This window comes from Micromys minutus (genome assembly GCF_963924665.1).
Source record: "Micromys minutus genome assembly, chromosome: 17".
NCBI lineage: Eukaryota > Metazoa > Chordata > Mammalia > Rodentia > Muridae > Micromys > Micromys minutus.
In genome coordinates this window covers 49,611,181-49,733,076 of record NC_137952.1, presented here as the reverse complement: position 1 = coordinate 49,733,076, position 121,896 = coordinate 49,611,181, and the positions used below count along the sequence as shown (strand labels likewise).

General features: G+C 43.8%; 5 protein-coding genes across 10 annotated transcripts; 2 read left to right on the top strand and 3 right to left on the bottom strand.

The window, feature by feature from the left end:
* Nucleotides 1–1,514: 1,514 nt before the first annotated feature.
* Nucleotides 1,515–2,887, bottom strand: SMIM26 (small integral membrane protein 26). The gene is made up of 2 exons (XM_080931675.1): nt 2,708–2,887; nt 1,515–1,849 (listed from the first exon to the last, which is right to left on the bottom strand). Exons 1-2 carry the CDS (start codon nt 2,820–2,822, stop codon nt 1,641–1,643), a joined length of 324 nt encoding a protein of 107 aa, XP_080787801.1. The 5' UTR covers nt 2,823–2,887; the 3' UTR covers nt 1,515–1,640.
* A 2,422-nt stretch (nt 2,888–5,309) lies between these two features.
* SEC23B (SEC23 homolog B, COPII coat complex component) lies at nt 5,310–38,815 on the bottom strand. The gene is made up of 20 exons (XM_080931614.1): nt 38,745–38,815; nt 35,770–36,004; nt 33,853–33,910; nt 31,313–31,399; nt 29,145–29,381; nt 28,959–29,044; nt 28,219–28,363; nt 27,747–27,905; nt 27,386–27,501; nt 24,957–25,080; nt 23,181–23,261; nt 20,539–20,628; nt 19,697–19,803; nt 17,797–17,950; nt 15,012–15,089; nt 11,600–11,761; nt 10,184–10,270; nt 9,636–9,791; nt 8,906–8,971; nt 5,310–5,743 (listed from the first exon to the last, which is right to left on the bottom strand). Exons 2-20 carry the CDS (start codon nt 35,988–35,990, stop codon nt 5,654–5,656), a joined length of 2,304 nt encoding a protein of 767 aa, XP_080787740.1. The 5' UTR covers nt 35,991–36,004; nt 38,745–38,815; the 3' UTR covers nt 5,310–5,653.
* A 5,512-nt stretch (nt 38,816–44,327) lies between these two features.
* On the top strand, nt 44,328–51,277 carry RBBP9 (RB binding protein 9, serine hydrolase). The gene is made up of 5 exons (XM_080931433.1): nt 44,328–44,472; nt 45,724–45,766; nt 46,693–46,798; nt 49,015–49,100; nt 49,447–51,277. The coding sequence occupies exons 1-5, from the start codon at nt 44,374–44,376 to the stop codon at nt 49,671–49,673; spliced, it is 561 nt and encodes a 186-aa protein (XP_080787559.1). The 5' UTR covers nt 44,328–44,373; the 3' UTR covers nt 49,674–51,277.
* A 214-nt stretch (nt 51,278–51,491) lies between these two features.
* On the bottom strand, nt 51,492–65,301 carry POLR3F (RNA polymerase III subunit F). 3 transcript variants are annotated; one of them, XM_080931197.1, is made up of 9 exons: nt 65,172–65,301; nt 64,269–64,378; nt 61,162–61,229; nt 60,412–60,479; nt 59,250–59,362; nt 57,645–57,788; nt 57,349–57,456; nt 56,355–56,546; nt 51,492–55,146 (listed from the first exon to the last, which is right to left on the bottom strand). In XM_080931197.1, exons 2-9 carry the CDS (start codon nt 64,323–64,325, stop codon nt 55,069–55,071), a joined length of 828 nt encoding a protein of 275 aa, XP_080787323.1. In that variant the 5' UTR covers nt 64,326–64,378; nt 65,172–65,301; the 3' UTR covers nt 51,492–55,068. The 3 variants fall into 3 exon arrangements, with proteins under 3 accessions (XP_080787323.1, XP_080787321.1, XP_080787322.1); XM_080931195.1 differs by having other exon boundaries at nt 64,269–64,386; nt 65,172–65,282; XM_080931196.1 differs by having other exon boundaries at nt 51,492–55,085; nt 64,269–64,386; nt 65,172–65,282.
* Nucleotides 65,302–67,395: 2,094 nt separating this feature from the next.
* On the top strand, nt 67,396–112,766 carry DZANK1 (double zinc ribbon and ankyrin repeat domains 1; the record flags this gene model as incomplete). 4 transcript variants are annotated; one of them, XM_080930820.1, is made up of 20 exons in its annotated part: nt 67,396–67,507; nt 68,563–68,716; nt 76,366–76,480; nt 77,666–77,762; nt 79,344–79,468; nt 82,601–82,686; nt 83,801–83,918; nt 85,430–85,543; nt 86,994–87,086; nt 96,868–96,993; nt 98,069–98,230; nt 99,568–99,775; nt 102,683–102,786; nt 104,317–104,391; nt 105,360–105,456; nt 106,062–106,162; nt 108,620–108,700; nt 109,144–109,271; nt 111,799–111,873; nt 112,601–112,766. In XM_080930820.1, 20 exons carry the CDS (start codon nt 67,399–67,401, stop codon nt 112,764–112,766), a joined length of 2,334 nt encoding a protein of 777 aa, XP_080786946.1. The 4 variants fall into 4 exon arrangements, with proteins under 4 accessions (XP_080786946.1, XP_080786943.1, XP_080786944.1 ...); XM_080930817.1 differs by lacking the exon at nt 96,868–96,993 and having other exon boundaries at nt 67,399–67,507; XM_080930818.1 differs by lacking the exon at nt 109,144–109,271 and having other exon boundaries at nt 67,399–67,507; nt 112,601–112,724.
* Between the last annotated feature and the right edge of the window lie 9,130 nt (nt 112,767–121,896).

Genomic DNA, 121,896 nt, shown 5'->3' with positions numbered 1-121,896 from the left:
CAGGAGACCGGGTGTGGTGGCACATGCTTTAAATCCCAGCACTTAGAAGACAGGCAAGCAGAGCTATTTGAAGCCAGCCTGATCTACATAGCATTCCAGGATAGCCAGCGCTACACAGAGAAGACTCTGTCTCAAAGACACCAAAAACAAACAACACACACATTGCATAAGGGTAGAGAATTAGCTCCATGGTTCAGAGGTTCAATTCCCAGCACCCACATGGCAGCTCACGGCTGTCTGCAATTCCAGTTCCAGAGGATCTGACACCCTCTTCTGACCTCTTTGGACACCAGTTAATAATGGAGTATGTATACATACTTATTCTTGCAAAAGTCCCAAAAAACAGGTCAAATCTATCTAACTTATAAGTTATATTGTAATTCATAAGTTATCTGGTACCTACTAGTATCCGGTAGAGGGCTGCTTTGAATGTCCCATGATATTGTACTCTATCTATCCTTCACGGGACAATTAAAGTACTGTCTAATAGTAGCATGAAAAATAAGTTACATAAACTATGTGCCAAAATTTTAACATAGAAAAGCCTAATGTAATTTTCATTGTCGGGGCCAGAGAGATCACTAAGTCCCCGTGTTTGTTGCCTGACATGAGTTTGGATCCCACATAAAAAGTCTGAGGCAGAGGCACGTATCATCAATCCCAGCACTCCTAAGGCAGAGATGAAGAGAATCTCCTGAACGCTTGCAGCACAACAGCAAAGAGAGATCCTCTTCAAAAGAAGGGGTAAGACCAGGACTACCATTTAAAGTCCTCTGACCTCAACACCCACTCATGGCATGTGCCTGCCCTCGGTTACAAGTGTGTACACATACTACTTTTTTAAATAAATTTGTTTGTATTGCTTTTAACTACATTCAGGTGTGTACATCTTCAATCGAAAACATGCACCAAGTGCGGGTGCCCGCTCATCAAAGGCATCTTGATCCGATGGAACTAAAGTCTGTGACTGAGCCGGAGGAGGGTGATGAAAGCTGAACTCTGGTCCTCTGGAAGAGCAAGTACTCCTAGCTGCTGAACTATTTCTCCAGCCCCATTAGCAGATTCTTAAGAACTGAAACTTCAGGGCCAGTGAGATGGTTCAGCGGGTGCCTGAAGAGTTTGATCCACGCCGTGGAAGGAGACAACTGACTCCTGCAAACTGTCCTCTGACCTCTGTGCACACATACAGCATACCATGCATACACGTGCACTCACACAATTTTTTAAATGTTATGGCTTTATATAAACCTTTCAGCCATGTAAAATACCTCTTGAGTTATGTGTTTAGTACTATAAGAAAACATTTGGGGCTGGAGAAATGGCTCAGTGGTTAAGAGCACTAACTGCTCTTCCAAGCAGTCTTGAATTCAAATCCCAGCGACCACATGGTGCCTCACAACCACCTGTAATAGGATCTGATGCCCTCTTTTGGTGTGTCTGAAGACAGCAACAGTGTACTCATAAATAAATAAATCTTTTTTTTAAAAAAAAAAAGGAAAGAGAAAACATTTATTGCACATTATTAATGTTTATATTTTATAAATTTGAATTAAATACATTCTTTTCACAAACATGAAATGGAAATCAATGCATCTATCAAATACTGAGCCAAACCCTTGCTTCCAGAATTCAGCAGCTGTTCATGCTTGAGAGCCAGGCCCACCAGTCCATGAGTTTAGGTAGTTCATGATCCTTTGAGTAGCTGAAACGGGATTTTCTGAATACTTTATAAATGTTTTCACATAAAACCCTTTACCAAGCTCGGCCCCTTCCGTTGTTAAATCAGAGTCTTCACTTGTAAAAAGAGACATTTCGTTCCTTGAGCCATCCTCTCCATCTTCTCCAAAGTCTTAAAAAGAAAAGAACCTAAAATTATTAACTTAGACTTATTATTAAATTATTAACTTAGTCGTTGAAGCCTTGGACATGATAAACCAAAGTATGATTATGCTGTCAGGCGTCTACTGCCGTTCTTTCTCCAAGAAAAAGCAGAGACAAGAAGGGTAACCGTGATGACCGTGTAACTTTCAAACCACAAAAAACCTTCATGACCAAATATTTCCCGCAGGTTTTACACAATGGCTTTTTTGAGCTATACCTAACATACCATTGGGCCTCCCATTACAAGGCACGGTTCAATAATATTTAGTCTATTCGGCTTTGGCAAGCAGCACCGCAATCGATTTTAGAGGACTTTCCGCCACTAAGAGACACCTTCCATATCCTCTCTATCACTCTCAAGCGATTACACCAACTGACTTTCCGGATCCTTCCATTTCCAGCATGTTATTTGAAGGTTCAGGGAGTTTCACACAACAACTGCGGTGGTTTTAATACTCCTTGGTTGCTGTTAAGGCCTGAAACTGCTCACCGCAGGCGACAGGGTCTCAAGAAAATAAGCTGCTCCGGGACTATTGCCCGAGACTCTGGGATCCACCCGGCACTACACAGGTTAATTCACAAGTTCCAGCTGAACCCGGGGATCATCAATAAATAAGAAGATCCAGATGATAATACTTATTAGCTCCAGGAGTCTTGCTCTTTGCAGATTCCATCACCGTAAATTAGCTAAGTACCCGCTTGCAGCCGATTTGCTTAGTACCCCGGGTTCAAGTACAGAAGGTCACTTCGATGACCCCCCCCCCTCCGCCCCCGGCAACGGACAGGAAGTGGCGGCTGCGAGACCGATCTTGCGGGAGAACCCTACCTAACAAATCCTTTTTCCGTGTAAGGTAAAACGCCGAGCCCAGCACCGTCCAGGCGCCCATTGCGTAGACAATAGACATCCGCCGGTACCAGATCACGGCCTGGTCAGGACGCATGGCTACATAGGGGAGCCCCAGGAACCTTCCAGGTGTCCGTGGCGGCCACCAATGGGTCCTAAGCCACTTCCTGCTCCGGCCGCGATGCATTTTGGGACTCGTAGTCCACGGTTAATCCCGTGGAGGTCTTAATCAAGGAGATCATAAATTAGGCGCTCGGCTAGCAGCTGGCAACTGCACTGTGTACTATGTGATGGGGAGCAGATGGTGACTTGAAACTTACTTACTTGCGAAGTTGTAATGCCTGCCCTCTATACGTCAGACGGTACCGGAAACGGTGTTTGCAGCTCGCTTCTTTCCTGTATCTGGAATTCTAAATCCAATTCTTTTAGGCTTCCTTGGTCCTTTCTCAATCACACCGTCTCCCACCATTCCGATTTCTCACCCTATTGGCTTTTATCCTCCCTCATACAAAGGTGCACGTATCTTTAGGAAAATAAAAGCCTTACATTCCATCGACTGCTTGTCTTATTTGTAAACTTCTTCCAAGAATAATTTGTCTGCCCACCATTAAATTAAACAATCTGAGGCTGGGTAACCTAGTTCGACTATTTCAGCCTTCCTCAAACCTGACTTCTAAAGCAACTGACACCACTGACCCTGCATGCTTCTCTGGTGGCTTCAAAACATTTTTTTGTTATCTTTCCTTTTACATTTATGTTTACCCTATAGAAATATATACCTGTATAGCATTAACTCAAAAGGAACTGTGTTTAAATATAAAATTATAAATATAAAAGCAACCACATGCACACATAAAAATCTTTGCCATCCTGGAATGGGCAAAGATTTCTTTGGACATGAGAAGCCACATGAAAGCTGATTAACTGGACCTGAGAATCACAGTTGAGGAAAATGAAGATTCTTGAAGTCAGAGGCTGACATCCTTAATCACACTCCTCGTAATTTTGTGGCAGGATCTCTCCGCTGTAGCTCACTGACTCAGGCTGATCAGCAAGCCCCAGGGTCCTCCTCTCTGCACTCCCCGGTAACTAGGATTACAGGTGCTCACCTGTGTCTGGTTTCCATGTGGGTGCTGGGATTTGAACTCAGGACCTCTGGAAGAGCAGTCAGTGCTCTAACCACTGAGCCATCTGTCCAGCCCAGATGAGCAGCTGGAATTCATGTCCTATCTTCTTTAAAAGCTGACAGGTTTTCTTTTTCAAGATTTTTCTTTTTATGTGTGTATGTGTGTATACTGTATGCCACACATATTTGGTTCCATGTGGAGACCAGAAAAGGGCATCAGATACCCCTGGAGCTGGACTTAGGGGTGCTTATGAGTTTTCTGGCATGGGTGCTGGGATCTGAACCCAAGGTTCTCTGGAAGAACAGCAAGCACTCGTGACCTCTAAGCTCTCTCTCCAGCCCCTAAGGCTGAACATGGAACTATCTTACAATCTATTCCATTCTACTCCCCCCACCCCCAGTTACTTCAAGGGAGACCTGTGTACAGTTTTCAGATACATTTTATTCACAGTAACTACAGAGAAACCATGCAAATATCTGAGTAAAAACTAGATTAAAAGGTAGTATATATCACTTGGCAACATGTATGAATCTCAGATGGATTAGGGTCAATGAAAAGCAAAGAAGACAAAAACCTTGGAAGTGAACAGATATATGTAGGGAAAATCTGGTCAGTGGTCTACTGCCGTAGACTCTGCACACTTTGCTCTGGTTTAAGACTGGCTTTTTTCTCCCCTTCTTCCTGCCACTCAAGTCCCGGTTTTTCCCACCAAAACTGACCGCTTCAGCCCCTGCCTAAGGTAAGTGAGAGGCGTGCCTTGACTTCGAACAGAGCTCAGAGTCTTCATGAGGTACCCTGGACTCAGAGAGACCCACTTAGCAAGCATCCAACTCTGTATCCCCACTGAAACCCAGAAGTGAGGCTGTACGCCCATGTCCTCCATGTAACTCGCTTGGAGGCGCTCACCTCATTTTACTGAGAACACCGGGCGAGGACAGGAGTGAACACATTGTGCTTTCTTCTGTTCATTTGTAATGATAGGTCCAATGAGGACATTTTAGTTCCGATCTTACAGCTTTATGTACTCCTCTGTGTGTCTTAATTGTAAATTACATTTAAAAATCCTCTAGAAAAGGAAATATCTAAATTCTTGACATCTAAAATGTAACTGTTTACATAGTAGATGTTTCTAAAGAACAAATATGAACTCAAAAGGTGGACAACATCATCGGCCCAGGCGCCCTGACATCCAATTCATAATACTTTCTCAGGCTCTACTTAGGCCTCATTCTCTTCCCTGTGGGGCCAGCAAGACTGCTCAGCAGGTGAAGACACATGCTAAAACTTGATGGCCTTAGTTGACTCCTGAGTCCCACAACACGGAGAGAACCAACTTGAGCATGTTGTGCCAACCTCCACGAGCATGAATACGTGCACGCGCTCTCCCTCTCCCCTCTTGATCTCACACACAAACACACACACACACTTCGAGATAAAATCTGCATTATTTTGGCCAATGCTGTCCTCATCCAGATTTATTTCCTTTATGATCATTAAGACTTTCACTTAAACAAGCAGCCAAAAATACATAAACTCTGATTTTATAGACTCTAAAACATTAAGGTACAAAAGTAAGTGACATCTACAATTAGCAGAACATTTATGACATATAATTTCATGTATAGGAAAAAGGGCAGAGAGGAATACAAATAAATTATAACCTGAAGACGTACATATAAGAAAAGCCTCAGGTTATTTATTAGAATCTATCTCCCGGAAAGGTGACTGCTGCTAGGATGCCGTCAACAGTGTGAGCGCAATCTGACAGCGCCGTCTTCCACTCCCAGGCTGTGCGACCAGCTCAGGAGGCACTGGACACAGCCAGCTTCTTCAAGTGATCCATGAACACCTGCAGGCTGACATCATCGGTCAGGATGGGCGCTCCAGTCTCCTGAAATACAACCAGAAAAGCTTACTGACAAAGAACTCCACAGTCACTTACAGTTCCCAAGCTGCTCAGGACCTTCTGCCCAGAAACATTCATAGATATCCCTCTGTCCCTCCCCACCCTGTGTCCTGCCTAGCTAATGCTATCCATCAGAAGCATGCTTTCCTCAAACCTTTCCTGAGACCTGGCATTCCTGCCCACTGCTGAGAGAGCTAAGTATATAGCTCTCTATTTCCTCCCTTCTCCGAGTCCTTAAGATCTATCCTGTCCAGTTGTGAACCCTCCAAGGCGTGTACACCAGAGCCCCTTGTGGGGCACACCAAGGGCAGCACCACAACTATCTCTGAAGTGTGCTAACAGAAAGGCGTCACAGGAAAGTGACTGAATAACACCACCACCAGATGCTATCTATATATCAGAACAAGTTTATGAATTAATGAATGTTCCGAGGGAAAAAGAATAAATAGAAATCACAGTTTGTAGCAAGACATCAAATCAAAAAAGAGCTAACATATGAACATGCCTAAAGTACTTAGCTTATATCACCTAGAAGGTAGCTAGAAATAATGGTATGTATAACTTATCTCTTTCTTTTCATAAATTCATGAGCAAAACCATACAGTGATGGAGATAAGACAATCCAAAGGTCCAGAACAATTACAGAGCCACAGTCACAAAACAGAAAAGTCACAGAACATTTTTCTAAAAAGCAATGGCTTTATTAATGCCATTAATAAGGTAGCTGTTATTGCAGAGAAGATTATTAGAGACACAGAAGGGCAACCCATCTAGAAAACATAATTCTAAATATGTACACACCAAACAGGGCTGCAAGGCACATGAGGACATAACTAAAGAAAGAGCAGAGGAAGAGATAAAGCCAGAGCTGGGGCTCTCACACACTAGAGGAAGGACAAATAGCTGGAAGGATAGATAAGAAGGCAGCGACGCCACCAGCTGTGACCAATGAAAGAACATTGACAGAACAAGCCCAGAAGCTGTACAGTACACATTCCTCTCAGGTGGCTCTGGAACGTAAAGCAAAACGGATCATGTCCCAGATCATAAAACAAACTTCATCAAATTTAAAAGAACTAAAATCATACAAAGTATGTTTCCAACCAAAATAGAATCTACAGAGAAATCAGTAACAAGCAACAAGGAAAACTGCATATTTGGAAACTAAGCAACACACACCGAAACCACCAACACACACCAAAACTGGCCGATGAGACACAGTGGCAGCAGTGCCTACAGAGAGCAGCAGAAATGAGAAGAAAAGCGACACACTGACAACCACCTGTTTACTTATCACTAATCACCTGCGTATTTGTTTATTTATTTACGTGTATACGTGTTTTACCTGCATGCATGTTTGTGTCCCTTGTGCATGCAGTGCTTTTGGAGGCCAGAGGAGGGCACTGGATCCCATAGGGCTGGAGTTAAGGATGGTTGTGACCCACCAGATGGGTGCTGGGAACCAACTGGGTTCTCCTGAAGAGCAGCCAGTGCTCTTCCCCACTGAGCCATCTCTCCAGGCCCACACACCACCACCAAAGCTCTATCACCAGAGGAAAAGAACTCTAAAGGAAACAGAAGACAGCAGCAGAACAGAGAGCGGTCAGCCAGGCTGAAAACATGATGGAGGATGTCAGGGAAATGAAGCCCTGGTACCTCTGAAGAAAAGCAAACTTCCAAACTTGCAGGCCAGGGGAAGGAGGTGAAATTGACTAATAAAAGGAATGAAGCTGGAATGCAACCAGTCTTTGGACAACTAAAGAACGGTTTGCGTGTGTGTGTGTGTGTGTGTGTGTGTGTGTGTGTGTGTGTGTGTGTCTGTCTGTCTGTCTGTCTCTTCCTCCCCCCTCCCTCCCTTGCTCCCTCCCATGCGTGCTCGATCTCTCTCTCCTCTCTCTCTCTCTCTCTCTCTCTCTCTTGAGCTGTGTGTGTGTGTGCCTGTCTGTCTGTCCCTCCCTCCCTCCCTCACTCTCTCGCTCTGTGTGTGTGTGTTTGTGTGTTTGACAGTCGAACAAAAATGATTCCCGAAAGCACACAACTGCCCAATTACTCGACATGAACAAGATAATCTGAAGCCCTCTGAAAGACCCAACAAGCAGAGGAAAGAGTCAGATGCAGATAGATATTTGCACCAACCAATCAACAGAAGCTGCTGACCCTGTGGTTGAATTAGGGAAAAGCTGGAGAAAGCTGAAGAAGAGGCAACACTGTAAGAGGACCAGCAGTCTCAGTTAACCTGGACCCCCAAGATCTCTCAGACACTGGATCACCAAACTGGCAGCATACACCAGCCTCTATGAGGCCCTCAACACATACAGAGCAGAGGACTACTGGGTCTGGGTCCAGTCAGAGAAGATGCACCTAACCCTCAAGACACTGGAGGCCCCAGGGAGTTCCAAGGGGTAGGTGGGTTGAGGACATCCACATGGAGAAGGGGGGCAGGGAGGAGGTTGGGTGGAAATACCTGCATCTGATTCTTTCAGCTGCTTGTTGGGTCTTTTGGAGGGCTTCAAATTATCTTGTCCATATTGAGTATGGGGATCTCTTCGTATAATTACTATTTGACTTCTTTTTTTTTTGAGACAAGAGTCTCAGTTTGGCTAGCCGAGAACACAGAGATTCACTCACCTCTGCCTGCAGAGTGCTGGGGTTAAAGGCATGTGCCAGACATGTTCAACTTTTATATTATTTCTTATAACTGCAGATAAACTCACATTTATCTCAAAAGGCAAGTTAAAAACACTTTAAGGATCATTGAAAGAGAAAGAAACTTGGGGAATAATTAAGGAATGAAGTCAGGCTGACAGTGAACACGAGATAAGATAAATAGGGAGGAGATGGCATACAGACGAGAGAGAGAGAAGCTGAGGCCATGTTCCATGTGCACAGGAGAGCTGCACAGGGGCCGCGGTGGTGCGTCTACACCCGGCACAGGAAGATCTATCTATCTATCTATCTATCTATCTATCTATATATATATATATACACACACACATATATATGAGACCCACTCACAACGCGAATATGTTACCCCTACAAAATTCCAAGTCATTCGGTCCCTGGACCAAATCAGGTCCAATTTATAGGCTCAAACAGGCTTTAAATAAAAAAGATGGGTTTTCTCCCCAAATACGTGACAATTCTTACCTGTCCCCAAGCATACAGGTTATTGTGTGTCTGAGAAGGATTAACTTTAGACAACAGGAATCGAGCCTTTTAAAAAAGGTTAAAAATTAAAAATAATATTAGTGTACAAACAAGTTAAGATTTTACAACATTTCTTTATTTAAATTAGATTTTTTTTTGCTTTTTAGAAATCTATTGCTTTTATTCTTTTTTAAGATTTATTTATTTATTATATATGAGTACACTGTAGTGTCTTCAGACACACCAGAAGAGGGCATCAGATCTTATTACAGATGGTTGTGAGTCACCATGTGGTTGCTGGGATTTGAACTCAGGACCTCTGGAAGAGCAGTCAGTGCTCTTAACCACTGAACCATCTCTCCAGCTCCTACTGATTTCTCTTAAGCCCAGGTTCCCATCTACAAATGATCCAGAAATATTGATAATCTTATACTTTTGTATCAGTACATTCATTTAACAAACCACTCCTAAGCATGGCAAGGGACACGTCAGAGGCAGAGATCTGAGGCTCGTGGTTTGAGACCAACCTTCATTGTACAGAGTGAGCCTCAGGCCAGCCTGGAAGTGAAATAAACAGCTGGAACAAGGCCAAACTCACGGCTGAAAGACCACCTGTATGCAAATTTATGCCACTCTATAAAGTTGTAACCAGCCTGCTTACATTAACAGCTATAACATAAGTCATGAAACAACAAGAAAGTCCATTAGAGCTGGAACAGGGCTCACCCACCTGACTGCCACCATGCTCTGTGTTGATATAACGTGGCATTGGGAAGCGTGCCTGCAAAATTTCTTGGGCATCATCCAGTGGTGCCTGCAGAAGGTGCTTGAAGTTTTCATACTCAGACATGTCCTGGTACCCAGCTTTCCGCCACTGGGCTATGGTCTACAGCAAGACAAACCAACCACACTGCTGTTGAGGCACTCTAACACTTGAGACATTTTTCCACTAGCACCATCCAAAGGTGAACAAGCTATGACAGTTGGCGTTAACTGTTCACCTGACAAATTCTAGGGTTACCTATAGACTGGCATCTAGGCACCAAGCCTGGTGACTGAAGTTTAACCCGAGGACCCAGTGGTGGATGGGGAAAGCAGCCTGCTGCAAGTGTCCTCTGACCACATTCACATTGGAATCTATCTGCTCCAGGACCAAGATGGTAGACAGACAGAATTGATTCCCCAAACTGTACCAAAGTCATACAGATTCACAAACATATACACACAACAAATTGAAGTAAGTAACAGGGGGAAAAAAAACTGATGACATCCTCTTACCTCACCAAGATAAATGACAATTTGGAAGAAAGTATCCATCAGCAGAATTCTATCAGCCAGAATGCTGCTGCTGTCCAGGAGTACAGGCTATGGAAAGACAGACAGGCAGACATTGGTCTTTCCTCCACATAGCCGTCCCTCCAGCCCCACATGCTCAAGCCTACAAAACAGCCAGGAAGCCATTTGCAAATGGTTCCAGCACAGGGGGCAGCACGGGGCTCCCCTCGTCACACACTGGTAACCGGTAGCTCTCAATCTCAGTTTTGTAGAAGAGACAAGCCACTGACACTCCATCGACTGGGGAAAGAACTGATGCTAAGAACACGGTTCTGAGCTTTCTCTGATCTCTCAAGTCTCAGGCAGCTACCACTAAAATGAACAGGGATGCCCACTGGGAACACAGAGTTTAATGCAAGTTTTTAAAGTTTACCACAAAGCATATTTCATTATGATTTCTATTTCAATAATAAAAAGTTACTTGTACTCATTTCAGAAAATCTGTAGCTGAAAACCAGAAATACTCATCTTTGGGTTCATTTCCATATTCTTCACTTTTATAGCTTCTAGTTTATGCATCTTAGAATTTATTTTGTTGGTATCCCTTTTTAGTTTAAAACCTCTGTTGGCTTTATTTGCAAGTTGGGAAACATTGGCAATCAGTAAGTTTTTAAGGAGTTTTCTGTGGTCCACTTGCCGCGCCCACAGCTCAGAGCCTGTTGGAGCCAGTGGCGGCTCACTGTTCACCTCCGCTGTTCTGATTCCACGCTTGCGCGTCTCAGGACAGTTTTACTTCTGCTCCAATACGGCTCCGGTGGGTTGTCTTTCTCCAGAATGTTTGTCACAGGGTATTTACAATACTAAAAGGTTTATGCTTCTTTTTTAACCATGTACCATGTTAACATTTTACTGTGTTGTGTAAATTATGTGACTGTGTCTTAGAATACTAACTATTTTCCCTCTGCTGAGGAGAGGGCCCGCCACTACTTTCCTTCCTTATTTTTACAATGTTAGAACCTGGGCCTCATGCTTTCACGGCAGCTTCTCTACGCACCCCAAATTCTCATTTTCTGTTTTCTCCCAGAAAACTTGTTCTGTAGTCATAGTCATATTTCTCTCAGATACTTCACATGGCTCGGAATTACTGAGCAAAGTACGCAAACTCATAACACTGTGGTTTTTAAGGTTATTTTTTATTTTGTTTTGGGTTTTTTTTTCCCACACACCCACACAAAAGGCTCAATCTTTTGACATTTCCTATTTTTTACATACTCAGAAACAATATAAAGTTACTATAAACTCAATGTTTTGTTTACAGTTCTGCCCTAAGACTATACTTGATGAAGGGAAAATACAAAGCACAAACCCCTCATGGTTAGTCCCCACATGAGAAAAGCATGCATGTCGGGCCAGCCTTACCTCTGGAGGTCCGTGGAAGGAGTAAGAATAGAGAATGGGCTGGATCATGATGAGGGACTGAGTCAGATCCTGCCGGGCAAAGTGGTGTCTGTAATAGGATGACTCATCAGGACTGTTGTTAAACACTTGCAGGAATGGAGATCGTCTCAGATGGAACATGAACTGCATTTACAAAAGCAGGAGCCAAATAAGCACATGTGTGACGCTGGATTCAGAACCAACCTACTCTGGGTCTGACACATGAACCTGAGCCAGAAGAGTGTGGGTCAGAGACACAGAGGGCGGCAGAAGGGAAACAGCGTGCCTTTCACTGGACACACAGCTCACGGTGGATCTGGCTTGTTCTGTGTCTGGCCTCAAACCTGAGACTCTCCTGCCTCAGCCCTCCAAGTGGGAATTAAAAGTGTGTGTCTCCACATTTGTCTCAGTGTTGAGATATTGTCATTGTGCACTGTCTTTGTGTTATCCAAATGCTCATTTCTGTGCCCAACAGAGTGGAGTGCAGACTGGACTTTGATATTATTATTTATATTGTGTAAACACGCCCTCTCTCACCTTCTGACTGGTTTAATAAAAAGCTGATGGCCCATAGCTAAGGTAGGAAGTAGGCGGGACATCCAGTAAGAGAGGAACTCTGGGAGAGAATCAGGCTTGGGAAGGGAGGATTCAACAGGCAGACATAAAGGAAGAGAGGTAACTAACGGGCCACATGACAGAACTTAAATGAGAATACAGGTGTTAAGGTCTAGGAGCTGGCTGGGAACAAGGCCTAGCTATAAGGCCTGGACATGCATAAATAAGTATAAGCCTCTGCCATTATTTAGAAGCTGACAGTCCCAAAAAAAAGTCTCATTATAGCTCAGTTAGAAAAGAAATTATAGAGATCCGGTGCACAAGAATGTGGATGTATTTAATACCACACAATTATATATTTCCAATGGGCTAAGATGATTAATTTGAGGCTAAAGAATTGCTGCTCCTGCAAAGGATGTGAACTCATCTCCCAGCACCTAGATCAGGTGGCTGACAACTACCCATAATTCCAACTCCGGGGATCCACTGTCCTCCCTGAAAGCACTGCACTCTTCCGTCCATAACTACACATACAACTCCACGCACAAATTAAATCTGTTTTTAATTATTTATTATTTATTTTATGTATATGAGTACCCTATTGCTGTCTTCAGACACACCAGATGAGGGCATCAGATCCTATTACAGATGGTTGTGAGCTACCCTGTGGTTGCTGGGAATTGAACCCAGGACCTCTGGAAGAGCAGTCAGTGCTCGTAACCACTCCAGCCCCTAAATCTTTTTTTTTTTCCAAATAAAATTTTGCCTGAATGTGGTACATATATGCATCTGTGTGGCTAACAATTGTGTAGAGATGTAGAAAACTCAAGCTGTGTTCTGTGTCTCTACCTATCACTCTCTGCTTTGACTTACTGAGGCAGGCTCTCCTTTGAACCAAGAACTAGCCAACAGGCTACCCTCGTTAGCCAGCTAGCCCCGGAGACCCTGTCTGACTCCTGAGCACTGAGATTCCTGTTTTCATTGGTTGGTGTTTTGCCTGCATGTTTGTCAGTGTGAGAGAGTCAGATCCTCTAAAACTGGAGTTACAGACGGGTGTGAGCTGCCGTTTGAGTGCTGGGAATTGAATCTGGGTCCTCTGGAAGAGCAGTCAATCCTCTTAACTGCTCGGCCATCTCTTCAACCCCTTACAGATGTATTTCTAAATAGGAGAGCAGGGGCATGTACATGGGAATGCAGGTGTTGGGAATGCAGGTGTTGGGAATGCAGGTGTTGGGAATGCAGGTGTTGAGAATGCAGGTGTTGAGAATGCAGGTGTTGAGAATGCAGGTGTTGAGAATGCAGGTGCACTCAGATGCCAAGGCAGACCTCCTGAAGCTGGACTCACCTGTAACCGTGAGCAAACTGACATAGTCCTGAGTACCTAACTCAGATCCCCTGCAAATACGCTCTTAACGGAGCCATCTCTCTAGCCTTTCAGGGGGGTTTTTTCTTTTCCTTTGTTCTGTTTTCAAGACAAGTTCTATAGACCAGGCTGGCTTAGAACTCAGAGATCTGCCTGTCCCAAGTGCTGGGATCAAAGGCGCACACCACCCCTTGCCCAGATAAAATTTTTAAGATTTTATTTTTATTTTATGTGTGTATGCCTGTGTGATTGTCACATGTGGGCACACAACTAAGCCACAATAAGATGTTGGCTCCTTAAAGCTAAAGCTACAAGTGGTTGTGAGCAACCAAATATGGTTGCCAGGAACCCAATTTAGGTCCTTGAAAGAGCAGCAACCACTCTATGTGTGAGCCATCTGTCCAGCCCCCAGCTGAAATTCTTTTGGTTTTGGTTTGTTTTCTAAAGAGCTCCCACATGAAGGAGCAGTCGGGAAGGCACCAGCTGCGAAGGCTTTTATGACTTTGTCTACAGAGCATTCTAAGGCATCTGTCAGGAGCCAGAGAGCCCAGGTCAGAGTCCTACTCAGCCAGTCAGCAGTGGAAGTAACTTTGGGGAAGCTGCTTACTTTTTGGTGCCTCAGTTTCCTTATCTATGAACTGTAGAGGTGGGTTTATTCTCAGGTGCTTATTCTACAAATGGGAATAGTCAGTTGTTATTAAGAACCTCGGGATACTTCTACTTTTCAAGGCTCGTTTTTATAGTCGAGGCATTTTAGAGTTAGCCAAAGTCGGCCTGCCCTGCCGTCACAGTCATCACTGTCATCCCTCCGCAGACCTGGCCTTACTCTACCCTACAAGCTATGTCCTGAGCTCTCTCTCACCTGATGCCCCTGTTCTCCTCCTTCACTGGTCCTCTTTCTCAGGATCCGCCCCGAACACAGCAGGACCCCCTTACTGTGGCTCAAACCTCAAAGCCTAACTGTGCTTTTCCTATTCTCTTTGGGAAGAGGTTCTCTCTCTTGAGTGAGTCTCCAATGCAGGGACCCAGGAGGAGGCTCTGGTATCCAGTGGACCAGTGGATCCGGGTAGTGGGAAGTCCAGACAGGCCTCAGACCTGCCTGTTCGTCATATTGGTTTTGAGGCAGAGTAAGGAAGAAAAGTGTTTCCCAGTGTTAAAGAGACTTTAAATCGCTACTCTAAAGATGAGATAACGAAGACTCACAGAGGTCTTAGACCTCATCCAAGATCAGCAGCAGCAGCAGAGTCAGTGCTGAACTCTCTACCCTGACTGGCAGAGCTTTCACACTCATCACCAACTGCCCAGATGCAGGCACATGGAAGTCCAGGACCCAGATTTTGGCTGCTTACACATACAAAGCACTGTCCAAGTACTACACAGTTAGCTTCAACAGTTTCAGAAGTAAGTCTTTTCTTCCAAACAAAGAGTTCTGATGATTCATTCTTCTGTAGTTATCTTTAAAAACACATTTCTTACCTGAGGATACAGAGAAAAGGAGTCTGACAATCTGAAAGATGTGGGGTCCTCTTTGTTATACTGCCCAAACTTCTGACACTGTGGAAAAACAGAATCTAAATTAGTGTCACCGAGAAAAATCCCAAACTGGGGCTGGAAAGACGGCACAGCGGTTAAGAGCATTGGCTGTTCTTCTGGCCAACCTAGGTTCAATTCCCAGCATCCACATGGCAGCCCAAAACTGTAACTCCAGTTCCAGGGGATCCAACACTATCACACAGACGCCTGCAGGCAAATACAGATGCAAAGAACCTGAAGGAACTAAAGGGAGTCCAGCTGTGTGTGCCACTCAGGGGTTCTGGACCGGCTCCCAGGCAGGACGGGGACGTCAGCAGGTCTTCTTAAAACACTTTTCTTGCACGATGAAGGCCCCGCATTTATCCCAGAGTTTGAAGTGAGAGGGGCTTCTCTGGGTATGCCCACCACCTGGGCCCATTGCCTCCTCCAGTGTCCCTGCATGACTGAACTCGGTCCCCGGAAGACCAACAGACAGTCCTGGCTGCTGAGCCATCTCTCCCACTGGACTTCTTGATTTTGATTTTATAGACTTATGAAAAAGTATATAAAAGATTTCAGCAGTTCTTTCAGCTCCTTCCAAAATGGCCACTCCATTCCCACTGACACTGCCCCGTCTCGGGCACTGCCTTCATGCCAGAAACCCTTCCCTATGATTGTCCTTCTCCTTACATGACGTTGCTACTTGCAAACAAGCACCATGCCTCTACTCCCTTCTTAAGAGTTACATGAAAGGGCTCAAGAGACGGCGCAGAAGTTGAGAGCAGCCATTGCTCTTGCAGAGGACCAGGGTCCAGTTTCTAGTATGCAGAAGGTGGCTAACACTCATCAAGTCATTTCCTGAGACCCAACCCTCCTCCTGATGTCCACAGGCACAAGACACACGTGAGATATGCAAGGAAACATTCCATACAGAAAAGTCTAAAAGAAAAAAAATGTAAGAAAAAAAAAATCATGTATAAGTCTCTTCTTAAAGTTAGGGAGAGATGATCACGGTATCCTCCCTGCCTCTGCCCCCAGCTCCCAGCCGGCTCTCCTGTGATGGCACCTTCTCACCATAGCTGATGGGCACGGCGGCTGCCCCTCTACAAGCTGCCTCATGCTGAGCCCTACGGGCCAGATTTTGCCTTCCTCCTGTTACACCATTTATAAGAGGATCTGATTGAGAACTGACTTCCCACATGAAGCCTTTGCCAGCCTTAAGACTCTGGTCACCTGAGAACAGTTTGTTGGAAACACTGACACTCTGAGACAAGTAACTTTATAAGATGCAGCAGATAAAGGCAAATGTGGAACTGAGACATTTAACACACCTCCTTCCCGGGCTTTTGATCACTATCAGAAGGTAAGGTTAGCTATTCATTGTCTATATGGCTCCAACTCACCCTTTTGTCTATGACACGGATGTAGCCATTAAACTACTTGGCCAGCGGCTGGGATACAAGCTTTGTCAACAGAGGACAATGGAGTCAAGGTCAGCTGCAGGGTCCCAATGTTCTCATGGATTCCATGCAGCTGAGATGCTACAGCATACCCAGCCAATTGAGACCCCAGCCCCTGAATGCTGCAGGTGAAGATTTTCCTTGGGAACAGCTTTTCCCAGCCCCCAAGATGATAGACTTCACCTAATTCTGATGAGTTTCTAGCAAATTCCTTGGGCACAACGCCATGGCGATCTGTGCTATCAAAGACACTGGCTGAGCTATAGCCTTGCTCCTCTACCTAGGTCTGGTCCGCACTGTGAGAGGGCCACTTCCTCTTGTTCTGTGTAGCTCTGGATGTCCTGGAACTCGCTTTGTAGACCACGCTAGCCTTGAACTCAGAGAGATCCACATCTCTGCCTCCTGAGTGCTGGGACTAAAGGCATGAGCCACCACAACCAGACTCTTCACTTGACAGTCAATCCTTTAGTGACAACCTAGCTTTCCTGGAACCCAGGGCTTTACTTTTGCCAGACGAGCTCCATGGTTTTTAATATGAAGTTTTCCCTTTTAAATTATTATTTGTGTTTACTTGGGTTATTGCTTTGTTTTTCAGACTCAAGGTCTCAATATGTAGCTCATGTTGGCCTCAAGCTAGTGCTGCCTCTCCTGCCTCCACCTCCCCAGTGCAGAGATTGCAGCCCTACACACCACACTTGGCTCTTCTGGTTTCTCTTTCCTGATCAGACCTGGATAAATACATTAAGTATTTCCCTGACTCCAATTCCTAAAGCCTCCTTTTGATCTCCTAGAATACAGGGCCACAGTAACCAGCACTAACCCCTCTACTCAGATTTCAGCACTCATAGATTTGTACTAATCCCCAGTCTTCCATGTTGTTTCTTACACGCTGTAATGTCAGCCCTTGAGTGAAAATGTATATTTCACATGTCTTTCATTTCTAGTGTTTGGCCTAAAGCAAGCGACTGTGAAATCCTTGCTCTTTGGGACTGGATAGCCATCTCCGTGGCTAAGAGAACTTGCAGAAGAAACCTGGGGTGCATTTCCGAGCCCCAACACCACAGCTCACAACCTGTCGTAACTTCAGTTCTAAGGAGATCCAACCTTCTTCTTACCTCCACAGGTTCCTGCAAACACTGGTAAGCACACATACACTCTAGCATGCGCACACATAAGTAAATAAATAAATACTTTTAAAACATAAACTATAATAGACTTAAGTGGGAGTGTTCTTTCCTCAAAGGAAGAAGACACACAAAGTCTAAACTCCATCACTGTTCCCATCTTACCAGTCTGATGAGTTGTCGATCCAGCCACCGGAGCACGTCAGGCCCCTCCTCTGACTCTGCCCGGAACACGCCAAGCCGTGCCATCAAGACCGCTGCAGCCTCCTGGTCAAAGGCTGCCTCTATGTGCCTCAGCTGACTCTGTGCATCTGCCCAACTGACAACCAGAGTTAGCACCACACTCTGACTGGGAACTACCAAGGCGAGACCTCCGCTCGGAGATCCCGTTCCATTGTCCAAGACAAGGCTGCCCTGCATTTTTGTTAAGGAAGTTTGACAGTCATTTTAGTCACTCTCAGGTGCTGGCTGAAGGCTAACAGCACAACTGAAAAACTTCCGCATAATGCACTAGATAAGTCTGAATTCCGACTGCATTCCTCAAGGCCAATCCTTGTGAAAATCTAAGTGTTTACAACTTTACAAACTGACCTCCTTGGAAAAATGAATTAAGAACATGTATATGAGTTTTTCAGGTGACTTAGAAAGGAAAAGAGCTAAAAGATCATCAGGGAAGAAGAGAAAATCCAAAATACATAATTACTCTGCAGCCCAATGAAGAAGTGTTATCACTCTGTACACCTGGGCACAGAGGCGCACGCAGGTTACCCTGCACGTTCGACTGGCTCAGCTACACAAGTTCAAGGTCATCTTAAGGACAGGTGAAGGGGGAGAAAGGAAATGAGGAAAGAAAAAAAGAAAAGATTTTATGGGGCCGGAGAGATGGCTCAGTGGTTAAGAGCACTGATTACTCTTCCCAAGGTCCTGAGTTCAAATCCCAGCAACCACATGGTGGCTCACAACCATCTGTAATGAGATCTGATGCCCTCTTCTGGTGTGTCTGAGGACAGTGACAGTGTACTTATACATAATAAATAAATCCTTTAAAAAATGATTTTATGAACAATGGCAAAGACTGAGAAGATCCGCTCTGTCAACTTGACACAACTTAGAATCAGCTGGGAAGAAAGTGTCATCCAGGGACCGCTTAGAGCAGGCTGGCATGCTGAGGGTATCCATGCTATAAGGGATGTTTTTTTTAATCTTCTCCTTTCTTTTTTTAAAGATTTGTTTTTTATGTTTATGTGTGTGTATAGGTGCCCTTCAAATTAAGAAAAGGGAGTTGGGTGTGTGAAACTAATCACAGGCAGTTGTGAACCACGCAGCACGGGTGCTAAGAACCCAACTCCAGCCCTCTGCAAGAGCAAGTGGTCTTAACTACCGAGCTATCTCTCTAAGCTAAGTTTTTTTATTTCACTGGAGCGGGAAGACCCTGCCCACCGTGGGTGGGATCATCTCCTGGGTTTGGGTCCCAGACTGTGTAAGAGTGGAAGACATGGTTGAGTAGTAGGCACATATTTATTCTCAGTCTATGAACTGACTGCAGATGTGATCAGCTCCCTCAAGCTTCTGCCACTGTGACTTCCCCTCTATAAGGAACTATAACCTGGACTTATGAGACAAAATAAACCCTTTCACCCCTACATTGCTCTTTGTCGAGGTACTTTATCATAGCACAAGAAATGAACCAGAAAAGGCTCAATCACAAAAGGGATAGCATAAACTATCAACTCATTGATAAATGGGAAATTTAAATGAAAATGAGATAATACTATTTGCATTTATATATATATATATAATATAAATACTTATATATATATAAATAAATATATATATAAATACTATCCACTGTTAATGAGGTAGTGGGGTTCTCTCCTCGCCATACTGAGGAAAGAACAAATCACTTAGGACAGCAGTTCTGCAGTTTCTAAAATTCCAACTCTATGAAATGACTGCCTTAGAAACACACTTGGGGCTGAGGCTGTAGCTCAGTGAGGTGAGAGAGCAGGAGAGACAGACCCTGATTCAGTCCCCAGTAATGTGGAGAAAGAGACAAGACACTCACTTGCGGGCAATGGTGGTCACTCGGATACGCTTCTGAGTGCTGGAATGCTGATACTGCGTGACAAACTGGATGGCACCTCTGCCTCCCTGGGGAACTGGGGCATTGTGCTGCAGGATGAGAGGCCATGCATCTGTTACCTGCATGTTCTATTGTATCACTGTATAGAACTATTATCTAAAGGACGAGGAACATTAGCACATTCATTCACACGACTGAGGCTGGGCGCATAGCTCAGTGACAGATCGTGTGCATATAATACTTGAGGTTCAGTCCCCAGAATCAGGAGGAATAAAAATAAACTCCAGTTGATAAATTGGTACTGAGGTATTTAGAGATGAAAACCAGATGACTGCAAGTCACTCTGAAGCACATAAAAAATAAGCCAGGTGTGGTGCACACACCTGTGATCCCAGCCGTCTGAATACGGAAGCAGAAGGCTGGTCTACAAGACACCCTGCCTCGTCTCCCACGAAAGCATACAGAATAAAATGAAGATACGTAATGACTCAACTACAGTAAAATGGATTACAGAAGCGAAGGAGTAGTTCTGCAGGTGTTAAGTGTACAAGTCTATCAACTGTTCTGGGTATTTGTGATTTTTCATAACAAAAAACTGGGGAAAGACTGATTCACTCAAAAACCCATGAGTTATAACAGCCAAGAAAAGCCAGGGACTCCTCTCAGCACCTTGTCAGACCAACAATAAAGGAACAAAGTAATGTTAAAAGAGCACACCAAAGTAACACAACAGCTAATGGGAAGGTGCACCAGGACGGGGAGAGGGGAGAGAGTACCCGCTAATAAATCAGAAGAGACTGTAACAGGAAGAAACTTGCTCACACCTGATTGACAACTTCAAAGTAGATGCCAAGAGTAGATGAGGGGTCCAGGCCACAGATCTTCCACTGACTTGTGCCACCAACACCAAGCTCCTAGGGATGAGAGGGGAATTTCAAAGGACACATATAAAAATAAATCCTGAGGGAAACCAGGAATTAAAAGCACCAAATGAGCAGGGTAGGTCACATTTGGACATTTGACACAAGCTAAAACTTTGAATTCTAGTAAAAACATCTAGAAAGTGTGTAATAACAAACCAGAGGGATCTTAATGTTTACATTTATAATACTTTTTGAATTAAACTTTTTATATAGGCACTCTAAGTCATTTTAATATATCATATATATAAAAGACATATGTACAGCATATAATACTGAAGTCAACAAAGAATCCTGTCAATGTTGGGGAAGAATAGAGAAAGAACTGGTTCGAAAGCTGCATTTGCTTTTTCCATCACTGTCAGAATAAAAACAGAGAGCTGCAGATCCCCTGGAAATCATCATCTGGACAGACAGAAGCTTTACGCAGATTCTGGTTCTATCTCTGAACCTAACTTGCATTCCCTCAGGCACAGGGAGGAGAGTAAGAGCATAAACACCACTGTACGGAAGCAGAGGCCCGAACGGTAGACTCCTAGAGAAGACATTCAGCACTCCTTCAAGATCAGTGTCAGGGACATGAAAACACAGAAACGGAGAGAAGAGACCACGAGGTAAGGGCCAGGCTAGGGTTTGAGAAATTAAGGCTGTGGAACTGAAAGCAGTGCTGGTGGGACTGGCGACAGCCACAGAGAGCAGTTAGGAGAACTCGGGCTATGTGCTATATTGGAAGCTACTGTGAGATTACTGTTCATTTTCTCAGACTTGACAATGAGGAAATGATTTAACATCTGATTTTTTAGAACACACACACTTAAGAACCAAGTGTCACGACATCTGAAAATTATTCCCAAAGGTTTCTGTAAATAATGTTGGTAAAGCAAACAGGCCAGGAAATCATAACTACACACTTTGGGCAAATGCGGCCCCCACTGCTGTGGAATGCTGCCAGTACCGCCCAGTGGTGCGAGAGGGTGGGCACACAGGAGCTCCCTGCACTCTTCCCAAGACTGCTGCATGCTTGAAGCTGCTTTCCTCAACCCTGGAAGCATCCTCACCCTCCAACCAAAACTTTCAATGCTGAATTCAAATGGAGGACTGATCAGTGTGGTGCAATTTTAAAACTACTGCAGGAAGCTTCGTCAGGGAGACTTTCAAGCTCACAGAAAGTATTCTGCGTGGGTCAGCCTTCCAAAGTCCTTCCCCGCAAACAGGAGTGGTGGTGCAAGTCACTTAGCACACTGACACAGATAACCTTCAGATGAGCTTTGGGGCAGAAACTGCCTCATCCAAGGACTAGAGGTGTGTCTACAAATAGTGATCCCCTGCCAAGCCTGACAAAACTTTCATTTATACAGTCACTGCCAACGTCTGACATACAAGAGATAATGAACAACTTGTATAGGGTTCCAGTGTGTCCTTGTCCTAAGCATGCCACCCGACCAACTCATTTACTCCTAACATTCTTGAGTCGGTACTGCTATTTCCCATATTCTAAAACACGAAATTATAGAGTGTTAAGAATGGTGCCCGCCACTCAGCTATGGAGCACATGCAACCTAAATCCACAACAGCCCTGTAGCTCACCCCCCACTGGGGATGGCAAGAAGGGAAGGACATGACTGTGTAACAGCCCAAGATACTTCAGGGGCAGCAGTGATACAATTATATGGGGAAAAAGCTCTTGCATTCAAAAGGACTGAACTTTTGTTGGACCTCACAGCCAAACATACCTCTTGACCACAGGCTATCCTACTGTTTGTTGAAATGCAACATTAAAAACCATGTAACAACCTTACTTGCCTTGGATAGCCCATGAGTCAGCTTTAAACTGAGTTAATGCATAGATTTAATCTTCCATGTTCCTGACCCAGAGTAATATATATGTGTATATATGTATGCATGTTGCTAACAACAGTCAACACGTTGGGAACAACCTTATACAACAAACATTTCCCATACCTCTTAGAAACAATTAGACATAGCTTGTTTACAGCTGAGTGACACTTGGGGTTACTTGGAGGTCAGTAAAATGATACATGTCCATACTGAGGTCATACTTAGTGCCTGTAACCAATGCAGAAGAGGCCTCATGAATCAGGTGCTGTGTCTTTTATCCAAGGGGATGCCTGCACCTTGCTCTCATATACCGACAATACACATGCGTCGGTATCATCCACTGTCCGAGCTCGAAGACATACAGTGCACAGGTTATCCTGAGAGAATCTGGATGACGCCTTTACTGTGGGAAATGCTTTTGTTCTCAGTGAGCTGTAGTGAGAGGAGCCTGAGATCTGGGTCCTGTGTCAGCTTCAACCCTGTATAAGGCTTGACTTAACCTCCCTGACTCCATGTTTCCTTCTCTGGTCAAAGACAGATCAACGGGCAGAAGGACAGATGACACTACCTCTTAGAGTTGTCACCAGTAAGGGTTAGGGTTCCTCTCAGACAAGAACACCTCTCAGGTGACACAATGCAAGATCATCACGGTTTGACTTAGCTAATGAGTTTACTCCAGGGCAAGTGAGGAGACGGACTGTCCTTACGTTTTCTGACACGCATGGTCCTTTCACATTCAGAGACACGCATGGGCCAATGGCACCTGCAATCTTCAGTTCCCGAGAGGTCTAAAACAAATCACACATTAAGTTAAGAGCCAGCCTGCTGCTACCATGATCACAATAAAAGCTCAGAGGAAAATCCCACAGAGAAAATCGCTAATGGATGACACTATCTAAATGCCCACTCAGGCTTCTCCACGAATATTAGGAGCTGGTTAAAGTTTCAACAAAATCCACCTTAGAAAACACATCAAGAAGACCAGTGTAATGGTGCATTAGTGATACTCAGCAGGCTGAGGCAAAGATGAAGAGGTCAAGGCCAGCCTCGCTGTATAGTGTATGTGGCCAGCTTGAGTTCATTAGACTGTCTCAAAATCAACACAAAACGTCAAAGTTCACTTGTTTGATTTGAAGCAGGATCCCCAAGAAGTAGCTGAGACTAACCTGGAAACCCATGGACAGCTCAAGTGAACGTGTGCTCACAATCCTCCTGCCTCTGCCTAAGTGCTGAATGCAGGTTGGCACCACACCTGGCCGATGGCATTTTCAACTCTCTATTCATTTCAACCTTTGAAACTATTATATATATGAAAGGTAACAACTCTACCAACTAAATTACATTCTTTTCCAAACACCATGCATATTCATACTAATTTACATATTCCTATCCAGTAAACATTGTTTTGTATTCCTTTAAAAATACTTAATACATAAAGCCTACCAAAATTATAAGCCCAATGGAGAGCCTTTTCTTTTCTTTTCTTTGAGGCAGGGCACCTCTATGCAGTCCTGGCCGTTCTCACTACATCCACTAGGCTGACCTCAAACTCAGATCCACCTGCTTCTCCTCCACAGTGCTGGGACCAAAGGTGTGCACACTCCGTCCCTCTCATGCGTTTAGATGCCGGGACTAACTCAAGGCTCTTATGCTCACACAGCAGGCACTGCACCCTGAGCCAGCTCCCTATCCTTTCTAACAACCTCCAGCTCTGCTAAAAGAGCAATCAAGCAAACCCCTTAAACATGTAAGAATGCTGCTTAAAGCTTATCCTAGACAATTTAATTCTCTAATTCTCTAGCCCAGTTTCTAACAGTCCCTTTTAATGGTTTCTCAATTACTTAAGAGCCAGCTGTCTAGGACTCTGATTCCCTACAAAGTATTTGAACACCTGGGTTCTTCTGTGCAGCTCAGTGGCTCACGCCGATGGCTGGGTGGATGCTGACCATGCGTGACTTCCCTGTCTGTAAGTCCCAGTATAGCAACCAATGCCCACCTCACACCCAACTAACTCTGCCTATCCTAACCCAGGGAGGAACAGAGCAGGGCCTGAGGAGAAAGAGACACTTTCTGATTAGCACTTTGATAAGCACATGGGTAATCCTTGAGAAGCAAAGGAATACAGTGGGCAAAATACTTTGTGATCTCCATTACTGGATCCTTGTAAGTGACCATTAAAGGTTATATCTATCAGCTGAGACTACAGAGTGTACACTGAACCACACTAATCCCAATAAGGTTTCAAAAGTCTGAAATATGACTGAGTACGGCATATAGCACACCGGAGGGAGAAGCAGGTAGATCTCTAAGAACCCGAGGCCAGCCTGGTCTATATAGTGAGTTCCAAGCCAGCTGAGGATACACACAGTGAGACCCTGCCTCAGATAAATAATAAATGAATATTTATCATGTACATATTAAAATTCTGTAAGCTGCCTATATAAGCTAATTTAAAATAAAACTTTTCTAAAAGCCGACTGCACCTTTACGTCCAATGTAGCACCAAACGCCATTCTGAAATCTCCGTTGAAGTCTTTACTAAAGATTCTTTGGAATGTCTGCTTGAAGAGAGAGGTGTTGAAAGAGTCTCCCATCACCATGTGGCCTCTAGATAAGAAAGAGAAAGTCCATCTCAAAGGACAGGAACCATTCTGTTGTTCCCTCAAGACTCACAAACAATTTACACACACACACACACACACACACACATGTTCGGGCACACGAACAGCTGACGCCCAGCCGACACATTTTGTGTTCTCTCACTCCTTCTTAGCATTTGCCACCTGATGTAGCAGTCACCAGCATTTCTCCCTCCCTGACAGGTGTCTCCAGGTCATCAGGTGGCCCCATAAATTGAACGTCTGAAGGAAGAAAGCACACGTTCTCAACAGGGAAACTCAGTACGAAGGGATCCCCAGTGACTTTCCTGAACCATCCACTGCCCTGTAGTCCAGCCTGGGGTCACTGTGACTTTGCCTGAAGTCGTCCTCAAAGCCCAGAACCTGGGCTTCTGTTGTTTTCAGGGTTGTTTTAGTGCTCCCTCCCACACCACACACCATCACACACGTCCATCTCCTGTATGTGTGTATTTGTAAGTTTGTGTGTGGGCGTACATATGCCATAGAGGGTTCAGAGGTCTGAGGACAACCTGCAGAGCTGGGTGTCTCCTTCCACATGAGGACCAGGGACTAAAGGTCTCAGACCTCCCTGTGGAGCCATCTTGCTAGCACTTGCGTTACTGGGTTTTGTTTTCTTTGGGGAAAAGGGCTTTTCTTTTTAAAGTCAACTTCTTGCTATTTAGCCCAGGCTAGCCTTGATCTCAAGCTCCTCCAGAGTGCTTGTGCCACAGCTGTGCCCACCAGAGAGCACTAGTGCCACAGCTGTGCTCACCAGGACCTGAGAGCACTAGTGTCACAGCTGTGCCCACCAGGACCTGAGAGCACTAGTGTCACAGCTGTGCCCACCAGGACCTGAGAGCACTAGTGTCACAGCTGTGCCCACCAGGACCTGAGAGCACTAGTGTCACAGCTATACCCACCAGGACCTGAGAGCACTAACTGTGCTCACCAGGAAACTCAAGTCATTACAATCGGTTCCATGATTCATGTATCTCAGGCTAGCACATCTGAGCCACTCCAAAACAGTTTCAAACGACTTAGACGCTACCTCCCCTAAGACAGCAGAGAAGAATCACTATGGAGGTTGATTAGAAAGGCAGAAATCTGGACCAGGAGATAGTTCAACAAGTAAAGGTGCTTGCCACCAAGCAATAAAAGTTCAATCTGCATTCCACACAGTGAAAGAAGACAGCTAACTCCCACAGTGCCCTCTGACCTCTACGTGTGTACACTGACACATGCAGGGGTACACACACACACACACACACACACACACACACACACACACACACACAAACACATGATTTTAAGTTAAAGGGAAAGGAGATACAGCATCTCCAGCCCCACACACGGCTCGGTGTAGCGGCTACCCCCCAGACTGTGCCATGTATTCCAGCTGATGGGATCTTGGGAAAAGCAGGTTCTGCCTCAGCAAGTGGGAAATGAGGCCTGAGAGGCTGCACTTCTAATGAGCTCTCAGAGAAACCAAGGCTGTGTGTGCTCAAACTCTGTTCTACGTTAGAATCGCTGGAGGGGAACGTTGAAGAATGCTGGTACCCACACCACGCCCTTTGTTCATTACATTAGGCTGCTGGGGGTTGGGGGCGGGAACATGACAGACACAGCAGCTTGTTTTGTAGTGGACACCAATGTGCAGCTGCGCCTCAGACTCTCTGCTCCACCTAGTGCTTCTTGCACTTTGATGAGCACCCAAATCACGCTGCTCCCCAAGAGCTTTTGCTTTTAGCAGAGGGTCTAAGGAAAACCAAAGAACATTCCTAATTAGTTCCCATGAGCCCTAAGGTTCCTGGTCCAGGCATCACTGCAAGCTGAGAATTCATTCACTTGAGAACAATATGACTTGGTGGCAAGCGTACCCCATCAGGCGACCGTGTGACTGGCATTAATCAGTCATTAGCCAGGTCAACCTTCTTCTAACTACTTGACACTGACACTCAGATGGCATTTACTCCTTATCACAAGGAAGTGCACTGCTGCGGACCAAGTACTCCATACTCCATGGTCTGGTCTGCAGACAAGTCCAACAACCCCAAAGAAACAAAGTTACTCGGATGTGGCTTGTTCCTGGTGAAATCCTGAGACCTCTCTAAGCACTGCTTCTTCCTCCACAGGGCCCACAGTCCCTTTCCAGCCACCGATTCCAAACCTCAGAGCCACCTGAAAACTCCGAAGCTAGCCTCACTCAGCCCTGCAAGCCCATCACTCATTCACTCACCCCTGTAACTCCATCATTCATTCCTTCCCCAGTTCCCACGTGTCCCATGTGAGCATACCCTGTAAGATTTGGACAGCACTTCATCTCCAGAAGTCCAGTTTGATCAAGGGCACAAGCATAAATATCAATGCAGTGGCCATTTGTAGCAGTCCGATTGGCAAGCATCTCATAATGCTGTAAAGAAAGAAAGCTCTCAGGAAACAAGCAGAGTTCCCAAGGCACGTCTTTCCACACCTACGGACATATGTAACCAACAAGAGGAGCATGGAGCTCACCCCTAGAAACAGCCCTGTCAAATCAGGTCACTCTAGTCGGGGGTCAGTAAGCTCAAAGGCACGGAAGAGTGTCACTACACAGCCCCTGACCTCGCAGCCCATGGCGGGCTAAGACCTGACTACAGCTGGGACCCGAGGGCGCACCTTGGTTGCCTTCTTCATGAACCGTGCGTGGTCCTTCTCAATGTCATGCCAGGAGCGAATAGGAGTCTTCAGCTCGTCTCCGACCACCATGCCGGGTCCTTGGGTTGGGGGCCCGCCAGTGAACAGCATGATCCTGGCTCCAGTATTTGGGAACGTACCCTAAAAATAGATAAAGACTGTGTTTCAGGTTCTGTATTCAGTGCTGCTGCAGAGAAACACGCGTGGCGGGGGAGAAGAATGGTTCTTACTTCTCCAAACCAGACGGTTTGGACTTCTACTTTAGTGAAACCCCTCTCCACTGCTCCAGTTCCCTTAGCTTTTCACAAAAACTGAGGTCCTCCTCAATGTAGATAATAATGACAGAAACATTTTCTGATACAAAGGCAAAAGACTAACTTAAGGTACAAGACATTTTCCAACAAAGCTAACAAGGAAAGAACAGCTTGTATGACTTGATAGGTCTCTGAATTACCTCCAACAAGCCAACAGCAATGGACAAAGCAACACCAGTAGATCGCAGCGGTCTCTTCCCCTGAGTTACTGGCCATGGGTCCCTCTGCAACTCCCCAAGAAGATCTGTGAGGTTCATGTCAATCTTGTGAACGGGTTGTAGAAATCTGTATGATTTCAAAAGGGAACATCAGCTGTGATTTAGTAAAGCACCTTGATCTTCAACCCTAGGTCACATTTAACTGCTCTTCAAAGCAATTATTCGATAGGAAAAAGACAAACTTTTTCTTCAAAATTATCTCTGTAAATACAGAAGCAATTCCAAGCAATTTTAGTGAAAAGCAAGGAAATCCTAATAATAAGCCTAATGTGGCTCCAGTTTGAGACCCGTTTCTGTGGACAGTGTCCTCCAGGCTGAAGTTGCTGTTTGCATGCCCCTTGAGCCTAATGAGCTGAGTAGAGAAACGCTCTGCTTTCTGACAGAGTGGAGGCTGTCTCCAGCAGCCCGCTTTCTTCACACACTGCAGGAAGTGAGTGCCTCCTCACAGGCTTACTTAAAAATACCCAAAGTGTTTTATGCTTCGTCAGCTTTACTTAACGATCAGGGATAACAGCCATGTGTCAATGAGGAGACTGTGAACAATGTTAAAACATTTCTATGAGGAACTGAGTATCTACTGGCTCAGTCTTTATTGCTCTTCCTGGTCACCAGGGCTGTTAGGCACGCCCGCCACAGACCATGTGACTCTGCTGGTGTCTCACCTGCTGGAAACAAAAGGCTGCTCCTGAGCTTGAGTAGGTCTGGCTTGCTGCACAGGCATGGCTGACTTGGTCAGACCCAGCATCTCCTGGAAGGAAAAACAGAAAGATCCAATTTCCATTATCTCTAAAAGTAAATACCACCATTGTAGATCTACCGTTGCTCCTGCTTCTTTATAAGGTACTAACCTGTATTTGCTTTGCAGTTAAATCCTTGGTCCCTCGGAAGACATAGCTCTTGGAGATTCCTTCACAGCTTAGCTCGTGAACCTGTACCATCCTCCCAAAAGTGATAAGACCAACCAGGGCATCTGGAGGAAGGAGACTCAGAGACATCTGCAGGGACTCTTTGAGTGCTTGAAGGTCATCCTCCTCCAAACATGTGTCAACCACATAGAGAAAGATCAGAGGGGACCGAGCGCCTCTCTTCCAAAAAAGAAAAACGGCGTGATGATCAGTATACAAACAGACATAACCAGCAAGCACAGAAAGATCCAATTTCCATAGTTTTCATTAACACGAAAAGTAAATAAACATCTGCACAGGGACAAACCTGCATTCCACAGGACAAATTAGGTACAGGACAGCAAGTCTGCATGCCTGTGAATACCCAGGGGAGAGAGCTGTGTCGGGAAGACTCTATCCCAGCTTTACCTCATCAACTGACAGATTACCTCATCAAATGATGAGAACCCAAAGGCTATCAAAACAAACATAAAACTAAAAAGGTATTCAATATTCAATACCGACTATATGCCAGGCATTACTGCAGACCCTGGGATATATCACTGAAAAGCCAGGGAGCAGCAGTAGCTAAGATGGACCAGATCCCTGTGTTAAACAGAGAGATCATGGCTGGGGATGCTGGCCTATGGCTTTAACCCCAGCATTCAGGAGAAAGAGGTGGATAGATCTGTGTGAGTTTGAGGCCATCTTGGTCTACATACTGAGTCCTAGGACAGCAAAATAGTGATACTATGTCTCAAAAACTAAATAAATACAAACTAACGAGATAGCAAGATGAGGGCAGCTTCATTAAGAAGGTAAAAGCTGAGGTAACTAGATGGCTCAGCAGGTAAAGGCCAAACCAAGCCTGATGACCTGCACTCAATCCCCAGGACCACAAGGTAGAAGTATTGGCTCCACAAATTGTCCTGACTGCCACACTACGCCCCAGCACACACCAACTCACACACATACACACACACTCATACACAAACACACACACACACTCAAACACACATACATGCACATGCATGCATGAGCACGCAGCACACACAAGTACAGATGCTATCACACGAGCACAAACACACTCACTCACACATGTGCACACACATGTATGCAAACACACATGCATGCACACACACACCAAACACCATAAACAAATTATAGTTTGGGGGAGAAGGGAGGGAAACGGGGAGCAATGCAGAGAAAAAAGAGTTCTAACACCCTCCTGCAGATGTGACACTTGAGGATCAGAGCAAAGACATAGTGGGAAATAAGACAAGAGACCTTGAAGACTATGTTTTGCTTTGGGTGAAGAGGGGCCGATTCAGTCCACCAGTGACTGAACGTGTCTCTACAGAGTGAGACTGGCTGCTGGGTTAAGAAGAACCACGAAGATAACTGAGGGAGAACAACTAAGAGACTGTCCATGTGTGAGAGGAGGCACATTGCTCAGGATGGCTAGCGTGGGAAAGGAATGGTGGGTGGGGTCTAGGCATGTTCTGAATAATACATCAATGGATGTTCTACCAAATGAGACAGGGGGTGTAGAAGAAAGAGGTCAGTGATAAGAACAGAAGGGCTGTGTCTGACCTTTCTAACTCAGGCTAGCCCCCATTACTGTTCATCTCTTCAACTGCACTTGGTATTGATTTCACAAAAACCATACTCAAGAAAGAGATCACGGGTGGGTGGGTCGGGACCTATGTCCTAGAATGCTCAGGGAGAAACAGAGGTAGCAGATAAGTGCAGGTAGATAGGAAAGGAAACAGACTGCAGGGTTTAATTCAGGACAGGATGATCCTTGCAAACCCATCTTTCCTTCTAGCACACACAGGCCAGTGGCAGGAAGGGAGACATAACTTTTAAGCTGACCACCTAGAATGTGAAGTGTTTTCAGGTGAGATGTGGAAGGCTGTGGTGGATAGGCTTTAAATTTGGTCAGGTCCATCTTTTCTTAAGCCTGGTTCAAGACCTGAAAATGATGCCAGTAACACAAATGTCCTACAACATACTGTCTGGAATCCTACTCCCATGGATACCAACTTTTCCTCTTGAGAACAGGTAAGAAACATAGAACTCCAAGTATTTCAAAAGAAACTCAACGTTCATTAAACACGTGACAAAATTACCTGGATCATGTACTCAATTGTAGAAAACTGGGGCATCAATTCAGCAGGCTGATTCACCTCGGATATGCCTGTATACGCCGGGGGAAACTGACAGAAGAAAGCGAAACATTGACTTAGGGTGAGGAGTGACCAGTGCTCTACCTTTTCCTCTGTCCTGGGGATTAGCCTAGGCACATCCTTGTTAGGAAACTGCACCGTCTCTGAGCTCCCGCTATGCAAGGGACACTCATCCTCCACTCATAAAACGGGTTCATGACCATGCTAATTCTGAAAGCCCAAAACATGTTACAAAAATGCAAATGTAAGTACTCAAAGCTTCTAATTCTCTTACATGTCTATGATTTTATAATCTTAAAAGGTGTTTACTATTTAGAAAAGACCTGTTCGCTCATCCATACAGCCAAGTTCACAGGGTTTAAAATTTATGACCCAAAAAGTCTGGAGAAATGGCTCAGTGATTAAGAGCACTCTGGCTGCTTTTCCAGAGGACCTGGGTACAATTCCCAGCAACCACATGGAAGCTCACAATTGCCTGTAACTCCAGTTCCAGAGCATCCGACACCCTCATATGGATATGCAAGTAAAACATCAATGCACATGAAATAAAAATAAATAAGTCGTTTTAAAAAAGAAAGGCACATTGCTTAAGCTTTGCCCTGCAAATTATATTCTGAGGTTGTCTTCAGTAATCTGTACAAAGCCAAAGAGATACTCAGTGATACAGAACTTCTCCAGCACACACAAAGCTCTTAGCTCTGGGAGGACAAAAACACATATAGACAATAAAGCCTTTAAGTTTATTATCAATAGAATAATACATTGTGGTGGTTTGAATAGTTATGGCCCCATAGGCTCATATGTCTGCATGCTTGGCCCATTGAATAGTGGCACTATTAGGAGCTATGACCTTGTAAGAGTAGGTGTGGTCTTGTTGGAAGAAGTGTGTCACTGTGGGGAGTACTTTAAGGTCTCACGTACATGTTCAAGCCCTACCCAATGTCTGATAATCTCCTCCTGGCTACCTTCAGATGGAGCTATACAACTCCAGGCTTTTCCAATGCCATGTCTACCTGTGTACTGCCGTGCTTCCTGCCATGATGACAGTGGACTGAACCTCTGAAACTGTGAGCCAGCCCCAATTAAGTGTTTGCCTTTGTAAGAGTTGTGTGGTCACAGTGTCTCTTCACAGCAGTAGAACCCTAAGATACACATGCTCTGTGAAGAAAACCTCACAAGCTCAAGAAAGTGAAAGCAGTCACCAACTGTATACTGTTTATACTGTGCTTGCCGTCCTTGACCCTAACAGGTGCTATATGTGAAAAACGAAATTAATCACAGTTATGATTACTATATGAGTAAATACATGTTCTCTTTTTTTCTCTTTTGAAATTTTTTATTGGATATTCTTCGTATTTACATTTCGAATGTTATTCCCTTTCCCCACTCCCAACCCCCTCCCCCTGCACTTGTTTCCATGAAGGTACTCCCTCTCCCAACCACACTCTCCACCTCAGTGCCTTGGCACTCCCCTACACTGGAAAAAAACACACATTCACTGGGCCAAAGGCCTCTTCTCCCATTGACGCCAGACAATGCCATCCTCTGCTATATATGGAACTGGAGCCATGGGTCTCTCCATGGGTGCTCAATGTGTTTTAGTCTCTGGGAGTTCTGGAGGGTTTGGTTGGTTGATAATGTTGTTCTTCCAATGGGGTTGCAAAGCCTTTCAGCTCCTTCAGTCCTTTCTCTAGTTCCTTCATTGGGAACCCCTATACATGTTCTTAATAGCCTAGGAGCTGTTTGAACTCTGTTGAATATGATTAGTGCTATCAACTTTATTTAGGTATAGCTTACATATCATAAAAGTCACCCATTTTAAAAGCATAGTTCCATGAGTTTTAAAAAGTAAGTAATGTAATAATTACTACAATCCAGTTTTAGAACAATTTTATCCTCAGTTACTTTTAAAAGGAGGTCTTAGCTATGAGTATTGTTCAGTTAACATACACAGGTCAGAGATCTCATCTGACCACCAAAAAAAAAAAAAAAAAGAAGAAGAAGAAAAAGAAAGGGATGGAAAGGAACACTCCATTGGCATCCAACTTTTAGTTTAGCAGTTTAAAAAACCTTAATCCCAGCATTTGGGAGGCAGAGGCAGGCAGATCTCTTGAGTTCCAGGACAGCCAGGGCTACACAGAGACCCAAAATAAAACAACAACACACTTTTAAAGCAGAAGCTCAACACTGACACTGGAACCCTAAAGTTACAAGAAGATGAAAACTGTCATCCAGTAAAATATGAACAGATCTATTTTCTTTAGGTAACGTATTCACTCCCTATCAGACCCTTAGAGAGAAGACAATGCTACGTCCTCTACTATTCAATGCAAATGTGCCTCACAAGAGCTATTACATGACAGCACCAAAGACTGCAGATTGCAAGTGTGGATATAAATTTAAATTCATGTGACCTTTCCCAGACCAGTCAACAAAAACAAAATGTCTAACTATAAACATGTATATTATTTAAAATCACATACCTGATTTCTTTGAAAACAGAAATTGCAGGCCCAAAGTTTTGCTCGGTAATCAACTTGACTGCAAGACAGATAAATAAATGTTATAAACACATATCGTATGTATTTTCAAGCTAGAATGCAAATGTGGGTTTAAAGCCACACAAATGAAAGGGCGTGTGTCTCCGAGTGTGCGCATCCAGACCAGCCTGTGGCCTGCAGTGCAGGGAAAACTGCCTAGCAAGTGAAATGTCTTCACTCAGAGACTATTCCCTTTGCCTGCTATTTTAACCTGGTCATCATGATTTATCCAACATTTACTGTTCAACAATGTAAAACTTTTTTTAAAAAGATGTTAAGTTTTCTCTTGTGTATATGTGTGTTTTGCCTGTATGTAAGTACCTGCCTAGCAGAGGTCAGAAGAGGGCAAAGAATCCCTAGTTCTGGAGTTTATAAAGGTTGAGCTCACATGTAGGTGCTGGGAACATGGCTGTGGGTCTCAGCTGGAGGAAAAATACTCTTTGTTTATTTTAGCTAAAATTTGTATTTGTCAACAAATACTCGTAACCACTGAGCCACCAATTCCCAGCCACTATGTCAAACCTCTTCATTTCCATAACAAAAGCACATGTCACACTCGGGCCACTGATAAGCATGGTTGTTGCTTCCTCTCCCTTTGTACCTAGGATATTAGCAAGTGACAGCTGTCACTTCCCAACAGGAGCTTGATAAATAAAGCAAAGGGAAAAGTGCTCCAAAAATTTCAACACTTTCAACTTGCTTCAAAACTCCTTCAGCCGTTTGTGGTGGGGAAGCCTTACATCCGTCCCATGATTCTGGAAGGTCGCAGAACTAGAATCTGAGACCCAGTTGTGCAACAAAGACATCTATCTCAAAAAATAATGGGTAAAAATTCTTCCCATTAGTGTCCAAATGTACTAAAAGAGTCTCAGATAAAAAAAAAAAAAATACACTGAACAATAAAACCGTTGGGAGTTAAAGTTTCTTCCGCCAAGGCTAGAAAGATGACTTCGTGGCTACCAGCAACTGCTATTCTTCCAGAGGAGGAGTTTAGTTCCTAGCCGCCATGCCGGGCAGCCCACAGAACCCAGAACATGAGCACCAAGAAGTTCTACTCCTTCTGCCTCCACAGGCACCCACGTACAAACGGTATGCACACATGCATGTGTACTTGTGCAAGCACATATGTATAAAGAGCAAAGTTTTTGGATTTTTTAAAAATGCTTCAAAGGACACCCCTTTAAGTCTACAACCAATCCAGAAACAAACCAATAATCTGAGGGGGAAAAGAGAAGGAGGAAAGAAAAGGAAGGGATGAAAGAGGGACAACTGCAAACCCTTTCTATCCTCCCCTTGTTCACATAAAACTCCAATTCCAGGAAAGCCTCTAATCCCAGTACTTGGGAGGCAGAGGCAGGAGGATTTCTGTGAGCTAGAGGCCAGCTGGGGGTACATATTTACGTTCCAGCAAAGCCAGGACTACATAGGGTTACATGCCTCAAAAAAAAAAAAAAAAAAAAAAATCTGATTTTGTCTGGGGCATCTTCCAAAAAGGTTCCATCCTCAGGGAAGCGCACCATCTACTTCTCATCTCAAACTGGAAACTGTCCTATAGAAAGCAAGTGACTTTCACTGGGGAGGGCTGGCGTGGAAGTGATGTGAAGGGAGTGGTGCCCGACTTTAATCCCAACACACAAGAGGCAGAAGTAGGCAGATCTCTGTGAGGTCAAGGCCAGCCTGGTCTACAGAGAGAACAGAACAGCCAGGGCTACACAGAGAAACCCTGTCTCAAAAAAAAAAACAAAAACAAAATAAAACACAAAAAAGGGGGGGAAAAATCAAGAGATTTTCATAAGACTCACATAAAGACAACAATTCACTGCAGCCATCACTTTCAGCAGTTTTTAAAAGAATTCATACCAAAGTGGGTTGAGAATAGCTTTGCAGGTCGGTCGACTGCAAAGCACAGGTTCATACTGTACAGGAGGCAAGTCTGGGCGTTCTTTTAAAGGAGTGAGGAGACAAGCCAAGGGAACAACCATCCTTGTGGCTTCAAGTCGGCTAGAAGGCCACACGTTCCAACTGAAACGCACACCATCGCGTTCTTCATTCTGCTGAATGAATTCCAGATATGTTGCCATGGTCTAAAAGGAAACTAAAGATAAAGTTTTAATTATATGCAAAATTCCCAGCTGATCTTCAAAAAGAAAAAAAGATGGATCCAAGCCAGGTGCAAAGGTTCACACCAGAAATCCCAGCGCTTGGTCCCAAACAAAGAGATGACCTTATAAAGTAGTATTTCACATATACCTAGTCTAGATAAACCTGTCACTACAGGATAACAGTAATGACCTTCTCTTGGACCCCCAAAGTTGCTTATTCTTCCTTTCTGCCTTAGTTTTCTACCGCTATAATAAAGTCCATAACCAAAAGACTCATGAGAGGGAAGGGTTAATTTCAACTCACACCACCCCACCCCCGAGGTGCCCAAGTGCTTCTGTGTAGTGTCCATCATCTTCCAGGAAAGTCGGAGCAGGAACTAATTAATACAGGGGCCATGGTAGAACACTGTGTACTTCATTCCTCAGGACATGCTCAGCCTGCCTTCTTCTTATACAATTCAGGACCTCCTGCCTAGGGGTAGCACTGCCCATAGTGGGCTGGACCCTCATACATCAATCGTCAATCAAGAAAATGCCCCCATGGGTCTTCCTGATAAGAACATTTTCTCAACTGAGGTTCAAATAACAATGGCTTGTGTCAAGTTGGCAAAAAAAAAAAAAAAAAAAAAAAAAAAAAAGACAAAATAATCTCAAACCATCTCTGTAGAACGTGAAAAAATAGTAATCAAAAAGGTTAGAGGTTGAACTACTTGACCATTTGTTAACTGTGTGTAGTTGGGTATTTATTTATTTGTGATGCTAAGGGTCAAATCCAGGACCCTATGCATGCTAGGCAAGCACTCAGCCACGACGCTACATTTCTAAGACAAACCAGTTTCAACCATGTGTCCAAGGGTAAGTCTCAAATTCTGTTTCATGATCCAACAATTTTCCTTATTCCCCTCCTTTATCGAGTTAATACTGTATGAAATGTCACATCCCAAGCAACCTTGATTTTCATGTCTGTCATCAAGTTGTGTCCCCCCCACTTTGCTAACTGTGGAGAAAAGAACTGTATGCAGGTCTGAGAATCCGATTATTAACAGGAAGCAGCCTGGCACGGAAGCATTTCTAATGGGCATACCAAAACCATGAAAGGAAGTTAGCTTTTGTATTGAGTCTCACCCTGTTCTCCTGCCTTAGTGTTTGCTTATGCTCATCCTTGAAAGACTGTAACTCTTTAACAATTAGTCTTTCAGACTAAGCTTTCAGACTCAGATAACCCAATGTTGTTAAACAAATGCATCCTATTTGTGATCTAAGATACATTGACACGTGACTGAACAAGCCAATGGGGAAAGCAAAGAGAATTAGCAAGATGGCCCAGTGGGTAAAGTGCTCGCCACGTAAGTCTTGACAACCCAAGAGAGATCCTCAGATCCCACAAAAAGATGGAAGGAAAAACCCAATATCACAGAAGTTGCCTCTGTCCCCAATGTGAGTGGTTTAGAGGTGCACACACACACAAAGCACATGTTCAAACAGGTAAACTTAAGAAAAAAAAGAAAGAAAAGCAAGAAACTAAACCTATGAAATGAGAATGGAAGTATATTCTTGTAATTTCCATATCTCCGAGGCTGAGCAGAAGAAACAAGGGAGTTCACAGCCTCCTGGGTTACATAGGAAGATCCTATCAAAAAAAAAAAAAAAAAACTATATATAATTTGGAGATATTCATACATATAAACAAATATAAACAAGTGTCTGTGTCTGTGTGTGTCCTGCAAATAATTGGATGTGGGCGAATTTACATACCCAGAAAAGCAAATTAATAATTCTAACATACAGAATCCACAACAAAGTCCCAAATGTCTGTTCAAACTGAAACTCTAATGCATCTACTTGTTACTTTGGCAAACACAGGAAGACAAAACGCTGACCCTACAGAAAGCACTTAGGCACCTGGGGGTGAAGCACTAGTAAGTAAGTCACAGTCCATTCTAACATCACCATTTCCAGTAGTTACTTCAGCAAACCCTATTAAATAATGGTAACCCCTCCATAAGTTCTGTACTTAAATGTACAAGTCCCCAAGTATAGACATATAACATCTGCTCCCTATTTCCCACTGCATCCTTTCCTCGATCTTCTAAACTTGATTATTAATCCTGGACACGTAATCCACAGAGGATTTCAGTGAATTCATGAATCCTCTGAAGTTCTATGTATTTTTTGCTAAATTCGATGTGCTGAGAAAAATATACATTTTTCTCCTATCAAACTCTCAACGAGTAAGGATATCTGAAGAGAGCCGAATGGAAGAATGAATGAGTGAATGAAGAGAGAATGACTGACGGACTGACTGGCTGACGAATGGATAAAAGGCCTAGAAAGGCATCCAATAAAATATCTTTGCCATTCTAATCTCTCCTGAACAAAACTTTCCAGGACTGAGTAACCATCTGTAGACACAGTTAAATACCTAATCCTGTACTGAAGATCTGGGTTCTGGTCTCACTTATCACAAAGCAAAATTCAAGGTTTTCATGAGGATTCGGTCTCTCTGGATGTTCAAGCCACCACCAACACCCCAATCCCGAGGGCTAAGGAGTCAAGAGATCCGCCGTCTGCTATCAGGCATGGTGTGGAGTCCCTTTTAGCCGGCTTCTGGGCCATCCAGTCCCTCTGATTCCTCCCATAAGCAAGCCCACCTCGCCCCGGCATCTCTGGCTTCGGCCCTTCTCCTAAGCGCCCATCCACCATGACAGAACCAGCCTGTCCGGAGCCACTCACCTGGACAGAGCCTTCCGCGCCCCACGGACAGCAGAGCTCGGCTCCGGCTTCCACCACCAAGTCCACCTCAGCTCACAGTCGATTGGTCACCGCTCAAAAACGTCATATTGCGGCGCCGTGCTCTAGCCAATCAGAGAGCGTTGCTCTGGCTGACACGGAAAAGTGAAAGTCAGAAAAGCTGCGCCTCCATCTTTGAATAGGGCAAGGCAGTAGTTTTTCTCCCTACAAACTTTAGACTGTAAAGTTCCATAGGATACTTTCTCGAATATATTCTTAAATTTTCTCCTGCACAGAACCTCGGCGCCTACGGGACCGTCATCCAGTCTCATCCAGCACTCCTCAGGGGACCGCCCTGACCCAGCATGACGTCTGTTTGCCTCCGTGGGAAGTCCCTCTCATCACCTAGTTACGGGGAAGCGAGAAGAGTGACGCTAGCCCCAGAGGAAGCCGAGGTTGCGCGGAAGAGGCCCCCATCCTGCGGGAAGGGGCTAGGAGGTGACAGAGTCTCGCCGCTAGCTGGTGTACGAAACTTTCCCTTCTCGCTGGCTGCTATGGTTTCTGCGCTCAGTAAAAACCGCTGCTGGGGAACATCCTCCTGCCGTCCCCCAGCAAGAAAATGAGTAGCTGGGAACGCTCTTATTCGAGCATTTAAGGAAACCGAGGCCGTTTTGATGGGTAATACAACTTTCTGTGACCCATGCAATCATTTTACACGTTCTTACAAGTGACAAAAAACCAATCAGTCAATCAATCAATAAATTCAGCGTGTGTGTAGTGCCTGCAGTGGCCAGAAGAAGGCGTGGGATCCTGTAGAGCTAGAGTTACCGTCCATTGTGTTCCCTGACATGGGGGCTGGGAACTAGACTCCACTCAACCAACTCTTCATCCCTCACTAAAACCTTACAGTTACGCTAAGACATGTCTAGGCATTCAACCGTATTCATTAAATAACCTAATTTACTGTTAGTGCAATAATACCGTTTTCTTTAAAACAGAGCCTAACTATGTAGGTTTGGCTGGCTTGGAACTCGGAGCTCCTCTTTCCTGTCTTCCTATGCCTCCTGAAAGCTGGGATTAAACTACAGGCTGTCACACTCAACTGAATCGAACTGTTTGAAGTCTACAAATCATAGGACTTAGTTTAAATAGATGTTACTATGAAATATTAGTTTGCGTTAAAATCTTAAAAATAAATTTATATTTTTATCATCTTAAATATAATATTAATGATGGCATATTTAAAACCTTAAATAGGTTTGGGAAACGCAAAATTATCTCTTCCTAAGGAAAAATATCCAATGTAAAATAAAATATACATGTTCATTATATCTAACATTGAGAAAAAGAAGTAGCTTTTTAAATAACAAACACTAATGTGATTTTGTCAAATATTTGCCTTTTAGTTTTTGAACCTGAATTATTTTTAGTCATTTCTGTAGAATCGATATTTTTTTAATTTCATGTTCAAAGTATAAAAGATTGAATTTCTTACTTGGGGGAATTTTAGAAGTGTTTTATTTATATAAGAGTATACTTGCAGGGCAGTAGTGGTGCATGCCTTTAATCATGACAGAGACAGACAGATCTCTGTGAGTTCGAGGCCAGCCTGCTCTACAGAGTTAGTTCCAGGGCAGCCAGAGAGAGCCACAGAGAAACCTCATCTCAAAAAACAAAACACCCCCCCCCCCCAGTACTTTTTTCTGTAACAAGGATCTTTTAGTTGGAGAAATATATGGATTTAACTTCAACAAGGTTAGTGAAATATCCTCTCACAGAAGTGGATGTGCTTTTTGTTCAGCCAGGCAGACACATTAACATGTAAAGAACAGCAGCTTTAGTTCTACACACTCAGCCCCTGGTCAAAAAGAAATTCAGAAAGATAAAAGTTCGGTTCGCTAGAGAAGACACTAGTCTTCACCATTGGGGTAGCAGTCTTATAGAATGACAGGGACGTCGGAGAGCACTAGAAGGATTTGCTGCCACCTTGTACCTAGGAGAGTATCTCTGTAAACTTTAGTTCCCTTAAAGGGATTACCAGGGATTTGCTTGGCCAAACCAGATTTCTGGCTGTTGTCACTATCAATGGGAGGAGAGTTACACTAAGCAGCCATGAGTAAATCAGAAAGAAGAACTGAAATCATTAGAAAAGAGAGCTGGGGGGGTTGGGGGGAGTGCCCTCTACTTAGCATTCGCCTTCTAGGACCCCAGGGACCAGAAACTGTCGAGCTTAAACAGCCAGCCATGTGCCCTTCATTGATGTGAATCCAGGTTGTCTGGAATCTTAGTGAACATGGTAAGTGTGCAACAGTGGCTAGATGGCTCAGCAGGTAAAGATGCTTGCCTGTAAACCTGAGAGCCCGAGGACCATCCCTGGAACTCGTCACTATTGAAGAAAACCACTTCCATAAAGTTGTCCTCTGATCCCAACACCCATGCCATGGCAATGCATCCTCAATAATAATAATAATAATAGATACAATAAAGTTTTTTCAAAATAATATTGTACAAACAAGATATTTCAAATGATTTACTTAACTACTAATGAGGAAACCAATAGGGATGTTCAAATTGGTTTTAAGAAAATCTTATCTATAAAAACTTATATTCTCGTCCTCCCTCCCTTCCTCATGACCCATTTTCCCTCTTTCACTCTTCACTCAATAAGATAAAGTAAATAAATCAATGAAGTTTTTTAAAAAATGTATATTCTCCACCACACAGTATTATATGCATTGTTATTGGCATCAGTTTGTGTGTATACCTGTCGGCTTTCTAAAGTTAATCTCTATCTCTACCGAGTTGTATAGTGATGCAGTCAAGGTATAAAAGTACACAACCCACAGATGATACCAGCACATCTCATAAAATGCCCAGTAGCCCATGAAATATAATTTGTCTGTTTCAAAATGTTTTACAAGACTCCCAGCATATTGTAACGGCTAATATTTATTCTCTGCTTAACTGGATTTTAGAGCCACCTAAGAGACATAGCTGGGAGAGCATTTCCAGACAGGATGACCCACCCTAAAGCTGGCACCATGTCCTATGGTAGTGGCCCAACTGAATAAGTGGGGAAAGGCAATGACCAGATGAGCACTGGTTTTCCCTTTCTCCATGGTTGACACTACAGACTAAGCCATCCTGCCTCCATGTCTTTCCCAGCATAATAGACCCTGAACTGTGTACCCTTATGCTTCCCCACCATGGTAGACTGTGTTTCTCTAAACTGTGAGCTGAAATATCTGCTTCCTCCCCTATGTTGCTTTTTGTCAGACATATCATCACAGCAACAATAAAACTATACAGAACAATACTGTGCTGAGAAGTGAGTTGATTTCTCTGAGGAACATGATCAGTATCGTTCCTGGGTCTTTGGAACTATGTTTACACAACAATGTTGAAGAATTTGAAGCTGTAGGCTGGAGATTTAGAGAGCTGTAAGCAGAGATGAATGGACCACCCAGTGAGATTTTGGAAGATTGGAATGCCAACAGAAATATGAACAGCAAAAGGTGTGCTTATGACGTTTCAGATGGGAACAAAGACTGTGCTGAGAAATAGGCAAGAGATCATTGGCATGACAGTCTGGCAAAGACCATGGCTGTGCTTCCACTGTGTCCTGACAACTTGACTGAACCAGACTCAATAGGGACCACCTATTGGTCCACACAGGAACAATTAGCACCAAGTTCTGCAGCCACGCAGATGCTGGCAGACCCTGGTCAGCCACAGGGACATGGCCTCTGCATGCCTGTGATGCTAAGACTAGGAAAGCATTTTCCTTGTCCAAGTGTGGATGAAGAAGTTTCAAAAAAGTATGACATTCTATCCAGGCTGAGTCTTGGTTATTGTCCATCACTTTTATTGTGGCTTATGATAGATATTTAGCAGGAGGATATAAAAATACCACATAGAATGGACAAGATCATGAACATGTTAAAAGACACAGATGAGACAAAGCTGGAGAAAGCAGCCGTAATTAAAAAGAGATTGGCGCCATTGATGAGAAACATTTACACTGGGGCAATAAGAAATGTGTCCTGAGGTTCAGAGCCCAGCCATTAAAGGTTCCAGCTCCTAGAAGCACAGATTGGTTTAAAAGGAGAAATCCTGAACGGAGAACGCTTTCTCCAATCTCAAGGGTTCCCTGCTGGAGTAAGGCCAAGGGAAATGTTTCAGCCTCAGGCATGAGAAGCCTTGGCATCGTGGCTCACCAAGTGGCAGCAGAACGTGGTGTTAATTGTTCGTGTGGTGCATTCTTTCAAGCATGAAAAATATGAGTAAGAGGGATTTGCTAGGCATGTTAGCACATGAGGTAAGTTCATTTCTACGAGTTCGAAGCCATCCCGGTCTATATAATGAGTTCCAGCCCACCCTACCTAATGAGACACTATCTAAAAATAAATGAGAGGTTGGAGAAAGCTGCCATGACTAACAAACTATAGCAACGGTTGTATTTTCCTCCAAGAAGTCCTGAAAGGGTGTTGCGTGAGTCGTTAAAAGGGAAGCTTCCACCACGTGCATAGCACAGGATGCTGGAGACACAGCTCGTGTCCAGCATTCAGGGAGTGGGAAACAGACCCCTGAAACTTGATGACTAGCTACTCTTGCTAAACCAATGAGATCCAAACCCACAGATCTTGTCACAGAACCCACATGTAATGTGGAAATGAAGGAATGACTTCTGGCCTACACACACACACACACACACACACACACACACACACACACGATTAAAAATATAGAATGTGGCTATTTGGTCTTTAGTTGGCTTGGCAAGATTTGAACATAATTTCTACACCCAAGGCTTACATTATCCTTGGCAAAATGCGGTTTTCATGCCCACCTCAATAAAACCCTCAAGGAACAACAGATCCATGACAACTGATCCTGTGTTTTTTCCTGGTTTGCTTGCCTGGCTCTTTGCAAAGTATCTTTTCCTTCCCTCCTACTCTGGTTCCATTAGCAACTCCTGTCAACTAGCCACGACCTAGAACTGGGATGGCTGTACACTGCAACGGAAGCCGAACTCTCACAGACCCACTGCGGGTCTTAGTGAGAAACCACGGGGCAGCTTACCTGCAGGCAAGTCTGTGGGAGGTGTCTTAACTGAGTCAATTGAGGCAGAAAATTTCACCCTAAACTTAGACAGTTCCGGTTAAGGGCAGGCCCTGAACTGTATAGAGTGAAAAACCAGCTGAAATCCGATTAGACAACCTGAGTTCAATGTCAGGGGACCTTCAAGTTGTCTTCTAGCCTTGCACACACACTATCTACGCTTAAAGATACACACATCATGAAAGTTCATTTTGAAAAAGTAATCCTTCCTTAAAGAACTATTGGCACAAGGAATAAAACACACACACACATTCTGAGCACTCTGTTGCTGGTCCTTCATAAAGGATGTGGAGTATGGGAACGCTGGAAAGGGGTAAATCAAAAGTGCTTGATATTTGTTGGTAAGTCACGGGGTTTGAGTTTGGCTGTCTATGCTCTAAACAGAAAAGGCATAGACCTGAGGATAGCCAAGAACTACAATTCCCAGAAAGCTGCAGTGCGGACGCTGGGCCGGATGTAGTCTTGGTCTGAGAACTGCTCTTCCAAGCTGGGCAGGGGTCTGTCTGCATTCATGGCGTTCCCTAACAAGGCAGTGATTGTTCCCGGGAACGGAGGCGGGGATGTGGCCACGCACGGCTGGTACGGCTGGGTGAGAAAGGGGCTGGAGCAGGTAAGGAATGCTAGCCTCTGCTCTTTGGTCAGCTTGGCTCGGAGTGAAGGGAGAGAGAACGAGGGCGAGGCTCGAACCTGTGCCCACCCTCCCGCAGATGTGGCCAGTATCCCACCTGGCGAAGCAGCTCAAAAAGGCTGAGGGCTCAGTTTTTGAGACTAAAAGGAAAACCTGTTGTACAACTGGAGAGAATGTCCCCTCCCCACCCCCATCTGCTGCCAGTTCAGATTACAGACTTTCCAGATAATTTTATGTTTATATTACTCTAATTTTTAAAATTCACCATGTGATATTTAATATATAAGAAGGACTGTATAACGTACAATAAACTACTAAACTAAGATAATTTTTTCCCTCTTCTGTCTAAATCCAAGGTGTCTTTGTGTGTCCTGTACAATTGAGCTACACTCCCAGGGTTAAACTCTAGAACGTTGCCAAGTGTCTTCTGGATAATCTGTTTGCCCCCTGTCCTATCCGTATGACATTCTGAAGTTTACTTTGCTTCTCTTTAAATTGCTGTGTGCAAGAGGGCATCTGGAAGTCAGAAGACATTTTTGGTATCAGTTCTTTCTACCTTTACAGGGGTTCTGGGACTCGAACTCGGGTCACCAGGCATGTGTACAAGTGCTGTTGCCAGCTGGGCTGCTTTTCTGGCCTTTTTGCTACACCCTATAAAACCTAAAGGTATTTTTACAACCACGTACATAATCTTTAGACAACCTACTGTTTAATTTGGCTTCTTTGTGAACTTTATAGAAACAGCATCGCACCCTAGGTCGTCCGGTGCTTAACTTTTAATAAAAGAAAAAGCCCTCTTCCATGGCCCAGCAGTTACTTTCCTTCGTTGGCCTTTAGAATAGAATTCCAGGAGAAAATAAAGGTCTGTTTGGAATAAAACTTGAGGGTTGTGGCTGACAGGACAGGATGCCTGACTTCCTCAGTGGTGCCTCTGTTCTTTTGACTCTTTCTGTGGCACTGAGTTCAACTCCGGCCATTATGCCTCCAGCACATTCACTTAGGTGCACAGATTGGGAGATGTGCACAGGTGGCTGGTGCAGAAGCCGGTCTCCGCAGAGTTCTACAAACTGGGTAGAGAACTGTCCGTGACCGTGTGTTCATCGGAAGCCCTGTAACTGCTTTGTTCTCGTCATAATGTTAGCAAATATTCACTGGACTAAGCAAGGTCACATCAGGTGCCACATTTCTAAGCTTTTTTAATATTATAGCTTTTTCTTCTCCCTTACATCATAGATTCCTGGTTTCCAGTGTTTGGCTAAAAACATGCCTGACCCAAGTAAGTTTGAAATTGGTTTTTGGAAAAGCCTCATCTGTTAGATTTTGAGCTCATCATTTGCAGGGTGGAGTTTGGAAGGAGGAATATCACAGAAAAGGGACAAAAATAAATACACACTAGGAACAAATAAAGCAGGGAGCTTGAGATGGTGGGTCTAAGCCAACACACACACACACACACACACACACACACACACACACACACACACACACGAGATTAGAGTATCAGGAAAAGCATCCGGGCCTGGTAAAATTTAACTTTTAACTTATAGCAGCAGTATTTTCCATGTTTAAGTATCCATAAACATCTTCAGGCAAAATTTAGGTGTTCTATTTGAAACAGCCTTATAGTATCTAGTTGAGTTCTTATATATTTAAAATTATAAGACTGCCCTTTTAGTGGGGAGGGGTCCATCTACAACTTGGTTCAGGAAAGAAGTAATATAAATTATATATGGGTTTTGGAATGTTGTCGAGTTTTTTGGTTTTTTTGTTTTGTTTTGGGGGGTTTGATGTTGGGAGTGAACCAAGGATCCTAGCTGAGTGCTCTGCCCCTGAGCTCAATCTCCAGATGGGGCATTTGTTTGCCAAGTTTGAATTTTCACATTAAAATATCAGAGTTGAGGCCAGTGATGATGATGCCTTTAATCCTGACACTTGGGAGTTCAAGGCAAGCGGATTCCAGTGTGGGCTACACAGCAAATTCCAGACTAGCTTATGCTACACGGCGAGGAGGCTATCTCACAAAAGAAAAATGGGTGGGAGGAAGACTTCACTTCAGAACACGGTAGAGAGAGACGGGAGGGTGGAGGGCAAAACAACTAACCCACAGGCCAGGGTCTGCACACAGCCCCATTTAAAAGCTGCGAGCTGCTGTTTACTTAGGCAGGACAGCATCAGACTTAGACTGTTTTGCCCTGGCCACAGTTACAGCTCGAGAGAGCATCTGGCTGCCCTTCATGGAGACAGAGCTGCACTGTGATGAGAAGACCATCATCATAGGCCACAGTTCCGGGGCCATCGCAGCCATGAGGTATGATCCTGTTGAATTGCTGCCCTGTGTGCGTTGAAGTAGTTGTGTTTCTTAAGTTTCCATAGCAAAGGAAACAGTGCTGACCTCAAATAGGTAACATAATCTGCCCTAACGTCTTCCTTGTTTGTTAAGGGATTGAAAGAAACTGGTTGCTCTTACAGGGAGCTTTTACTGGTTGATCCTTTAAAAGCTTCTGTGGCCCCAAGGAAGTTTCCTGTTTCTCAGCCCTGATGTCTTCCCTCACCTCTCCTCTAGCCAGGCACAGTGATGTCATTGTAGTTCCTGGAATAGTCCAAGTACACACCTGCCTTATCCTGCTCCGCCTTCTGGTTCGGAAGCTGCTTTCTCTTACTGTCCCTCTGCTCGGATGCCCTTATTGTGTGGGGTCCATAATCTGTCCATACAGAAGAGCCACCGTGCCTCACCAACTCCTCTCCCCTTTATATTTTAAATTTGGGATGGGGGGTTGCTTGTTTTTAACCTACAGCTTTTTATCATCCGACACACATTGATTTCTGTCCCTATTAATAGAATGGGTGCTCTATGAAGGCGGGACTTTGTTCACTGACAAAGCATCTCAGTGCTAGGAGAGTCTGACATGGTGCCCAACATGCTCAACAAATACCTCTTGGAAAGTAGAGGGTGCTTTCCCTACCTACCTACAAATCCCTAGTCGTCAGGATTCACATGTACACCCATAAATAATGCCTCTACCAAAACCGCCCATCTTCCTGTTAGCCGACTGAGTAAGGCATAAGCTGCCAGCTGTTAAGGTTGAGTTTTAGCCATAGTTCCTACCCTGGCAACAAAGGCTGGTCCAGGCACTCACTCCAGATGCCGTATGAACTGTATGTCATGAAATATTGCCAAATTGTATAGCCTTTTAGCTACACAGGTCAAGGGAATGGGGACGTGTTTGAGTGCAGAGCCAGAAAATAATGGTTCAGTAATCGCCAAAGGGATGTTTTCAAATGTGCAGGGGGAACGGTGCTGACCTCAAAAGTGGAAACAGGATCTGTCCGTTTCTACCTTGTTTACCAGTTATTGATAAAAGCTGTATTATTTTTTGTGTAAGTCCTCTGGATTCATTAGGACTGTCAGCAACCTTCTAAGAATAAACTCCTTAAAAAAAAAAAAAAAAGCCAAAACAAAAAACAAAAAAAAAAAAAAAAAAAAAACAAATAAAAAAAAAAAAACCAAAACCCTGAACTATCAGTGTATGAAGAAGTAGGAATCTGATACAATCATAAGGGGCCTGCTAACTGACTTATTATTAAGGAACATGGAGCCTTTCAATAGAAAGTGCTGGAAACACCTTAACAAACAAACTCGGTATCACTGATAGTGGGACACACAAACATGTGTCCCTGAAGTGATGATAGCAAGGCTATCTCAAGAAAGATGTTTAATCTCAGTCTTACTGTGAGAAAGCAAGTTTAGTTGAGGGAACTGACCTAACCCTTTAAGAGGATACAGGCAGCACTAAATGTATTGGGTGTAGTGACTTTGCTAAGATCATTCATGCTAAGATAAGTGTAAAGTGTGGCAGGCGTAAGGAATTTGGGTGCCTTTCATGTCTTCTGTGGGTTTGATATTTTGGAGTCACCAAGTACAGGGAAAGGTTTAGCCCCAAGAATGGAATTCTAGGACTAAACATTTCCTAGCACAAAAGCTTCTTCAAAGGTGTCACATCATTCCTCAGCCTACTTGTGGCTGAGCAAAGGCATCATCTGCAGATGGAGAGGTGGTGGTCTATGTGCAGGGTGCTTTCCTAAATGCTTTTCCCGCCCTTAAGGGGCCAATGATAGTTCGTCTGGAGTGGAGCCAAACGTTCTGCAACACAGATGGGATGCATGTGCAAGGGACGGTACACGTGTTATCCAGCATTGTCAGCTTTTCTTGAAGTGTGGTTCACAGATTACTTGCATTAGTCAAATGGGTTAGAGATTACATGCCTTAAATTGCAGGTTCTCGGGCCTTAGTCCCATTTCTTTCAGTTGTTTGCCCTGGCGCTGAGCCCACAAATCCGCAGATAATGCTGACACATATGAAGGTGGGTAAATGCACAGGTCAGAGACAGTGATTGTGAAATTTTCTTGAGGGTTTTCCGTGTTGATCTCAGTAGCATACACGACATTTCTGTGACCTCGTATCAGGTGTGTTACTGCTGTATCAGGTTTAATAGTCCCATGTGTCACTGACTCTTTCTATCCCAGGTACGCAGAGACACATCAGGTACATGCTCTCGTACTGGTGTCTGCATACACATCAGACTTGGGAGATGAAAATGAGCGTGCAAGTGGTAAGTCCTTAGGAAGAGACCTAGAAAAGCCCCTCCCTAAACACAGGACAAACTATTCAAGTTACAAAATAGTTATTCTCTCTCAACCCTCAAAGTATAAATAAGCAAATGGGAGAGTTTTTACTTACCTTTGGATGTGAATTAGTTCTTTTCTAACCTGAAGTCTAGAATGAATCCCAGGACCTGGTTTTATTTTAGCCTTTTACTTTGCCTTTGTTAAGTCAGTATGATATAAGCCCTTCAGAGACAAAAACAAAAGAACTGCTCTGAACGCAGGTCTCTGCAATATTTTCAGATGTTGAGGCAGCCAACTGATGCACGTTGATAGGCTTTTCCCCTCCTACAGGGTACTTCAGCCGCCCCTGGCAGTGGGAGAAGATCAAGGCCAACTGCCCTCACATCGTACAGTTCGGCTCTACTGATGACCCCTTCCTTCCCTGGAAGGAACAACAAGAAGTGGCTGACAGGCTGGACGCCAAACTGTACAAATTCACCGACCGAGGTCACTTTCAGAACACAGAGTTCCATGAACTGATTAGTGTGGTGAAGTCGATGCTGAAAGTCCCAGAATAGTCAGGATAATTCCTGCTCGGTAACGCGCCAAGATGGGGTAGGAAAAGAATAGCAACTGTCTTCACACAGCGCTAGACATGAAACATCGTTGTGCCTGAACAACAAACCCTTTTGAACACTCACACTCCCACAGAACTTAAATCTCCCTGAAAAGCTACTAACTACAGTAGTACATTTCCTGTTTAATAAGGGACAGTTTCTTTAGCTATCCTGTTGATGCAAAGAGAGTTAAGTCATAACAGTCCAGAACTTGACGTAGACATGATTGTGTCCCTGTAAACACAAACTTCAGAGAAAGCAGGGGACCAGGAGGGAAGGTTAGCTTGACTCTGTCTCAGAAAAGAAAGAGTAAGATGATGATCCGGGTCTCCTGAGTCTCATTCCAAATCATAACTCAGTAGGTTTAGCAAGATGTGGCCCACTTCTAAGACCTCAGTACTTGGAAAGGTGAGGAAAGTAGATCTTGAGTTTGAGACCTGTCTAGGCCAAGTAAAACCCTGCCTCAAAACCAACAACAAAAACAGATTTTTATTCAAATTATATGACAGTTTTCCCTATTTGAAATAAGATTTTTCTCTTGCCGGGGAAAGAAAACATGATTCAAGGTCCAGAATGTTGCCTTAGAACTCAAAACTCTGTTTCTTCAAGCTGGCTCAAGTTTGATGAACTCAAACTCCAGTCTTCATCATGGAAATCCCTGACCCCGCCACATCTCCAGGTCCTTCTGACGAGTTGAGAGAAACCCACATGTATGGATGCTAAGTCAGGGAGCTGCAGGGACAGATACCTGAATGGCTTGTCACCTGTATATCAACTGAAGAGGACATGGGGAAGTGCTGCAATACAGAAATGTGACAAGTACATACGTCTTTTTTTAACTGGGGGATATATATGTTTGTATATACAGTCCCTGCATTAATTATGGTAGCTGGCAACAGCATTGTACTTAAGATTTGCAAATGCTACAAGACAAAGACCAGGTCATCCATCTGTGAGCTTGGTCGTAAACATTTTTAGATTCTCTATGAAGTCTAAGAGCCTAAGATAACCAAAATGAACATAATACTAAAGGGTGGAAGACATGGGAGCAATGTGTACTTTGTTATTAAGTTTTAAGTAAGTATCTTCAAAAGAACTTTTCTGTGGCTCAGCAGCTAAGAGCACTGGCTACTCTTCCAGAGGTCCTGAGTTCAATTCCCAGCAACCACATGGTGGCTCACAACCATCTGTAATGGGATCTAATGCTCTCTTCTGGTGTGTCTGAAGACAGCGACTGTGTACTCACCTACATAAGTAAATCTTTAAAAAAAGAAAAAAAAAAAAAAAAACTCTTCCACAATGCAAGGTTAATTCTAGAGGTCAACCTCTTGTAGAGCATTCAAGTAACACTGCAGGTTTTTCTTACACACCCCAAAATAAGAAACCCCTTTTTAAAACTACTTTTTATATTGTATATTTTCAATGTATAAAGTGGTTTCGTGATTACATTTCTGCTGGCTTATAAAGTACTTGGATTATATGTAAAAATAAAATAAAGTTTATTTCCTAGCATCTTCTGATTGCTGTGACGCCAGAGACCTCAAGTGCACTTATACACGATGACACAGAACGTGTGACTGATGAAGAAATGTGACCTCCACACTTACCCTAAAAGGGACGCAAAGTTGTTGTGTTAGCCTAAAATGACTTGGGGGTTCTAAAGTCAGGAAAGACCTTTGATTGTAACAAAAGGCCGCCCTGGAGGATAGAGGACATCATACACATGTATGTATATGTCTACTGTAAGTATTCACATGTCAATGAATAAGAGACAGAAACAAACCAAATGAATATATTTTAATCCTGCAGCAAAAAACAAATTGCAAACTGTTATTTATGATGTTAATTTTTTAAGAATTCAAAAAAGCAGAGTAAATAATTACTAATCTCAAATTCAAGTAGACTCAAATTGGATTATAGGTTTGGCCAAATCACTGCTTACTGCTAAAAAGCCAGTTACACACACACACACACACACACACACACACACACACAAAACATTTTTTTGAATTTTTTTCCTAAGTTTAAAAATCTCAGTTATAAACGAACACATTTCAGTCTGAGATTCAACAATTCCCCATGGGAAAGTATGCAAGAGAGCTCTCTGTTGAGCTGTGCAGTCTAATATAAACAGTATGCACAGGCAACTAAGTAAAAACTTAGTTCTTAATCGTTTGTGTCAAGTGCTGGCCAGCCATCTGGCTCAAGGCTACTGTACAAAACATCAAATACAGGCTATTTCCATCACAATAGAAAATGTCAGGATGCTGTCTTTGGATCACACTGCTCTAGGGCACACATTTTGTACTCAGCTCCCACCTCCTATGTAGTAAATCCGATGTTGAGGCTTCACCAAACCAGTACCCTATCGTGTCTATCACAGAATGGAATTGTCTGACTGCTTTACCTGATTACCACCAAACCCCTCATCTAAAACTTATTTATTGCCAAATTGAAAGTTTAATGTGAATAATTTTAAAAAATTTAAAGGGGTGGGGGGCTGGAGAGATGGCTCAGCGGTTAAGAGTACCTATTGCTTTTCCAGAGGTCCTGAGTTCAAGTCCCAGCAACCACATGGTGGCTCACACAATCTGTAATGGGATCTGGTGCCCTCTTCTGGTGTGTCTGAAGAGACAGCAACAGTGTACTCATATACATGAAAGAAATAATTTAAATTTTTTTTAAAGTTTAATGTGAGAATCCATTCATTAAAATCCACTAAATCATTTCATGATGTCCTTTTTTATGGATCACTTTTAAACAGTGTCCTCAACAGATTAGTATGTGTTCTCAGGTGAAAAAAATGCCTAATACTAAGTGGGAAAATGAAGAATCTGGGCTTCATCTGCAGTTTGATTTTGTGACATTATGATTTAGAGGCCCACAATTTCTTTTGATAGCTTGTTCCTGTAGAATTCATTTTATTTACAACAGTTGCTACGTTTTCAAACTAACCTATCCCTCTCAGCTAGTACAGTAAGAAGATGTTACAAGGAAAAAAAAACATTCAGAGTAAAAAATAATGCTGAAGAAAAACATTTAAGCTCTGTTTATTCTGGTGAGGTAAGGAACGTCTCTAGCCACCGAGTGCTAATTTAAAAACCCATTATCTAATTATCAAGACAATGAAAAGCCAGGCATGGCTGCTAAATGGCTGCTTGTAACCCCACATTTGGGAAGCTAAAGCAGAACGGTGGGTTCGGTGCCAGTCTAGATAAAGTGAGTTTGAGGGCAGTTTGTAGTGGTGAGCTTATCTCCAACAACAACACAAAAGACATAATGCAGAGCATGTTTAGAAAACACAGGGTTTCTTTATGTAGCCCCAGCTGTCCTAGAACTAACTAGCTGTGCAGACCAGCCTGTCTTCTACCTCAGATCTGCCTGCCTCTGCCTCCTGGGTCCTGAGATTTAAAGCTTTCTCCATTATACGTTGTGTCTAAGGTTTTTTGTTTGTTTCACTACATTTTTTTTTTTTTAATAAGCCAAAAAGCATGGGCCAACTGAAAGGCTTTGCAGTGTGCCCTCTTTGGAGCTGAGCTCTACCACCTCAAGGCAGTGCTCTAAATAAACAGCATTGCTAGTTACCCTGAGATACATAGGACCAGTAAAATCAAACTCACTAGCTCATTTTTATCAGATGAATTCTATAACCAGCTCTAAAGAGCTCTAAGCATTTAATGCCACCAGCTCAACAATGTCTACTCTAGGGCTGGAGAGATGGTTCAGTGTTTAAAAGCACTGACTCTTCTTCCAGAGGTCCTGAATTCAAATCTCAGCAACCACATGGTGGCTCACAAGCATCTGTAATGAGATCTGATGCCCTCTTCTGGTGTGTCTGAAGACAGCAACAGTGTACTCATATATAGTAAATAAATAAATCTTAAGGAAACAAAACAAAACAAAATGTCCACTCTAACTGGATCTGCCTTACCCATCAAGTAAGCACTAGTCTTATCTTACAAACAAAAAAGACAATCCACCTGCCGAGCTCCTCCAAAGGCATATGGCTGTCTTCTGTGAACAGCATGCCAACAGCTGAGACTGACAAAGTACACAGTGATAGTTTTCTGCTTAGACTCATTACACTTGTTTGAATAAAAGGGGACCAGCTGAAGACTGGTTACCACTCCTCAGAGGTGAATGAAGGGCAGTGTTCTATTTTCATTTTTATATCTGAGACAGGATCTCTCCCTATATAGCCCTGGCTGTCCTAGAATTCACTATGTAGAGGAGGCTGGCCTTGAACTCACCATGATCTGCCTACCTCTGCCTCCCTCTGCTGGGACTCAAAGAATACATCACCACATCCAGCTATTTTAAGATTTAGTTAAAAGATTAGATATTATCTAGTTTTCTTTGACAGAACACTATAGATTGATGGTTTATCAAGAAAATAACTTATCATGATTCTAAAAGCTGAGACTGGTTTAGTGCTACTAAACCATACATACTACAGTACTAGTAGTACGTTACTTAGTCTGATGAAGGCTGACTTCCTTATTTTCCTGTGTTCTTTCATGACAGTGGGGTAACTGAACACTTTGGGTCTCTCCTATACAGGCCCTAATTCCTATTCATGAGGAATCTACACTCATGGTGTCACCTACAAAAGGTCCCATTTAGCACATTCCACGTAGGACTATAAAACTTGAATTTGGCGCTGGTAGAGAGAGTCACACTACCGGCATGGAATAAGAATCTGGAAAAAAATCCAGGAAATGATACAATTAAGGATAGAGAAAGTCACAGTCTTAACAAGAAAGGAGCAGTGAGATGATTTCCTTATCATGGAGTGTCCGTGATGGGAACCTGTCCTGGGCAGCAGCATTTGGGAGTGAGGTCAGTATGGAGGCACACTCCTCTGAAAGAGTCCTGCTGGGGGGAGGAAGAACAGATGCCCACTTCACCACCCAGGCCCCGAGCTGGCACACACTCCCATCATCAGCTGTTCCTGACTTCAACATCTGTAATCTCTTCTCAACAAAACCCAAGAAAAACCACACAGAAATGGTGGTGACAGACCCGATGAGTTTCCAATGACAATCTTAAGTAACTCAAGTGAACATCTCTCTCCAGCCTTTGTGTCAGTACTTGGTCAACACAGGTCTGCGGGCTTCTTTTCCTTGGTCTTCCAGACTTTCACGGTATTGTACTTTCTCAAGAAGAAGCTTCCCAATTAAACTTTATTAAATTAATCTGCTTTGTGTTCTGTCTTCATAAATAAATGTTTTCATAGCAGCAAGTCAGTATCCATTATTGTGAAGTATGCTTTCAAAGAAATTTGACACTCCATCATGAATTATTTGTTCTCCAAGAAGTTCAGTTTCCAAATGTAAATAAGGTTCACCGCTCTCTATTAAAATTCGAGCCACTCTGTCATGTAAATACAATTAGATGGTGAAATCTCACCACCTTCATGGCAGTCATCAAAAACCTTAAAATAAAAAATAAGTTTACATTCAAAAACTCCACCAATTTAAAGCAGTATTAAAAGAAGAAAGAAAAAGAAAAAATACTCATTGAAAAGATAAGGACCATACTGAAGATACGGTAACTGCCTACTTCCTTGTCATGGTTAACTATACGCTTTTATATTTTTGGTTTGTTTGGTTCTTTTGGTCTTTTTTGTTTTGTTTTGTTTTTAAAGAAAGGGACTCACTTTGTAATCCTTGCTGTCATGGAATTCACTAGGTAGAATAGGCAGGCTTCAAACCCAGAGATCCAACTGCCTCTGCCTCCCAAATGCTGGGATTAAAAGTGTGCACAAGCCTGCCTGGCTTGGAGGTGTACTAACAGCATAAATGTTCCACCTGGACAGAAGGTTATCAGCAGGTGCACAGGAATGAAGGAAGTGAGTCCTATACTTATGGACAGTTAATTTTTACTAAGTTCAAGATATTCTGTGTTTAACTATATTCAAAAGATACTAAGTAGAATTACCAGGATGTTGGCTTCTGTCCAGGAGTTGAAATTGGGTCACAAAGAGCTTAGGGTTACAGACAAAGGCTATCATAATGAATGTGGCAGAGTGGCAGCCCATGAGTGTAAACGTCAAAGGACAGAAAGTGCTTTTTGATCTGTAGCTTCAAGAGTGAATGAGCAGAGGTGCTAAGGCATACTGGGAAAGCATTATATGTATTCTAAGTGATATTTTCTGCTTAAATTTAGCATTCTTCTTTTTCTTGGGGGAGGGTACTAGGGATCAAATGTGGAGAACAGAGGACCTGTGTACCCTAAGCAAGTGCTCTGCCACTGAGCTACACCCACCCTAAGTTCCCTCACTCTACAGAGGAAAGAAAGAAAACCACTAGCTCCAAGACACAGGAAGGATTACAATGTGTCTGGTTTATAGTGGGTTTTCCACAAATCTCATTTCCTTCTCCACAGAAAAGAACAGTTAGTCTCAGTGAAAACACACCCATTTTAGGCCCACGAGCAGAAGGGCATGTCCCTACCCTGCATGTTCCAAGAAAGCAAGTAAGTCCTATTCATTAACAACCTGTGACTCCATCAAGGGTCTGGAGGGAGGGTTACACAGCTCACATGACACTTACAGGCGGGAAGCCTGCTATGCCTGCTCTTTCTTTATGGCATCTGCATGTGAGGGTGATGAAAGCCAACAGTGAAGCAGCTCACACTTACGGGACAGAGCCCACAGGGCGCCCGGACCAAGCCAGTGGGCGGGAGGATCGGGTTGACTGCCCTGTACAGTTTCATGTGTCCGTCTACGCTGCCAACCGTGCCTTCCTTCGCAGCGATGATCGTCATCTCCACCTTGCCATCGTAAATGAGTGTGTTCAAGATGGTCTCAATGTCCTCCATGGACAGCTCCACCTGGAAAGGGACAGAAAGCAAACATGAAGGACAAGGAGGCATCCTTCAAAGGAGGTATGAAAATAGCAGTGGTCACAGCTGCTAAGTCACGTGGAAAAGCCATGCTCTCCGGAAGAGTAATGGAAGGCACGTCTGGGGTGAGTGACAGTCCACATGAGCACAAGCCATTGACGTGAGGACAGAGAAGTCTATCTTCATGCTGAGCCTCACTCTGATGTCATCATTCTTTAGAAGAAAATCTAGAAGGCGTATGAATTTGGCAACCAGAAACCCTCTAGAATTTGATGGACATTTTTTTTTGAAATTTAATTACATTTAATAAAATTAAAGTTGATGTACATTCTTAAAATGTCCCTATAGAGAGACACTGGAGACATGAAATAATTTTGAGTTCCTAGTTTTTTATCAGTGAGAAATCTGGGAACCAGGAACTGAAAATGACTTCTCCAAATACCACTTTGGCTTCTTTGCAGACCATGAAAAGCATCAGTGTCCTTATGTAAAGGTCTTCAAAGGGCGCTGAGAGACCCTTCCATGTGATTAGGTAAAAAGTATCAATAAATGATACTAACACTGTAACAAACCCAACTATCACCCAAACAAGAACTTAGAACATTTCAGTTTGGATGAGAAGAGTTCACCAGAGTCAGATACCATATAGGCCTCTGCCTGCTCTAGGACAGTGCTTCCCAAAGTGGGTTCAGCAGAATGTGGACCTGAAAGGGCAGATGGGTCAGACACACCAAAGCTAGGGCCTAGTGAGGAAGCCTGGACCACACAGACAGGGTAAAGAAGCTCTGACCTTACTGATACCCAGTTCACAGATGTACTTCCACACTTCATGTGATGAAGCAAATGAGCTGTTCCTTTGTATCACCGGATTCTGTTTACTTTCTCTTGCTGTCTCTGCCTGTGAGATTAGAACAAGAGGCTCAAGCGAAAATGCATGTTAGTGCTAAAGTGCCGCACCAACTGTAGCATGCGGTAAAAATTCCCAAATCTTAGGATTTTTGATCTTATAAAATATGATATACAAATGTCAATCTTTCAGAAAGTCGCTTTTTAAAAGGACTTGTGATGTTTCCTTAATGACCTTACCTTGCTTTGTAGGAATTTGAAACACTGTTGATTAAGCACCTCAACAAATTCAGATTCAAAATCCTGGTCACTGTACCAGGCTCCGCCAGTCACAGATCGGTCTGGCTGCAGGTTGTACAGCATATACACCTTCTTTTTGGAAGCCTAGGAAAGAATATGCACAGATCACTTCTTTATAAACTTTTCTAGAAACTAAGCTTGAACAGTAAAATTTGTATTTTACAACAGACTTCAACAAACAGAATTACTGCAAAGATAGCAGAGTTGTGAACTTGGGACTGTCTCTGAAGTGAGGGCCATTTTCACTGCCCATGTCTGTGCTGTGTAGCCTCACAGGAAGGGCTCAGACCCCGTGTGCTATTTAAGCACATTTTCCTTTGCCTTTCGTTTTATTACCACCATTAATTTCTGCAAGTACTTAGGTCAGCCCCACTCCTCTAACCCTAGTGTGTTTTCTAAAATTCTGTCACAGTTATTTTAATTTTTCAAATTACTTACTTACTGTGTGTGGGTATTGGCGTACATCTGGGCTATTACTCACGAATGCTAAAAGAGGGTGCTAGCAGGGGATCTAGGTTCAGATCCCCTAGAACTGGAGGTGCAGATGGTTGTGAGCTGCCATGTAGGTGCTGGGAACTGAACCTGGGTCCTCTGGAAGAGTAGTCAGTGCTGCTAACTGCTGAGCCATCTCCAACCGCTAGTTTCTGCATTCCACTCTGGCACCCCCTAACATCTAAGTAACTTTAAAAATATTAAAACCATGCAGACGGCTGGACACGGCAGCAAACATCTGGAAGTGCCATGCCTCAGGTGGTGAAGGCAGGAAAGACCCTCCTTCAAGACACTCAAGACCAGCGCTGGCCATAGCGTCAGATCTCTCTCACTAAAATGACAGCACAGCCAACATACTCTGTGCCTGTCCATGGGTGTCAGCACATGCTCACGCTTCTGTCGTACAGAACAGCTTAGCTGCCCCAACACAGCTCCTGAGCTTCCTCCATGCTGCGTTCCCCAAGACTACCAAATGTTCAACTACTGTCTTTTCCACAATGTCACCTAGTTGGAATCAGTGTGCCTTGTCGATGTGATTTCTCACACCAAGCAATAAACATTAAAACCACTCTATGTCTTCACAGTACATCATCTTTTTTATCACGAAATATTCCAGATAGAGAGAGAAAAGAAAAACCATAAATTTGGAGTAAGAAACACAGGACAGGGATCTTTCTCTGACTGGGTTATCAGCAAAGTGCAAAGCAGTCCATACTGAAAACAAGTAGCACTTGCTGAGAGACAGTGTGCTAGGGTAAACTGAATTATCTCACACAACACAGCACTAGGACATGCACTCAAGCTCCAGACTCTTCTGCAGAGCACAGGACGAAGTTGGGAACAGGAGTCCAGCAGGGAGCAAGTTTAAGTCAGCACAACAGGAGCTAAACTTTTAGTCTCTTAAAAAAAAAAAAAAACGAAACAAAACAAAACCAACAACAGGGAAACCATCTGTCTTAACTCCCAAATAAACTAGGGAGTAGAAGCTGACAACGCAGCTGGCACGGCGGCCCTGACTGAACGCACGGTGGGACCAGAAAGACAACTACTCACTGCTACAGACTTCACAGCTTTAATAAGCTTTTTACTTTCCAAATTCTTGAGGATTTTGTTGATTTCTGTTAAGGGCAAGTTACTTTTGTACCGAATATCTCTGCTCCATATTCCTGTAAGAAAGTAGGAAAGCTGATAGCACACCATTTAACACAAAATTTAGAACTGTTTTCAGAAACTAAAGCCTGAAGAAACAAAACAAAAGCCTGGGATAAAGACTACAGGAGTCAGTAATAAAGTGCATGCTTTACATTCTAACTGAAAATTTCTTGGAATCTTGGTGTGGTTGGTTGGTTTTTTGAGATGGCCTCACTATGCAGTTGCTATGCAAACCATGCTGGCCTTGAACTCTCAGATGCAGCTGCTTCTGCCTCTCCTAGTCCTAGGATAAAGGTGTATATCACGACCTAAAGAGACACTAGAACATTTTCTAAATGAAACTAACAAGCCAACCATGCTCACTGTTGTGAGCTCATGTCACATCTCCTATCCGATCCTTTACTCTAACTGCAACTTTCTGACAGTTTCACTAGGAACTGAGATTTGAATCAGGCTCATCTGCCACCTTCAACCACAGGGGAAAGTGACACAAAGGTTTAGCTGCTTCAGTGCATGAGCATTAATTATTTAAACGACATTCCACTTGTGTGACAGAAAAAAAATAAGGCTACGACTCTTACACTCAATAAATACCCACTGTGGGAAGTTATGAGTTTTCTTTCAAACAAAGAAAGTTGTACATGAAGAAAGAGATTATGAGGCTGGAGAGGTGGCTCAGAGGTTAAGAGCACTGACTGCTCTTCCAGAGGTCCTGAGTTCAAATCCCAGCAACCACATGGTAGCTCACAACCATCTGTAATAAGGTCTGATGCCCTCTTCTGCTGTGTCTGAAGAGAGTAACAGTGTACTCACATAAAAAATACATGAATAAATCTTTAAGAAATTACCTTTAAAAAAAAAAAAAGACTAAGTACAAAACATGCATGCTTAGCTGCATGTAACAGGGCATGCTTACAATCCCAGCAGTCAGAAAGGCAAGAAGATACCGAGTATGAAAGCCTGGTCCACATGATGGGACCCTCTCTTAAAAATACAATAAATAGAACAACACAACACTTTAGGTCTAGACCTAAAAACAACACATCACCCTTCACATGCTCACCTTTATTCCCAGCATCCTCTATGATCTGGTAGACTAGTTTTTCCTGGTTATCAGACCCCTTCATTTTACTGCAAGGAAAAGAGCAGAATTTAAAAAGGAAAAATTGTAGGCTGTATTATTATCTGCATGACTACTTAATTAGCAGACAAGGCTATCACACTGACTTATTGAACAAAAGAAGGGCTTACCTTAAAAAGAATGAAACAGAGCTGTGTGTACCAATATGAAAAGATTTCCAAAGTACAATAAATGAAAAAGACAAGTTACAGAACAGTATGGATAGCATGATCCAGTCTTAAAAAAGAAAGTAAGAAAAAAGAAAGGAAAAAAGATAATATATAAATATAGAATCATCTATGAATATTTAAATCTGTATAGAAGAAATTACCAAAAGCAGTTACTCTGGGAAATGGAAACACAGGACAAAAAGTAGGGGTGATATGAGTTTACGTCAGTTTCTTCTGTGTAGAGGCAGGGTCTTTCGATGTATAGCCTAAATTGTAATCAACCTCATCATCACCATCTTGGCCCCCATGTATCAAGTCCATAGGTGTGCACCACATACTGAGCTACATTGTGTACACATCTCAACAGCTCAGGCTGGCCCTGAACTTTTTGTCCAACTTCCCAAGTGCAGGGATATGGGTATGTGTCACAATACTTGTTACTATGTTAGCATCGTAAAAATACGTATATTACTTATGCAATAAACAAATTTTTCTAGAAATTAAAAAGTAGGTGCTTACTTACCCAGCATTCTGAGAATCCTTTATTCTATATAAAAGGCCTGTATTACTCCTTAAAAGATCCAACTGACCCTAAAGTGTTTTAAAATAGAAAATCATAGTCAATTACTCTGGAAATGCATCAATTCTGATGGCAAGTATTACTACACTAAATAGTTACTACACTAAACTGTTCAGCCCCCCACATTTGTCAGTTCCTCATCTGAGACTGCAGATTTTGCTTACACACCTCAAACAAGGTATTTTTAAAAACTAATCTAAAGACAGTTTAAGCCAGAGATACTAATAGTGTCCCATATGCTAACTTGGCTTTGTTATTTGGGCAGGGCACAAACAAATTTTTAAAATACAAGTTAGTGTATTTCTTAGCCAGTGGTGATGGTGGCTCACACCTTTAATCCCAGGGCTCAGGAGGCAAAGGCAGGCAGATCTGAGCTCCAAGCCAGCCTGGTCTACAGAGTAGGTTCCTAGACAGCCAGGGCTACACAGAGAAACACTGTCTTGGGGGGAAATTATTCTATTTCTTAATGTATATGGATATTTTGCTAGCATATATGTCTGTGTACCATGTGTATACAATGCTCATAGAAGCCAAAAGAGGGCACTGAATCCTTGGGATTGAAGTTACAGCCAGGTGCAAACCATCATGTATGTGGATGTTGGAAATCAAATTCAGGCCTTTGTAAGAGCAGCAAATGCTCTTAACCTGGGGGATGGGGAGACAGCTCAGCAGTTAAGGGCACCAGGGGTTCTTACAGAGGACTGGGTTCAGTTCTCAGGACGCACATGTAGCTCACAACAGTCTGTAACTTCAGGTCCAGAGGATCAGTGCCCTCTTCTGGCCTTCATGGGTACCAGGCATACATGCAGTACACAGACAATACATACATGTAAAATACTCACACATTAAATAAAAATAAATCTTTTTTAAAAAGTTTAGGGTAATATATATAAATACATATTAAAATCTAAATAAATCCAAAATTATATAAAATATGGATAAATATAATTAAAATAGAATTTGTACTGATAAAAATTTAGTCCAAATAAAGTATAAACTTAAATATTCAACAGTATACTAAGTTAAACTATAGTTATTAGTAACATTTACTAATATATACAATTTAATTCTGCAATAGGAGAATTAGGCAAAAAGGTTAACTAATGAACAAAAGGTCTCTAGCAGTGGCATTTTATATAATGAAGTTAAATAAGACAAATCATGTCTGTCGTGATTTGAACCTCTTGTTCCTAGGCATCTTGAGAATCCAGATGTGTGAACCACTGAACTCGCAGCAGATACAAGAACTATAACCAAGAGGGTGCCCGACTGTATGTGAAGAATGTAAAGTAGGTTTACTTACTGGATAAACTGCAACACCCTCCCTTCTTAAGGTATGGCAGAGCGGGGTCACAAAACTCAATTCAGGCCATTCTAGCCACTACTAAACGTGTGTGCTGTGCCATTGTTATGACAGTGGTTTAAGTGGACAATTTGTTGTTGAATTATAGGGCCAAGGATTGAACATACTATGCAAGCTAGGTGAATGGTCCACCACTGAGCTACACTCCAGACTCTCAAAGGGAAACACAGATGACTACAACACTATCTGTTTGGCATTAGTGGATGCAGGACACTCGGAGAAAAGACTGTGGCCCAATCTGGGGCTCCAAGGATCTTCCTGGAGACAGCACAGCAGAGCTGAGCCATTCTACACAGAAAAAGGAAGCCCAGAAATAACCAACTTTTCTTCTTTGGGTAAAAACAGAAGTCACTGGCCCACTGTTTGCTTTTCTATTAATACAATTCCACAAGAAAAAAAGCCACACCTACCTGTTTATGTATCACTGTTCATGGCTCAAAAAAAAAAAAAAAAAAAAAAACTGCTTCTTGTTAAAATCACGTGATCAGAGTTGTGACAGAAACCAGAGGGACCACAACAGTTATTTTATTTACTATTTCATAGAGAAGCTTGCCAAATTCTGAGCCACAAAGATGAAGACAAAGGCTTAACAAATGATAAGACTATCCCTATAATCTCTGCATCAAGAGCCTTGAGGTATAACACAAGGTTGAAAGTTTAAAAAAAAAAAAAAATCAGAAAAGGCCTAGTGTAAGACTCTTAACTGACAAAGCCAAACCAAACTTCCTCAAAAAAAAAGGAATGGAATAGCTTGTGAAAGGAGAGATATAGGAGATCCAAAGTATTGGACAGTATGATGCATTTTTCAAAGTTAGAAGAGAGGCATTTGGGCTACAGGTTCTTGAGTTTCAATGAAAACTCTACTGCACTGTCTGTCACTGAGGCTGTACTTCTGCCCAAAGACCCTCAGTGGGACTTCTTCCTGCTCTTGAAAGCTCACAGTGACAATGACACCCAATCAATGGGCTATTGATAACACACACATACACATACACACATCACAGTGGAAATATTTTATAGGGAATGGTTAAAAGCTAGCAACAGGAAGTAAAACAAGGAGAGAACAGACTACACCCATGTGTCCTTCTGTGTCAATGAAGCTAATGACATAATTAGTTAAAACCGAATTGCATGCAGTTTCTTCATCTTGTCAAATGGCAGGCAGATAGTTATTTTTTCCTTCAAATTCACACATTCTAATCCTTTCCCTGGTTTGGAATCAAGTCACGAATTTTGGCCTTACAATTAGCATATTGGCTCACCAAAAAAGAGGCTTATTGGACTCTTATTGGCTCATGTGATCATGGTAGGGGAGAATTCTTGTAAGTCTCCTGCAAGCTGGAGATGAAGGAGGCCAGTGCATACAATGGCACAGGCCTGATGCATTAGCCTTGGTAATGAAAAGGCAGCGACGCAGATGGACTCTGAAAGCCTCAGGACAAAGAGTGGTGAAGGAAGACTGGTCCTGGGATGCAGAGTAGGCTGGGCTAAGTTCCTCTGTCCTCCGTCTGTTCTACTTAGGCTGATACTAAATTGGATGACACCCACTCACCTTCTACAGTCAGCACAGCAATTCATCATAGCCCAGCCAAGTTGACACATAAGTTAACCATCACAGCAATGTGACAGAAAGCAATGGAAACCATAATATACAACAAATTACAGGAATTATGTGAAGTCTCCTTACCATGGACAATAGTCTATTGATGGCCACTGCCCGTTGCTGGGCTTCTATGTGAGGCATTTCATTCTGAATTACTTGATCTGTGATTCCATGAGGGAACTGGTGGCATAATTCTATAATTCTAGAAACAAAGGTATTAGTGATTTATGTTTGCTTGTTTTAAAAGGCAAATGAGACACATGGTAGTTAAGCTGCAATATCAGTGTTATCAACGGGAATAAGTACAGCAAAGTGAATCCAAGGTGTGCAGGCGGAAGGCAAATGTAGAGTGTGTGTGTGTGTGTGTGTGTGTCTGTGTGGCACACGTAGGGAGTTATAGTGATTCACCATAACTGGAGTCTGTCTGAGAAATTATCCTCTCCAAACAAACTGTAGAAATTAATTTTGTGCGGAGGTGTAATAAACTTATTACCCACAATATTAATGTTGAGAAAGTCGTTGTCTTTTAACTACATTATAACCTAAAAACTCATGTGCGCTACGTTAAGGCACTCACTAAACCTAGTTGGCTCAATGGTCCATTGTAATTACAAACTAAACCCTAAATTGGCCCGAACGTTCTCTTATAGAACTTCCCTTGGCAACCGAGCAATCCTGGATTCGAACACATGCCCACGAACTACGAGGAAAATGCAGGTCTCTTTTCTGGCACTGGCTGCTGTCAAATTCCAAGAGCGCTAATAGAATCCCGGAGGAGCCAGTTACATAGTTTCAAGCTGTCTCCCTGCTCTGGAGCTTCTGAAGAGTTCTACTCTCCCTATTCGGGAGGGGGGAGCCCAGACTCCCGGCAACCTCGCTCCCGCGTGCTCAACCAGCCTGCTCCAGCGTCTCCCCAGGACCGAGAAGGGGGTCCAGCTATCCAGCTGACTTTCGCCTAGCTTCGGGAGCCTAACTTCGCTACAATACCTGTTTTCTATTTCCACCGGATCCGCGTCCGGCGGCTGCACCTTCACCTTCACCTCCGCCATCAGGTTGGTTTTTGAGACCAGAGGAAAAGTGGCCCGGCGGAGTGCGCTGGAAGCCTCGGGAACCTGTGGACGCGCGCCGGGGGCGGGGCGTGGGAGGGGCGAGGGACCTTCTTCCTCCTGTCGCGCCGGGCCTTCTTCATCGGGTCGGCTTGGGGCGCCCATGCTATGCCTGCTCCGCCTTGCTCACCAGGGTCGCCACGACGATTCCTTTTTCTTGTCCTAAATTACAGTGCTTGTCTGACGAGAGCCTCTGGCTCCAATACGCTGAGTGGGGTCGCCTTCTTCAGCCTCTTCCAGCCTCTGAGAAGGCATACTCTTGGACACCTATAAGAGAGTGTCGCAGAAGGAGCTGGGGGCGGATACCAGACAGAGGCTGCAGCCAGAGACAAGGGCGGGGCTGGTTGCTAGGGAGTCGATTTCCCTGCCAATCATCTGCTCGGCTCCCGGTGGGCGGGGAGCGGTCCGCAGCGTCTGTGGTAACGCAGCTGCAGCGGAGGAGCGGTCTTGAGGTGGTGAGAGAGGAGAGGAGACATCGGGTTGGCGGCAGTGGACGTGCGTCGGGGGTCCTTATCTCTGTCCTTGAGGCTGGAGGAGGGTGAGGAGAAGGGCATCTCTCACTGGGTTGGGAGGGAACGAGGCGTCTCTGACTGCTTCGCCAGACCGAGGACGTGACGTGGGTCTGGGTCCTGGTTTGGGCAGTGAGGAGATGCTTCAGGTGAAGGATGTTGGGAGATGCTGGTGGCATGACACTGACAGCGGGCTGCGGTGTGGACCTAGCGAATCAGCCATCTCTGTCTCCTTCCCGTGAGGTCCATTGACCACCCCAGATTTCCAAGAGCAGCTAATAGCTAACCGTGAGCACGTCAGTCTCTAACCAACGGTGTTTATTTAGAATTTAGTTTTCAGCTATCTCTGTTTTAACTGACTCTCACTCGAAGGAAAATGGGAGGATAGGCAAATCCCTCTACATCCAGCCTCATTTCTGAAGGGTCAGATACCTGTAGTTTTTACTCTTGTCTCTCAATCTGCAACTATCCATAAAGGCATTAAATTCGTCTTTTAAATCTAATTATCCCACTTTTCAGAACAAGAAATGTCAAAACGCAACGTGTTTACAGCAACATTATCAGAATTCTAACTACAAAACTAAAAAAATAAAAAAAACAAACAATGACATCACCATTCAACAACAAACCGTCACATGAAAAATTGTAAGCCAGGCAGGGTAGCACATGCCGTTAATTCCAGCGCTTGGGAGGCAGAGACAGGTGGATCTCTGTAAACTGGAGGCCAGCCTGGTCTACAGATCAAGCTCCAGGACAGCCAGAGCTCTTATACAGAGAAGCCCTGTCTTGGAAAAAAAATGAGGATATGCAAGATGTTGGTTATAAAAGTAGGATGAATACGGACATTATGATTGAATAATTATGTAGCCATAACCATTGAAATAGCAGTAAAAGATGCAAATCCTGATTGAGAGGACCCCTCCCCTCCTCAGTGAAAAGATCCGTTTGCTCTCTGTCCTGCTAGTTATTTACAAAACAGTAGAGCAATAGGAAGCTGCGTTTGTTGGTTTATATCCATGCCAACTTCCTTTCTATTGAGAACTGATGCTTTGTACTCTTTGCAGTACATTTTCCAAAATACAACATACTGCAGTGGCAAAGGTAAGACTGTGGGGGCTCAGACCTTCTCTTAAGATTTGGCTCTAAATAATTCATGCTACGTGCAGAGTTACTCGCTTTCCTTATGTAATGAGTTGCCTTGAAGTCAGGAGTGTGTGTGTGTACGTGTGCACTTGCTGAAGGCAAGGAAGAGAGAACAGTCTCGAGGGAACTGAGCTCAGAGCATTAGCGGTGGATTCTGTTCTGCTCCATCCATTAACCCCTTTAAAGCAGCTCCAATCTCCTATTGAATTCCACTGTTTGCCTTTATTAGATGTATTTAGGTGACTATCCAACACGAGACCTCAAGAACAAGCATACAGCTAAAAACATAGAGGTTGCATTAATTAAGTGGGGCATTATCTGTAGGTGACATGCTAATGATCCGTCCTTTAGGCTTTATGGATTGCTGCATTTCAGATAAGTAGTACTCTGTTTTTCACGTCCAGGCATAGATTCATGACGGGATTTTCTTAACATTTTTTTCCATAAGGAGGGAACATGACTGCTGGTTCGGTGTGTGCCCCTCAGATCATACCACTGCGAGTGCCTCAGCCAGGGAAAGCTAACCATGAAATTGACACCAACACCCTTCTGGAAATGAAATCTGGTAGGAAGCACATGGATTTTTGAATTATTTAAAATAGCATTGTCATAGTCTGTCATGTGTTACTGACTAATATCTTTTCGTATTTTCGATACTGGGGCTTCAGAAGTTTGTAACTCTTCCACATTGAAAGTGTTGTTCTTTGGTGGTTTGTGGAGTGGTATGTATGCGTTTGTTTCTCATGAGACAAGAAATATCGAGTGTATGTTTGCACCGATGTGAAGGTTTCTCAGAGGTGCCTGACATGCTGTGGGTGTCTGGTGTGAAAGCCATTTTTAGCCGTTTGAATTCTGAATTACATGTTTTGTTTTTATGTTTCTAAGAGGTATGAGAATCGTTTACTGAGACCGGATAAAATACTTCTTAAGAAATGCTCCAGGACAGCAGCTTTGCTTTCCATGTGGTTTGTACTGTCTTAAACTGGCCCGTCATCTATTTGTATTAATACCTGTTGGAAGACAGTGGGCCAGGGTTACAGGCTGTGCACTCAGCCCAGCAGAAGTCAAGCCATGTATCGTTAGCACGTACGTCAATAAGTTTGTGTATATTAAGATGCTCAAAGCTACTGCCATTTTAACTTGGGGATCATGAGTCACTATCCTTTTCCTAAATCTTTTTCCTACTCCTGTTTTTTCCTTCGGAATATTTATATTTTTATGTTGTATGTATGGGTGTTTTGCCTATGTGCATTCCTGTATACCACATGCCAGGAAGGCACTGGATTCTTTGCTACTACATTACAGACAGCTGGGAGCAACAGTGTGAGCGCTGGAAATCTTTTGTTATGTATTAAGTTCATTAATCTGTTTAAGGTACTCAGTTGCCTCCAATAGAATGGGTACAAATCAGGGTCGACCACATACAGTAATATAAATGAATGAATGAAGTGAGCTCATTCATGCAGACTACTGTGTTGGCACAAATAGCAGACCCATTATCCACTTACTGTGTGTGTGTGTGTGTGTGTGTGTGTGTGTGTATTCTTTTTAACAGACTGTATTATACAAGGACTTGTGATTTCAGTGATAATTATGGTTATCCTGTTCTGGATTTTTCAGACACCCCAGATGTCAACATATATTACACCCTGGACGGAAGCAAACCTGACTTCCTAAAGAAAGTTGGTTCTGGTGAAAATAATACATTCAAATATATAAAACCCATTACTCTGCCTGATGGAAAAATACAAGTCAAAGCTGTTGCTGTCTCTAAGTAAGTTGAGAGCATGGTGGGCAAACACACAGGGTAGCATCACAGTAATACAGAGACCGATATATAGATACCCCAATGTAGCTATACTATACACAGGTTTCTCTATACAGTCTTGGCTATTTTAGAACTCTTTCTGCAGACAGGCTGGCATTGAACTCAGAGGTTCACCTGACTCTGCCTCCTGAGTGCTGGGATTAAAGGCATGGACCACCATTCCCAGCTACATTATATTCTAACCTTATTCAGTTCTTCTGGGGAGAATCAATGTATTAGAAGGCCATTAATGACGTTTCACTAATTTCAGCATGTATATATATATATATATATATATATATATATATATATATATATATAATATTTACATATATATACATATATATATAATTTTATTGAGGAATAAGTCCACAGATCTTAAGTATATAGGTCAATAAATGTTGCCTATATTAATAATATTCTTATTTCGAATTCCATATTGAAATTCTAGGGAGGAAGAGCTTCCTCAAGAGCTTCCTTTTGCTCTAAGGAAAGTGCTGTTTAGTGAATCATTCTTTCATCCCTTGGAATGGGCCATCATTGTTTCTTTCATTTTCTGCTGACTTAAATGATGTTCAAAGCTCATTTTAACTTGTTCAAAGTTCCATTTCAACTTGAAGGTCATTAGGCACTTTTTTTCTAAATCTTCTTTTCCCACTCCCATTTTCTTTCTTAAGAATTTTTTTATTCATTTATATCTGGGCTTTGTTTTTTGAGATAGGGTTTTTTTGTATAGCCTTGGCTCTCCTGGAACTCAGTTTGTAGACCAGGTTGCTCTTAAATTCACAGAGATCCGCCTGCCTCCTGAGTTCTGGGACTAAAGGTGTGCACCACCCATGCCTAGCCTTGATTATTTTCTGACATTTACTTATTTAGTTTTTCTCTCCTCCTCTACCCCATGTATCTGTGTGTGTGTGCATGCGTGTGTGTGTGTGTGTGTGTGTGTGTGTGTGCGTACACTTGTGTGGGGGGGTAGAAGAGAATTGATTTCACATCAGAGTATGGAAAGAATAAAGTTGGACAAGAAGGGTAAAGAACTTGGGAACATGCCAGGAAGGAGGGGGTGTCATCAAAGATTGATGGCCCACACTGGCAATCTAATCCCAGGGTCCACTCACCCTCTGCCTCTTTAGGTCGTAGGATGGACAGCATCCTGTCTCACCAGCGTCTTTTCTCATGTGTTAGGAGTGATTGTGAGTTTCCCTTCTCCACCACTGACCCATGTAGTGGTCACAAAAGGCTTAAGCCAAGCAGGACAAAGACTGGAACTATGGGTGGCATGGATGTGAGCAAGCATCTGCTCACCCCAGATGGGGAACAAAACACAGACCAAAGTAAAGCTGCTGCCAAACTTGTCGAAACAGTAAAATTTATGGGGTTACCCCCAAGAACATGAGTGTGTAAGAGAGGGGTACTTAAAACAACATAAAAGACTCACAGACAGCTGAATTACTCAATGCTCACCCCGGCATTGGTTCCAGCCCACAAAAGTTGGATCCCTGTATGTGTTTGCTGGGAACTGAACTCAGGACCTCTGGAAGAGCAGCCAGTGCTCTTAACCTCTGAGCCATCTCTCGCCTTTCACTGTTTCCCAATAATGCCATCATATGAATTTGTCAAGGGATGATCTACTAATTAAGTCAAGACATAGCACACAGACATCCCCAGAGTGTGCCTTACTAATCCTTTAGGCCTTTCTCAATCCAATTGAGTTGACAAGATTATCACCACAGAGATTTGAAGATTTTAATTCTACCTAATCATTTAGACAGTGTGACCTTGATCGGGTGGCCCTCTGACTTTTGTTTTCTCTGTGTTAGTCCTCATTTCTGAGGCTACTAGAATTTCAGATCTGACTCAAGTCTTAGAATTCAAGAGTTTGTGCTGGGTGAGTAAGAATTTCAAAAGTCAAGTTCTCTGGGCATAATTCCTCTCCCGTGATATATATAGTAATGTCAGAAAACCTCTTGGGGGACTGAGAAGATGGTTCAGCGGGTTAAATATCAGCTGTACATACATTAGGACCTGAATCGGGGTCCCTAGTACCCACTTAAAATCCAGACAGTGCCTGCAGCCCTGGCTGTAAGTGCAGTAGACATGGGTAACTCTGGAGTTACTGGCCAGCCATCATAGCTGAACAGGTGAGTCCGGGCTCAGTGAGCAACTCCTCTTACAGAAAACAAAGTGGAGGCCTGTAATCCCAGAAGGAAGGAAAAGGCAGGTAGAACAAGTTTTGAGGCCAATAAAACTTAGAAGTGAGTTCCAGGACATACAGGGCTCCAGAGAGAAACCTTGCCTCAAAAAAACAAACAAATGGAGGGTGTCCTGGGGAAGATGGCTCTGTGGGTAAAGATGCTTGTGGTACAAGTATGATGATTAAGTTTGATTTCCTGAATCCATGTCAACATCTGAGTGTCATTTAATAATCTGTAATCCCAGCGCCCCTACAGTGAGATGGAAGGCAATGACAGGTGAATAGGCCAGAAGCTTCCAGGCCAAGTAGGCTGGGTTACGTATCTCAGAAATCACAGGAGCCACACCCTCCCTCAAAACAACATGGATGGAGGGAACCAACTTGGGAAAGTTGTCCTCTGAGCTCTTCGTGCATGCTGTGCCCATCGTCCCCCACTCCCTATGCTGTATGCACTTATGCACACACAGTAAAGAAAGTGAATGAGATGGAGGGTGATAAAGGAAGATACCTGACCCATCTCTAGCTTACACACACACACACCACATAAACATGTGTATACATTACGTGTGCACATAAGCAAAGAAACATTTTGGCTGCCACTATTTATTTGTCTTATTTGCTACTAGTATCTAGTATTTAATGGGTAGATTTGCAGCTGGTTACTCTGTAATGCAGAGGACAGCCCCTATGAAACAGAATTATCTAGCCCCAATTTTTAATAGTTTTCAATAGGCTAAGAAGACTCAACCCAAACCAAATTGTGAATTACCACTGACCCAGCTTTGTAATTTTCCTGTAGTCATACAGAAAATTCTGTTTTGTAATGCTGAATATTGAACCCAGGGTCTTTCCCACTCTAGGAAGACATGCTATGTCCTGTGCTGTACCCAAGGTCTTTAATCCTGGTATTTTATTGAAAGGATAGTGCAGTGGATTGGCCTGATGTTGCTAGTATGCTAATTCTAATATTGGGTCCCAATACTGCTTCCCCCAAAGATGAGAAGGTCCACCCATAGATGCTAAATCATCCTGTCCCCAAGTTACACCCATAGATACTGAGTGATGCTGTCTCCAAGTTATTTCTGATGGGTAAATAATTATGCCAACAGCTGGGCAGAGGAGGTGAGTGGGGTTTGGGTTTGGAAGGTTTGGGGCTGGAAGAGAACCACAGTAGAAGAAGGCACAGGAGGAGGAAGGGGAAGGCCCCAGGGGTAGGTGGACTATTAAAACATGGCCCTGAAGGCTGGCCACTTGGAGTTAAGTGCAGCCCAGATGAAACATAAGTAGTAAATAGTAACTTGGGGTTATCAATAGGAAAGTAGATTGTAACAGCATGGAGGGTAGGTATCTGCACAGCTCTTGGGTTATTCAAGGTTTATTGTAAATATAAAGGCTATAAATGCCTTTTATCTGGGAACTAAAGGGTGGAGTAGAATCCCCAGGTCAGGATTAAATAATTTCTGTAATAGGACAGTATTTGTGGAGCTAATGATGCCCAGAGATGGCATTTGTGCTGGGCATACTTTATGTTGGTACACACATATTTAAGGTATACACAGAAGTATTTGTGTTTCAAATGCATCTTAGTCAGTAAGATTTATAACCCTGTTCTTAACCCTAATTCTTTTGGGGGCAGCTGCCATTGATGCAGTTTGAGCTGATCTTGGGGCTGTTCTAGGCTGAATTGATTCTGAGGGCAAATGCCTTAGCTGGGTCTCCAAGGACAGGGCCATCTGTGGTGGGGGGATAACAGGGTCCTTAAAGGACTGAAACAAGTAGCTAAGAACCAATGTGACGTCAGTATGACCTCAGTGTGGGGTCTGAACGCCAATCCAGGAACCTTAGAGAGGTGCTAATAAGGACAGCAGAGGTGAATGGAGTAGTTCATGAATAGTTCATCTTACAGCTTTGCTCTCAGCTTCTAAGTGATGTGAGTCCCTCCAGTCACCAAGCATGGAGGTCGTCACTAAACATAGAAAGCCAAGTGTGTTGTTATGTTTTTAAAACTGCAGTTCAGATATTTTTATTTAGATGAATTTCATACTTCTGAGTTTTTTTACCTTCTAAAATATAGCTTAAAACCTCTATATTATGTCAAATATTTCTCAACTATATTAGAATTGATGTTTTATGTTTATGACCTTACATAAAAAATTTTAAGACTTTGGGAACATTTATTTGCCTAGAGTTTCAAAGACTTTAGAAACATATGAAGTCTGAGAAATGACTAGAACACAAGTGAAACTCCTCAGAGATCAATCTGGAGAGCAGCAAGCACCAGGCAAGCAAAGACACAGAAAGCGGGTGGTCGGTGTTCCAAAGAGGTGAGTGCCGGGCAGATCAGCCCGAGTCACGGCTGCCCTGACCCACGAGCACAGGCGTGTAGGGAAGTAACGGGAAGCTATGTTCCACTGTGAGCTTTCAGAGCAGGTGAGTCACAGTGGCAGTTAGCCCACCTCACAGAGACTGTGACAGGATGTGACAGAGTTCACCCGCTTCTGCTTCTCCCTTCTGAAAGAGTGGCACCTGTGAATTTTAGCTAGGGACATGGCTGCCTAATAGGTATGTCCTAATCTTCCTTGAAGACAGGACCGAGTATTTCACCACACTGTGGCTCATGTAGAAGTGGCATGTGAGACTTCCAGGCTCATCTTTAAAGGGACACACAGTCAGCTCTCCACTGTCTGGAATTTGGATGTCAACCATGTTGGGTCATGAGAACAAATGCAATGTGCTGGGGATGACAGAACGAGGAGGTGGAAAGCTGACCCTGTGACATCTGTATTACTTCTCTTAGTGCTGTGACAGAAATACCCTGCAAAAGCAACAGAGGAAGCAAAGGCTTATTTTGGCTCACAGTTTAGGGGTGTGGTCCATCAGAGAAGGGAATCCATGGTGACAGGATCATGAGACCGCAGTTCACATTGCATCTGCAGTCAGGAAGGAAGCAGGGCGGTAGGGGCTTGGGGATGTTAGAGCTCACCTTATGCTTCTTTATTGACATGCAGGACCCCAGCCAACATCCAGGGTGGATCTACTTACCTCAATTAACCCAATTTAGGAAATCTCATGTCCAGAGGCTTGTTCCTTATGTGAGTTTAGATGCCATCAACTGTCAACATTACAACACCTCTATGCCACTGTCTTAGCGTTCTATTGCTATGAAGAGACACCATGACCACGGCAACTCATATCAAAGACAGCATCTAATTGGGGGCTTGCGTATAGCTTTAGAGGTTTGGTCCATTACCATGGTGGGAAACATAGTAGACACTGGCTCGGAACTATATCCTCATCCACAGACAAAGACTCTGGGCTCTGCGTGGGCTTCTGAGCCCTCAAGGCCTACCCCCAGTGACACTCTTCCTCTAACAAGGCTACACCATCAAATCTTCCAAATTGAGCCACTCCCCAACGATCAAACCTGTGAGTCTATGAGGGTTACTCTCATTCAAGCCAGCTGCTTTGGCTGCTTCCTTAGTCACTTCTGGTTTATTCTTTTGGGTGTTTGTTTGTTTTCTGAGACAGGGTTTCTCTGTGTAGGCCCTGGCTGTGCTGGAACTCACTTTGTAGACCAGGCTGGCTTTGAACTCACATAGATCAGCATGCCTCTGCTTCCCAAGTACTGGGACTAAGGGTGTGAACCACTGAGCCTAGTATATCTTTTTTTTTTTTTCAGTCATTATTGATTCTAGTTGTAGTAGCCAACCCAGATCCCAAGACACAGGGAGCATCTCAAGCAAGCATCTACAGAGAGTATAACTGAGTGCAGTCAAGTGGTCAACAAGTTAACAATATCCAGTGCCATTAATATGCCAAGAAATCAGAACCCTTCCACACATCATATCCTTGGGACATTATGTGAAGATTAGTTTTGGGTTGGTCGGTGAGTGTGTGTGTGTATGTCTATGTGTGTCTGTGTGTGTGTGGGGTGTGTATACTTGATCCTCCACCATATTGACCTTTGGCAAGTCTGTGGGGAATTTTTTTAAATCACTGTTTAATGTATGAGGGCTCAGCCCACAGGGGTTGGTGTCGCTCCCAAGCAGGACGTCCTGGGTTGTGTAAGGGTAGGTGAGCGTGTCAGAGGAAGCAAGCCAGTCAACAGCACCCCTCCAGTCCCTGCTTCGGTTCCTGCCTTCAGGTTTCCGCCCTGAGCTTCTGCCCTACATTCTCTCGATGATGAACATAAACTATCAGCCAAATAAACCTGTTCCCCCCCCCCCAAGGTGCTTTGGTCTTGGAGTTTTATCCGAACAGGAGAGAACCAAAGTAGGACAGTGACAGCATTCAAATCGTGGTGCTGAATGCTAGAGGTCCAAGGATTGCAAGTGCTGAGTATCCGCCCACACAAGCCTTGTATCCATCCATGTTATTAAAATGACAACAATAGAAATGAATGCTACTTTATTTTTAAAAAGGAACTCAAGAATGAGGTCATCGAACATTTTAAATATAAATCCTTAAGTACATTTTGGATATAAATATCATGTATTCCATGATAAGTGGCAGGTAAATAGGAAAAGACCAGAAATAATTACAAGGAAGATGCTTCATGGCAGGTCCGTTTTAAAAACAGCTGTGGTCCTTTGAGAAAATCATTTTAGCCTTTCTGTTAGCGATTTCTGTTGGCCTTTTATTAATTAGCTTTCAGTTGTCTGTTCCCCTGTAGCATAGATTGTGTTTGTATTTCTACTTTGTTTTCATTTTACATGTTAAGAGTGTTTTGCCTACCTGTTTACTACATGCATACAGTGCCCCTGGAGGCCAGAGAAGGGCATCAGATCCCCTAGAGCTGGAACTGCAGACACTTGTAAGCCATCATATGGATGCTTGGAACTTAATTCAGGTCCTTTGGAGGAGCAGCCAGTGCTGTTACCCACTGAGCCTTCCCAGTCCCCGTTGCATTTGTGTTTATCACTGGATCGTGGGAGAGCTCTCCAGGCCATCTAGGACTGACAGAGGGGACAGAAGAGGGAGCGTACATGCCTCCTGGAGACTGTTTCTGAGACAGGGTTTGTAGCACTGTCTTGAGCTTGGAGGGATCTTCTTGCCCTAGCCTTCTGATGCTGAGATTATAGAGATGTACCTCCATGCCTGGATTTCCAGGAATGTTCTTGAAGATCTGGAGCAGACCTAAAATGGGGATACCAAAAATGCAAACCACTTCTGTGGGCTTGAGCTCCTGGAGCATTCAGGCCGCTGCAAGGAGCCAGGCAGAGGAGGGCTGGACACCGTCACTGGACGGAAGCAGGCTCTAGAACACTACAGCCACTGCTGAAGGCTGGCATTGCCCCAACTCCTCAGCTTAAACTATGACAAATGCAGTGGCCACATTAAGGAGCTCTAGCATCCTAACAGCTACTCACCCTCCCTTGAGTGTTTGTATACTACACTATTTCCTTTTTGATGTGATTTTCAGAGACTGCAGACAGAGTGGGATTGTGACAAAGGTGTTTCAGGTGGACTATGAACCACCGAAGATGGTGTCTTCTGAAGACAATGTAGAAGATGCTCTCAAGGGGTTTTCAAAGCAGGCAAGTACTGAAGCCAAAGAGTTTTTAGATTGTCACTATATTCTTCCTTCTTTTTTGCTCAATGGGCACATCTTCCCTTTCACTACAACACTTCTACTCATAGTCAGAACTTATGGTTAAGGTCAGTATCAGCCATTGTGAAGAATCTTCCCTGATTCCAAGACTGGGTCACACCTTCTTCAGAATTCTGACACAGCGCTGTCACCCCCTGTGTTCAAGTGTCTGCAGTGACTATCTGTGAAGGAGACCATTACACTGCATGTGTTTACTCAGCTTTTGTGCTTTGCGAACTCTGAAGTAACTCCAGATAAAAAAGCTGTTTTCGTCTTCTCTATCCCTGCATCATGCCTTCTCTGGGGATTGATGCAGCCCTACCATACTGTTTAGCGTACGGTGGGGCAGGCACGGGAGAGCAATGAGTATATGTGTGGGGATGGAGTAGTCAGGCTAATAGGCCACTGCGAAAAGGCTGCAAAGCTGCACTTCTTTGGGGAGTTGATCTGATAGACCTAAGAAGGATGTTTGAAACATGAGCTGCTGGCACCAGTGATCCAGGTAATCTGGTCAGAGAGTGGGAAACCAACCAAGAGGTCTCAGTCAGTGGGTACTTGTTGAGAGTACCAGAGAAGGTTTGTGGGGTGCTACTTAAGCCCCGTGGTAGCCCTGAGACCAGAGCACATGTGGGGCAGAGCCGGGGACGACGTGGCAGACTTGTAGTGTGGTTATCACAGTAATGAGCAGTGGACCATTGGGGACTCAGGTCAGAATCAGATAGAAGGGACAGACTCCAGAAAAGAAGGACCAGGGAGACGAGTGCGTGGAACGCTGTCTAGGCATAGTGAGTGTAAGCCTTACTTTTCCGGTCTGACCCCACCCTGTTTTCCCCCCTGACTCTTTCCCCCCTCTGATATTTCTGTCTCTGATAAGGGCACTACCCACGTGCTCTCCTGTCTCCTGTCTTGGCCCCTTGACCTGGTGAGGCCGACCAGCCAGACGCTGACTCACCAAATAGTCCAGACACAAAGCTGTGGGCTTGTACAGGAAACAGATATTACTGCTTTATAAAAACTGCTATAATCCCTTTCAAGTAAGAAGTGCTCACCATGACATTGTCTCTACCATGCCTTCTAATTTTCATACTCTGAATGTATATAGTCGAGTAACATGTAATCTCTCTTTTCCCAGGAATTAAAAAATGGGTTTGTCGGACCAAAATTAAGGAAGAAGTATAAGAATGCTGAAAATAAATCAACTTGGAATGTCAACCTTAGACGGCTCGCAGGTATGATGAGGCAGAAGAAGCCACTAAGCAGGCTTCCTGCTTGCTTACTGCATGCTTTCTGTTCCTCGTGTTGAAATAAGAAAACCAAGAAGGCACACTACAATTGGATTTTTTATTGTATTCTAGCTAACAGATCAAGACTGTGAGAGATAAGCAAGCAGACTGATAAATTTGATTTATTGAGTAATTATATTAAAGGAACATGGGATGTCTCACCAAAGAAAGAAAAAAAGTCACCCGGTTTAGCTCGAGGGTGGTGTTTGGGTAAAACTTAAACAAAGCGGGGTTTTGATGGAGTTGAGCGAAACGGAGCTGCACAGGAAGCGTCAGCATCAGGTCTGGTTACTTTGGAAACTACAAAGGTGCATGTATGTGTTCAGGGCATGGCTAAAAATACTAGCCTGCTCTTTTAGGTCGTGGCAGGCCAGCAAACTAGCTTATCGGGTAAAGTAAAAGCCTTTGCCATGCAGACCTGATGGCCTGACTTAATCCTGGGAACCCATGAGTAATGAGACAACTGACCCCCAAATGTTGTTCTCTGTCGCACGTATGCACCTTACACACAAATAGCAACACTGGTGCTGGGGGGTTGCTTATTTCTTTTCTAAAAAAAACAACAACAACAAAGCGACTTAGGTCTTCTAAGAAAAGTTGAGGTCTTACATGAATTCAGACAGCAAAGGTTCTGGAGTTTTCAGTAAATATACAATAGCCATTCGAAGAGGAGGCTGCCACAGTGTCTTAGTCAGCTTTCCGTTCCTGCACAAGCATCACGACCAAGAAGCAAGTTAGAGAGGAAAGGGTTTATTCAGCTTACACTTTCACATTGCTATTCATCACCAAAGAAAGTCAGGACTGGAACCCAAGCAGGTCAGGAAGCAGGAGCTGATGCAGAGGCCATGGAGGGATGTCACTTACCGGCTTGCTTCCCCTGGCTTGTTCACCCTGCTTTCTTATAGAACCCAAGTCTACCAGCCCAGGGATGGCTCCACCCACAATGGGCTAGACCCTCCCCCCTTGATCAGTAGTTGAAAAAATGCCTTACAGCTGGATCTCATGGAGGCATTTCCTCAGCTGAGGCTCCTTTCTCTGTGATAACTCCAGCTTGTGTCAAGTTGACACACAGCCAACCAGTACACACACATGGGTTTCTTCTCTCTCTCTCTCTCTCTCTCTCTCTCTCTCTCTCTCTCTCTCTCTCTCCCTCCCTCCCTCCCTCCCTCCCTCCCTCCCTCCCTCCCTCCCTCCCTCCCTCTCTCTCTCTCTCTCTCTCTCTCTCTCTCTCTCTCTCTCTCTCTGTTGTTGAAATAATGTTACTTGCTAACGTTGCAATTGGTGTGGTCTGTTTTCTTAGCTTGACCTGGAATGTTGTAGAAGGCACCAAGGAAGGCGATTTTCTTAGGCCAAGTCAATTATTTCTCAGTTTTATTTCACTGACTCAGGAAGGGTGATATTATAGTATTTGCTGCTAGGGAAAGAATGTGATGTGGTCCTTTACTGGAAGTTTAGCTATGAGGATATATTTGTATGGTTTTGTATTGGTAATGATATCACAAAACAATATTCTTAATATAATTATAGACCTCAAGGTAGGCGAAAGAGCAGACCCTAAAACTCTGAAAGATCTTCGCTTCTCAGAGAGTCCACTGGAAATCCCAGCCTACCATGAGGGAGCAAGTGCCCGACTACCTACTCACCAGGCCCAGGTAACATCAGTGGAAATTCCTTAGGGTCATCCAGATACCACCCCCCCCCCCCCGGGCATCTTAATGCTTCCCAGCATACTCTCAAACTCCAGCCATGTTGCAGGCAGTGTCCCAGCCCTGGAAATACTGTACCCAAAGGAAAAGGCCTTCATGTTCATAGAGCTGTCCTTTGATAGGGACTTGAGGCAGGTAAATAATAATCAAGTAAATAGTCACACAATTCTTTTTTGAAACAGGGTCTCTCTGTGTAACCCTGGATATCCTGGGACTCTTATCTGTAGACCAGGCTGGCCTTGAACTCAGAGGTTCGCCAGCCTCTGCCTTCTGAGTGCCAGGATGAAAGGCGTGAGCCACCACCGCCCAGCTACACACAAAGTTTTAATCAGTGATGGCATGCAGAAGGCAAACTGGGTGGTGGGGTAGCATAGTGGTTCCCAAAGGTGGTTCTTTACACCTGCATGATCATAATCGAAGTATATGTTCTCAGGCCTCACACCAGCCCTAAAACAGACTCTAGGCAAGGGGCCAGTATCTGCATTTTAAATATCTGTCTCTCTGTCCTAACATTAATTTTAGGGTCAGGCAGGAAAGTAGAGGATAATAATCCATGACAGCTGTCTTCAGGGTGATGTCAGCACCACCCAGAGTAGTCATTTCCATCTGTGGACAGCCAGTGACGGGCTTCCAGTTCATCACTGCCACCTGATGAATTTGCATGGAAATCAGAAACCTGCGTCTTCACGTCTACTAACCTAGCCTGAAATCTGACAATCAATCCAGAACCTGAACCATTGAAAAAAATATATATGCATATAGGCCAAATGAAATTCAGTGTCTCACAACATTTGACTGATAGACCACCAGTTTATGACTTCTAGTATAGGCCATGTTTGATGCAATACAACAAACATTAAACAAAGAACCACAGTAACATCCAACACCAGAAATAATAACAAAATCACTCTGAATGCTCCCCATTGTCTGCAGAAGAATGTCTGAAATCCCAAGCTTTAGAAAGCTTTAGAGCCTACACTGTTGACGTGATCGCAAGTGGCTTTGAGCCTCAGCAGCCACTCAAGAATGACTATTGTAGCCCCTCACGTGCTGCATTGACAGTATCCTTCCTCTAAGATGTGTCCCAAGTCCATACCTGAATCCAGTCACAGGAACATGAGACAAAGCCAGATTCCACGGTCATGCCGCAGGCTATGAGTTGCTGAGTTAACTGTCATGTTTTTCTTGTTTTGTTCTTAGAATCTCACTATATAGTCCTGGCTGGTCTGAAACTGTGCAGCGGCCTCAAATTTGTGGTGACCCTCTTGTGTCTACCTCTTTTTTAAATTAAAGCATGACCACATCCCTTTCTCCTTCCCTTTCATCCTTCCAACCCACTTCTTGTAATATCCTCTCTCCCCAGTCTCTCTCCAAACCATGGCCTAGTTCTCAATTGTCTTATAAACTGAGGTCTCACGGATAGGTTCTGCCTCTTGAATGCTGGGAAGGCATGCGTGAACCGCTGATACCTGGCTGACCTGTTGTTGCTCTTTAAAAATATTCAAGGCAAGAAAGATGAAGAAGCTGAGTGTGGTGGAGCACACCTTTAATGCTAGCACTCAGGAGGCAGAGGCAGGAAGATCTCTGTGAGTTCAAGACCAGGCTTGTCTACAAATCAAGTTTCAGGACAAGCAGAGCTACACAGAGAAACCCTGTCTCAAAAAACCAAACCAAACCAAATCAGACAACAACAACAAGGAAGGAGGAAGGAGGAGAGATGACATAGAAAGACTGAGGAAGCACCTCCAACTACAGGTGACAAGGTGGACATGACAATTAGATGCAAACTATGGCATCAGCTCAGACCCTAGACCAGGAAAACAATACATAGCTGTAAGGGCCCCACTGGCTCAACCAGCAGGGTCTACGTGTGACCTGTGGGTTAGGTAACAGTGTCTCCCTTACTTTGCTAACTTTGCTATACGGCTGTTCTTGGGAAATGCATATTCATCTACTTAGGGCAAAGGGAGATACTGCTTATAGCCTATTTTCATGGCACTCAAAGAGAATAACTGTAGAAAATGTCATAAACAGATGTTTAACCTAGGGAACAGGAGCTATTTTTTCTCTTTTGATAATTTTTGAAAGATTGATTTATCCAAATAAGATGCTGTGTGCTCTGTGTGCTGGTTTTCTTCTTTAATCGTTGGTTTCAGAAGGCTGAGGTAGGAGAAAAACATGGTCAGCATAGCAAGACCCTGTCTCAAATTATATTACAAAAATACAATGAAATGGGCACGGCCTCGCACAATTCACAGTGTTGTTATTGTGAATGTCAAGGAGATAATGGCTGCACTTGGCCAGTGCGTTTCACCATCAACAGTAGCATGGCTAGCTTCTCTCCCTCCATCTTGCTCTTTTTGGCTTCCTCTCTGTCTCGTCCTGTAGTCCACATCAAGCCATATGCATCCCAGGATGGGCCCTGCCCTGCCTCAGTACCTGTGTGTCCTCACTGTGGGTTTCCTTTGTTTTCTGTCTGCACACTCATTTCCCACGCCCATCTGGGTTGTTACCTCTTCCCAGAATCCCTTCTCCTATGGAGCCTGCACGTGTGACTATTCTCCCTTCAAGATTCCCACAGAGCACAGCACAAGTCTAGCATCTTGCTAGGTCCATAGACTTCAATTATTTTGTACAGATAGGAGTGTGCTTTATGGACAGGGACCATGTGATAATCTTTTTTTTTTTTTTTTTTGACATTCTCTCTGCACCAAACAGAAAATTAGTTCAAATGACCTATTTGTATAAGTGAGTTCTTTGAGTTTTCTAAAAATATTATTTTCAAGACAAATAGATACCATCTTAATTGTCTTCCAGTTCTAAAATATGATCCGTCTAATAGAAAATTCAGATATCTTCTTTTTTAAACTTTTGCTATAAATAAAATATGCACACTTACTCATGAGTAGAAAGCACTTAATAAATTACCTGTTGATCTCAGAGTAACAATACAAAGTCTTTTCGATATGACAGTTTTAAAGCATGATGCCGGTAAATGAATGGACTGTCCCTGTAGCCTTCACCACGTTGTGTGGACTGCGTGCCCGTCGCCATCTCTGTCTGTGTTCTCCGTTTTAGTCCCCTGGCTTTGCGCACATAACCGGGCAGAAGAGTCTGACGAGCACCGAGGTCATGAGGATCCAGAGGGAGACAGACTTCCTCAAGTACGTATCGCCTTCTCTGTTCTGTCCTAGGTCCTTCCATGTCGCACGCGGCCTATGAGATTAAAAGGGAAACGGCACTGTCTTTGCTCATGCCTAGTTTTGAAATTTAAATTTGTTAAGACAGAGACTTGCTATGTCGGCCTGGCCTGGAGTCTTGCCTCAGACTCCTGAGTGTTGGTATTTACCATACCTAGAGATTTTTTAGAGTTTTAAAAACACATAATTGGGGAAAAGAAGCCAGGACTGGCAAGATGGCTCAGTGGTTAAGAGCAGTAGCTTCTCTTCTAAAGGGCCTGGGTTTAATCTCCAGCACCACATGGTGGCTCACAGCTGTCATCAATTCCACGTCCAGGGGATACAGCGCCCTCTTCTGGCCTCCGTAGCATGGGCATGTATTGCAGGCTGACCTGCCCTGAAGTGCATATCTGTGAAGAGTGTTTTTGTAAATCATACATGTTGCTGGCATCAAATGTCTGTTTCTTTTACTGACGAGCATTGTGTATATTGCAGCTTCTATTCAATGGGCACACCATAGTGTGCTTCTCTATTCGATTGTGAGGGCGCACGCTCCTCCTAGCAAGTCAAACTGAAAAAGTAATGTGAACATGTACACACAAGTTACTATATGTGCATCAGCTTCCATGTTATTTATGGTGGATGTCTTGAAGGAGAATGACTGGGTCATATCCAGTTGTTTCTAAGGGAGGGTACCACTTATATTCACCTCAGCAGTGATAGAGAATTCCAGTCTCTACATCTTTACCAACAATTCATACTTTCTGACATTCTAGTGAGATTGAGTGGTATATCACTGTGATTCTAACTTATATTTTCTCATAATTAATAATAGGAATCTTTTACACACACATAAACAAACACAAGTTTTCAATCTTTGATGCCATGTGTGCGTGCATGCTTGTGTGCTTTAATTAGGTTTGCTTGCAAAAGCATGGGCTACTGCTCTGTAGGGACATCACTGATAAAACTGCCCCCCAACAAACCTTTTACTAGAAGTGGTCCTTGGGGGCCAGGAGCTAATGCACCCTCCACCACTGAATGTATAGGAATATTGGTGTAGGCCCTCATGGATTAATAGGAACCTGTTTCATTGCAGGTGCGCCCACTGTCTGGCTTCCCGTCCATCTGATCCCTTTGCTCGCTTCTGTCAAGAATGTGGCGCTCCTGTCCCACCTATATTTGGCTACCGTCTTCCGCCCCCAGAAGGGGCTCAGGTAAGCTGCAGAATGTCTAAAAACATTTATTTATGATCTATGTGACCTGTATAGATAGCTGTGACAAGGGCCTATCACATGAGCCACAAACAGAAGCACTCTGAAAGAATTCTGCACACATTGATATCTTACTACCTAGTCCTTAAAAAAAAAAGATTTATCCATTACATTTATATGAGCACACTGTAGCTGTCTTCAGACACACCAGGAGAGGGCATCAGATTTTATTTCAGACAGTTGTGAGTCTCCATGTCATTGCTGGGAATTGAACTCAGAACCTCTGGAAGAGCAGTCAGTGCTCTTAACCACTGAGCCATCTCTCCAGCCCTACTTAGTCCTTCTTAAGAACAGAAAAACACACTTGTTACAGGATTTCCTCTGCATAGCTTTGAAGAAGACACACTGAGAAACAGACTAAAATCTCACTGTTTTAATGGGACAAGGTTTGCCCAGAACTGTTTTCAAGTACCTCGAGCTAGTAAGGCTTCGCCGAGAGATATTTGTGTGGACTGGACAGAATATAAAGCTTAAGACAGCACTCAGGATTGCCTAAGCTTTTACTCGCAGTGAGCTTTCTTTCCCCCACACATGCAAGCGGAGATGTGTGGGTGCTTGTCACACCGAGGATGCACTGAGACATTGTGGTTAGATTACCTGTTAAAGCTCTGGGCGTCGGGGTGGGGGAGCATCCCATTGAGTGAAGTCCTGCTTCACTTGCACAAGAACCTGACTTCAGTCCTTAACAACTAGCTCCCTGGCAGCCATGAGGCTACAGGCCTCGCATCACTGGTGAGCTGCAGGCCAGCAAGAAACCTCATCTCAAAGGAGATATGCACTGCATTCCTGATGATGAAACCTAAAGCTATCTTCTGACCTCCACACACACAAACCTGCACATACATGTGCACCTGCACATACACGAACACACACATTTTAGTATTTTTGAGAACTTCATACATGAGCATGACACCTATATCACTCCCAACCCTCTCTGTTCCCAACACACACACACACACAAACACACACACACCTTTTCAAAGGTTAAAATAGAAATCATAATAAAAGCAAAAGACTACTCACAACATTAATAAAAACAACAGTAACAAACAAAATTCCCTGGGCACTTCACCTGGCTGTTGATTACCATGAAGTGCTGGTCCTCCTTGTTGGCCACTGAGATTGTCATCTTAACAATGTTTCCAGTGAGACAGATCTGCTGTCCTCAGCCCACCCTGTGCTCGAGGAGCCCTGCCCATGGCAGGAGAGCCCCTGGAAGAACCCGTGCACTTGTGTGGACGGGCATTTTCTGGGAAGCTTCAGTCTGTGGCTCACCTTTTGGCCTATGGCTCATGTTCTAGAGTAAACAGATTTTTGCACTAAAATAAAATAATAGGAATAAATAACAGGAAAGGGAAATAATTTAACAGTTTCCAAAAGCAAACTCAGCCTTAGGAGCTAAGTCCTGTCAGCCTTCACCGCCTAAGGCAAACCTGACCTTTTCCTCTGAGCAGATGGGCCTGTGTGCAGAATGCGGCAGTATGGTCCCCATGAACACCCCCATCTGTGTGGTGTGCGAAGCTCCTCTTGCTCCACAGCTGCGGCCACAAGCCAGCCTCTACTTGAGGGTAAGGAAGTGTGATCCTCTGGAAACATGAGTGAGATGTGCAGAAAGTAATGTTTGGATAAGTATGTGCCTGTCTTCAGCTGGTGGAATGGACTGATGTAGACGTTTAGAAAGGCGTCCTGGCCCGAATATATAATTGCCAGTAGGGTCTGTAAGGGAGAAGCCTATGCATATCCCCCAGACAAATAGAGGACAAATTGCAATGCAGCTAATTTAGATAATGCTCTGCCTAAGTATTCAGACTTCAGACTTGTGGCTGATACTAACTTAGAGTTGTTCACTGCTTGATCAGTCTGACGAGGGCTTCCTGTTGTAGAAGAAGAGTGGTTAGAACTCCTCATGACTTGACATTTCATTAAAACCTGCAGCTTTGCGCAGCGGCTTCTCTGGGTCTCTTTGTAGGGATCCAGCCTGGCTACACACTGCCTGTCCTGTACAGCTTCTAAAAACTTTGATGCAAGCTTTCTTCTTCTTAAATTTTTGTTTATTTATTTTATGTATATAAGTACACTGTAGCTCTCCTCAGTCACAAGAGGAGAGCATCGGATCCCATTACAGATGGATATTGCTGGGAACTGAACCTCTTTGGAAGGGCAGTCAGTGCTCTTAACCACTGAGCCATCTCTCCGGCCCGATGCAAGCTTCCATGACCCCTTCATCTTTGCATCTTTTACGGTTGCAAGACCAGTCCCTTGAGAATGAGGATACTAATTCTGCTGCCGTCTCCAGATAAGCTCCGACCCTGCTGCACTGACCTAAGCAGCTGTGCAGCTCTTTCCAATCAGCTCACAGTTTGCACTGCAGCCTTCCGTGGGTGGGTCTCGCCCTGGATGCATTTTCCTGTGTTCCAGGGCAAACTGTGAAATGTGAGGTTTCTCCCTGATTGTACTAATCTTATTAGCAGTTACAGCTTCCCACCCCCACGTTCTCCCTCCTCATTTCTAGCTCTGTCTAGTTTTATCATCTCTATTTCTGTGTTGCATCTTATCTTGTGAATTAACTTCGGAGGCTACATTAATACTTTCTTTTGACAGTCACGTCTTCAAATTCTTTGTAAATCAGAACCCACAGAACAAACCTAAATTCCTAGTTAGCATAAAGTCTTGGGACCCAACAGACTTATAAATCCGAAGAGTGAGCTTCTGCTGGTCTCAAGTCTTTCTCACTACACTGTAGGCTATGAAGTAGAGAGTCCTTTGACTGCTGGCTTTCCTGTACCTGAGATGGGAACATAGTCATTGTAACATTTCCAATTGTCTCCCTCAAACCAAACGAATACTATGTTCCATTTACTTGCCTGCAGTTCTGTCTCTTTTAAAACTGTGTTCAGTTGTCTGATAATCTTTCCAATAATCCCAAGTTCAGTGTAGCATTGCTGACCTGAGCTATAACCAGTAGTCGACCAACAGGACTGTCATTTCTCATTCTCTTTGCAATTCCCTGTTGTCAAGGAGAGGGTGATCTGTCGCACCTGTGGCACTGGGAATCCTGCTCATCTGAGATACTGTGTCACCTGTGAGGGGTCCCTGCCTCCAACACAAGAGGTAGGTGGACTACATGTGAATGTCCTATTTTTGGTGGCCACTAAGTTTTGTTTTCTTGTAGATTGATGTTAAGGTGATACATGATTGGACAGTGGAGAGATAGGCGGGGAAAAGGCTAGGAAAATGGAAGAGGAGGAGATTCCAGGAGGAACGGAGATGGAGGCAGATGTGTGTGTCTCTCTCGGCACATCTCTAGCTCGATGACGTTGTTGTTATTAGTTTAAGGGTTTCTATAGGTCTTTTATCTCATATAGAAGAGAAGTTTATATCTTTGTCCATTGGTTGTAAACTTACTGTGTAAAGGGTTTGTGGATTGAGAATTTAATATTCTCTTGATAAGCTACCAGGCTTTGGAGTCATGTTTGTGCCGAGCGGTGGAGGAAAGGAACACGCCGGGGTGGTCATATCCACCTGGGACAGAAGCAATAGGGGTGATGGAGTGAACCCCACCAGAGTTCATAGAAGAGGCAGGGAGTGCCAAGTTAGAGATCCCAGCAGTGCCAGACGGCCCTGAGTGGGAGCCAGCAAAGTGCTGGGGGAGGGGGGATAACTAATCCTTCTAATATTTACTGCAACATTTTCTGAAGCCAGCTGTGACAGGTCAGATACACTGAGGAAGAAGCCTGGAGTTGGTGATTAATCACTCAGCAGACTTTTCTCTGAGGGATCAAAACTTACTTATCTAGGACCAGTGAAAATGAGCTTTTGAGCACGTGCACACGCGTGTGCACCACACACACACTTGGTAGATAAAGCAAGGCCCCAAGAAGCTCCAGCAGCTTCATTTTTTTTCTCCTATAGCTTATATATTCCAAAAAATGTTTGGGGCAGAATAAAAATTACAATGTGGTTTCATCCTGTTCTTCAAGTGAACGATTACGAAGAGTATAGGTAAACCCAGCATGTTCCCAATACCTTTGCATGATTAAATGTTTACGTAGTACAGGTGAAAACCAGATTATTCCCAAGGACCCATGCACATTTATGCTTTAGTGACTTGTTATAGGTTAACAAAGTGTGAGCAAGCGAGGTATCCTTCTCAGCCAGCTCTCTCGCTGGCAGCTGTAATCTGCAGTTACAAAGAAAGGATCAATCATATCATTTATCTTAACAATACTCTTATAAAAATCTTAAGAGAATCACAAATCTAAGCTTCGATATAAAAAATCAGTCATATTTACTTTAACTCCTCAAGGTTCACATCTACTCACTAACACTATCACCAAATCCTGTCAGGAAGGAGGGGACGATGGGTACAGTAATCAACCATCATCCTGATCAGCAGCCCAGCTTTAGGAAGAGAGTCACATCAGCCAGTGCCAGGGCTGCCATTGTTCTTCTGCCCCGACCTCAAAACTTCTAGGCTCAGCTTTCAAGGGTGTGCCTTCCTGAACTTTAAATTGTTCCCCAAGATTTCCTATATCAAAGTCACTAACAAAAACATGTTAACTTCACTACCAATCTACAGCTCTAAGTTCTTTCGAAGGTCAGTTCTTGAATCATTAATCTGCTCTAGCAGAAGTAATACATGGAAACATTCAGTCTCTATTATTATAAGTGTCAATGACACCTTACATGAGGGGTCGACACCCCTTAGAGTTTCCACACAGGAGCATGGAGTCCTCAGGACACACGGTCCTCTGCCTCTGCATCCCTGAGGCACACCCATCTCGGTTGTGTTAGGCAGTGGGCCACATTCCAGGAGTTCTAAAGCTGCTCTGTCTTCCTTCTGCACGGGCCCGACAGTTGATGTTAGTACAGAAGGGGACATCTGGTGAGAGGAGAGAGACTATCATGAAACACAAACTAGGCTGCAAGATAGCCCAGCAGATGAAGTACTTGCTTCCGAAGCTTGCCAACTGAGTTCCATGGACTTACAGTAGGAGAGAATTGCCTCCCGAAATTATCATCTGATCTCCACTGCAGACATGTTACTCTGTGGTGATTCTGACTCCTGAACACGGGACAGCTTTCCATTTGTTTCTGTCTTCACTTTCACTCTTTACACCAAGGATGTTATCATACATTTACCCACCCCTTCCCAACACATCATACACGATACCTTGTGACGTCACCTTTTACTCTTCATGGGGCCTGTGGTTAGATGCTTCTCTTCTCTTGTTAGTCTGGGTGCCCTTGGCCCAGCCTCTCATCAGGCCAGAGATATGTGAACTTTGTGGTCTTTTAAAAAGTCTTCACATTTTACAACCTGGTTTTTATTTTGCTTTTTTTTTCTTTGCTTTGATTTTAATTTGATCCTCTTTTGTCAAATTTCTTTTTTTTTTTTTTTTATTTGCTCACTTGTTTAATTTATTTTTTTTAGACAGGGTCTCCTTATGTAATGATGGCTGGCCTGAAACTCACTCTGTTGACCAAACTCACAAAGATCCGTGTGCCTCAGCTTACTGATTAAGTGGGATTAAAGGTGTATGTCACCATACCTGGCCTTTTCCCCTCACATTTTCTATTTAGGATGTGTGCATGCACATGCACTGCTGGCTTTTCTGTTTGTTTGCTTTTGTTCTTGTTTTGTTTTTTGTTTTTCTGTTTCTTCTAGCAAGTTTTAAAGAAGTGGTAGTAAATAATTAGATAAGGACAGAAAGTAAAAAGTTTAAAGGAGCGATAAAAGAAACAAGAAAATCTGAGCATGGTACCAAGCCATTAAGCCCAGGCTAGCCTCGGCTACACAGCAAGACTGTCTCAAAAACTAAAAGAGGGGGAAAAAAAGAAAGAAAATGACACTTAAGACAGGAATAAGTGGAAGGCTATCCCATGTTCAGGTATCAGAAGAATTAACACAGATAAAATGTCTACACTTTCTAAACCAGTTTGCAGATTCAGGGAAATACTGCCAGAATTTCAGTGACTTTATTTCTTTATAAAATGGAGAAAAGAATCCTGAAGTTCAGATGGAATTACCAAAGACTTGGCATGGTCAAAGCAATGTTAAGCAAAACCAAAGCTGGAGCCTTCACACTTATTGCAAAGCCTTTATCATCAAAATAGCACAGACACATATGAGATACATGTGCAGGCCAATGGAGCTGAACAGCAACATAGACAGCCAAGGAATGAGCCCACATATTTACCACCAATTGATTTTTTAAATATTTGATTATTTGTTGTTTATTTACTTATGTGTATGGGCGTTTTGTCCCCGTGTGTGTCTGTGCACCACATGTATGCCTGGTGTCCTCAAAGGCCAGAAGATGATATCTGGAGTTACAGATGGTTGGGAGCTGTGAATTGAACTGGGGTCCTCCTGACAGCAGCCCTCTTACCCGCTGATTTCAGACAAAGATTCTAAGAACATACAATGAGGAAAAAACAATTTCTTTAATAAGTTGTGCTAAGAAAACCTGATCTCAGCCTGCAGAAGAATAAAACTGGCCTCTTTTCTTGTCCGTACAATGATCAATTAAAAATGAACTAAAGATTTGAAATCTAAGACCTGAAACTACAAAGCTACTAGAAGAAACCTAGGAAACCTCAGGACATTTTCTAGTGATGACTTTTTGGCTATGGCCCTAACAAACTACAGTAACAAAGGTGAAATAGACAAACAGGGCCACACAAAAGGAAGACAAGTCTGCACAGCAAAGGAATCAGCAGGATAAAGGCCAAGCAGGATGGAAGAAGGCATTCAAACTGCACTTCACAAGGTTACTACCCCAGTCTCCACAGACTGAAACAATCCCCCACAAAAGGTGGTCAAAATATAAACAAAGGACTCAAGTAGATAATCTAAAAATATGTTACAAATAGCCTGTAGGCACCTGAAAATGTTAAGACCAGAGTCTGTGCAAAAAGAACAACCCTTTACACTACTGATAAAAATGTAAATTAATAAAGCATATGGAAAACAATCTGGAGATAACTCTAAAATTTAAAAATATATTATCATATGATCCAGGAGTCTCACCACTGGATATATACCCAAGGAAAAATATCACTATGTGGAAGAGATAGTTACATCTCCTGATCTCTGCAGTTCACAGTAGCCACTATACATCAGCCTGACTTTATTAGGGGAGAAACAGATAAAGAAAACATGGCACACGCACTGAGTAGAATACTATTCAGCCTTTCACCTGTAACATAGAGACGTTGTGTTCAGTGTGAAATAAGCCAGGCACAGAGTCAGACACTGCATGATGTGAAGACATCCTAAAAATAAAAGCCCACAGAGACAGGTGATGGTTCAGGGAGAAGTTGGTGAAAGGTACACTATGTTCTAAAGATGAAGTCGAGAGCTCTTTTGTACATCATGATGACCAGTTAATTCTTCCCACCTGTGTTATTCATTGTCATCAGTCACTGTATCTTGAGATTTTCCAAGAGATGAATGTTGTGTTCTTACCATCCAAAAAGGAGGTGATGCATGTGACCAGTGATAAAGACTTAACCGTTGCACATATATCATGGCATGCACAGCTTTAGGATTTTTACTAGATTTTATTATTTATGTGTTTGCGTGTTTCTGCATGCAGTGCCTGCGGAAGGCAGAACAAGGCAATGGAACACTAGGTCTGGAATTAAAGAGTTTTTAGCTTCCAAGTCCCCTGGAAGGACAGTCAGTACCTTTTACCTCAGAGCTGTCCCTCCAGCCCACTGTATAAATTATTCTTATTAATTAAAATTTGTTAAACCCCTCCACATATGGTTCAGATGCTAGTATTTGCACCATGTATTTTGTTTGGCATACTAAAGTGGCAATGAAAGAATGCCATTAGATAAGTCAGATCCCTCTGACTCTTCCGACTTACATAGGTCCATGTGTTCTGCACATTTACATTTCGCACTTTGTATGGATGTTATAGCCTCTGCCTTAAACAGTTCAAGAAGAGGAAGGGCAAAAAGAGCGCTTGCATTCAGGTTTAGTTTTCTGGTTCCCCTCACCCCCTCCAAAAGTACTGCCTTTTGCCTCCCACTTGGCATGAGTTCTTTTCTGTGCTCTTAGCCCCAGGCCACAGGCTAAGGCTGGACCTCAATTAGCATAACTCACCCAAGTGTGTGCGCTCGTCCACTCTCCCCAAGTGTGCACACTTGTCCACTCTCCAGAGCCTCCATGCATTAGAGCTGTGCTCTCTACTCCATTGCCGCTAAAGGCAAATCTGTGTAGGCTTAAACAAATTATCCCAGTTACATAGCTGAACTTTCAGCGTCAACTGAAAGTTGTGGAAACAAGCTTATGAGACTGGCAAAGTTGGCCAGAACATCCACACGTCATTCCCAGATCTTGTGCTTGTAGCTACCTGATAATGGGAGCTCAGATTTTTACCATTTCTGTCATCATGAAATTGTATGGTCATTTCCCATAGCAGCTGAGAGAAAGATAGTGAGGTTAAGAAACCGTAACAGTAGTAAATGATGGTACTGGTGAAAGTCCTTCTTGGAGTGAACGATCTGACAGACTCAAGAAAATTTCTCATCAGAAGATTTAAGTTTTGGCTAGAGATAGCTCATTTGGTAAACTGTTTGCCTAGTGCTCCTAGGGCTCCGAGTTTGAGTCTCGGCACTCCATAAACTGTGCGCTGGCACACACCTGTAAGCATCAGGAGGCGGAGGCAGGAAGTTTGAGGTCATTCTCAATTTGAAGCCACCATGGGACACATGGAACCCTGAGCATGGTGTCACCCTTCTATAATCACACTGCTTGGAAAGCTGAAGCAGGAGGACTGTGAGTTTGAGGCTATCCTAGATTATAAGAGCAAGAACCTGCCGGAATAATGTAAGAGAATGTCCATCCCTTCCTTCTCCCTCCTCCTCTCCTTTCCTTCCGTTTTCTTGACTTCTCACCAAAATTAACACATTTACGTCAATTATATTAACTGCCAATGATATGATTCTTCCATTCCTGGTTTTCCTCTTGTCAACAAAACTGTTTAGAAGCAATATAAACATTGAAAAATAGATTCATTTATTTTGTTTTACATATATGAGTATCTTGCCTGCATGCATGCATGTGTACTTATGTGCATATCTGATGACCATGGATGTCAGAAGAGATCACTGAATCTGCTGAAACTGGAGGTACAGGTAATTGTGGGCCACCATGTAGATGCTGAGAATCAAACCCTGGTCTTCTGCAAAAGCAAATAGTGCTCTTAACTGCTAAAACATGTCTCCAGGGCCCCAAAGTCGAATGTCTTTAAAGATAAGTTTGCCTCTGAATGGCTCATGAGGATTTAGGTGTTAGAATGATAGTGTTTATAGAAATGGCAGAAAGTAGCAATGCAATGTGATAGCCTCATGTCTTTGTTTAGCAACATTGACTGGATACGGTAAGATAATTCTTTAAAGACCACTTGAACTTTAATCTTCGTCTTAGGGTTTCCATTGCTGAGGAGACACACATACCCAAGGCAGCTGTTATAAAGGACCACATTTAATAGGGCTGGCTTAGCTGTTCAGAGGTTCATTCAGTCCATGATCATCATAGTGGGAAGTACGGCAGTGTGCAGGCAGACATGGTGCTGTAGGAGCTGAGAGTTCTACCCCTTGTTCGGAATGCAAATAGGAGACTGTTAGGAGAAGAGTCTCAAAGTCCACCCCACAATGACATACTTCCTCCAACAAGGTCACACCTCCTAATAGTGCCACTCCCTAGGCCAAGCATAATCGAACCTCCACAATTCTCAATGAAAAATCTGAAGGTTTTGTGTTTAGAACCCTACATTGGCAAAAATCTCTGTCAAAATTTAATTTAGTGGCTCAGCAAGTATGCTCCTGCAGACAACCTGGTTTTGGTGTCAAGACCCACATGGTAGCTCATGACCATCCATAATTTTAGTTGCAGGGAATCCAGTGCCCTCTTCTGATGCCCTCTGGCACAAGGCACGCACGTGGTACAAACACATACATATAGAAAGATATATAAGATACACACAAAATAAAAATAAACCTTTTTCTTTGTAAAAAAGAAAAAAATATTAGGATAATTGAAATATAAGATCTGAAGCAAAGTTTTCAAAGAATTGTGCCTTTTGTATTATTCCAAAGAACCAGTCTCTGATTACACAGAAACTAGGTCAATGAACATAGAAATATTCCTTTCTCAGTTTCCTGTGTTATGGGCTGATAGGAACCTTTTCTATATATTAAAAAAGTTCTGTTTTTTTTTTTTTTCATTTATTTTGTCTTTTATAAAAAGCCGTATGTGGTACCCACAGCTGGAGCCTGGGTCCTCTGAACAGAGACTCTGGTGTGGGTTTTCACATGATGATCAGTGAATTCCTGATAAGGAGACTTGGTGAACACAGTTTCTTTCCAGAGATCAGGGGTCAAGTAGCTGTAAGTCTTTGAGATGGCATCAAAGGTGGCGCTGGCAAAGTTGCCCAGGGTGGCAGTGGGGCCTCTGGCTGAAGAGTAGCAGTCATCTATACCGGCCATCATCAGAAGCTTCTTGGGCACAGGAGCAGAGACAATGCTAGTGCCTCTGGGGACAGAGATGAGACGCACCAACACAGAGCCACAGCGGCCTGTCACCTTGCATGGGACAGTGTGGGGCTTGCCAATCTTGTTCCCCCAGTAGTCTCTGCCGAATCCTTCGCGGAAGCCACCACGGCCTCCTAAGCCTGCACCTCTGGGTCCTCCAGGCCCTTCCACTGCACCGGTGTCATCTGCCATTTGGTGTTTTCCCGAAGAAGAAGAAGCAAAAGTTCTGTTTTTGAATAACAAAGTATCCCTGAGTTAAACAGAGTTCAGCTAGGCAAATACAGTTAACTAAATTGGCCGTCTTTGAGAGAAAATTGTCTTTAGAAAAGTATTTTTTGTTGTCCATATATTACATTACATATGGAATATGACAGTGCATGTATTTTGTTATTAATTGGATGTTATTCAGTAATTTGATAACTGTTTGACACCTAGGCACCAGGATCACTAGTACTGCATAAGTGGGTTGTCATGTAGACCCAGCGTCCTTTCATGTGCATAAGTCAGCATCTAATAGACAGGCCGGAGAGGCAGGAACCTGAGGTGTGGGACTTGGCCCTTTGCTGAACATTCCTTCATACTCACTCCAAACCTACTACAGACCTGTGAGGACACCAGTAAATCAACAGGACTGTGGGATTCTGGACAACAGGCTGTAAAATCAGACATAAGGTCGCAGACCAGTGCCTGCATCTAGTCACAGAACTGCCACTTTTACTATCACCTCCATCGGGAAAGCAAGAAGCTGTCACATCACACAACAGTGAATAAGGAACAGAAGCCAAGAGTCTTAACCAGGTCTACCCAACAGTGTCAGAAATTCTCAAGAAACAACCATTTTCCTCTTCACAATAAACGAATTCCTTTTGTAACTAGAACACTGGAGCCAGGGACCAGAGACAGGAACTGAGTCACGAAACTACACTTTATTTAGAAATATGGCAATCTGGGACGCCAGGGAACTAACATTCCAGTCTGCCTTCCCCATTCCATACCCAGATGGCACACTTAACAGAATCTGAAGAAGGGCAGCGAATCATTGCAAAGGTTGTCTCTGGTCAGGTGGCAGCGTCGCCTCTGAGATTCATGGTGTTGGAGCTTTTCCCTCACTATTGTCCCTGTGTAGTGAGGGTTCACTTACCCCAGGTGATGTAGTTTACATCCTCCGCAGACAGCCATCTAGAGATGCCCGTGTTAAAGGGTAGCTCAAAACCTGCAAGCTGTTAGCGGCTGGGCCCGTGTTTATGCTGGACTACTTACTGTGTGGATCTGCAAGTTCCACAGAATGAAATACAAATGTGTCTTATTTTTTTTGATTTTCTAATTGTTTTATGTATGGGTGTTTTGTTTTCATGTTATTTCTGTGTGCCACATGTGTGTCTTGTGTTCTCAGGGGTCAGAACTGGAGTTACAGACAGTTGCAAACTACCATATGGGTGCTGGGAACTGAACCGCAATCCTCTGAAAGAGTGGCATGTTCTCTTTAACTACTGACTCATCTTTCCAGCCTCAAATGTGGTCTTACAAGATAGAATAAAAGGGGCTCTTTACTTACACTACCATTTCCATGCCCAGAGTGGAAAATAAAGCAACATTACATTAGGGCAGAGGGTAGAAGATAAGTCTCAGTCATGGCCCAGCTTGGTTTATCACTAATGTTCTATTAATCAGCAGTTGGCTTGCTCAGCCTGAGATATCAGTAATACTGAGGAGTACAGACATGTCCGTAGACAGACACCATGGCCGAGGCAACTTATAAAGGACAACATTTAGTTGGGGATGGCTTACAGGTCCAGAGGTTTAGTCCATTATCATAAAGGAGGAAGCATGGCAGCTTCCAGGCAGGCATGGTGCAGAGGGAGCCGAGAGTTTAGCATCTTGCTCTGCCTGCAGCCAGGAGAAAACTGACTCTTCTGCACTGGGCAGAGCTTCAAAGCCCACCCCCACCGAGATGCACTTCCTCCCTCCAACAAGGCTACACCTCCTAACAGTACCACTCCCTGTGGGCCAAGCACATTCAAACCACCACAAACATGACCTTAAACATTGGAGAGTATGGCTAGCCTTAGTGATACACACCTTTAATCCCAGCACTTGGGAGGTAGAGGAAGGAGGCTCTCTGTGGATTTGAGGCCAGCCTGGTCTATGTAGCAAGTTCCAGCACAGCCAGGATTATGTAGAGAGACCCTGTCCCAAACAACCAAGCATAAATAAATCTTTCACTCCTTTTGTCCACGGGGGGGGGGGGGTTCTGGTCTCTGTTGCTTAGGCTTTCTTCCTTTCTTGGGATGAACTGGGAACTGGAGAGCAGAGTTCTGATGCCTGTCAATGCTGCTCTGTTCAGCAGTGGCCCTGCAATGGCGATGGCATCCCTCATCCGCCCTCTCGAAATGGAGAGACCGTATCCTGCTCCAGATGTGGCTGCCAGAACCTCTGGGAGGCATCCTTCTGTGACTGGTGTGGAGCCATGGTAGGCACTTTAAGACTGAACCTCACCAAGTGGTGGTGGGCACACCTTTAATCCCAGGACTCAGGAGGCCAAAGCAGACAGACCTCCGTGAGTTTGAGGCCAGCCTGGTCTACAGAGCAGTTCTAGGACAGTCAGAGCTACACAGACAAAAACAAAACAAGGCAACCACACTGACAAGAGAAAAGACTGAGCTTTTTCTGCTGGGCACCCCATCCACCAAGGTCTCCTTATGGCCTTGCAGGAAACACTTCCTATGGTTTCTGCGTCGAGATTTAGAGATAGAAACAATTGTTTAACATGTTGGAACCGAGAGGCTCTTCTCACTGCCATTTTGGGTTGCATATTTTGAGGTTAAGCCTTTCTACTCACTTACTTGTTACTGACATTTTTTTTTTGTGACTGGAGTTGCCTAATTGTGACACAGCACGTGAGTAACGGAAGGCTCAGAGTGAGTGGCCGTCTTCTTCATCTTCGCAGCTCCTCTGCTCAGAGGCAGCCTGACCTGAGAATCCGGGCGATCTCTCAGTCCCCAGGGCTGGAGCTTACTCACCCAGTCTTCCCACCTGGCAATGGGCCGTCCAGTTCCTCCTCATGCTCTCCTGCAACTTCGCATCGCATTGCACGATATAGACTGTGTGCACATATCACGGCTGCTTAGGTGGTATCCCCAGCTGCTGCACACTAAGGTTGTTCCCGGTTACTTCCCCCAGGCCTGAAGCCCTGAATTCAGTGCTTGTCATCCACGTGGTAGAAAGAAACAACCAACTCTCCAAAGTTGTCCCCTGACTTCCACCCAGGCACTGAAACACACACACACACACACACACACACACACAGGCGTAAACATAACATAAATTTAAGAAGTAATTTTTAAGTACCTATAATGCTATGAAAGATAGTCTGGGACATGTGTCTTTAACTGCTTGTCTCTGTAGGAGAAAGTCTAGCTGTAGAGCTGTTAGGTCAGCAGGCAAGAGCCTATGCTATTTTGATGGCTAGAAATTGTATGGTGTGAGAGTAGTTTACGTGGACAAACTAAAACTCTAAAATCATACCTATATTTTCTGTTCTCTAGCTTGGCATTTCTGCTAGCCACTCTGTCTGCCCAAAATGTGGGGCCAGCAATCATCTGACTGCCCGATTCTGTGGCTCCTGTGGTATTTACGTGAAGTCTATAACCAGATTTAGAATGAACAGCTTGGCCATAGCTGCAGGGGGACCTCGCCCATTCCCTGAGGTAAGGACTGCTGCTCAGGTGAACCAGCCCTGGAGAACAGAGCCAAAATGTGTAGACCTTGCACATGGACTTTAAACTAGGCATGTAAATAAATTCAATTTAGGTTTTAAATGATTTGAGTAATTTTTTCAAAAGTTATATATTTGCACAAGTTCAAATCTTGCCTACAATAGAAAGTAAAACCTTATTTCCAAAAAAAAAAAAAAAAAAAAAAAATCAAGAAACTGAAATTGCATTGTTCTGACAGAGATTCGGGTCTAATAGCATGAGGTGAGACAGTAGATGTATCGCCCCGGAAAGAAGTCACTTTCTCTGCATGGGGCAGAGTGACCTTCAGTCTTCCTCCCTGCCCTGCTGTGTTTCAGAAGTTCCATCAAGGGTGTAAGGTTTCTCCGTCATTAGCCTCTGGCTTGTCACTGAGCAGCACACACGGGGCTAACCATTTTCCCGTTCCCAGCATTCTCTAGGTGGCACACGGCTTCACCAGTGTCCTTCCCTGACGCAAACTAGAGAGTGCGCATGCGCTTGTGAAGACCAGTGTCCTTCCCTTACTGACGCCAACTAGAGAGTGCGCATGCGCTTGTGAAGGACACACATCTTAACTCAGACATCTGTGGGGCTCGCCGGGGCCCACTCACACCACTGTTTAAGTGAAAAGGGTTGTTCTTTTTTAGACTGTCTGCCATCTGCTAAATTGTTCATAGTACATTCTTAGACATTTTCTTCTCTATTAATTTATTCTAATAAATACAGAAGCATACATGTCTGCCATGTAAATAGTGCCTCTTTAAATGCTGTGACATCAGACAGCCTACACAGCCTTTCATGTGATTTTCTTAGATCCATCAGAGAAATTGGTTCTTGGCAGTTGAGTATGTTTCCATAGTAAAGACTGTATTCAATTAAATTACAGAACTGAGAGGGTAGAAGTCTCCCAGGCCCCCGGCAGGATAGAAGCATCATTAATTGGCTGAACTGGGGACAATAAATGGCCCAGGAGAGTGGGTTACCTACATGGATCAAGCTAAGTGTTGCTGGGAAAGAAAGAAACAAGGAAGATGAGGCAATGATGGGGAGAACACCACACTATCACACTGTCACACCGACACCACCACTGTCACCACCACCACTGTCACCACCACCACTGTCACCACAACCACCACTGTCACCACCATCACTGTCACCACCACCATCACCACTACCATTACCCAGCAACAAAACTTTTAGTTCAAAGAGCGATTTTAGGTGGTTTTGCTCTGATTTAAATTATATTTTCTGAATGTGGATGAATTTAATTATATTCTAGTCTTTAAGTGTATTGTTTCCCTTGCTTATAGCCCCGATCTGCCTGGCAGTCCCTAAATGTCCCTTTGCCCACGTCTGCCACTGGGTCTAAGAAGGACATGGGCACACAGACCTCTGGCCTGTTCTACCCATCTGGCAAGCTCCTAGCAAAGAAGGAACTGGAGGCGGCTTCTCACAGGCAGAGGCAGGAGAAGATGAGCGACCACAGGCCGGTCCTCACTGCTGTTAGCCCGGGAAGAGGTGAGGGGAGGCACTTGCCTCTGGTGGGAGAAAACCCTCTCTCTGACAGAATTTCTATATTTTCTCCCTTTTAGGCTTATTTTCGTGGACTGAGAGTATGTTCCTTTTTCTTTGTTCAGGTCATTTTCTCTGTAAGAACAGTAGCCTTTCCTGAAACTTTCACTCCTTCAATGCTTTAGCTCCTGGCCCGCTGCCTGGTTTGTCAGTCTCGTGCACGCGTGGGCCTCTGCTGGGTAGACAGGCTGAGTCTGTGCCATTGTCATCACTTGCTATTACAGCGTTTTAGTGTTTGAAACTCACCAAGTATAAAGTTCACCATGCTTAAGTGTGCAATTGGATGACATCACAGTAATGATGTCACGGAGCAGTCTGCAGAACACAACCAGCACCTCAGGAGTGAGCCTGCGCTTTTCTGATGGTCACCTTCCACATCCCTTCTACCAAGTCCCAGACTGCCTGACAGCCACCGACCTGCCTGTCTGTGGGCTTGCCTCTTCCTGACATTCCTCTGGCCCTTGTGACAGGTTCCCTTCACATGGTGTCCAGAGAGAGAGTGTGCCTCAGGGGTGACGTGGAACAGCTGCAGGGTCTGCATCCTAACACCCTGAGCACATTCTAACGGAAGTTCTGCTCCTCAATGTGCAGTTGCATCCCAGGCAGGCCCTCTCCTCCTTTGATTCAAAGTCTTAGTTGAGCACTCCTTGTTTTCACATTTCATAATTTTTTGTTGAAACTGGAGCTTTTCATGATTATTATTTCCAGTCTTGGCTAGTTTCCCTCCAGGCGTTGCACACTGTCTGTCTAGCGGCTAGCGCAGTCTTTCCAGTGAACTTCAGTGTGCTGCTGCGTGAAGCCTCTGATGCAGCTTGTGGGGAGCACCCCTTCGGCCTGCACTCTGTCATCCTAGGAAGACGGTGGCTGTGAGTTTCTTCGGCCAGGCTCCCTGCCTTCTTCCCCTGACCCCTCCCCAGCCGTCGAGCCAACATACTATTAGGTCATGGCTCCGGAGTTCCCACCATACCCTAGGCCATCAATCCCCCCACAGACTGGCCCAGCTAAATGTGGGCTGTCTCGGAGCAGCATTCTCTCTCGGCATTTGAATAGTTTTCTGACTTCAGGAGAGCTCCTCTTACCCGACTGTTATCTGGGTCTATGTAAAGTAGCCGGTCTATGATTTAGCTGTTATCTGTAGTAAATTTATCAGCATTGTAACTGCCCCCACTTCCTTTTTTGGTATTGAACTGAGGGCCTTGTGCATGTGAGGTAAACACTCTACCACTGAGTGTACCTTTAATTTGCCTCTTATTCTCCTGTCTTAGAGTTTCATTGCTGTGAAGAGACACCATGACCAAAGCAGCTCCTATGAAGGAGAACATGTAACTGGGAGTTGCTCACAGTTTCAGAGGTTCAGTCCACTGTCATCATGGCAGGAAGCACGGCAGTGTGCATGCTGACATGGTACTGGAGAAGGAGCTGAGAGCCCTATAGCTTGATCCACAGGCTGAAGGAGACTGTGTGCCACACCAGGACAAGATTGGGCATAGATAACCTCAAAGCCCATCCACACAGTGACACACTTCCTCCAACAAGACCACACCTCCTAATAGTGCCACTCCAGAGAATTGAAACCTCCAGAGAATTGAAACCATTATTTTTAGGTTTATTTATTTCATATGTATGAGTGTTTTGCCATGTCTGCACTATGTGTATGCTGTCTTTCCATGGAGGTAAAAGAGGGCATTAGGCCTCCTGGAACTAAAGTTAGAGATGATTGTGAGCCACGTGCGAGTACTAGGAATCAAACCTGTGTCCCCTGTAAGAACATGTACTCTAACCACTGAGATACCTCTCCAGCCTCTCATGACTTTCTAAACTGGTTTCTCTGGGAAAAGGGAGTACCAAGCTCCTCAGGCTGCCATGACAGAACTATCCCAGCTCTATTCTTGCTCCGTACATTTCCATGTTAGGAGTCAGAACTCATCCACAATTTGATTAACTCTCACAGACTGGAGTATAGCATTAGTCCTAAGGGAGATTGTCTACAGCTGTTTCCAGATGATTCCTAATTTCCCTCCTGTCCTCCAGAGGAAGAGGTCATTTCCTCTCTCTTGGACTCTAGATGGCCTGGTCACTTGCTAGCCAGTGAACATGGTAAGTCAGGTACCCTGACAGTTCTTGCCTTAATCCGTAGTCCTTAAGAAGGATGGAGGTCAGTGTGCTCTCTAGAAAGTTATCTCCAAGTAAAGAAATTCAGTCTGTATTCCCGAATCAAAGAGAATCTGCTTGAGGAGAAAAGGGGCACCATGTTCCAGCAAGAACTAGGCCATTTGAGTGAACCCAGATAGCAGGAGGAAAAAGGCTAAATCATCCTGCTAGTGACTAACTGGTTCTGCCATCTTAACAGGGACCCCACCCCAATCATGCTGAGGACCTCCAACCTGGGCAGAAAGGTGGGAGCCACTGTCTTTCTCCCATACATGAGCACCAAACATCTGGGCTCTCAAAACTGTTCTGACTTCTAATTCAAATGCATTAAAATCCCATGGAGACCAGAAAGGGCACAGGAAACTTTTAGGACCAGTGGGCACATTCTGTATGTTGATGGGGACGAATACAACCATCAAACCCATACATTTAAGACAGCATGCATGATTTATATGTGAGATAGAATAACATAAGAAGGGCTGGCATGCAGCAATCCATGGGATTTTGAAATGCTGTAACCTGCCATAACCATATATATTAGCTGGGGTGGCTGTGGAACTACTGTAGTATGTACTTGAGGTTCTGCATGGAAAACCAACACGGCTGGCCCAGGAAAATAACCTGAGAATGAATGTTCCACACTCGCGTCTGTCTTTCTTAAATGTGGAAGACTTACCCAGGCTTGGGTCTCTCCCTTTTTAGGCTACTGGAGAAAACAGTTGGATCACATCTCTGCTCACCTTCGGTCCTATGCTCAGAACAACCCTGAATTCCGGGCCTTGATTGCAGAACCCAGGATGGGAAAGGTGGGTAAGATGCGGCATCTGCTCAGAGCATCCCTGCAAACGGGTCTTCCTTTGTTCCTTCCTTCTCTGCTTCCCACCCTTATCCTGTCTCTTGTGAGAAATATGGACATGAACATAAGAAAGAGGTGGTTTTTAATGGCACAAGTTTGAGGATGTTTGTTTTGTGTTGTATTTCTTGGTTTTAACTCTGTAGATATTCATAGCAAGTCTTACTTGATGACTAGTGTGTCAGTAAACCATCCAACCCTGAACCTGTCTTGTTTTCAAGTACTGCTCAGCTTCATTTAATGAACTATTTTGATAGCTTATATCTACTTCATCCTAATCTGGAGTTCAGCAAACTGTGCCCCATGGTTATTAGATTGGAGGTATTTCCATCCATTTATATGTTAGCTGTGGCTGTTTTGAGCTACAACAGCAATGCTAAGTATTTGCATTAGAGAATTTATGCCTTACAAGACCTTAAAAAACTTTACCACCTAATCATCAGAACATTAGCTGCCCTGTTTGAAGTTGTCCCACAGCTTACAGAGAAAGCTGCTTACCTGCTCACTTGTGGGCTCCTCTCCACCCATTCAGGATACCTTTTTTTGTTGTTATTTTCTTTACTTACATTTCAAATGTTATCCCATTTCCCTCTAGAATCCCCCTGTCACAGTCCCCCTCCCCCTGACTTTATGAAAGTGTTCCCCCACCTACTCCCTCCTGCCTCCCCGCCCTAGCATTCCCCTACACTGGGGTATCAAACCTTCACAGGACCAAGGGCTCTCCTCCTGTTGATGCCCAATAAGGCCATCCATTGCTACATATGCAGCCGGAGCCATGGGTCCCTCCATGTCTATTCTTTGGTTAGGGTTTAGTCTCTGGGAGCTCTGAGGGGTCTGTTTGGTTGATATTGTTCTTCCTATGGGGTTGCAAACCCCTTCTGCTCCTTCAGTCTTTTTTCTAACTCCTCCATGGGGGACCCCGTTCTCAGTCCAATGGTTGGCTTTGAGCATTCGCCTCTGTCAGACTCTGGCAGAGCCTCTCAGGAGACAGCTATATCAGGTTCCTGTCACATGCACTTCTTGGCACCTGGTCTGGATTTGGTGTCTGCAGATGGGGTGGATCCCCAGGTGGGGCAGTCTCTGGATGGCCTTTCCTTCAGTCTCTATTCCACACTTTGTCTCCGTATTTCCTCCTGTGACTACTTTGTTCCTTTTCAAAAGTAATGACAGCCGTATGCTTGGTTGAAGGAAGTCTGTTGTAGACAATATAAATTTGGATCTTGTTTCCGTATTCAGTCTGGGAGTCTGTGTCCTTGATTGAAGTATCTCTCTCACTTACTAGGATCACAGATCAGTTGGTTGTGTCTGGGGTGTGCTCTTTTGTTCTTTGCTTTCTATTTATCTCACCTAATTGTCTTCCTTTGTTTCCCTGTTTGACCTTCTGTGGAAAACATTTTATTAAATATAGAGTTTGACGTCTCAGAACTTCTAGGTATTGAGTCCCACACCACAATTAAGAATGTCTTTACATTTCTTTTTAAAGCTTATCTCTGCGACTGTCCATGAAGATGGCTATGAAGTTAGCATCAGGCTGAACTATATTCAAGTCTCAAATAAGGTCTGTAATCCTTTACAAATTATTGGTGATCTGACTGAACTGGTGGCTCACATTTACAGAAATGCTTTTGTGTAATGACTGGAAAGGAAAGTTTCAAATAGTATGAGACTCGAAGGTTCACTGAAGAATTAGAGGTTCATTGCTGTGAAGAGACACTACAACCACAGCAACCACTATAAAGGAGAACATTTCGCTGGGGCTGGTTTACAGTTCAGAGATTTAGTCCATTACCATCGTGATGGGAAGCATGGTAACATGCATGCAGACATAAAGAGTTTTGCATCTGGATTCATGGGCAACAGAAAGTGGCTGCCACGCTGGGCTTGGCTTGAGAATCTGAGACCTCAAAGCCCACGCCTAGTGACACACTTCCTCCAACAAGACCACACCTCCTCCAAAAGGGCCACACCTCCTAATGGTCCTATGTGGGCCACTTTCTTTCAAACTGCCACACACGACTTTCACAAGGAATTCCATAGAATCATAAGATACTTGTGTTAACCATCGAAGAGGCCCGTTGTCTGGCACAGAAGGATTTGGTAGGAACTGGATTTGCCACCCGCCCTTACCCTGGTATATTCCTCTGGGCCATTTAGAACTCACTAAAGTGATCATGGCTGGCATACATCAAACTTGAAAAAGGACTAGCAAAAATGTTTATTGGGGTTCACCTTGACTTACTTGTTTTATACAAAATAAACTAGTTGGAAGACTGAGGCAGGAGGGTATTAAGGTAAAGGCTGGAGTGAGTTCAGAGCCATCTGGGACACTTTGTGAGACACTGTCTCAAAACTAAAGGTAGACAACGCCCTGAGGATATAGCTTAGTCATAGACTGGCTGCTACTGTGTGTGAGGCTCCTGGCCTCAGGCCTGTGACTAGGCAAAGTGTCCCCTGAGGAGCAGCAGGCTCGCAGCGAGATATGACAGTACCATCATTAATAATGCTGGAAATGTTTCCATTCGCCAGAACCTGTACCTCAACAAGGCGGTGAATCTCAGTGACCACTTTCTGAGCAGCGTCACCGAAGGTGGGAATGGGCTGTGTGACAGCAGGTCCAGCTTAGGTGAGTTATACCCTTCTGATAAGTTTGCAGTCATTAGCCAAGGGCAGCCGGGCAAGGACTGTTGAGACTTGTATAAGGTTGAAGCCATGTCACAAAGCTCAACATGTTTTAGGCAGTTTGTTTCTCTGGCATCTCTGGAGTTGGGGTGTGACATTTTTTAAAAAAAAGATTTATTTATTTTATGTATATGAGTACACTATTGCTGTCTTCAGACACACCAAAGAGAGCATCAAGTCCCATTACAGATAGCTGTGAGCCACCATGTGATTGCTGGGAATTAAACTCAGAACCTCTGGAAGAATAGTCAGTGCTCTAACCACTGAGCTGGGGCGTGACTTTTAAAGTCCTTCACAGGGCTTGGGAAGTTTATTTTTCTTTAGCTGGAAAGGGTGTACATGTGCTTTTTAACCTAAAAATTGAAATCCCCCTTTCCCCTCCCTCCCTCATGTTCCAGTTCTAGGATAGGAGTGGACAATTGTTTTTCCTGCCAGGTTTAATAAAAAATTTCTAGAAAGTCTCTTTTATCCATGTGACTTTTGAGGGGCCTCCTTGCATGTGGGAAATAAGGCAGGGTCATGTTGGTCCCCAAATTTTTGTCATTTCAGTGAGTGCCTATAGCCAGAGCATCTCAGACATCCCTGAAAGTGTCAAGAAGATGAAGAATCTGAAGGCCAAAAGCTTCCTTGTAAATGCGGAGCCACTCACAGTAGGTGACCATCTTGGTCTCTGTAGCTCCTCTGCAGCCTGTCACTTTGATGCTCATTTGGACATCTTGTAATGGAATGCTCTCCCATTCTCACCTCTGAAATAACTGCACCGTTTACTTTGTGGAGGCAGAATCCTTTAAGATTCTTCAGGAGGGTAAACTAGAACTGCTCTACACTAGTCTCATCAATTTTCTGCATCATCTCTGTTTTATCTGGGGTCAGTTCTGTTTTGTATTTGGTTTGGCTAAATTCATGAAGAACCTTGATTGTCTAGTCACCGAATAAATGTAGGGTTAGTTAAATCAGTACTGGTGCCTGGCCTGGGTTGTCCAGTGTAAGTGCCAAGCATAAATAGATGTGTGAGTTAAAGTCCCTGTGTAGGTGGGTGGCAGGTGGCTATAGATGGTTTTATTTGTTACTGTTCTACTGCTGTGAAGATATACCACAAGCAAGGCAAGTCATAAAAGAAAGAGTTTAATTGGCGGCTTGCTTAAAGTTTCAGAGGGTTAATCCATTATCATCCTGGCAGGAAGCATGGTGGCCTGCAGACAGACACTGGGCCATTAGCTGAGAACTACATCCTCACCCACAGGCAGAGAGGGAGAGATGGACTTGGCATGGGCTTTAAAACCTAAAAGCACACTCCCAGTGACACACTCACTTCAACAAGGCCACACCTCCTAACCCTTCCCAAACAGTTCCACTGACTGGGGACCAAGCATTTGAACCACAACAGGATTCCACAGAGTTTCTAGGCAGGAGGCAGGAGAAACCCAGGGTCTTTCCTCTGGAGGCATGGGTGTTGATGATGTGGTATGCTCCTGTATGCTTGCTTGCTTGTTATTTTGCTTTCATCTGCTTTAGTCATCTTGGGAATCCCTAGAAATCACTGGTTCACTAACAGTAGGCTTTATTTCAGGATTTCCTAAAGCTTTGTTTTTTTTTTTTAATATATACCATGAATAATCCAAAAGGGAGCTTTGGAGAAACTATGAAGAGGGCGCCCCCACTGCCTCCCCCAGCTTACCTGTCACTGGCCCTCGCTGGCTGCAGTATAGAGAACTGTGAGGAGCAGCGAGCCAGACATGGGGATGGACATGCGTAGTGCATCCTTCCTTCTGGGGTCAGCCAGGCTCTTGGGCTTCCATAGTGGGCACGTGCCAGCCTCCTTGCTTGCACTGAACTGCTCTGAAGGCAGGCACTGGCGTTTTTTGTTGTTGTTGGGTTGGTTTTTTTTGTGGGGTTTTGTGGGATTTGTTTGTTTTCTTGGAGTATTGTTTGTTTGTTTGTTGTTTGTTTGGTTGGTTGGTTTCCACACGGGCCTCACAGGTACTAGTAAATTTGGGAAATGTGATTGTTCATGATTGTGCTCTCCACCTTCCCTGAGTTTGAAACAGTAAGTGTAAGAGAAGTGTAGAATTCCTTACATTGACAGCTTATCCCTTTGGAGAGCACATCTCTTCAGTCTGTGTGTGACTGACCTGCTGCTGCTGTGAGCCTTTACTTTCCCGTCTGCACTTCTCAGCTCCAGCTGTGCACTGATGCTTTGGAGCACATGCAGATGTGGCCCCAGAGCTCATGAAGCTTATGTTCTAATACATTTCCCCATAAGGTATAGAGTTCATTGTGACTGGGTACCATACCCAAGACCAGTGCTGGGCTTTCTCTGATTTGGATTCTTAGTACCTTGTTCTAAGAAAGTCACCAGAGAAGTAGCATGGCAAACGGGGGTGGGATGGGGAGGGTAATGTAGCCTGAAGCCCATGTCTTCTGAAAGGCTTACCAACCCAGGAAGGCAGGGGTATTAGGTTTTGTCAACACATTTACAAAGAGTAGGACCCAGGGACAGAAGCATACTAAAAGCGGTATGTTAAAAACATATAACAGTGAATGCCCTAGCATTTGAAAACATAAAAGAAGTTCTCCATACTTCTATGGGCAAATGGAAATATTTTTCTCTAAGAGATAGGCTCTTGGTTCCATGTCTCAGGTATGTGTGTGCTGTCACAGTGGCCTGGCCTAGAGCACTTTATAAAGCCTGCAGAGGAGGTTTTGTTTCTCCCTGGCCGCTCCTCCTAGAAACATTCCTTACAAAGCTAGCAGTGCCTCAGCTTTTGTGAGGTCGCTCATGAGCTTCCTTGCCCTTGGTTGTATAAAACTGTCAACACTGTGTCCTTACCACAGCCGAACTTGGAGCTGAGCACGGGCTACATGTCACAGTTACAGAGAGATGTCAATGCTGCGGCATGTGGAAGGCTGTGGACACTCGGGAAACACACACACACACACACACACACCCTTTCTCAACACTCACCCCATCCATGTGGTTCAACAGAGAGTGTGGCTGCTGAGCTGTGGGAGGGAGAGGATGGGGGTTCTGCCTTGAGCGTTCGGGCTGGGACCCTACAACACGTACTCAGAGGAGACGAAGATGACCACGTTCTGTCATCCTGCAGCCTGAAAACAGACTCCTGCTGGAGGAAGTTGGCTCCACAGGGAAAGGAAGACTGTCTGTGCTGGAGCAGCTGCTAGATGAAGTGAGTGCCATCAGAAGGGCAGACACCAGCCTGCTCTGTGCCTGCTGCCTGACAACTAAACTCTGTATGCAAATGGGGTGAATGGCTTGACACGCACTGTGACACTGCCAGTCCTTATAGCAAAGAGTCATATAGACAAGCACATGTGAACACTAATGTCCATGAGGCGAGACAGAATCCTGCTCTGTGGCCACATTTCCCTTCAGCCTGCTTTCCTACCAGGAAAAGGTGGCTCCTCCTGATGAGGGAGAAGTCGTAAACACTGGGGCTTGACGGCTATTCATTATAGCAGCTGTGTTCATGAGATGCTCCGTCCTCCTTTCCTGTGACTTAGTCTCAATGCCATCATCCCATTCTAGGACATTTGTTCATGGTGGGATGGCAGATGGGCAATGTCGAATTCAGGGTTTTATGGCAAGTCTGTCCTTTTCCATGACCCACAGGGAGCAGACCCTAACTGCTGTGATAGTCAAGGTCGACCTGCTGTTATTGTGGCTGTTGTGAATAAACACTATGAAGCCATTCCAGTTCTCGCTCAGAGAGGAGCAGACATCGACCAGCAGTGGGGACCGTAAGTGACACACTGAAAGGACAATAGGGTGCCCTGCTGTGACAAGGTGACCTTTCCTGGTGAATGTCTACCTCCTAAAGTTTCTACAGCCTTCTAGAACAATGCCTCGGGGGACATTTCTTTAAATCACAACACAGTAAAAAAAAAATTGTTTTAAATACTCAGTTGGGTTGCCTTACTTATTAGGCCTTATGAATGACAATACACTTGCTCACTGTTAACTTCTACCTAGGGGTTTTTATGTAGAAATGGCCAAACTAAACCTTGCCAATGTTGCTAATCTTGCCTTGAACTTGCAATCCTTCTGCCTCTGCTTCCTGGGTGCTGGAATCATAGGTGTGTGCCACCACATCCAACATCAACTTGTCTGAATCAAGCAAATCTTTAACTCTTGGGATAGTGGACAAAATTTTGTCAGGATCCAAAGAGTTAAGAACTTTACCAAGTAAAGAGAAACTTCATGAAAATACATCCATAAATTTAATGCAGAAAGAAGGTATTTGCGATAGCACCACTGAGGAGCTGGCATGTAGGTTTACCACATTATCTCTTGGCTCTTTAGACTTCCCCATCTGAGGATGGAGAAGTCCTATGTAAAGTTATTCACTGTCCAACCTCAGAAGCACCAACTCAGAACCCACAACCCAGTTCCTGTGATTCTTTGTTTGCTTCCAAGTTACTTTGGAGGACCCTGGAGTATGTGTCATTTATGATAAACTGTCACAATAGAAGTCTCTGTGGATGCTGCGGGCACCCAGCCCTCTTGCTTCCTGGAGTATTACACAGACAAGTTCAAGGCCTGGCTGAAATGTGTTGTTGGCTATTTCCAGCTACCATGGAGAGGCGGCAAAAGTCCCATAACTTTGCTTCTGTTATCTGCGTCAGTTTCTCTTCTGCTTTTATTCAAAACATGTTCTTTATGGCTACTATGCATTTTGGTTTTCTTCTTCTTTCAAGTTAACTATGTGCACTTATAAAATATGTTACTATGTTGTTGGTTCACACCCGCAGTCTCAGCACTTAGGAAGCCAAAATAGGAGGAGCATGAGTTTGGGGCTAGACAGGTCTATAGTAACAAGAGCCTGTCTCAGTACACAGGAGCTGTGTGTTCTTTCTGAGAGCGTTTTTATCTTTCCCATCAAAGACACATAAATGAGAAGATCTGCTCCCTTTCAGTTTTATTTTATAGCAGAATATTTGATATACATTATCAAGCTTGGCTGACTTTCTTGAGTTTTCTGAAGGCTTATATTTGCCATGCTCCCACCCCCTTCACTTCCCACACCTTTGCCTTGTTGTCTTGACAATGAAATGATGCTGTTTGTTTGGAGGGGGGGTAAATAAGGTCTCACTGTATGGCCCTGGCTGGCCTTGAATTCACAAAGACTCACCTGCCTCCGTGTCCTGAGTACTGGGATCCAAGGTGTGCACTACTGTGCCCAGAGATGCTGTCTGCTTTATAATGTGCTTTATATAATCCAAACACTTTCCATAGCACTTAAGCATAATGCATTATGCCTGATACACAAGTCAGTTTCTGAATGATTCTTGAGTAAAGTGAGTTCTGAATTCATGAACAATCTAACTAAGAGTGTGAAACTAATCTGTACATAGAACAAGTTGCCATTTTTAGTGTGTTCTTTCTTAGTTTCTTACATATTTTCTTACGTAAGCACTCCACAGTGACACATGTGATCTCACTGACTGGTGAGACCATTGCAGGCCTGCTGAGCCCCAGGACAGACTGAGACTGTGCCTGTCCATTTGACTAGGGGAATAATTCCATTCCCTCTGCATTACCAAGGTTGCCCTGAGCAGGGTTTACCTTACATGGGTAGAAGACTTTTAGGGAAGAAAGCCAGACTGGAGGCCACTCTCTCAAATCAAACACAGATTTCTTTTTCCTTTGTAGTAGTTGCCAGTAAAAGAAAGTAGTAGACTTGCCCCCAGAGAGTAAAATGCTACTAAATCTAGCTCAAATATATTCATCTAGAAAGTTTAGGCCTAAGCCAGGCATAGTCACACAAGCCTTTGATCCCAGCACTTGAGAGGCAAAGGCAGGTGAATCTCTATGAGTTCAAGGCCAGCCTGGTCTACAGAGTGAGTTTCAGGACAGCCAGAATATGTAGTGAATCCTATCTAGAAAAAAACCAAACTAACTAAAAAGAGTTCAAACATTTCAGCAAGGCTGGGCTCAGCAGACCCAGGGATCAGTAAGGCCTTTGTCCTGTGGCTGGGCTCAGCAGACCCAGGGGTCAGTAAGGCCTTTGTCCTGTGGCTGGGCTCAGCAGACCCAGGGATCACATCACATTCCCTCCATTCTTTCACACTTAGTCATCAGCTGGAGATCTGGCTTTTCTGTAGCAGAGATGCTTGGTAAGTTGTTCCTTAGCAAACCAGAATTAGGGCCAGTAAGATGATTCAGCAGATAAAGGTACCTATCACCAAACCTGAGGACCCATGTTAATCCCTTCCCATTATACTGATAACACGTAAGATTTACCCAGAAAATTTTTCCCATAAACAGGCTCAGAAATACAGCTCTTCACGAAGCAACTCTACTTGGCCTGGAAGGAAGGGAGAGCATCGCCAGTTTACTGGGGTATGTTCAAGAAAACCTGAGGGTACCAGTGACATCTCTACTGACATTCAGCAGTGTTAGAATGGCCCTACCTTCTGAAGTTTTACCCTGTCAATGAAGGCCACAGTGAATGTTACCCTCGTTGAACATGGTGACAGGACTTTGATGCAGTTGGAACAAATGACTAGAGGAGGCAGTTGAATATTTGACATCACACAGCTCCTTGGAAGGTCTCAAGAAAAAAGTATGACTATTATGTTCATATGTATATATTAGTTAATGCTGGGCATTAATACAGTGGAATTATTCTTTAACCAGCTTTTCCCCATATAACCACACAGAGACCTTTTAATATTTCAAAACCTTAATTAGGCCTTAGCTGGACAGACTCTCAACCAGCTCATCTAAGTTAACCTGACTGCTTAACCCCATCCAGCCAAGTGGCTAGCTATACCGTCCAGGCCTGTGACCATGTCTGTGTCCGCCCATGTCTCCTGCTGATATGAAAGAGCTTCCCCCTTCTTCCCAGAGTTCCTTTCTCCCTCCCATCAGAGAATGTCTCAGGTAGGTGAGGAAAGACGGAGACACATTTTCACATAGTGTACCCCAACAAGGTAGAGTCACTCCGAGAGCTGAAGCTGTAGTGTCCTCTTTGGGACTTTTATGGGGTAAATTGGCCTCTAGGCAAGGAATAGTCAAGCTCTGGGGATCATAAGCCTGAGCAATTGCTTCTCCACTTCCTTTGCAGGTGCAATGCAAACACCCAGAAGAAAAACACAAGAGGCCAGACAGCATATGACATCGCTCTGGAGATGGGAGATGACCTCACCTCTTCGCTCTTTGCCACTAAGTTTACCCAAAGTATGGAGGACCAAGTTTCTCCACCTGGGAACCACATCCTAGGTGACAGTTAGATCTGAGGTACTCAGGAGGCTGCAAAGAGATGCAGAGAAGCTACCTAGCTATAGCTGATCTTATTCTGAGAATGTGCATTTAAGTGTAAGAATTAGGGTGGAAAGGAACTCATAAGACTGTGTGTATGTGTGTGTGTGTGTGTGAGAGAGAGAGAGAGAGAGAGAGAGAGAGAGAGAGGAGAGAGAGATTGAACCAAGGGCCTCACAGATGCTAAGGCAGTGCTGTACCACTGAGCTCTATTCCGAGCTCTCTTTGTGAAATAGGATCCCATAGTGTTGCTCAGGCTGGCCGTGAACTCACCCTGTAGCATAAGTAGGCCTTGAACAATGTGGCTCTTCCTGCTGTAGCCTCCCATAGCCGAGATTACAAGTTGAGACAAATGCATTTTTTAAAATTGGTATAACTACCTAATACCACCTATATCTCAGTGTATGGCAAAATTAACATTTTGTGTTTTATTTTTCTGCTTTATTGTTTTGTTTTCCTTTTTTCTGAGACCATATAGACAGGGCCAGCCTAAAATTTGCTGTGTAGACCAGGCTGGCCTTAACCTCAGAGTCCTGCCTGTGCCCCCCAAGTGCTGGCCTGAGACACCGTGTCCAGATTTTTTTTTTTAATATCTTGTTGATAATTGTGAAGTTCTGGTTTTCTTGGTTGTTGTTTTTGAGACGGTCTTATGTGTCGTGTCCTTGAACTTGTTGTAGGATGATGTTGCCCCTGCTGCCTCTACCTTCAGTGCTGGGATCACAGACTTGTACCACATCGGAGTTTATGTGGTACAGGGGACTGAACCCAGGGCTTCATGCATGCTAACCAAATACTATACCAACTGAACTCCATTCCCAGCCTGGTTATTCATTTTTCAATAGATAATAATTACTCGTGGTTCAAATCCAAAAAGTATAAAGTACTATATAATAAAGTTCTTCTCATCCAGGTTCTTCAGCCACTGCTTCATCCTCAGAGTCAACCATGTCTCTGTAGAGATGGTGCAAAATTATATAATCACATACATATGTGAACACAGGAGTATAACATAAACATATATAGCACGTATGTATCCTCCTCTATACTATAGATTAACTAGGTAATCTGTAAGAATTCATAGCAGAATGGCTATGTCCTTTCCTCAGCAGAAAGCAGACAGTGTATTTCAAAAGTCTCTTCCGAGGATTCAGAACCGGGTGACCCTTGGCTCCTGCTCCCTCACACTGGACTCAGTCCATCTCTGGGCTCTTCCTCCTCCCAGCAGTTCTCCCTGCCTGTGGTGAGCCCTCATCCACAGCAGACAGGTGGCTGAAAACAGTTCTGCTTGGATAAGAGCTTTACTGACTGGCTCTTTCTTTCCTACAAAGGATCACAGAATGTGTTCCTAGGAATGGGTTTAATATTTAAATCTGCTGAAAGCAAGACCACACTTACTCAGCATGACATTGTGTTTCTTAATGGCTGTTCCTCTTCCTCCCACCCTTGATGTGATGTTCGGGACATCCATCAGGAAAGAGAGCCTCTGTCTATACAAGACCTGGGAGGTCTCTTCCTACAGTTATGTGGACATCTGGTTAGTGATATTAGATGCTTCTGTGACCAGTTTTTCAGGTGTTTTGTTTTCTACCTTCTAGCAAAAAGTTGAGCACTCAGGCCCCTCCTCTGGAGAACATTCCATCTTGAATGAGAAACTCATCATTCATGGGCCTCCAGCAGCTATGTCTCGCCCTCTTTTTACAGCACAGTACATGTGAGTCCACTTGGGGGGGTGTAACTGCCATCATGCCTGCCTCTCTGTGTAATGGGTGACACAGTTAGTGGCCCACTAGTAGTAATTATGATCCCACATTCCAGAGCTGCTTCTGCCAGAAGTCACTCTACAAATCCCGTTGACCGGTTTGAACCCCCAATTCTCTGCCTGATTATCTGTTCTGCATATATCCCTTGAAAACCATGGAATTATCCCCACACAGATACACATACTGGCACACTCATGGAGTTGGCACAAAACAGTCTTACATTAGCATTGGGGAAGCACAGTCAGAAAGTGTCAAGAGAAGACAGAGAAATTGGACCAGCTAAAGATGTTGGAATGTTATGGGAATAGCATCAATATGGTGCTTAGTACATAACAAGAAGGTATAGAGGCCAGAAAGGATACATCCGGTCGAGCAGAGAAAGGCTTGGTGGCCATGCAGAAGTGGAAGATGGTGGCTGTGTTGATGGGATGGAGTGGGCATCTGAAGGATGGACTCTCATGGTTCAAGGAAGGAGCATCTGATTAACAAACTACTCCTTTAGACTGCTGTCTGTCTGTCTGTCTAGGGCATTAGTGAATTCAAGGGACATTTGAGTTCTTCACTGACTGGTGGTGACAGCCCAGGTAATGGGCATTCTATAGTGCCCATGCTGTTTGATGTTAGATAAATTCATAATGTAGTCCACTGACTTAGGCTGAAGGCAATGGATCTCATTCCCCACATAACTTGCCTGAAGGCCCCAGTAAACTTCACAGGCAGATCCCCTTGAAATCCTCTGGAGTCTTTGTCTTTAGCAAAGTTGAATTTGTAAGGCCGAGACAAAGGTGGTTATCTCCAGCAGGTACATTGTCTCCTGTGACTGATAAAGCAAAGCACTCCATTGTTTTTAATCTGTTAGCATGTTTGCCCAGTCTGGATCTTTCTATCTCCATGTCTCTGTATCTATTGTAGGAACCCAGGAGGAGCTGTCTTGGTTGGCATTTTCTTGGTTGGCATTTTTGGCAGTCAATAGGTTTGGATTAGGTTCAGGTTACCCAAAGTGTTAAGTCAAAATAATATCTATAAAACATGGGTCATCAAGCCTGAAAGTCTGAAAGCTGCCTAGACAATTCAGCTTTGAACACAGGCCTTTCACATATTCTAGGTTCATTGGATGCGAATCTTTTTAGAGTGTAGGCAGCACTTAGGCCAGCTCATGCACCATGTACCATTAGGACCCTGTTGGGAATGTGGCTGCCTACCAGAGCCATCCACATGGAAAACAACAGAGAGCTGGTGACCCCCTGCACATTCTCAAGGTTAGCATATTAAAACAGGATTTTTGGTTGTGTCTAATACTGTGAAATAACAGTATAGTCATCTGTTTGCCTTCAGTAAGCTTCTTCAGTGATGTGACCATATGGGTTGTTTCTGTGTTATATTCCTGACAGCCAAAGTCCTGAAGGTGCCTTTTCCTTTTAAAATGGTTTGATCAAATCTTGATCAAATGATTTGAGTTGAACAAATCTTGAAGTTTATCTATGAGGAATGGGTGAGAATAGAGGAGTCCCAAGAATAAACCTTGAGGAAATGTGGGCTAATGAGATGCCTTTTAGTGTTGAAGGTGTGTCTTTGAAGGGGCTTGTGGGACCTCATTCTTTGCTTCCTGGTGATGGAGTGACTTTGTTCTGGTATGATGTAGTGCCTTGCCACAGGCTCAAAGGAATGGAGCCAAATGATCATGGACTGGAACTTCAAAACTGTGAGCCAACACACAACTTTTTGTTTATAAGCTGATTATCTCCAGCATTGTGTTATAATATTGAAAGTCTAACTAGCACAGTATTGTACCTGCATGCTCACACTCCCAACCTCCATGCCCGAGGCTGTAAATCTTATGTTTCATTATAGCTCCTGGCACAAGGTGGGTTCTTAGGAAATACTTAGGAAAAATCACTTCATGGCTTTTTGAATGGTCAATGTGCCTAACAGATAGCTTTGCAAAATAGATATCTCAGCTATTAAGTTTGGAAAACATTTATTTTCTGATGTAAGGTTGTAGTCAAAAAGAAAATGCATATCCTAGCAAATTCCTAAACGAATCAGTATCTTGGTTGTATTGGTTCATGTACTGTGAGAGGAGTGATGTTGGTGCAGGTTTTGCCTCCTGGACATGTGTATAGTCCAGATGTACATTCAGATCTCAGCCGAGTGATTAACTGTGCTTAATTCTGTGCTTATCCTGTGCAGACAAGTGATTGTTTCATGAAACATTCCATTCTCATAACACTATAAGAATCTAAAACAGCAGAAAATTTAAATTAAGTATAAACTGCTGAACTATACATTCTTAGTGTGTCCGTGTTCTCAAGATTTCTGTGCATGTCAGAGCTCAGCAGAGTGATTAACTGTTTAACCTGTGCAGACAAGTGATTGTTTCATAAAATATTTTATGTGTGTTATAAGAATATAAAACAGAAAATTGAAATAAAGTAAAAACTGCTAAACTACACATTCCTAGAGTGTCTGTTTTATCAAGGTTTCTGTGTGTGGACTATTTCAAATAACTGGTTAGTTTTATTACATAGTATCTATTTTCTTATAAAGTTATGGTTTTAAAAAGGTGTGTGTGTGTGTGTGTGTGTGTGTGTGTTCATGCATGTGCATGTACATGTGTGTGGGTGGTTAAACTATACGAAGAAATGGTGTTATGTGGGACCCTAAAGACACAGAAATGGCTGAAGTCAAACTCAGAGACTTTCCAGTCATCCCAAGGCTGTGAGATCCCACCTGTGCCTGACAAATAAAAACAATGGCCCAGAGTAATTTTCAGAAAAACCACAGGATATACTGACTGATAGCCACCTGGGCCTCTAGAAAGCCCTAGATAGGGTCCTGACACATGTCATAATTAGCTCATGCTCTAATCACCCAATTCTGAGAAACAAAACAAGGACAAAACCCCACAGAATTTGCTGGCTAACAGCCACAAGGTCTCATGGGAAAGACCCAAATATGCATCATCATCAGCCTAAACCCCCTCATCTAATGAATCTCAAGGTCACTATAACCCACCGATGCAACATCACCACCCCATGCTGTTGCTGAAATCTGCGCACTGTAAAGAATAAAAAAGATGTGTGCTTTGAGAGTTCGGGGTTTACTCTCCCTATGAGGATGAGCAACCCCATGCACATGGAATTGAGCCTCCTGCCATTGCAGCGGTCTGTCGTCTAATTGTGTCCTGTGGGTTGCGCTCCTGAGCTAAGACTCCTTGTTGGGGTCTTACAACAGTCACCGCTGCTTTTAAAAAGGGTTGCACTGCCTGCTTCTTTCTGTGTACTTCTTTCCTTAAATTCCTCAAATCCAAGGAAATAAAAAGTCTACTCTACTGCTCTTTAGGGTATGATAGTGTAGCCCTATTCCCGTAGGGTTAAGCATAATAAAATAAGATGTAACCCCAAAACATGAGGGTTTGCTATGGCCTTGGAAGAGAGAATACATGCTAATCACCCCGTGTGTGTCTAGCCAGTGGACTGGGAGGTGATAAAGGGACTAGAGGTATGTGGGGTGGCTCTATTTGGAATTTTAACCACCCCAGTTCTAGAACATTTTTGAAGATCTGTCACAGAATTACACCCCAAATAATTCATAGCCCAAGCCAATGTGAATAAATAACCATGTTTCTGGGCTAGTCTGGAACAAAGAAATGCTTTAGTAATTAGGTCAAAAATAAAATCAGTCTGAATGAATATGGATCTTTAAAAGATGCATTTGCGTGGTGTTTGAGGTAAAATTATGGTAATTAACTCATGCTAATTGCCCCATCCCCATATTATGCAAATTTGGACATAAGCTGTCTTAAACCACTCTTGGGGGACAATATAGCATGCACTTTGCCCATGATTTCACTTCTGGCGAGTTTCGGTGAAAGGTCATCTTTTTAAGAATCATGGTGGAGGCTGGAGGTTAAGAGCACTGCCTCTCAGAGGTTAAGAGCACTGGCTGTTCTTCTAGAGGTCCCGAGTTCAATTGCCAGCAACCACATGGTGGCTTATAACCATCTATAATGAGACCTGATGCCCTCTTCTGGCCTACCGGTGTCCATGTAGGCAGAATGCTGTACATATAATAAATAAAACTTTTTAAAAAATCATGTTGGATCCCCCCCAAAAATTATTTTGAACAAACTTCACTTTCTGTTAAAAAACAAAAAGCTAGCAAAGAGCTGATATGGGAAAACACACACACACACACACACACACACACACACTTTAGTCTGAATTTGTTAAGAATCATGTTTAGTAGCCATTGTGGAGAAATTATGGCACAGATTTCCTGTCTAATAGAAAGTTAGAAAATTTAACAAGTGATTTCTTACTACGTGTGCAGAACAGAGATTATTCCCCACCCACTGCAATGACTATCAAGTTGGATGAAATATAGAGTTTTTAAGCTATACTGGAATAAAATTCTGGCATAGAAACTATTTCTCAAGACTTTTCTATTTGAGCCAATTTGACTGAAAAACCATACTTTGATGCCATTTAGAAAACTCTTGCAAGGAATATGTAATAACAACAACCAAGGGGAAAAAAAAAGAAAAACCCTCCATGAGTTCAGAGAACTTGTTAAGAAATTATATTTTCTACGTATCTCAGAAGATTCAGAAGATATAGTGCCTTTAAGCCTCCACACTTGAGCAGATGTAAATGAAAATACCACATTTCCAGGAAATCTGGGAAGAAATATGGCTTTTTCCTCACCCAAGTCCCCACTGTTTGCATAAATCTGGATTTTAATTTTCTTCATGATTATATGACGGGGAACTTGACAACACACTGTGCCCCCCAAAAAAATCTACACTTGAGTGGTTTGATATGAACCATTTATTTCTTGACAGTTTGTAAAACAATATAGCATATAATTTATGAACCCTAAAAACCTAAGAAAATTTATAAATCACAAACTTTTTTTAAAAACAACTTGGCATAATTATTTCCTAAAGCCTACAAGACTTGGTAGATTGAGATGAAAAGTCCTAATTTTAAGACCATTTTGGAAAGAAATATAGTATGCTACTATATCCAAATAATCCTTCTATGCAATTCTGTATTTAAAAAAACAAAACAAAAAAAATCTGCCATTCTGGGACCAAGACAGTAATTCTTGAGGTCAAGTGCAATGACTGCTACCACAGAGAATGGGGTTCAATTCCCAGCACCCAATGAAGCTCACAACCACCGGTAACTCCATTTCCAAGCATCTGGCACCCTCTTCTGGCCTCAGACTCCAAGCAAGCATGTGACACACAGGCATACACTTAGGTAAAACACACCCAAATACATGAAATGTAAAAAAAAAAAAAAAAGAAGAAAAGAAAAGAAAAGAAAAAGAAAAACCTAATTGTGTCTCTGGGCCACAGAATTTAAAAACTGGATTGTACATTTAGTATAAAAACAACTTTCGGAGTGAATCTGGATGAAAAAGAAAATCAGATTGCCTAACTGGTGTTTCTACTGGTATTCCTACACATTTAACTGAGTTGCATTCCAATAGATAAAACCACATCCACAAAGATCTCAAAACAAGATTCTCTGGTTTAGGTATAAAAACATTGTGCAGCGCCTGCCTTAGCGCTCGTTGAAACCACTTGATGTGTTGAGACACACACTCCATGTTTAAGGCTTAGAGTCTTGCAGCCCTTATCTTCCCAGCAATGAATTCTGGGAACAGTGAGTTCAAGATGCCTGAGGGTTCCAGCTCCTAAAAGAGAGTGAGAATCACAGACCAGGTTGCAGATCTGTCGAGAAGCAAAGTTTACTAGACAAATGGCCACACAACTTGGAAAGAAAGTAGTTGCTGCCCGTTGGTTTTACGGAGGTGTAAGAATTCTGCCAACGAATCCTTTCCACTGTTTTCATTTTCAAAGCGAACAGAAGGGCTCAGAAGATGGCCCCAAATAGACTTCAGTCAGGCCGGAGGGGCAGTTTGTGATGGGCACATTTCATCTTCCTGTGTCTGCTGAGGTGAGACCTTTGCCTAAAGCCCTCTCCACAGGTCTTGCATGTGTAAGTCTTCTCCCCCCTGTGTGTCCTCTGATGTAAGGTGAGGCGTGACTTCTGGATAAAGCCCTGGCTACACTCTCGGGACACACAAAGCTTCTCTTCAAAGTGTACCTGACTATGTTCGATTAAAGCCGACTTATCATTAAAGCCTATTTCACACTGTGGGCACGCATGCCTCTCCCTTGAGTGCTTCCTCTTGTGTCTGAGGAGCCCAGCCTGGTGACTAAAGCCTCGTCCACAGTCTCGGCACACTTATGGCTTCTCTCCTGAGTGTGTCCTCTGGTGTGCAATGAGGTTTGACTTCTGGCTAAAGCCACGCCCACATTCCTCACACACAATGGGCTTCTCGCCAGAGTGTGTTCTCTGGTGTCTGATGAGGTTGGACCGCTGGCTGAAGCCTCGACCACAATCCTTGCACACAATAGGTTTCTCCCGAGTGAATGTGCTGGTGTCTGTTGAGGTGGGATTTAAAACTAAAGCCTCGTCCGCACAGCCCGCACACATATGGTTTCTCCCCAGTGTGCGTCCTCCTGTGAGAGATGAGAGTTGAGTTCTGGCTAAAGCTGTGCCCACATACACCACACACATAAGGCTTCTCCCTTAGAGTGAGTCCTCTGGTGGTTGGCAAGGGTTGTCCTCTGCCTGAAGCACTGCCCACACTCCTTGCAGGCATAAGGCTTTTCCCTTGAGTGTGTCCTTTGATGGATGATAAGATTTGACTTCTGGCTAAAGCCTCGTCCACACTCACTGCACATGTAAGGCTTCTCACCCTAGTGTGTCCTCTCGTGAATGACGAGTGTGGACTTCCGGCTAAAGCCTCACCCACACTCCTTGCACACAATGGGTTTTACCCCAGAGTGTGCCTTCTGGTGTCTGGCTAGGCTCTTCTTTAGACTGAAGCCCTTCTCACACACCCCGCACACATACGGCTTCTCTGAGTGGATCCTCTGGTGACTAAGCAGGTTTGTCATCTTGCTGAAGCCCAGCCCACACTCTTCACAGTTAACAGTTCCCAGGATTTCTATTCGCTTCAGCAGCTTCTCTGGTTCTCCAGTGCTCACGGCTTGAGCTGGGCTGGCCTCCATCTCTACCCATCTGATGCCATTGGCAGAGCTGACTGATTGCCTCTGGGGTGGCCTAGAGAGGGCTCCCGAACTCGTGTCCTTCGTCCTTCCAAATGAAGGACTGGCCCTTTCTCTCTCTCCGCCTTCTGATTTATCTCTGTAGGAACTCTTATCAGAGGCTTGATGCTGCTTCTCCAGAACCCCCCCGACACGCGTCCCCTCAGTCAACATGACTTTCCACACACAGACGTGTGACTATCAATGGAGCAT

Coding starts and splice junctions, on each gene's coding strand:
- SMIM26 (XM_080931675.1), bottom strand. CDS start 2,822: ATGCGTCCTGACCAGGCCGTGATCTGGTACCGGCGGATGTCTATTGTC. Junction 1,850..2,707: donor ACGGAAAAAGGATTTGTTAG/GTAGGGTTCTCC, acceptor TTTCTTTTTAAG/ACTTTGGAGAAGATGGAGAG.
- SEC23B (XM_080931614.1), bottom strand. CDS start 35,990: ATGGCAACATATCTGGAATTCATTCAGCAGAATGAAGAACGCGATGGT. Junction 23,262..24,956: donor GTGCTACATTGGACGTAAAG/GTGCAGTCGGCT, acceptor GATTTGTTTTAG/ACCTCTCGGGAACTGAAGAT. Junction 15,090..17,796: donor ATCGACAACTCATCAGACTG/GTAAGATGGGAA, acceptor GTTTTTCCACAG/TGTCAGAAGTTTGGGCAGTA.
- RBBP9 (XM_080931433.1), top strand. CDS start 44,374: ATGGCGTTCCCTAACAAGGCAGTGATTGTTCCCGGGAACGGAGGCGGG. Junction 44,473..45,723: donor TGAGAAAGGGGCTGGAGCAG/GTAAGGAATGCT, acceptor CTTACATCATAG/ATTCCTGGTTTCCAGTGTTT. Junction 45,767..46,692: donor TAAAAACATGCCTGACCCAA/GTAAGTTTGAAA, acceptor CCCTGGCCACAG/TTACAGCTCGAGAGAGCATC.
- POLR3F (XM_080931195.1), bottom strand. CDS start 65,233: ATGGCGGAGGTGAAGGTGAAGGTGCAGCCGCCGGACGCGGATCCGGTG. Junction 61,230..64,268: donor TCAATAGACTATTGTCCATG/GTAAGGAGACTT, acceptor AAAACACTTTAG/GGTCAGTTGGATCTTTTAAG. Junction 55,147..56,354: donor CGCCCTGTGGGCTCTGTCCC/GTAAGTGTGAGC, acceptor TTTTATTTTAAG/GTTTTTGATGACTGCCATGA.